Genomic DNA, 144,179 nt, shown 5'->3' with positions numbered 1-144,179 from the left:
TCCATATGCCTCAGGTGTGGCCTTAGAAAAGACAAAAAAAAAACCACCCAAAAACCTCTCCTCATGCCCCCTTGGTGAAATGTATGTTCATTTCAGGCACTGTTAACCTTGGGGGACGTCGCCATCGAGTTCTCCCAGGAGGAGGGGGCCTGCCTGGACCCTGCCCAGAGGGCCTTGTACAGGGACGTGATGCTGGAGACCTACCGGAACCTGCTCTCCGTGGGGGAGCATCACTTCCCTCAAGGGCTGGCATCTGCCCTTGGGTATTTTTCTCCTGTGCGCCTCTTGGGAGACCCTGTTTCTTTGACCTGAGAACCCTGTTGACTCAGCAGTGATGCAGTATCCCAAGTCTAAACCGAATCTTCTGATGATCTGCCCACTTTTTGTTCTATCAGGGGTTGTTTCAGAGCTTACTCTGTATAAAGCTCAATGGCAAATTTTTTTTGTTTGTTTATTGTCTTTTTTTTTTTGCTATTTCTTGGGCCGCTCCCGTGGCATATGGAGGTTCCCAGGCTAGGGGTCGAATCGGAGCTGTAGCCACAGGCCTACACCAGAGCCACAGCAACACAGGATCTGTCAATGGCAAATTTTTAAAAAATACCTAATTTTCCTGTTTTCTACCTTTTGGCTTTTGACTCAGTATTTCCAGGAAAAACACTAGATATCTGCAGATGACAGCGTTCCCTCTGCATCTGGAAGGAGGCAGGAGATGAAATTGTGACATGTTTTTCCAGACATACATGGAATGTCCTCGCTCCTTAGCTGAAAAAGACCCGTTTTTAGGAAAACCAGAGCTCTGTACATTTTTTTGTTTCGATAATCAGGAGTTTTTGCTTGTGATCTATTATTTCCATGTTGAAGCAAGAGAAAGAGCCCTAGCTAGTGGTAGTATATGTGAAAATAGCAAAACAAACAAACAAACAAAAAAACCCCAAAATATGTGGGAGTCAGTGAAAATGTGAACACAGCTGGGATCTCAGAAGGGTGGAGAGGAGACCTCAACACTAATGGTGTTTGGGAAACTTCTCACAGTGAGAGTTCTTTGGAAAACAGAAGTTTATTTTATTTATTTTTTATTTTATTTTATTTTAGGGCCACACTCATAGCATATGGAGGTTCCCAGGCTAGGGGTCTAACTGGTCAAACAGCTACCAGGCTACACCACAGCCATAGCAACATCAGATCCAAACTGTGTTTGCGACCTACATCACAGCTCACAGCAATGCCAGATCCTTAATCCACTGAGCGAGGCCAGGGATTGAACCTGCAACCTCATGGTTCCTAGTTGGATTCCTTTCCGCTGCGCCACGACAGGAACACCCAGCAGTTTATTTATTGGAAACTCTTCAAAGGAGAGGTTTCTTGTCCCCGACTTGGTGCTCTGTCCTTCCACGTGTAAAATGCATTCTCTGACCCTCCAGTGTGGCTGCAGCTCCCACAGAGACAAAGGCAAAGTCTCTCAGGATCCTCAACTCTGCCCTTTGGCTCCTGTGAACTCTTTGTCCCCAGATTTTGAGGAGGATGAGGTGGGCGGTATTATCAGGGTCTCTTGCCCCCTCGTCTCCCCCTCTGCCCTGGATCCCACTGGATGCTCAGTTGTCAGTCCCTGTAGATCAGATCTGAAGTCCAGCCCCTGAGCCTGTCCTGCTTTGATCCCAGTTGCTGTGCTTGGAAGGCGTCCTCAGAAGATGGGAGTACACTGGTTGTGCCCTCTTTCCCGTGGCACCACACCCCCTGCCTTCGCTGCCTCCGGGCCTCTGCTGGTTGAGGTCCCTCAGCTGTTCCTTCTGTTCAGGGGTGTGTGGGACGGGCAGGCGGACAGGCTCTTCTGTGATGGTTTCGTAGGAAAACTGTAGGGACAGTGGACAGTGAGACCTCTTTTTGAGCTGAAATCCTACAAGTGGAACATATGTGACTCTTGCAGGCTCAGCTTGGCATCTCTCTGGCCGTGAAGCACATGGTCCCATCTCAAGATGGTTTAATATCTGTTTCTCCTCTAAGTTGTACTGTTTGTGGCTCTGGAACTGCTCTCCCTACTCTGGGCATGATTCTCTTCCCAATTTGATGTTCTCCTTAGTTTGTCTGATTTTACCTCTTGCATTGCTTGGATGTGACGTCCTAGGTTCACAGGAAGTTTTACCCAGTTTCTGTGCTGTGAAAATGGACCTATGTTGAGTGGGTGACCTGTGACGGACTCCATGGAGTGGGCGTCCCGGGTAACAGAAAATGCTGGAGGGAGACCACGTTCCCTCATACGTCGTAGTATTGTCCTGCTTCTTAGAAAGTCACCGCTTGCAGCTGCTCAGTGGAGTGTTGAGCGTGTTCTGGGATGTGAGGTAGAAAGTGTCGTGAGAGCCCGGGAAGTCTTGGCAGGTTCGTTTCTGGCTTCGAGGACTGTCCTGTATCCTGTCTCCAGGGCACAGTGGCCGCGTGGTGTTCACATGCACCGAAGACTGTACAGTTTTGCCTCTCTAAGTGGTATCGGGGTTTATCCAGGGCAACTTTGTCCAGGTGGGCATCCTTAGATCTGCGAGGCTGTCGTCTAAACCATTGCTGATGCCACATTTTTCGTGGCCTGTTTGCCACTGTTCACTCTCCCTGAACACCTGATCTGAAGCACCTTGAGGAGAGAGCTTCTGCAGTCGAGTGATACATTCAGTGCGGAAGCATAATTTGTTTCAGAGAGTGTTACTTTCAGTATGTGCATCTCTTTTTTTTTTTTTTTTTAGGGCCACACCAAGGCTAGAGGTCTATTCAGAGCTACAGCTGGTGGCCCACACCATAGCCACAGCAACACAGGATCCGAGCCGCATCTGCCACCTACACCACAGCTCACGGCAATGATGGATCTTTAACCCACCGAGTGATGCTAGGAATCGAACCTGCAACCTCATGGTTCCTAGTCGGAGTCGTTTTCACTGTGACGCAATGGGAACTCCCTCATTAGGTAACATTTCTGTGCATTATTAATGACTTATTTTTATCATCAGGCTCACATTTCCATGTTATTCTTGGTTTTGTTTTATATTTGTGATTTTGGAGATGGTGTTTTTTGTTTGTCTTTTGTCTTTTTCCAGGGCTGCACTCACGGTACATGGAGGTTCCCAGGCTAGGGGTCTAACTGGAGCTGTAGCTGCCAGCCTACACCAGAGCCACAGCAACGCCAGATCTGAGCTGTGTCTGCGACCTACACCGCAGCTCACAGCAATGCTGGATCCTTAACCCCCTGAGCGAGGCCAGGTATTCAACTCACATCCTCATGGATACTAGTCAGGTCCATTACTGCTGAGCCATGAGGGGAACTCCTTTGACTTCTATATAGGTTCTTCATACTCACCTGTTATCAGATATGTGATTTGCAAAGATTTTCTGTTAATTGTCTTTTCACAGTAATTGTGTTTTCATGCAGAATCATTTATGATTTACATATAGTCCAATTCATGTTTTTAATCCATGGACTGCAATTTTGGTATTATTCCTGATAAGTCTTTGGTGAACCCAGGGTCAAGAAACTTTCCTTGAATGTTTAGTTCTAGGCGTTTTATACATTTGGGGCTTAGGTTTAGGTCTATGAGCCATTTTTAGTTAATTTTTTTCTGTAGTGTAAGATAATGGTCTGAGTAAATTATTTTGCTGGTGGATATCCAGTTTTCTTAACACATTTTGTACCACAGACACTTTGCCCTATTAAATGGTCTTTTTCCTCTTCGTTTTTTTCGTTTTATCGGAGTATAGTTGACTTACAATGTTGTGTTAGTTTCAGGGGTACAGCAAAGTGGATCAGTTATACATAACAGTGTGTGTATGTTAACTCAACATCCTAATTTATCCCTCCACCCAACCTTTCCCTTTTGGTACTCATAAGTTTGGTTTTTAAATCTTTGAGTCTTTTTCTGTTTTATGAATAATTCCTTTGTTTCATTTTTTTATTACATTCCACATATTAGTGATCTCATGTATTTGTCTTTCTCTGACTTACTTAGTATTGCAAATGGCATTATTTTGTTCTTTTTTATGGCTAATATTCCATTGTGTATATGTGCCTGTCTTTCTTATCCATTCCTCTGTGATTGGACATTTAGGTTGCTTCCATGTCTTGAAATCGTGCTGCAGTGAACATTGGGGTGCATGTATCTTTTCAAATAATGCTTTTTCTCTGTCTATCTGCTTATGACTGGGATGGCTGGAACATATGGTAATTTGTACATTTAGTTTTACTTTTTAAATTAAAGTTAATTTACAACTATCTTTAGTTTCTCTCTTACAGCAAAGTGGCCCAATCACACACAGTTTCCTGTGCCATACAGTAGGGCCCTGTTGTCCATCCATTCCAAATGTAACAGTTTGCACGCAAACACCCTTAGGCACCTGTCCATCTCCCCCGTGCCCCCCACCCCCCTGCCCCAAGAATCACAAGTCTACTCTCTTTGGCTGTGATCTGTTTCTGTTTTGTAGATAAAATCATCTGTGCCATAATTTAGATTCCACAAATAAATGATATCATGTGATATTTGTCTTTCTTTCTGGATTATTTCACTTAGTAGAAGAATCTTTAGTTCCATCCACGTTGCTGCAAATGACATTAATTTATCTTTTTTGAGTCTGAGGAGTATTTCATGGTGTATATGTACCACATCTTCTTATTTATTTATTTATTTTTTAATAATTTTTTTTCCCCACTGTACAGCAAGGGGATCAAGTTATCCTTACATGTATACATTTTTCCCCCCACCCTTTGTTCTGTTGCAATATGAGTATCTAGACAAAGTTCTCAATGCTACTCAGCAGGATCTCCTTGTAAATCTATTCTAAGTTGTGTCTGATAAGCTCAAGCTCCTGATCCCTCCCACTCCCTCCCTCTCCCATCAGGCAGCCACAAGTCTATTTTCCAAGTCCATGATTTTCTTTCCTGTGGAGATGTTCATTTGTGCTGGATATTAGATTCCAGTTATAAGTGATATCATATGGTATTTGTCTTTGTCTTTCTGGCTCATTTCACTCAGTATAAGATTCTCTAGTTCCATCCATGTTGCTGCAAATGGCATTGTGTCATTCTTTTTTATGGCTGAGTAGTATTCCATTGTGTATATATACCACATCTTCCGAATCCAATCCTCTGTTGGTGGACATTTGGGTTGTTTCCATGTCCTGGCTATTGTGAATAGTGCTGCAATGAACATGCGGGTGCATGTGTCTCTCTTAAGTAGAGTTTTGTCCGGATATATGCCCATGGGTGGGATTGCGGGGTCATATGGAAGTTCTATGTATAGATTTCTAAGGTATCTCCAAACTGTTCTCCATAGTGGCTGTACCAGTTTACATTCCCACCAACAGTGTAGGAGGGTTCCCTTTTCTCCACAGCCCCTCCAGCACTTGTTATTTGTGGATTTATTAATGATGGCCATTCTGACTGGTGTGAGGTGGTATCTCATGCGTACCACATCTTCTTAATCCATTCATCTGCCAGTGGACATTTAGGTTGTTTCCATGTCTTGGCTGTTGTGAATAGTGCTGTGATGAACAGAGGTGTGCATTTATCTTTTTCAGTGAAAGTTTTGTCTGGATATATGCCCAGGCGTGGGATTGCTGCATCGTATGGTTGTTCTGTGTTTAGTTTTCTGAGGGACCTCCATACTGTTTTCCACAGTGGTTGTAGCAATTTACATTCTCACCAGCAGCGAAGGGGGTGCCCTTTCTCCACACCCCCTCCAGCACTTGTTATTTGCTGGCTTGCTAACGATGGCCATTCTGACTGGTGTGAGGTGGGTGTACCTCACTGCAGTTTTGATTTGCATTTCTCCAGCAATCAGTGATGTTAAGCCTTTTGTTTGTGTGCCTGCTGGCCATCCACGTGTCTTCTTTGGAGAAATGTCTCTTTCGGTCTTCTGCCAATTTTTCAGTTGGGTTGTTTGGTTTTTTGTTGTTGAATTCTCTGAGTTTGAATATTTTGGACGTAAGGCCCTCATCTACTGCATCATTGGCAGATTTTCTCCCATTCTATGGGTTGTCTTTTCCCTTAACGGTTTCTTTTGCTGTGCAAAAGCTTTTGAGTTTACTTAGGTCCCGTTGGTTTATTTGTATCTTTATTGTCACTATTCTAGGAGGTGGGTCAAACAAGATGTTGCTGTGATTTATGTCTAAGAATGTTCTGCCTATGTTTTCCTCTAGGAGTTTTATAGTATCTACCCTTATATTTAAGTCTTTAAACTATTTCGAGTTCATTTTTGTGTATGGTATTCGTGTTTTCATTCTTTGAGATGTAGCTTTCCAGTTTTCCCAGCACCATTTATTGATGAGACTACTTTCTTCCAGTGTATATTTTTGCCTCCTTTGTCATAGATTAGTTGACCACAGGTACCTGGGTTTATTTCTGGGCTTTGTATCCTTTTCCATTGATAAGTGTTTCTGTTTTTGTGCTGGTGCCATATTCTTTTGATAATTGTAGCCTTTTAGTATTATCTGAAGTCAGGAAGCGTGATTCTTTCACTTTTGTTTTCTTTTTCAATATTTCCTTGACTATTCGGAGTCTTTTGTGTTTCTATAGAAATTTTATTTTTTATTTATTTATTTAGTCTTTTTCTCTTTTCAGGGCTGCATGTGACATATGGAGGTTCCCAGGCTAGGGGTCTAATCGGAGCTATAGCCTCCAGCCTATGCCAGAGCCACAGCAACGCGGGATCCGAGCTGTGTCTGTGACCTACACCACAGCTCACTGCAATGCCAGATCCTTGACCTGCTGAGTGAGGCCAGGGGTGGAACCCACACCTCATGGTTCCTAGTCGTTTTCATTTCCACTGCACCATGATGGGAACTCCCTATAGAAATCTTAAAATAGTCTGTTCTAGTTCTGTGAAGAATATCCTTGGTAATTTGATAGGGATTGCATTGAATCTGTAGATTGCCTTGGGTAGTATAGTTATTTTGACAATATTTATCTTCCAATCCAAGAGCATGGTATATCTTTCCATTTATTTGTGTCATCTTTGATTTCTTTCATCAGCATCTTAGAGTTTTCAGAGTATAGGTCGTTTGTCTCTAGGTATTTTATTGTTTTTGATGCGATAGTAAATGGGATGGTTTCTTTGATTTTTTTCCTTCTGATCTTTCATTGTCAGTATATAGAGATGCAGTTGATGTCTATGTATTAATTTTGTAGCCTGTGACTTTGCAAGTTTACTGATGAGTTCTAACAGTTTTCTGGTGCTGTCTTCACGATTTTCTAGGTATGGTGTCATGTCAGGTGCAGACAGTGATAGTTTTACTTCTTTTCTAGTTAGGCTTTCCTTTATTTCTTTTTCTTCTCTGACTGCCATGGGTAGGACTTCCGAAAGTTGGATAATAGCAGTGAAAGTGGACATCCTTGTCTTGTTGCTGATCTTTGTGAAAATGTTTTCTAGTTTTCCTCATTGAGAATGATGTTAGCTGTGGGTCTTTCATATATGGTTTTTATTATGTTGAGGAAGGTTCCCTCTATGCCCGCTCTCTGGAGAGTTTTTTATCAGAAAGGGTGGTGAATTTTGTCAAAAGCCTTTTCTGCATCTATTGAGATGATTCATATGTTTTTCATTTTTCAGTTTGTTGATGTGGTATATATCACTTTGATTTGCAGGAACTGAAGAATACTTGCATCCCTGGGATAAATCCCACTTGATCATATATTAAGTTTTTATGGAATCTCTGTATTTTTCCCCTATTGATTCCACCAGTTGACATTCCATTTTGCGGTGTAGGAGGGTTCCTTTCTCTCTATATCCTCTCCAGCACATACTGTATATACATCTTATGTGCAGAAATGTCTTTTCAGTTCTTCTGAACATTTTTTAATTGTTTTTTTATATAAATCTGTATGTGAATTTGTATATTTTGGAGATTAATCCCTTTTGGTTGCTTCATTGGCGAATATTCCTATTCCCTGGGTTGTCTTTGCATTCTGTTTATGGTTTCCTTTGCTGTGCAAAAGCGTTTTTTTTTTTTTGTTTGTTTGTTGTTGTTGTTTGGGTTTTTGTTTTTGGTGTCTCCCCCCCCCCCACTTTTTAGAGCTACACTCGTGGCATGTGGAAGTTCCCAGGCTAGGGGTCATTTCAGACCTGCAGCTGCTGGCCTACACCACAGCTCACAGCAATGCCAGATCCTTAACCCACTGAGTGAGGCCAGGGATCAAACCCACGACCTCATGGATTCTAGTTGTTACTAGAACAGTTACCAGTAACTGGTTTGTTACTGCTGAGTCATGACTGGAACTCCTGTGCTAATGCTTTTAAGTTAAATTAGGTCCCTTTTGTTTTTATTTTCATTACTCTGGGAGATGGATCCAAATAGATATTGCTGTAATTCATGTCAAAGAATGTTCTGCCTATGTTTTCCTCTAAGAATTTTAAAGTATCTGGTTTATATTAAGGTCTTGAATCAATTTTGAGTTAACTGTTATGTATGGTGTTAGAGAATGCTGTCATTTCATTCTTTTACATACAGTTGTTCAGTTTCCTAGCACCACTTTTTGAAGGGACTGTCTTTTTTCCATTGTATTTTTGCCTCCTTTGTTAAATTATTAAGTGATTTTAATACCCTTGTGAAAGAGCTTTTGAGCATCTACATAAAGAGGGTTTTTTCTTGAACCCATGTCCTCACAGATACTAGTTGGATTCGTTAACCACAGAGCCACGATGAGAACTCACCAGTTTGTTGTTGTTGTTTGTTTTTGCTTTTTAGGGCTGCATCTGCAGTATATGGAAGTTCCCAGGCTAGGGGTTGAGTTGGAGCTTCAGCTGCTGGCCTACACATAGGATCCGAGCAGTATCTGCAACCTACACAACAGCTCGTGGCAACACCAGATCCACTGAGCGAGGCCAGGGATTGAACCTGCATCCTCATGGATGCTAGTCAGGTTCATAACTTATTGATTGAGCCACAGTGGGAACTCCTCTGTTACAGTTTTTATGTTATCCTTCTGCATTGTATCTTTGCCAAAATTTTTCTGTTGCATTTTGTCAAAGGCATTTTCTGCTGCTATTTCTGCATCTATTGAGAGGATCCTATGGTTTTTATTCTTCAGTTTGTTAATGTGGTGTATCACACCAATTGATTTGCAGATATTTACAAATCCTTGCATCCCTGGGATAAATCCCATGTGATCATGATGTACAATCCTTTTAATGTATTGTTGGATTTGGTTTACTAGTTTTTTTTTTTTTTTTTTGTCTTTTTGCTGTTTCTTGGGCCACTCCCTTGGCATATGGAGGTTCCCATGCTAGGGGTCGAATCGGAGCTGTAGCCACCAGCCAGCCTATGCCAGAGCCACAGCAACGCGGGATCCGAGCTGCATCTGCAACCTACACCACAGCTCACGGCGACGCCGGATTGTTAACCCACTGCGCAAGGGCAGGGACCGAACCCGCAACCTCATGGTTCCTAGTCGGATTCGTTAACCACTGTGCCACGACGGGAACTCCCTGGTTTGCTAGTATTTTGTCGAGTACTTTTGCATCAATTTTCATCAGTGATGTTGGCCTGCAATTTTTTTTGTGGTATCTTTGTCTGGTTTTGGTATCATATCAGGGTGATGGTGGCCTCAGAGAATGAGTTTGGCAGTGTTCCTTCCTGTGAAACTTTTTGAAAGTTTCAGAAGGATAGGTGTTAGCTCTTCTCTAAATGTTTGATTGAATTCACTGGTGAAGCCATCTGGTCCTGGACTTTTGTTTGTTCAAAGTTTTTTAATAAGTTTCAGCTTCAGTACTTGTGATTGGTCCATTCATCTTTTTCTTTTCATCTCAGTGTAGTCTTAGAAGGTTGTACTTTTCTAAGAATTTGTCCATTTCTTCTAGGTTTTCCATTTTATTGGCGTATAGTTGCTTGTAGTGGTCTCTTATGATCCTTTGTATTTCTGTGATGTCTGTTGTTAACTTCTCTGTTTTCATTTTTAGTTTTATTGATTTGAGTCCTTTTTTTTTTGATGTGACTGGCTTTATCAATTTGGATTTATCAATTTTGTTGATCTTTTCAAAGAAGCAGCTTTTAGTTTCATTGATCTTTTCTGTGGTTTTCTTGGTTTCTATTTCATTGATTTCTGCTTTAATCTTTATGATTTCTTTCCTTCTGCTAACTTTAGGTCTTGTCTGTTCTCTCTCTAGTTGCTCTAGGTGTAAAGTTAGGTTGTTTATTTGAGCTTTTTCTTGTTTATTAGGTAGGCTTGTATTGCTATAAACTTACCTCTTAGAACTGCTTTTGCTGCATCCCATAGGTTTTGGATTTGGATTGTTGTGTCTTTGTTGTTTGCTTGTAGGCATTTTTTTACTTTCCTCTTTGATTTCTTCAGTGATCCATTGATTAGTTAGTAGCATGTTGTTTAGTCTCCACATGTTTGTGTTTTTTGCAGTTTTTTTTCTTTCTGTTGATTTCCAGTCGTACAGTGTCATGGTTGGAAAAGATGCTTGATATGATCTCCATTTTCTTAAATTTACCAAGGCTTGATTTGTGGCCCAGAGAGTGATCAGTCCTAAAGAATGTTCCATGTGCAATTGAGCGGAATGTGCATTCTGCTGTTTTGGATGGAATGTCCTATAAATATTAAGTCCATCTGGTCTAATTCGTCATTTAGGGCCTGTGTTTCCTTATTGATTTTCCATCTGGATGATCTGTCCATTGCTGTAAGTGGGGTGTTGAAGTCCCTGCTGTTATTGCATTATTGTCAGTTTCTCTTTTTAAGGTTGTTAGCGGTTGCCTTATATATTGAAGTGATCCTATATTGGGTACATATGTATTTATACCTGTTATATCTTCGTGGGTTGATCCATTGATCACTTGATCATTATGTAATGTCCTTGTCTGTCTCTTATTTTTTATTTTAAGGTCTCTTTTGTCTGAGTATTGTTACTCCAACTTTCTTTTGATTCCTTTTTGCATAGAATATTTTATTCCATCCTCTCACTTTCAATTTGTATGTGTTCCTAGGACAGAAGTGGGTTTCTTGAAGACAGCATATATATGGGTCTTGTTTTTGTATCCATTCAGCCAGTGTATGTCTTTCGGTTGGGGCGTTTAGTGCATTTACATTTAAGGTAATTATTGATATGGATGTTCATATTGCCATTTTAGTAAATGTTTTGGATTTGTTTTTGGTGGTCTTTTTTATTCCCTCCTTCTCTTGTGGTTTAATGACTATCTTTAGTGTTGTATTTGAGTTGCTTTTTCTTAGTTGTGTGTCTATCTATTGTAGACTTTTGGTTTGCAGTTACCCTGAGGTTTTGATATAGGAGTATATGTATACACACACACACACACACACACACACACAATTGTTTTAGGTCGTTGGTCCCTTAGCTGCAAGTGCACCTCCAGTGTCCTCCATTTGTACCCTCCTCTTCTCACAATTTCTGATTTTGGTAGCATATTTGTGCATGGATGATATCCTACCTTTACTGTATATATGCCCTTACTGGTGAGCCTTGTCATTTGTAGTATTTTTGTTTCTAGTTGTGGCCTTTTCTTTTCCGCCTAGAGAAGTTCCTTTGGTATTTGTTGTAAAGCTGATTTAGTGGTGCTGAATCCTCAGCTTTTGCCTGTCTTTAAAGCTTTTGATTTCTCCTTCACATCTGAATGAGAGCCTTGCTGGAAAAGTAGTCTTGGTTGGAGGCTTTTTTCCTTTTTGCGTCGCTTTAAGTATATCCTGCCACTCCCTTCTGATCTACAGAGTTTCTGCTAAAAAATCTGCTAATAGCGTTATCAGGGTTCCCTTGTATATTATTTGTTTCTTTTCCCTAGCTGCTTTCAGTATTTTCTCTTTGTCTTTAATTTTGGTCCGTTTGATTAATACGTGTCTTGGGGTGTTCCTCCTTGGGTTTATTTTATATGTTATTCATTGTGCTTCCTGGATTTGAGGGAGTGATTGCTTTCCACTAGTCGGTCCTCCACCTCGCTTCTTCATTCTTCTGCCTCCTGTATTCTGCTATTGGTTGATTCTAAAAATTTTTTTATTTCACTGATTGTATTTTGCATCTCTGCATGCTTAATCCTTAAATCTTATATTTCATTGCTCAGGGTTTCTTGTAATTTATCAATCTTTGCCTCCAGTTTATTTCCCATGTCCTTTTTGCTTTTTAAGGCCACACCTGTGGCAGATGGAGGTTCCCAGTCCTTTTGGAGCTACAGCTGCCGGCCTGCACCACAGCCACATCAGATCTGAGCCATGGCTATGACCTACACCACAGCTCACGGCAATGCCGGATCCTTAACCCACTGAGCGAGGCCAGGGATCGGACCTGCAACCTCTTGGTTCCTGGTCGGATTCGTTTCTGCTGCACCACGACGGGAACTCCCTCCAGCATCTTGAATCATCTTCACTCTGAACAGTCTAATGTCTTTTTCATGGAGGTTGATAATCTCCAGACCACTTAGTCGTTTTTCTGGGGTTTTTTTTTTCTTACTCCCTTATCTGAGTCATAAGTCTCTGACTTTTCATTTTGTATAGATTTTTGCTGTGGTCTTCTTTTTGCAGACAGCAGAGCTGTAGCCTCTCACTTCTGGTGTCTGCCCTCCTTGGGGCTGAAGTTGGTCTGGGGGCTTGCTGTAGGCTTCCTGATGGGAGGGACTGTGCTTGCACACTGGTAGGTAGAGCTGATTCTTATCCCTCTGGTTGTGGGGCTCTGTCTCTCCTGAGGTTAGAGGCTGCTATGTGCCTGGGGGATCTTGAGGCATCCTGTTTGCTGATGGGTAGGGCTGTGATCCCATCTGGATTGTTGTTTGGCCTGAGGCTTCTCAGCACTGATGGGTGGGGCCATATTTTTCCACAATGTCCACCTCTAGAGGAACACACACGAATGACTATTCCAGAGAACTTTGCCTCCAATATCCTTCCCCCACAGTGATCCACAGTCACTCCGCTTTCCCAGGAGATCCTCCAAGAACTGCAGTCAGGTCCAACCCAGATTCCCCTGGAGCCTCTGCTTGGCCCTGGGACCCAATGCACTTGAAAGCCTGTGTGCACCTTTCAAGAATGGAGTCTCCGGTGTTCTGTCATGGCTCAGCCATTAACAAACCCAACTAGTATCCATGAAGATGTGGGTTCGATCCCTGGCCTCACTCAGTGGGTTAAGGATCCCGGCATTGCCATGAGCTGTGGTGTAGGTCGCAGACATGGCTCAGACCTGGTTGTTGCTGTGGTTGTGGTGGAGGCCGGCAGCTACAGCTCTGATTTGACCCCTAGCCAGAGAGCTTCCATGTGCTGTGGGTGTAGCCCTAAAAAAAAACAAACAAGCAAAAAAAAAAAAAATGGGTTCTCTGTTTGCCCCAGTCCCATGGAGCAAGCCCCAGTGGCCCTCAGTGTCAGATGCTCCAGGGGCTCCTCCCAATGCCGGGTCCCCAGGACCTGACGCTGGGCTCAGAACGCTCACTCCTGTAGGTGATTCTCTTACACAGTTACTTTCCAGTCTGTGGGCTGCCCCCTACCCCAGCGAGGGTGGCGTTGCTTATATGGTGTAATCGCCCCTCCTGCCATCTTGATGTGCTCCTCTTTGTCTTCTGGAGTAGGTTGTCTTTTTTGATAGTTTGCAGTCTGTTTGGTTGAAGGTTGTTCAGCAGCTGGTTGTAATTTTGTTGCTTAAATGAGAGAAGGTGAGCGCCAGTCCTTCTACTCCATCATCATAATCCTGTCAACTTGTCTGGGGGTTGAACTGGAGTTGCAGCTACCAGCCTATGTCACAACAACACTGGATCCGAGCTGCATCTGCAACAATGCTGCAGCTGGTGGCAGCATCAGATCCTTAATCCATTTAGCAAGGCCAGGGATTGAACCCACATCCTCATGGATACTAGTTGGTTTCTTTTCTTTTTTTTTTTTTTTTTTGTCTTTTTGTCCTTTTAGGGCCACACCTGCGGCATATGGAGGTTCCCAGGCCAGGGGTCTAATCGGAGCTGTTGCTGCCAGCCTATGCCAGAGCCACAGTGACGCCGATTTGAGCCGCGTCTGTGACCTACATCACAGCTCACGGCAATGCCAGATCCTCAACCCACTGAGCAAGGCCAGGGATCAAGCCTGCAACCTCATGGTTCCTAGTTGGATTCGTTTCTGCTGTGCCACAATGGGAACTCCCTCCCAATATTATTTGGTTTCTTAACCTGCTGAGCCACAATAGGAACTCCTGTAATAATTTTTTTAAGAGTCAGAAGGGGAGTTCCTGTCGTGGCATAGGGGAAACAATCGAATAGGAACCATGGGGTTGCGGGTTCAAACCCTGGCCTCTCTCAGTGAGTTGAGTATCTGGCATTGCCACGAGCTGTGGTGTAGATCACAGATGCGTCTCGGAGCCATGTGTGTGTAGGCTGGCAGGTGTAGCTCCAATTAGACCCCTTGCCTGGGAACCTCCATGTGCTGTGGGTGCAGCGCTAAAAAAAAAAAAAAAAAAAAAAGGCATAAAATTGCACCATAAGTCTTTGAAAATATATACATACATACATATATATAATTGATATAGACCTATGGTAAGTCTAGCGTAACACTGAATTGAAATGAGGCTGCAGGTTCCATTGAATTTGGCTCAGTGGAACCAAATCTGACTAGTATCCATGAGGCTGCAGGTTCCATGCCTGGCCTCACTCAGTGGCTTGGGGATCGAGCATGACTGTGAGCTGTGGTGTAGGTCACAGATGCAGCTCAGATACCCATGGCTGTGGCTGTGGTGTGGGCCAATAGGCCAACAGCTGTAGCTTCGATTTGACCCCTTCCCTGGGAACTTCCATATGCTGTGGGTGCGGCCCTAAAAAGCAAATATATATACATATTCATTTATAAATATTTTTTGAGATATAATTTACATCCCTTTAAACTTTCCTTTTACCTACAGAATTAAATGATTTTTAGTAGATGGTATTATCATGTCATGAAATCACTCACACACTGTCCTATTTTAATGCTAATATTCTAATATTTTAGAATATTTCTATGAGCCTCCAACCCACATGGGAAAATCTCACATAACCTACTTGTTAGGGGGAAGCTGCTGAAGCACCTGCCCCCCTCCCCCCATTGTCAATCCCCACAGACAGACTTCGATGGCATTACCTTCTAAACAGCTCCTTGGGAGTTCCCTGGTAGCCTCGCGGTTAAAGGATCCAGCCGTTGTCACTGCTGTGGTGTGGAAAAATCGCCTTTAAATTCATGAGGAAGATTCCTCTTCCCATAGTTAACAGACCATCCCTGTTTTCTGACTGTATAGCAGTATTCCCTCCACTAAGTACCTCAGATATGCAGCATTTGAGAAAAGGGACATTGTCTTCCCATTTTCACGAAGAATTTTTGACTATTTCTGGATTAATTTTCGAGTACTGCTGTTTGTATCTACGAAGTCTGGGTTAGAAAGGCATCCACCCTGCATGTCAGTGTCGGGTGTTCCGACGTCATTTCTATGTTTTGTCTCCCAGTCACAGGGACCGTCGTATGTTCCTCTGAGGTGACCTAAATGAAAGGCCACCTTTGATTTCTTTTCCTTACCAGTCTGGAGTTTTCACAAAATCCATGTTCTGTTATATTTACACTGTTTTCTTTCTGCTTTTAATTTTTTGAGCCGTCCCACCCGGTATCACATTTTAAATTTCCATTTCCATTTGCACACCGTTGGTATATAACATTGCAATAGAAATGTGTGTCTTGTTCTGGTGTCCTGACACCAAATCCGTTTTACCAGAATTTCCTGTAGCTTCTTTTTGCCTTGGTGCATTTCATTCACGTTCCTATGGGTGTTGTGACACATGACCAGTAACTGAGTGGACCAGCCCACTGACTCTGTTCTCTTGGTGTTCCGGAGGCCAGATTTATAGACTGGATTCGAAGCCCTGTGCTCCTTCTGCATAGTCCAGGTCAGAATACCTGCCTTGCCTTGCCTTGCCCGGCTTCTCCAGGTTGTTTACATCCTTTGCCTCATTGTCGCCTTCCTCCACCTACAAAGGCGAAAGGGAGCATCTCAAAGTCGCTTCCCCTCTGGCCTTGCGCCTCCATCACATCCCCAGCTTCTACCCGACTAACTCCATCTGCGCCTGTTCTTATAAGGACCTTTGGGATTTTATCACACTGACCAGATCACCCAAGATAATCTCCCACGTCCTGATTTTAAGTGGATCCCATTTGCACACTCATACTCAACATGGTCCAGGTGTGAGGTCTTGGACGTTTTGGGGGGAGGGTGCCTTATTGAGCCTACCGCAACCGTACTCTCGTCCTTTCCTCTCTTTATGGCTTTTATATACTCTTTTCCCCTCATATTACTGGCTAGAACTTCTGAAGTCATGTCGAATGGCAGTGGTGAGAGTGGGCTTCTTGTCCTTGTTCCTAACCTCTGGGGAAAAGCATCTAGTTTCACCATTAAGTGTGACGTTTGCTGTAAGTTTTTGGCTGGTGCTCAATTTATTGAGCATGATTAGTTCAATGAGGTGAGGTTCCCTGACTTTCTAGTTTTCTGATATTTATGTTCTAAATGGTTGCTAAATTTTGTTAAATGCTGTTTCTCCCCCCCCCCTTTTTTTTTTGCTTTTTAGGGGCACAACCCCTGGCTTATGGAAGTTCCCAGGCTAGGGGTCGAATCGGAGCTACAGCTGCCAGCCTACACCACAGCCACTGCAACGCCAGATTCGAGCCATGTCTTCGACCTACAGCACAGCTCATGGCAACGCTGGATCCCTTAACCCACTCAGCGAGGCCAGGGATCAAACCTGCGTCCTCGGGGATACTAGTCAGGTTCGTTTCCACTGAACCACAACAGGAACTCCTCCATAATAGTTTCCACTTTGTTCTTTTTGTATAATGGAGATCCTTCCCATCTAATGACTTTTCTCTTAATTTACACCCTCTCATGCATAGTCATGTGTTCCCCTAATTTCTCTGCCTCCTGGCATCAAGGCAAAGCCATGCAACCGGCTGTGCCGAATAGGGCGGGTGTGCATGGAAGCAGTGCCTTACTCAGCTGAAGGACCAAATGCACACTTCTTATACATCACATTACACCCAGACTCCACTTTTACACATCCACCCAAGAGATCTGAAAACATCTGTCCGTGGAAACACCTTGCCAAACATTCTGGATAGAACTTTTTTTACAACAGTGAACATGTCTTTTCTTCAGACTCAATCAATGTCTGCTGTCCTTGAGGTGGCAACGCGTATGAATTCCTGTTTTGCTGCCTGTGCCCGGAGGTCCCTGTTCACTCATGCATGCAAGGAGAGGCTGACGAGTGAGGAAGGTGGACAGGAGCCTTGAGGGGCCTGCAGGAGGGAAACGGCAGCAGGCGTGGGCCTCAGGGTGAGCCCCGTGAGTGATGTGTGCACCTGGCCCAGGTGTAGGTGGGGGATCAAGGGCTGTGTGGAACTGTTGGTAAGTGATGTCTCAGTTCTGGCTGGAGCATCTGCAAGTGGGCTTTGGGGTGGTAGCATCTCAGCTCAGGTTCCCTGATTTGCACGCAAGTGTTTAATTAGTAGCTCATGATCTCGCCTTTGCAGGAATGAAGGCATCGGCGTCAGGCAGAGAGAAGTGTTTTTCCATGCTGTTGTTAGAACCACATCCTGCGCTGAGTCCACGGGGTGCTCTGGGTGCGGGAGGATGGGTGCCGTGGTCCAGGAGTTGGGGGTGGGTGGATCTAGAGGATGTTCCCCAGCATCCAACCCTCAGTGACTTCTTTTTTTTTTTTTTTTTTAAACCTTTTTGGCCACACTTGCAGCACGCGGAAGGTCCTAGGCCAGGGATCAAACCCTCAACACAGCAGTGTCACCAGATCCTTAACCCAGTGCACCACCTGGACAGTCCAACCTAGTGACTTTTTTTGCTTTTTAGGGCTGTACCCGCAGCATATGGAGGTTCCCAGGCTATGGTCTAATTGGAGCTACAGCTGCTGGCCTATGCTATAGCCACAGCAGTGCCAGATCCGGGCCACACCACAGCTCACGGCAATGCCAGATCCTTAACCCACTGAGTGAGGCCAGGGATCCAACCCACAGCCTCATGGTTCCCAGTCGGATTTGTTTCTGCTGTGCCATGATGGGAACTCCAACAACCTAGTGACTTATATTGGGTGGTTTCGTCATTTTTTTTTTTTTTTAGGGCCACACCCACAGCATATGGAAGTTCCCAGGTCAGGGGTTGAATCAGAGCTGCAGCTACTGGCCTATGCCAGAGCCACAGCAATGCAGGATCTGAGCTGCATCTGCAACCTACACCACAGCTCACGGCAACGCTGGATCCTTAACCCACTGAGCAAGTCCAGGTATTAAACCTACGTCCTCATGGATACTAGTCAGGTTCGTCACAGCTGAGCCATGATGGGAACTCCTGCTGGGTTGTTGGGGACAGCAAGAGTCCTGAGTATTGGGAAAATACCAGAGATCATTTTGTGGGTTTCCTTTGGCAGTTTAAGGCATTTTGCATTGCAGCACAGGAAGTTTCAGTACATTTTGGAAGATACAAGAGCGATGTTGGAGGGTTGGAAGTCGGAGCATCATGGGAAACCTGTTTCATGTAGTTACTGGAGGTGAGAGTGCTTTCACTGGCGTCGCTGAGTCAAAATACGGTATCTTTGGCCCAGTGGGTCCTTGGATGTCTTCATGTGTGTCCCTCACACATGTGTTATGAAGGCTGGAAGTATTTTGTGGGATTGCCTGGCAGGATGGTGGAATCATCACGGGGTGTCTCGGTTTGGGCCCCATGAGAGTTTGTAAGTTTGTCTGTGTCCACACGGGAAGTGGTTGGCCCTGGGTTTCAGAGAGAGGGATTTTACTGGGGAGGCCCTGCCTGGGATGGGTGTGTGGGTAGCTTAATAGGCCATACAAGTCTGTAGTGTGAATAAAGATTGTCCCAGGAGTTCCCGATATGGCTCAGTGGTAACGGAACCTGACTAGTATCCATGAGGACGCGGGTTTGATCCCTGGCCCCGCTCAGTGGGTGAAGGATCTGGCATTGCCGTGAGCTGGGTGTAGGTCGCAGACATGGCTCAGATGTGGCGTTGCTGTGGCTCTGGCATAGGCCCAAAGCTGCAGCTCCAATCTTACCCCTAAACTAGGAACTTCCATATGCTGCCCGTGTGGCCCTGAAAGGCTTATTTCAGGAAAATGTACCTAGTACTTCCTTTACTTTCTTTTTTTCCCTATTTCTTACTACTGTTGATTTACAGTGTTCTGTAAATTTCTGCTGTACAGCAGAGTGATGAAGTTAAATATATACATTCTTTCTCATAATATCTTCTGTCATGATCTGTCAGAAGTGATTGGATAGAGTTCCCTGTGCTGTACAGCAGGACCTGCCTGCTTATCCTTCTAAATGTAATAGTTTGCATCTTCTCACTACAAACTCCCCATCCATCCCACTCTCTCCTCCTCCCCCTTGGCAACCACAAGTCTGTTCTCCATGTTGGAGTCTGTTTCTGTTAGATACGTTCATTTGTGCCATATTTTAGAGTCCACATGTTAAGTAATATCATATGGTATTTGTCTTTCTCCTTTTGACTTGCCTCGCTTAGTGTGAGAATCTCTAGTTCCATCCATGTTGCTGCAAATGGCATTATCTTGTTCTTTTTTATGGCTGTGTGGTACTCCATTGTGTATACGAACCACATCCGTCTTCTTAATCCATTCATCCGTTGGTGGACATTTAGGTTGTGAATAGAGCTGCAATGAATATAGGGGTGCATGTATCTTTTTAATGAAAATTTTGTCCGGATATATGCCCAGGAGTGGGATAGGTGGATCAAATGGTAGTTCTATATTTAGTTTTCTGAGGAATCTCCATACTGTTGTCCATAGTGGTTGTACCAATTTATATTCCCACCAGCAGTGTAGGAGGGTTCCCTTTTCTCCAGCATTTGTTATTCATAGACTTATTAATGATGGCCATTCTGACTAGGGTGAGGTGGTACCTCATAGTAGTTTTGATTTGCATTTCTCTAATAATCAGTGATGTTGAGCATTTTTTCATGTGCCTATTGGCCATTTGTTATGTCCTCTTTGGAGAAATATCTATTTAGGTCTTTTGCTCATTTTTCAATTGGATTTTATTTTTGCTTTTGAGTTGTTTATTTTGGGGATTTAGCCCTTGTCGGTTGCATCACTTGCATCTATTTTCTCCTATTCCGTAGGTTGTCTTTTTTTTTTTTTATGGTTTCCCAAAGTTTGATTAGGTCCCATTGGGTTTGTTTGTTCGTTTGTTTTTTCAACCTGCTTCTTTCTTGTTGTCAATATCCACTATGGTTATTCTTTTTTTAAATTTTTTAATTTTTATTTTTTTGGATCTTTTTGTCTTTTTGCCTTTTCTGGGGCCGCTCCCGTGGCATATGGAGGTTCCCAGGCTAGGGGTCTAATCAGAGCTCTAGCCGCCAGCCTACGCCACAGCCACAGCAACATGGGATCCTTGACCCACTGAGTGAGGCAAGGGATTGAACCTGCAACCTCATGGTTCCTCGTCGGATTTGTTAACCACTGCGCCACAACGGGAACTCCCAGTGTGGTTATTCCACTGTGGTGTCCTAAGCATGCACACGTGCACAGAGACTTGAGGCACAATTTGAAAAAAGGATTCTCTTGTGCGGTGTTGGTTAGAATGTAAATCATACAGCTTTCTAGAAAACAGAATGGAGGTTCCTTAAAAATTAAAACAGGCATGGATGTAGCAGTTCCATTTCTGAATATATTAGCCACAGGAAACTAAATCAGTATCTTGAAGAAGACAGCCAAACTCTCACCTGAGACAAACAGAGTCAGTTCTCACTTTTTAGAACACATTTAAAGCTAAATGAGTGTGTCACTCACTCGAAATCATAATGACTGGGAATGGAATGAAAAGTTTAGAAACAGATGTCATTGATAGAAGGTATTTTATTTCATCATGGATTTAAACTATGAAATCAGCCTAAATCTGTGACACCTGGAGATTCTTTAAAACATTTTCATCACGTCTATTCCTCAGAGGTTGCCTTTGCACTTTGTGGATTATGTGTGTGTATAATTCTTTTTGTTTTTTGCTTTTTAGGGCTGCACCTGCAGCATCTGAAGTTCCCAGGCTAGGGGTCGAATCAGAGCTGCAGCTGCCAGCCTTTGTCACAGCCACAGCCCCAGCCACACCAGATCCAAGTCACATCTGCGACCTACACCACAGCTTGTAGCCATGCTGGATCCTTGACCCACTGAGTGAGGCCCGGGATCAGACTCGCATCCTCATGGATACTAGTTGGGCTCCTTACTGCTGAACCACAATGGGAACTCCATGGATTGTATCTTTTGACACAGAAGTTCTTACATTTCATGCAGGTAACATTCCAGCTTCATTCATTTCCATGTAGAGATCCAGTTTTCCAGCACCGTTTGTGGAAGAGACTGCCCATTTCCTGTTGTGTAGTCTTGGCACTCTTGTTGAAATTTATTTGGCATACATGTCAGGTTTTATTTTTGAGCATTCTGTTTTGTTCCATTGGTTTATTTATCTGTGCTCCACACCTACTTATTATTCTTGCTTTATGTTTCGATATCGAAAAAACCAAGGCCTCTCAAGTTTATTCTTTTTCAAGAGTGTTTTGGCTATTTGCAGTTTCTTGAGATTCCATATTATTTTGAGCATGTTTTTTCCCATTGGTGCAAAAATTGACACTGGGTATTTGATAGGGATCCCATTGAATCTATGGAGCACTGGGCAGCAGGACACATTAGGAACACAGTCTTCGAATCTAAGCACATCATGTCTACTTATTTGTATCTTTTATAAATATTTAGTAGTTTTCAGTATACAAGTCTTTCACCTTCATGGCTAGTGTATTCCTAAGTATTTCAACCTCTTTCATGACATAGTAAAAAGAATTACTGTCTTAATTTTCTTTCCAGAAACTGATTTTTGTGTCCTGATTTTATATTCCGTGCCTTTTCTAAAATTGTTTTTAGTCTTAGCCATTTTCTTTTGGAATCGTTATACTTCTGACTACTTCAGTTCCAATTTGCATAACTTCTCTTTCTTCTTTTGATAGACTTGTTCTGGCTGGGTCTTTCACTACTTTGTTTATGCTGCGGTGCAGGGAGTGTGCATCCTTGTCTCTTTCCTGACTGCAGAGAAAAACATTTTGGTCTTTCACCACTGAGCATGATGGTAGCTGTGTTCTTGATACGTGACCGTTACTTTGTTGAGATAGCTGACTGTCCCTCCTTTATTGAGTATTTTTGTCTTTTTTTTAAATGATTTTTATTTTTTCCATCATACCTGATTTACAGTATTCTGTCAATTTTCTCCTGTACAGCAAGGTGACCCAGTCACACACACACATACACACACATTCTTCTTCTCACATTATCAGGCTCCACCATAAGTGACTAGACATAGTCGCCAGTGCTACACAGCAGGATCTCACTGCTTATCTTTTCAAAAGGCAATAGTTTGCATCTATTAATCCCAAATTCCCAGTTCATCCCGCTCCCTCCCCCTTGGCAACCACAAGTCTGTTCTCCATGGCCATGATTTTCTTGTCTGTGGAAAGGTTCCTCTGTGCCGTGTATTAGATTCCAGATATAAGGGATGTCATATGGTATTTGTCTTTCTCTTTCTTACTTAGTATGAGAGTCTCTGGTTCCATCCATGTTGCTGCAAATGGCATTATTTTGTTATTTTTTATGGCTGAGTAGTATTCCATTGTGTATATATACCACATCTTTTTAATCTATTCATCTGTCAATGGACATTTGGGTTGTTTCCATGTCTTAGCTATTGTGAATAGTGCTGCAGTGAACATGTGGCTGCATATGTCTTTATCAAGGAAAGTTTTATCCGGATACATGCCCAAGAGCGGGATTGCTGGGTCATGTGGTAGTTCTATATTTAGTTTTCTAAGGTACCTCCACACTGTTTTCCATAGTGGTTGTACCAGCTTACATTCGCACCAAGAGTTGTAGAAGGGTTTGCTTTTCTCCACAGCCTCTCCAGCATTTGTTATTCGTGGACTTATAAATGATGGCCATTCTGACTAGTGGGAGGTGGTACCTCATAGTAGTTGTGATTTGCATTTCTCCAATAATCGATGATGTTGAGCATTTTTTCATGTGCTTGTTGGCCATCTGTATAGCTTCTTTGGATAACTGTCTATTCAGGTCTTTTGCCCATTCTTCCATTGGGTTGTTGGCTTTTTTGCTGGTGAGTTGTACAAGTTGTTTGCATATTTTAGAGATTAAGCCCTTGGCATTTGCATCATTTGGAACTAATTTCTCCTATTCTGTAAGTTGTCTTTTTTTTTTTTATGGTTAGTATTGTCACCTTGAAAGGTTCAATTTTGTCTAATGCTTTTTCTTGCCTCAATTGAGATAACCATGTATTATTTTTCTTTTATTCTGCTAGTGTAGCAAATTATATTCAATGAATTAAAATTTTTTTGGCTTACAAAGGAATTCCTTTTTTCTTTTGGCCACACCCAAAACATGCAGAAGTTTCCGGCCCAGGGATTGAACCAGCACTACAGCAGTGGCCCAAGCCACTGTAGTGACAATGCCAGTTTCTTAACCCACTGTGTCATGAGAGACCTCCCATTCACTGATTTTTTTTTAATGTTGAATCATTCCTGCCTTACAGGAACAAATTCCACTTGGCCATGATGTAAAATCGTTTTACTTTGCTCCTTAATTTGGTTTGGTGGTATTTTGTTAAGGATTTTTGCATCAGTATGCATCAGGGATACTGATATTTGGTGTTTCTTCTGTGACTCCTTCTGGGTTTGCTGTCAGAATCAGGCTGGTTTCATAACCTGAGTATGCACTTGTTCCTTCTTTGACTCTCTGGAAGAGTTTTAACAGGATTATTGTTAATTATTCTGTAAATGTTTAGAAGAATTCTGCAGTGACGCCTTCTTGGCCTGACTTTTTCTTTTATGGAATTTTTGGGTTACTGCTTGAATCTCTTTAGCTATGATTCTTTTCACATTTTGAAATTTCTTTATGGTTAGGTCTTTGTAGGTTGTATTTTCTAGGTTATGTAATTCGTTAGCATAAAATTATTCATAGTGCTCCCTTGTAATAGATACTGGCTGGGTTCATTTCCACTGAGCCACAATGGGTCCTCCATTTTTGCATTTTTAAAATCATCCTTGATTTACAATATTGTGCCAATTTCTGCTGTACAGAGTATGTTACTCTTTTCAAAAAACCACAGTTCTTTGTTGATATATTATTTTTCTCCTTTTATTTCATTGTCTTTGATTTCATCTACCTTATTTAACTTTTCTTCTGCAAAATCGGGGTTTCCATTTTTTTTCCATTATAGCTGGTTTACAGTGGCAAGATTAAGCCCTTGTCATCGTTTGAAACTAATTTCTCCTGTACTGTAAGTGGTTTGTTTTTTTTTTTAAATGGTTGGTATTTTTATCTTGAAAGGTTTAATTTTGTCTAATGCTTTTTCTTGCCTCAATTGAGATAAGGCACCTGTACAGCGAGGTGACCCAGTCACACATACATATGCACATTCTTTTTCTCACATTATCATGCTCCATCATAAGTGACGAGATAGATGTTCTTTTTCTACTTCCTTGAGGTGTGAAATTAGATTTCTGATGTGAAATTTTTTTTTTATTGTATGCACTTAGGAGGGAAGACTTTCCTCTTCGTGTTGCTCTTCCTATAAATTTTGGTATGTTCTATTTTCATCTGGATTTTTTTTTTTATGGTCATCCCTGTTGCATATGGAAGTGCTCCGGCCAGGGGTCGAATTGCAGATTTAGCTGTGGCCTGTGACACAGCCATGGCAGCACTGGATCCTTAGCCCGCTGCTCCAGGCCAGGGATCAAACCTGCACTGTTGGAGAGACAGAATCAGGTCCTTAAGCTGCTGAGCCGTGTCGTAAACTGTGATTTCTTCTTTATCCCCTTGATTGTCGAAGAATGAGTTAAATTCCATATTTAATGGATAATCATTTTCCCTTGTTTCAAGGTTCATTTTACTGTGGTTAGAGAAGATATTTTTCTTTCAGTCCTCTTAAATTTGTTACTGTTTGGCTTGTGGCCGAACATCTGGTCTGTGGTGGAAGATGCTTCGCATGGACTTGAGAAGGATGCTTTCTGCTCTTGTTGGGTGGAGTGTGCGGCACGTCTGGTAGGTTCGGTCGTGGTTTCCAGATCCTCGCTTTCCTTATTGCTGTTTTTGTCTCCATCCATAAGGACAGCCTGAGCGCTGACGTCTTGTGCTATTACGGTGCTGCTATTTCTCTCATTTCTGGCGATGTTCGATTCATGTATTTGGCAGCTCTAATGTTAGGGGTGTGTGTGTGTGTGTGTGTGCGTTTATAATTTTTACAGCTTCCTGGTAAATTGGCCCTTTTATCATTACATACTGCCCTCTGTCTCTTGGGCCAGTTTTCATCTGGCGCCTGTTTTGTCTAATGCTCTGTAGCCGTCCCTGCCCTTTAGCGTGCAGTATCTTTCCCTCTTCCTTCCTTCTAGCCTAGGAGACGTCCTTGGGTTAGTGATTTTAATCGTACCAGCTCCTTGACACACTCTGTCTCTCACTCTAATTTTTTCCTCCCTTCGACCTCTTGTCCTGGTCCCTGCGCAGACACGCTGTGTGGTGAAGGGTAAGAGCTCTGAACAGCGACCCCCCACCCCCTTCTCCACTGTCATTTCAGGGGAAATGCATCAGGTGTTTCCTGCTGATCATGGTGTTTACGGAAATAGTCTTGCTTAGGAACATTTTTTTCCCCCTGTTTCCTTTTTGTCCAGATTTTTAATTATCCAAGAATTTTTTGAAACATCTACTACTGTACTGCATTTTTAAATCTCAACTTGTTAAACGTATGTATAACACTAATAACTTTATTAACCCTGAGAGATTTATTAGTGGAGTAAACTAATGTATGTAAAACATTTAGACGAATGCTTATTAGCACATAGGAAGCGTTCAGACACTTTTGTTGCTATGATCATCACAGCCAGAGGTTCTGACGGCTCTGTAAAGGCATGTTGAGCTTTGTTGTCTCTGAAGACACCACTGATAGTGTAGCTCATCTAGATACTGAGTATCACTCACTTAGTCCCCAGAACATAATTTCTAACGCTTCTGTATAAATAACTTGATTTTCAGTTTTATGTTTGTCCAGAAACATGAAAATTACACCCCGATTTGGAGGATAACATGTTTTGTGAAAAGGCATAAGAAATTAAAACTAAAAGGGATCTATGTGGATGATTTTACATGGATCTGTCACAACACACACTTCAACTTACTCAGTCTTTACACCTCTCTCCTCATTTTGTGTGTGAGAAAGAACTCTCCTTTGCGAAATACACATTCACTTCAGGCAGTTGACCTTGGAGGATGTGACCTTGGGGGACGTGGCCATCGAGTTCTCTCCGGAGGAGTGGGCCTGCCTGGACCCTGCGCAGAGGGCCTTGTACAGGGACGTGATGCTGGAGACCTGCAGGAACCTGCTCTCCCTGGGGGAGCATCGCTTCCCTCCAGGAGTCGGGATCTGCCCTTGGGTATCTTTGCGTTTTCCCTCTTGGGCCTCTTGGGAGCCTCTCTGCCTTGCTTGACTGAGCTCAAAGCCCTGTGGACTCAGGAGCTTAAACTCTTGGGGTGATCCGCCCACTCACGATACACCAGTTGTTGTTCTAGAGCTCAAGCATCTATAAAGCCCAATGGCAATCCTTTAAAATGTCCAGCTTCCTGTTTTCCGACCTTGTGGTTTGGTGTAGTTCTGAGAGAGGGAGATAGCCACATCGTACCACTCCCTCGGCTTCCAGGAGACAGACAGCGGAAGCAGTTTGCAGGACCGACGTGATCCTCAGCTGAACAGAGCGCTGTGCCTCTGCAAAAGCCACAGCGCTTCATTTTCCTTTCTTCTAAGCAGGACTTTCTGTTTCTTTCTTTCTTTTTTTTTTTGTTCTTTTTTAGGGCCACACCTGTGGCATATGGAGGTTCCCAGGCTAGGGGTCCAATCAGATCTGCAGCTGCCGGCCTAGACCACAGCCACAGCCACACGGGATCTGAGCTGCATCTGCGACCTATACCACAGCTCACAGCAACGCCGGATCCTTAACCCACGGAGCGAGGCCAGGGATGGAACCCGCAACCTCATGGTTCCTGGTCGGATTCGTTTCCACTGCACCACAACGGGAACTCCAGGACTTTGTATTTCTGATTTGAATATAATCTTTTTTTTTTTGGCAAGAGGAGGCGACCTGGTTTGTTGCGAAGTGAAAACAGCAAAAAACCAAACAGGCAGGAATGTTATCAACAGTGTGAACGCAGATCTCAGCAGGGCAGAGCGGAGGCAGCCCTGTTAGGTGTCCGTTAATAGTGTCTGGGACGAGTGCAGTGTCTTTCTTCTGCCTGCGGCCGTCCCGCTGTGCCTGTCTCGTCCCTCGTGCTGAAAGGACTGTTCCTTCCTCATGGAATTGCCTTTGCCTCCTGGTCAAACCAATTGACTGCGCATGGTCGGGTGTTCCTTCTATTTTAAATGTTGGGTGGAATTCAGCCATCTACTCTTGGGTATTTTTCGGAAGTTTTATGTGATAACTAATTTCATCCTTTTACGTGTTACGGGTTTATTCAGACTTTCTGTTCCTTCTTGAGTTCACTCCCCCGCCGAGTGGGACGGTTCTGTGTGGAAACAAGTTTCTTTCTTGCGACGTCTCAGAGGAAGTCTGCCTTGTGCCTGGCGTGTCACTCTGCCCCTCAACACGTAAATGATTTTCTCGGACTCTCCAGCGATAGGGAAGCTCAGCAGAGACAAAGGTGAAGTCGTCCTCGTGACCTGCACTTGGTCGCCCGGCTCCCGGCAGCCTCGTTGCTCGACTACGAGGAAGGCGAGGTGGGCTCTTTCAGACGGCTCATCCCCCGCTGTCTCCTCGTCTGTGCCTGAGCCCACTGGGCGCTCAGTTCTCAGTCATACTGATCAAGGCGGACGCTGCCATTGTCCTGCCATCCCTGGACCCGTCCAAGTGCCAGCCCCGTTTGCTCTACGTAGAAGACCCAGTCCAAAGATGGAAAACCACTGCCTGCTCTTTCTTTCCATCTGGCTCCAGAACCTGTGTGGTGCTGCCTCAAGCCCTGGCTGCCTGCTCACCTCCCCTCGCTATTTCTTCAGTTCCTGCTTGGCCCCCCTTTTGAGGGGGTGGCGCGTGTAACAGGGAGCGGTGTGGAAATTCTGTACTTGCTACTTAGAAAACTGTAAAGGCAGGAGTTCCCGTTGTGGTGCAGTGGTTAACGAACCTGACTAACATCCATGAGGGCGTGGGTTTGATCCCTGGCCTCGCTCCGGGGGTTAAGGATCCGGCATTGCCGTGAGCTGTGGTGTAGGTTGCAGACGCGGCTCGGATCCAGTGTTGATGTGACTGTGGTGTCGGCCGGTGGCTACAGTTCTGATTCGACCCCTAGCCTGGGAACCTCCATGTGCCACAGGAGTGGCCCAAGAAATGGCAAAAAGACAAAAAAAAAAAAAGAAAAAGAAAAAGGAAAGAAAACTGCAAAGGCAGTGGATTGAGAGTCTGCTGTAGGACCCCCAGTGCTCCAGATGGAGAACATAGAATCGTTCAGCTCTGAGCTTGGCGGAGTGCCCGGTCCCACGTCGAGATCCCGGACTGTGACCATGAGGTTTACCTGTATAGATTGTGTGTGTGTGGGTGTGGGTGTGCGCTTTATACCATGGGGTTTGTATTTAACATGTTAGTACTTTCATGTTGTCCCAAACATCTCTTAATCTGCCCGATTTTTTTTTCTGTTCAGTGATTTCCACTGTGGTTTACAGACCATCTTCTTTACTCTTGATTCCTTCTAGTGTATTTTTAATTTGTTACTGTATCCTGTAGCTCTGGTTCTTCGTCTCCTTGCTCAGGCTTCTAGCCTCTACCTCTCTTTCTCTCCCGAGGTCTTTGAGCATTTTTCTGATCTGATCTTTAGCTCTTGGGTGCTTCTCTCCAGTTTACTTAGCTCTTTCAGGGGTTTCCTGACTCATTTGTTCTTTTTATTTCTGTGTATCGCTAGGTGACTACGTTTCTCATTCTGGGAGAAATGGCCTTTTTCAGGAGATGTCCTGTGCATCCCAGCAGCACGCTGCCTTCTGGTCACCGGAGCTGCGCGTTCCACGTGTGCCGCCTGCCTCCGTGGGCGGCCTGGGCCCTTCTGTTGTAGCAGGACGGCTACCGTGCAGTCCGGTGAGCATGGCTGGCTCCCTGGGCTGGTTGGCTTTTATCCCGGGGTGTCCCACAGGTGGAAGAGCCAGTTTCCAGGTGGCTGGTTGCAGGGCTGGGTTTCTGGGTCTAGTATTGGCTTGCTTTTTCTGACACAGCTGGCTGTGGAGTTTGGGGTGGACCCAAAACTGGGGTCAGCCCACTTGTGAGGGAGACCTGATCCCAGGGTGGCTGGCTCAGGGCCCAAAGTGTGTCAGAAGTGGTGTCAGCCTGCTGGTGGGTGGACTGGGTCTTGACACAGTCAAGCTAGGGCTGCTCTGGTCCCGGAGCTGGTGTCTGCATGTTGGTGGGTGAGGTCTGGTTCCAATCCATTGGTGGAGAGGGCTGGGTACTGGGGTCTTTTTCTGCAGAGCCCAGGGGTCTGGATCTCGTTCAGCCCACGGGTGGGCAGGGCTGTGGCCCAGGAGGTCCTGGGGTAGTGGGGGCTGCTGGTGTGTGAAGCTGGGTCGCCGTGTCTCTGGCGACGGTGCCCTGAACATTCCAGGGTTGGTAGAACCCTGTAGGTGGGCAGGGCCAGGACACCCGGGGTTCCCCAGCAAGTGCTGGCTCATAGATAGGCGGCGCCAGGTTCTGTGGGGCCCTGGGTGCCCTGAAGCAGGTGTTGTTGGCCCAGGGGTGGGAAGGGTTGGGGCCTAGGCCCCAGAGTTTGTGTCAGCTCATTGTTGGGCAGGGTCAGGTCCTGATCCCAGTGGGTGGCTGTGGGGCCCTGGAGTCCTGGGTCAGTGCTGGCACACTGGTGGGAGGGGCCAGGACCTGAGTCCTCAGGTGGTGAAGCTGGCTCCCGGGAGATATGGGGCCAGGGATTGAACCTGTGCCACAGCAGTGGGGGAAGCTTCTTACATGGTACTTACCAGCACCAGTGTCCTCGTGGCAGCATGCGCTCTCAAAACAGAGCCACCATCTGTGTCCCCAAAGCGAGCGCCAGTTGTCACCTGCTTCTCAAGAGGCTCTCCACGATCAGCAGATGGGTCTGACTCACGCGCCTTTCGAGGTCCTGCTTCCTCCCTCAGTCTGGGCGCCTGTGGGACCGTGTGCGCCCCTGACACTGGAGTCTGTTTGCTGGAGCTCTCGGGCTCTCCTCAGAGGAAGCCCTGCTGGCCTCCAAAGCCCGAGGCTTTGGATCTGGGTTCCCAGATCGGGACCCCTGGCTGGATAGTCCAGAGTGGAGGGGGGACCCTGGCTCCTTAGGGAGAACCTCCACAGCTGTAAGAATCTCCCGCCGTGGGTCCCCCACCCCGGGGGATGGCTCTTCATGACAGGCCTCTCCGCCCTTCCTGTCAGGTTGTCACTTCCTACTCGCACCTTTATTTGCAGAGCATTTTTCTACTCGTCTTCATGCTCTTCAGCAGCTGCTGTGTGAAAAGCTCTAAGGTTGGTGCACCCACGGGAGGGGTCTTCCTACAGAATGAGTACTTCCTTTTTTTTTTTTTTAATGTAATTTTATTGGCGTGTAGTTATTTACCATGTCGTGTTAATTTCAGGTATACAGCAAAGTGAATCAGCCGTACATATAAACATAGCCATTCTTTTTGCCCATGCAGGTGATTACAGGACATGGAGCAGATTTATTTCCTGTGCTAGGCAGCAGGTTCTTGTTATCTGTTTTATGCAGCAGTGTGTGTCTGTCATTCCCCCCCCCCCATCCTTCTTGCCCCCTCAGGAGTTACGTCACATGGAACTGGTTATTCCTGAGCAGGACCAGCTGAAAGCTCAGACAGGATGGGCGCGATGGGAAACCCTCCGTACCGCGCAGGGTGCAGGGTGGCTGGAGATGCCCTGTATGTGAGGAGAACCACAAACCCGTCCTGCAGCCAATAAAAGCAGATTCCCAAGAGAGGGAAACCGAAAGAGGAGGAGAGGCCTACTCCCAGGTGGCGGACAGACCCGTCCAGTCACACACAGTTCCTTCCTGGGACTTGACTCTCATGGCCTGGCTGGCGCAGCGCCTTGCTCACGGCGTCCCTCCGACCAAGGCAGGTTTGCGGTGGCACCGCTTCCTCGGCCCTTTCTCACGCAGGCTTGTTTGTGGGCACCCAGCCTGTGGGGGCGCCTCCCGGCACATCCCACTTGGCCTTGGCAGCTCCCGTGAGCCTGATGGCCCAGGCTTGATCCTAAGCACACGGGTGAGGACCCCTTTTCCTCTTCATGTGACTGAAACCATCACAAAGAAATACGCCTGGGGATCTGAGTGGCAAGATCACACAACCATGCCTTGCAGCACCTTTAACCTCGTTCATGTTGCACGTGAGGATTCATGATCCAGGGCTTCAGCATCTTTGTTGTTTTCAGCCTCTTTAGATGCACACAGTGGGTCCAGCGCATTCACAGACCAGCGCGTCCTCCAGAACGTCCCTGAGCCAGGGGGTACCTGAAGCAGCCTCCTCCTGGTAAGCACTTGGGTATCTGCACGCACCTTCTCTTCCTGACGATCCTGTGGGTCACCCTCTCCCCCAGTCCCTTCCTGTTTCCTAAGCAGTGACCCCGTCGTGTGCAGGGTCGTCTGACTCCCTAAAAACAGCAAGGTACGTCTTTTATGTGTCTTGGAACAGCGTGTGGTTATTTGTTCTTTCCCTACGGAATCTAAGCACTGGAAGGGACAGGCGTGTAACAGAGAGGGTGTGAAAACCAGCTGTGACCTAATAGAATTCACGACATGGGCAGAGCAGATGCTAAACTAAATGCTGTGTGCACTGCTTCTGTAACTTTCACTGCAGAAGAAAAGTCTGGAGTCTAAGAAGTCACTTAAAATTGGGGTCTCTAATACCTTGTAGCTAATGGAAACTTAGAAGTAACTTTAAATCTGAGAATTAACTGGGGAGAGAAGTGGGAGAGTAACTGAGTAACGAGGGAAGCCCGTGTGATGATGAAGGAACAGGAGGAGGAACCACCCTGGTTCCGGAGCAAGAGACCCTGGACGCAGCTGGAGATGAGACCCGTGTCACACTCCGAAGGACACTGGAGGCCAGGGTTTGTGGCCTCAACCCCCGAGAGGAAAGGTAGTGAGCCAAAGTACATGACTGTGTGGCGTAGAGGGGAGCTTATTTAAAATACTTACAGGTAAAAATGGGCAGATCTGGTTTGGGGGCAAACTCGCACTGGAAGCAAGACGTCAGAAGCTTTTCCTAATAATTCAAGTCAGAGCTGATGAATTTGAGTCTGGGGGGGAAAAAAAAGAATTTGGGGATTTCTAGAAGGTAGGATGTTCTCTGTCAAGTAATGGTCCCAATTAGCCTGTTGGGAAGAGAGAGGCTTCTGGATGGACTCCTGTGTCCCCAGCATGGGGCAGTGAGTTATGGGGTTGGGGGGGCTGCTGAGGAAGAGGCGGCTTCAAGGTCACAGAACAGCTGGATTGATGGAGGAGTGTCACCCCCACCCCCCGAATATCCAGTGGTATACAGTTCACAGAATCAAAAGTAAACCAGACACCCCCTCACCCGTAGTACAAAGCGATGTCAGGAATTTCACTTATTGATAATGCAGATGAAATTTATTCAGCGAGCCTCTTTTTTTCCAGTTGGCACCTGTGCTTTGCTGTCCTCAGGCCCGGCTTCTCCGCACGCGGGTTTCAGGGACCGCAGGATAAGTTAGAAGCCCTGAACCCGCTCGCCACTCCCGCTCTGAGTTCACCCCTTTCTTCTCTCGCCGTGGGTCCCAAGAGCCTGCATCCACGTCCCACTGAAATTGCTGGGGGGCAGGTTCCGCTCCCAAACTTCCCACTCTAGGTTCACAGACACCTCGCAGCCCCCACGGTTTTTTCTGAACCTCTCTCTGACTTCCGGCTCCCCTGCCTCAGGAGGTAAATCCCTTCCCTGTGACCCTTGGAAGGCAGGAAGGAAAAGGGACTTGCCTCAGCGCTTCACCCCAGATGCGGCAGCCTGGTGGTCTTGACTCGTTGAAATTCCGTGAGCTCCGTCACCGTTTCCCACAAGGAACCCCAGGCCCAAGTGCAGAGGGAGAGAAACGGGTCCAGTTTCTGACACTTGGGTTACTTGTTCCTACAGACAGCAGACATATCCGTCACAGCCGTGTTGGGGGCGTCCTCATCAACTTTCCGCAACCCCGCCAGGGTCGCAGGGCCAAAGCAGCGTCGCAGCACAGCTGCGTTGTCGTTCGTTAGACGACAGAGTTTAACATCTGTGTGACTTTCTCCACAGAAAAAAGCAACACTGCAGTACTTCCAGAACAGACCTGAGCCATCCAAGCGGCTGTTACAGATGGGACATAAGTCTCCCCCAGAAGAGCCTGAAGAAAATCTGCACCAGGCGAGTGGGGTTTGGGCCGATAGGCGGGGAGGAAGAAGTTTCAGGCCTTGGGGCTGCCTTTCTTCAGCGCGGGTTCGTCCAACCTCGTCAGTCCCCCTACCTCACTCCCATCCTGCTGGTGCAGATCCCAGCGCTGGGGACCAGCATCGGGGACGGGCTCTGAAAGCCAGGGCCAACCCAAAGAGGATGTACCTGCGGTGGTGCCACATCTTTATCTGGAGGCTTGTGCTGGGGTCCAGGGACACTGCTGGGTGGTATCTCCACAGGGGTTTAAAGATGCCCCCACTAACTCTGGGGGGTCTTAGCCAAGGACCTAAAAGACCCTCAGTTAAACAAAGGAGTCTTGTTCCAGCAGGTAGCTGATACTTTATCAGTAAAACTACGGAAGCTTCAGACCAAAATATAATCCTCATTTTAACTTTTCTGTAGACTGAGGATACATGTCTCCAAGAGAAAGGCACACGTTTCTCAACCAACTGTAACATATCTAGGACTTGAGTTACCAAAACGCCAAACTTAGGCAGGATCTAAAAGAAGCCGGGGTGGCGGGGCTGCATGTACCTCCAGAAGGCAGTGGAGGATGCTTAGGAAATGCTGGATGAAGCTCTTCAAGGCAATGACAGTGAGCCATTAAGCTGGACGCAGATGCCATGATGTGTTCCCTCCCACCAAGGAGAAACTCTGAACAGCCCCAGCACGCGGGCTCGCTGATGGGGCATGAAAGACAGGGCAGGAGTCTGGAAGTGCTCACTCAAGACCGAGGCACAGTAGGCCAGTCGATTACCTTTCCAAACAGCTGGACATTGTAACTCAGGGACAGATGGTAAGCCTCCAGGCTGTGGCCGCAACCTGTGACATTTCACCCTGGGCCATCCTTCCCAGGCCACTCTGTGCACATTCCACACTGTGGGCCCCCTTTACATGAATGAAAATACAGGGTAAATTTGGGAATGCGGGGTAAATACCTGGCCTCGCTGCTTGACAACACGAATGTAAAATGAAAGGCTGTATCCATCTAAACCCAGTCACTAGAACAGGAGAACCCGTCCACAACTGTGTACAAATTACTGACGAGGTCTATTCTAGCAGGTCCCACCTGAGAGACAGCCTTTGGAAAACAGTCCAGGTATGGAAATGCTCGTGGGTAAGAGCAGCTTCAAGGACCAAGGACTTCAAGGCTGGGTGTGTGATAGTCACTCATCAGGAAGTGCCAGAAGCAGAAGGCAGCCCTCACAAGAGCCCTGCACCTTGGAGCTAAGAAAAAGGTAACCGGAGTTCCTGTCGTGGCGCAGTGGTTGGTGAATCCGACTAGGAACCATGAGGTTGCGGGTTCAATCCCTGCCCTTGCTCAGTGGGTTAATGATCCGGCATTGCCGTGAGCTGTGGTGTAGGTCGCAGACGCGGCTCGGATCCCGCGTTGCTGTGGCTCTGGCATAGGCTGGCTGGTGGCTACAGCTCCGATTCGACCCCTAGCCTGGGAACCTCCATATGCCGCGGGAGCAGCCCAAGAAAATGGCAAAAAGACAAAAAAAAAAAAAAGAAAAAGAAAAAGGTAACCACTTACAGTCTAAATATGCCTTCTCTGTCCCACACGGCCCTGGGGTGTGGAAAGGGAAAGGCCCACTAACATCAGGAAGGAAAGAAATTCAACATGCACAGAAGATGCTAGAAGCAGCTATGGTATATTGCCTAAGCCATCAAAAGTCTGATGCTTACACAGCTAAAGGAAATAATTGAGCTGATCAGGCGGCAACATAGGTGGTCAGAAGAGAAAGCCAGATCCTGAGGCTCCAGCATCCATTCTGAGTGCGGACCTGTCCCGCTTTAAGCCTCAGGATTCGGAAATGGGTCTCGGGCGAGGAGACAGTGGGAACTCCTGAGATTTAGATGGTGACAAATACCAGCCAACCAAAGAAGGCTGGATTTCATGATGAACAGCAACCAAACATTTAAGGGAAAGAATTATCAAGGGGGCTATTACAGGAGCGGTGCAACCTCTCAATCACCTACGAATATTTATTGCTGGTCCACAAGGACATGGGTCCCTCCGAAAGGTAATACGAAAATTGCCCAATTTGTGTCACAAACAGTCCTAAACCGGGCCATCTCCAGTAAATAATAAAAGGATGCAAACCTGAGGGACAGAACCGGAGCTGACTGACCTGGAGACTTTACTCTTAATTCCAGGAGCCGTGGGAAACTGTGGACACCTTCACAGCATGAGTTGACGCTTTTTGATGCAGGACAGAGAAGGCTTCTGAGTAACAGGATAAATTCTTACTGAAATAATCAGCCAAAGCACCCCCGAGGAGGAAAAAGTGGAGCTGGAGGAATCAGGCTCTGTGAGTTCAGACTATACTACAAAGCTGTAGTTATCAACAGCGTTGTACTGGCCCCCAGACAAACACAGATCAATGACACGAGATAGAAGGCTCAGAAATAAACATAGCCATCGATGGTTAACTAATCTAAGGCAAAGGAGGCCAGAGTATACAATGGCGAAAAGGCAGTCTCTTTAAAAAATGGTGCTGGGCTAACTGGACAGCCACATGGAAAAGAGTGAAACTGGAACATACCTAACACTGTACACACACATAACACCTCAAAATGGTTTAAAGATCTAAACGCAATGCCAGATACCATAAATCTCTTAGAGGAAAACAGGCAGAACACTCTTTGACATAAATCACAGCAATATCTTTTTGGATCCACCTCCTAGAGTAATGAAAATGAAAATAATAATAATAATAAAAAACCCACACAAGGGACTGAGTTAAACTTAAAAGGTTTTGCCCAGCAAAGAAAACCACAAACAAAACAAAGACAACCCAAAGAATGAGAGAAAATATTTGCAAATGAAGCAACCGACAAGGGATTAATCTTGAAAATATATAAAATATATAACCATCTCATGCATCTCAACATCAAAATAGAAACAGAAAAAACATGGACAGATCTAAATAGACATTTCGCCAAAGACGACATACAGATGGCCAAAAAACACATGAAAAGATGCTCAACATCACTAATTATTAGAAGTGCTTATCAAAACTACAGTGAGGTAACATCTCACACCAATCAGAACAGCCACCACTAACAAGTTTACAAATAACAAATAGTTGAGAGGGTGGTGAAAAGGGAACCTTCTTACACTGTTGGTGGGAATGTAAATTGGTACAACCACTATAGAGAACAGTCTGGAGATTCCTCAGAAAACAACACATAGCATTAACATATAACTCAGCCACCCCACTCCTAGGCATATATATCTAGAGGAAAAAAAAAAACTGAAAAAGATAGGTGCACCCCAGTTGCTCATATGAGCATTATTTATAGTAGCCAAGACATGTAAACAACCCAAATGTCCATCAACAGGTGAACAGATTAAGAAGATGTGGTGTGCATTCCATATACACAATAGAATATTACTCAGACATAAAAGAGAACAAAATCATGCCATTCCCCAACAATGTGGATGCATATACTCAGTCAGAAAGAGGAATGCAAATACCATATGATATTATGCAATCTAAAGAACCTATCTGCAGGAGTTTTCATCGTGGCTCAGTGGTTAACGAATCCGACTAGGAACCATGAGGTTGTGGGTTTGATCCCTGGCCTCACTCAGTGGGTTGAGGATCCAGAGTTGCTGTGAGCTCTGGTGTAGGTCACAGACGTGGCTTAGGTCCTGCGTTGCTGTGGCTCTAGTGTAAGCTGGCGGCTACAGCTCTGATTAGATCTCTAGCCTGGGAACCTCCATATGCTGCAGGTGTGGCCCTAGAAAAGACAAAAAGACAAAAAAAAAAACCTGTCCACGAAACAGACATAGAGAACGGACTTGTGGTTGCTGGGGGTGGGGGGAATGGGACCACTGGGAGTTAGGGGTTAATAGACAGAAACTGTTACATTTGGAATGGAAAAACCACAAGGTCTTACTCTCTAGCACAGGGAACTATATCCAATCTCCTAAGAATACTAAAAAAATTGTGTGTGTGACACAGGCCCTTGCTGTACAGCACATTTGGCGCATTGTAAATCAACTATAATTAAAGAACAAAAAACCCCCCAAAGCGGCCTCACCAGTGCTTAGCATTCCAGCCTGTCCCTCGTAACTTGAGAGTCTGACAGAACACCACATCTGGAAGCGATCTGAGCCATGACTCTTGTCTCCTTGCCAGTCCACCTAGCAATAAAGCTCTTTTCTCAGAAGCCAGTGCAGGAGTACTTCCTTCTGTGTACACTGGGCAGTGAGCCCTTGCTCAGTAACAGAATTTCTGTCACCACATGGTGCTTCATCTATTATGCTGGCCTTAAACGACGTATCAGGCCAACAGACTAAATGCGTATACAGAATAGTCCATCCAAAAGCAGTAGAACACACACCTTATCAACTGCACCCGGAACGTCAGTCAGGATAGATCACATATGAGTCCACAGAACAATAAGTTTAAGACTGAAATCAAATCAAGAATCTTTTCTGAGCACAATACTATGAGACGAGAAATCAACTACAAGAAAAAAAGAAACTGCAAAAACACAAACACATGGAAGCCAAACAATACGATACTAATCAACCAATGGACTACTGAAGAAATCAAAAAATACCTACAGACAAATGAAAATACAATGAACCCAAATCCATGGGATGGAGCAAAAGCAAAATTTTTTTTTTTTTTTGGTCTTTTTGCCTTTTCTAGGGCTGCTCCTGTGGCATATGGAGGTTCCCAGGCTAGGGGTCGAATTGGAGCTGTAGCCACCAGCCTACACCAGAGCCACAGCAACGCAGGATCCGAGCCGCATCTGTGACCCACACCACAGATCATAGCAACGCCGGGTCCCCAAGGCCAGGGATGGAACCCGCAACCTCATAGTTCCTAGTCGGATTCGTTAGCCACTGAGCCACAATGGGAACTCCAGCAAAAGCAATTTTAAGTGAGACGTTCATAGCTATATAAGCTTACTTCAGTAAATAAGAAAAATCTCAAACCACCTAACTTTACACCTCAAGGAAATAGAAAAGAGCAAAAGCCTGGCAGAAGGAGAGGGACCATCAAGATCAGAGGAGAAATAAATGGAATAGAGACTAAATAAACAATAGAAAAGATTGATGAAGTTAGGAGTTGGTTCTTTGAAAAGATAAAAACTGGTAAACCTTTTGCCATACTCATCAAGAAAAACCCCTAAAGAGCCCAAATCAGTAAAATCAAAATTAAAAAGAAGTTAGAGTTCCCATTGTTTTTTTAGGGCCACACTTAGCGTGGGTTCCTCGCTCAGTGGGTTAAGGATCTGTCATTGCCTCGAGCTGTGGGGTAGGTCAGCAGCTATAGCTCCGATTTGACCCCTAGCCTGGAAACTTCCACATGGTGCTAAGTGTGGCCCTAAAAAGACCAAAAAAAAAAAAAGTTAAAACTGACACCAACAATACAAAGGATCATAATACTGTGAACAAGTATAGGCCAATGAAATGGACAAATTCCTAGAAACATCCAATCTCCTAAGACTGAATCAGGAATAGAAAATGGTTATGAAATAGACAAATTAATAGTAATGAATTTGAATCACTAATTTAACAGGACTAGCTGGTTCACAGGTAAATTCTAGCACATGTTCAGAGAAGGTTTAACATGAGTCCTTTTCAAACCAATCCAAAAACTGCCGAACACTTCCAGACTCATTTATGAGGCCATCATCTCCCTGACAAAGGCATCACATCAAAACTAGACACAGATCACAAAAAAGAAAATACGAGGCCAGCACCATTGATCAACATAGATGCAAAAATCATCCACAAAATATTAGCAAACTGAACCCAGCAATGCATTAAAGGGATCATACACCATGATTAAGTGGGATTTATACCTGGGATTCAAGGATGATTCATTTTCTGCAAGTCAATCATTGTGATATACCCCACATCAACACACTGGAGAACCAAAACCACATGGTCATCTCAGTAGATGCAGAAAAAGCTTTTGACAAAATTCAACATTCATTTATTTTTTCCTTGTGTTTTTGTTTTTTTTTCCATTTCTTGGGCCCCTCCTGCAGCATATGGAGGTTCCCAGGCTAGGGATCTAATCGGAGCTGTAGCCGCCGGCCTACACCACAGTCACAGCAACGCGGGATCCGAGCTGTACCTGCAACCTACACCACAGCTCACGAAAACGCCAGATCCTTAACCCACTGAGCAAGGCCAGGGATCGAACCTGCAACTTCATGGTTCCTAGTCAGATTCGTTGACCACTGCACCATGACGGGAACTCCTCAACATTCATGTATGATGAAAACTCCCCATAAAGTGGGAGAGTTTACAATCCCATTTACCATCACATCAAAAAGAATAAAATATCTCAGAACCAAAGTACTTATCCTCCTGCACCCAGAGCTCCCTGGACACTCAGCTCAGGCCTTGGTTTTACCAACGATTCGGGGTAACACCTGCTCTCTGCCCAAACCCACTTCCTTCATTTCTTTCTCATGTGTGATCATGAGTTACCCAACTAAACCCATGCACGCAAATCCGCTTCAGGAACTGTGTCTCAGAGAACCCAGACTGTGTCACCATGGCACACCACATCATTCTCTGCAGCCTCCAATTACACTTGAAGGCACTTCCCGTTTCTCCAGTCAGAACTTAGATCTCCCTTTCTGACAGCTGCACACACTCAATCCTGGAACAGGTGCCACACCATTCACTGGGTTCACTCCGAGGCCCACACGGGCCTTCACACCCCTCCGGACCCTTTGCCGCCCCCTACTCTCCCCGTTTTACCTCCTCTCCTCCGGGCATTCAAGGACAGACTGGGCTAAACGCCACGGGGCCTTCTGGGCACAGGCATCACAACAGGAAGCACAGAAGCTGCACATCAAAGGACACGGGGCATCCACTATGGAGATGAAGAAGTTGACCCTCCTTCAAAAACTTGCCGGCAAATGGGGCGTCAGGTAGTTGAGTTTTAAAGGCATTTGAAGGCTGGCTGGGTTGAGTTTGAAGACGTCACAAGGAGTCCCCGGCTCTCACTGTCTCCTCTTCTCCCCACTCACAGCTAATGGGAAGTGAAATGTCCCCAACTCCAAGCAGATGGACTGCTGGAAGGCAGAGCTCCTGTCAAGGGGGCAGCTGGTCCCCATTTGTGCAGGGCCTGGAAGAGCTGAGAGCTACAGCAGATCGGTGACACAGCGGAATAAACCTGAGGACACCAATCTATAGTGCTGTGTCTTCACAACGTCCTTTTGCTCTTCCAGTGGCCCCAGCAAGTAAACACAGGTTAGAGCTGAACTTTGCACAACAAAAATAGGAACCATCCTCGTCCCCTGCCCCACATCCCTTGGTCTGCCCTGAGGATCACTTGGCTCCTTCCACAGTCCCAGCATCTAAAGACGTCCCCAAAGGCGTTCTCCTGTGATGTAGAACAGAAATTGTGAGAACAGCCACTCCCAAGGGCGGGCCAGTGAGGCCCTCGGGAACTTAGGAAAGAAACAAAGACTGGCCCACAGCTGAGGCATCGGAGGAGTAATTCCGTGAGCCCAGACCCTTCCATCTCCCCAGAGAAACTGGTTTTCTGCAAATCCTGTTTTCTGTAAATATTTTGTTCCTACCTACCTTTACTTTGTTGCCAAAGTTCGTATATCCTAGCTTCCCCCCTCAGCTCCTTCGGAGCAGTTCCTCAGGGCTGAAATGCTGTCTCCCAGGCTTAAGTCTTAATTTCACCCCCAATAAAATTTAACTCTCAACTTTCAGGTTGTAGGAATTACCATCATGGCTCAGTGGAAATGAATCTGACCAGTATCCATGAGGACACAAGCTCGATCCCTGGCCTCGCTTAGTGGGTTAAAGATCCAGCATTGCCAGGAGCTGTGGCGTAGGTCACAGATGCGGCTCGGATCTGGCATTGCTGTGCCTGTGGCTGTGGCTGGCAGCTGCAGCTCTGATTCGACCCCTAGCCTGGGAATCTCCATATGCCTCGGGTGTGGCCCTAAAAAGCAAAAAATAAATAAATAAAATTCCAATTGTGTATTTTTTTAAGGCTACAGGACAAAGCTGATAAAAGGCTTGTTTTGTTTCTAAAAAGGTATGTGTCAAAGAGACTGAGAAACAGCTTACATTTGCAAGTTTTCTAAGGTAAAAGTTCTGACCAAAAAAAAGGGAGAGGGAAATTCTAGCTCTTATTTTCTTTCTTTTTTTTTTTTTTTTTTTGTCTTTTGCCATTTTCTTGGGCCACTCCTGCGGCATATGGAGGTTCCCAGGCTAGGGGTCTAATCGGAGCTGTAGCCACCGGCCTACGCCAGAGCCACAGCAATGTGGGATGCGAGCCGCATCTGCAACCTACACCACAGCTCACGGCAACGCTGGATCCTTAACCCACTGAGCAAGGCCAGGGATCGAACCCGCAACCTCATGGCTCCTTGTGGGATTCATTAACCACTGTGCCACGATGGGAACTCCTCCCAGACGGTTTTCGGTTGTTGTTCTGGATGGCCTTGATAGTTCTGAGGAGTACCGGGTCAGGTGCAACCTCGCTTTCAGTGCTGTTACTAGAGAGCTCCACTCTATGGGGATGTGACTAAGGTTTTTCTCATCATTCGCCTGGAGTTAGGTGTGTGGGGGAAGAACCCCTAGAGGGAATGTCTTGTTTCATCACTTCCCATCAACACTGCATCCTGTCAACATGACTGACCACTGCTGATTTTGACCCTGATCACCTGGCTAAGGTCGTATTTGTGAGGTTCCCCCACTATTCAGTTAATCTTTTCTCCCCCTTCCATACTTTACTCTTTTTTTTTTTTTTTTTTGGTGTTGGGGGGCCACCCTGGGGCATATGGAGTTCCCTGGTCAGGGATCAGATCTGAGCCGTAGTTGCAACCTAAGTCGCAGTTTCGGCAACACCGGATTCTCAACCCACTGTGCTGGGCCAGGGATCAAACCTGCATCCCAGTGCTCCCAAGACACCACGGAGCCTGTTGTGCCACTGCGGGAACTCCCACACTGTACTCTTTAAGAGGAAGTTAGGGAGTTCCCATCATAGCTCCGTGGAAACGAATCTGACTAGTATCCATGAGGACACGGGTCTGATCCCTGGTCTCGATCATTGGGTTAAGGATCCTGTGTTGCAGTGAGCTGTGGTGCAGGTTGCAGACTCGCCTCGGATCTGGCGTTGCTGTGGCATAGGTCAGGACAGCTCTGATTTGACCCCTAGCCTGGGAATCTCCATATGTCATGGATGTAGCCAAAAAAAAATTAATTAATTAAAGGAAATTGACTCATGGAAGCAACCTAAGTATCTGACGGCAGAAGAATGGACAAAGAAGATGTGGTACGGGAGTTCCCACTGTGGTGCAGAGGGCTAAAAATTCAACTACAGCAGCTCAGAGGCACCACTTTGATCCCCAGCCCAGCGCAGTGGGTTAAAGGATCTGGCACTGCTGTAGCTGTGGCTCAGATACAGCTCCTGGCTCAGGAACTTCCATGTGCTGCAGGTGCAGCCATAAGAGAAAAAAAAAATGTGGTACAGTGCATATACACAATGGAATAGTACTCAGCCATAAAAAAGAATGAACTAATGCCATTTGCAGCAACATGGATGGACCTAGAGATTATCACACTAAGTGAAGTACGTCAGAAAGAGAAAGACAAAGACTATATGATATCACATCTATGTGGAATCTTATTACCAAAGGGGAGAGTAGGGGGAGGGATAAATTAGGAGTTTGGGATTAACAGATACTACTGTATATAAAGTAAACAACACACAGAGAACTATACTCACTGTCTTGTAATAACCTATAATTGAAAAGAATCTAAAAAAGAAAAAATAGGACCATATGTATACTTGTGTGTGTGTATAACTGAATCACTTTGCTGTACGCCTGAAATGAATACAACATTGTAAACCAACTATATGTCAATAAAAATTTTTAAAATAACAAAAGGAAGTAACTAATGCAGCCAGCACCTAGGGAGTTGGGAATTGTAGTCTATTTCTTTGTGTGTACAGTACATAAATTATTAGGAATTTTGGTGTCTGGGATATTTGTCTCTTCTCCATTTACTTACTTACTTGAACATCTATTTTTTTAAAGATTTTAATTTTTTTCTATTATAGTTGGGTTACAATATTCTGTCAATTTCTGTTGTATAGCAAAGTGACCCAGGCATATATATATATATACACACACACACACAAATATACACATTCTTTTTCTCACATTCTCCTCCATCATGCTCCATCACAAGTGACTAGATATAGTTCCCTGTGCTGTACAGCAGGATCTCTTTGCTCATCCACTCCAAATGCAATCGTTTGCATCTACTAACCCCACACTCCCAGTCCGTCCCACTCCCTCCTCCTCCCCCTTGGCAACCACAAGTTTGTTCTCCAAGTCCATGAGTTTGTTTCCATTCTATAGATAGGTTCCTTTGTGCCATATATTAGATTCCAGATATGTGATATCATACGGTATTTGTCTTTCTCTTTTTTACTTAGTATGAGAGTCTCTGGTTCCATCCATATTGCTGCAAATGGCATTATTTTGTTCTTTTTGTTTGTTTGTTTTTTCTTTCAAGGGCCCCACCCGAGGCATATGGAGGTTCCCAGGTTAGGGGTCAAATCAGAGCTGTCGCTGCCAGCCTACACCACAGCTCACAGCAATGCTGGATGCTTACCCCATTGAACATGGCTGGAAATGAATCCACATCCTCATGGATACTAGTCGGGTTCATTAACCACTAAGCCATGATGAGAAATCCTATTTTGTTCTTTTTTATGGCTGAGTAGTATTCCATTGTGTATATGTACCACATCTTCTTAATCCATTCATCTGTTGATGGACATTTAGGTTGTTTCTATGACTTGGCTATGGAGAATAGTGCTGCAATGAACATATGGGTGCATGTACCTCTTTCAATGAAAGTTTTGTCTGGATATAGGCCCAGGAGTGGGACTGCTGGGTCATATGGTAGTTCTATATTTAGTTGTCTGAGGAACCTCTATACAATTTTCCATGGTGGTTAGAACCAATTTACATTCCCACCAACAGTGAAGGAGGGCACCCTTTTCTCCACACCCTCTCCAGCATTTGTTATTTGCTGACTTGATCATTTATTTTAAACACAATAGGCTATGTAATTTTTTTAGATTGAAGTACCATTGATCTACCATATTATACTAGTTACTGGTGTGCAATGGAAAGATGCAAAATTTTTAAAGGTTACACTCCAGTACAGTTATTATAAAATATTGACTGACTATATTCCCCATGTAGTAAAATATACCTTGTAGCTTATTTTATTTTTTGCTTTTCATGGCTGCCCCCACAGTATATGGAAGTTCCCAGGCTCGGGGTTGAATCAGAGATACAGCTGCTGGCCTACACCACAGCCACAGCAATGCGGGATTTGAGCCGTGTCTGTGACCTACACCACAGTTCACAGCAACGCTGGATCCTTAACCCACGGAGCGAGGCCAGGATCGAACCCACATCCTCATGGATCCTAGTTGGGTTCGTTAACTGCTGAGCCCACTCCTTCTTACAGCTTATTTCATACCTGAGAGTTTGTTCCTTCTCCTTCTATCTTGCCCCTCTGCCTCTCCTCTCCCCACTGACAGGCACTTAGTTAGTTCTCTGGATCTGTGAGTCCGCTTCTTTTATTTCACATTCCTGAGTGTGTTGTATTTCTGAGATTCCACATATAAGTGATTTTATCACACAGTGTTTGTCGTTCTCTGACTTATTTCACTTAGCATAATGCCCTCCAAGTCCATCCACGCTGCTGCAAGGGGCAGAATTTCATTCCTTTTTCTAGCTGAGTGTATTCCATGGTGTATGTGCGTGCGTGCGTGTGCGTGCACGTGCGTGCGTGTGTGTGTGTGTGTGTCTCACATCTACTTGTCCCCTCATCTGCTGAGGGTGGCCATCTGTCTAATGTTGTCACGTTTCCACTCTTGACATCATTGTCCCTTTTACTCTAACCCATGAATCAATCCTCCTCCGTCTCTTTGTGTCACCCCATTTCTCTCCTCTAGAAGGGGTCCAGAAGCTTGGGAGGGCTCTCAGAGGTAGGAAGGAATCAGAGTGTTTTGTACAACTTCTCAGGGAGGCAGAGGATGCATTGAGATGTGTGCTTTGCCTGGAGTCCCGCCTGGCTCAGCCCTCAGCGTTTCCTGCTTGCTCCTTGCAGGCTCCTGAAGGCCCCAGAGTGTGCAGAGGTGAAAAAGCCTCTCCCAAACACGGCCTTCTGGGAGATACTCACTGATAATAATTGTTTTTCATAGTTGAGAACTGGGATAAATTGCTTAAAAATATTCTCAGCTCCCCTGGTGTGCATGTACAGTTATTGCCACTACAGGGGATATGATAATTGTGGTTCTGTGGGGAGCTGAGGTCACAGACTCACAAGTTTTTATCTCCGGGCCCAGCTGTCTCCCTCTCACCTGTGCTGGCTGTGGGGACCCTGGCACTGAGCCCGCCATCCTGGCAGGAAAAGGAATCTGGTGAGTATTTTCTATTTTATTCAGAGAGACTATAAGTGCGGGAGACTATCAGGAATCTGGAGACGTGCTCGTTGCACAAAAAGGATTCTTTTTGCTGGAAACTGGTCCAGTGCTAAGTCTCCTTGGGATGCAGGAATAACTCTTGGGGTATATGCAGAACTTGTGCAGAGAGATGGGAAATTCTTGCTTCTACATATCCGTTCCTGATGCCTCCATACAATTCACTCAGATGACTGTTTGCTGTTTTGTCCCAGTACCAACACAATCTATTTTTTTTTTTTTTTTTTGGCTGCCCTGAGGCATATGGAGTTCCAGGGCCAGGGATCAGATCCGAGTTGGATCCTTAAGCCACTGTGGGGGCTGGGATCAGAAACCGGCATCCCAGTGCTCCGGGGACACGGCCGATTCGGTTGCACCATGGCAGGATCTCCAATAACCTGATGTTTCATTCGCTCTGTAATTGTAACTGTGACATTCACTCACCCTACAAGAATCTCAAACACAATTTTGGGGACAGTAGAGATGTTGATATAATACCTCGTTTCTTATGAAGATGACTTAATGTAACAAAGAGGGTGATGATTCTGTAGAGGAACCGTGTCTGAGAAGCAATGGCTACCGACAGAAGGAAAACTCCTACATTAGGTTAAGACAGGAAAAATTTAACATCAAATTTCCTCGGCCCTTTGGGCTCCTCCTTCCGTCCTGGTGTGTGCTGTGCATCCGTATCACGTGTTAACCAGACCTCCCTGTGAGCACAAACACCTGCCCTACTGTAAAGATCAAGTCTTCTCTTTGGGGGAGTTCCCGCTGCAGCTCAGGGGTAAGGAACCTGACTACTATTCACGAGGCTGCTGGTTCCATCCCTGGCCTCGCTCAGGATCCAGAGTTGCCGTGAGCTGTGGTGTAGGTCGCAGACAAGGCTTGGATCTGGTGTTGCTGGGGCTGTGATGTAGGCTGGCAGCTGCAGTTCTGATTTGACCCCTAGCCTGGGAACCTCCATATGTCAGAATGGCTATTAAAAAGAAAAAAAAAATTTTTTTTTTCTCCTTTTGATGCATGTAACTCCTTAGAAGACAATGTTCCCTTCCGCATCCTTTAAGGAGGGGTCAGGGTGACCCCCCCCCCCACGTCTACACACAGACTTTAGTGAAGTTTACCTACAGTAACAACACAGTTCCCTTAAAGGTAACTATGGGCGCAGGGCAGGCTGGGCTGGTCAGAGATGATGGGCCCCCCCTTAGCGTATGTTCTTAGCTTTAATACTTACTTATTAATGTTACTAGCTATACTACTCGTGTTCTGCCTCTTTTATATTATTATTAAAGAAATCTGTTACAAGGAGAACCATTTCCTGGATACAACAGACTTGCTGAGACAGGCTCTCCAGAGGTTTCTGGCTACACTAACAAGCCTAGTCCAGTAAGAGCGTACTGAGAAGCTTATCAGCAAACTACTCACTGGATCTAGGAATGAGCATTCCTAAGACTGTGGGAGACACTGGCCACAAAATGCCTCCCAAACCCTGGCTGAAATTAAGACAGAAAGGGAAGGGACTGTAAAAGAAAGCAGGTGCCCACCATCCAGTTCTGCAGGAATTGGGTCGTGAGCCACTGCAGCCACTGACCTGCAGCGCAGCCTGCAAGGACGTCAGGGCGAAGCTCAGGAGGAGGCCCTCTCTGTTCTGGGAAAACTGGCAGAACCGGCCCTCAGAGGCTCAGATGTTTTCAGGAGGAATTTTTATGGACCTGGATTCTTGCATCTTCCTATACTTAGAGAAGCACTAAAACCATTAACTAAGCTATCTGTTGCTTCTGACCAGCAGAAAACTTCTATCGAGGTATGTGCCTGACTGCAGGTAGGTACGTACCTCCTTTGCCAAAATCACATATGTACTGGCCTCCTCTCTTACTCTTCAGAGCAGTTCTCAGCGCTCCCTGAGGGACTGGCTCCTGGGCTATAATCCTCGGTGGATGGAATAAAATTTTCCATTTCTCTGTTAGATCAACTCTTGGTTAATTTTCCTCTCACACCACAATATAAATAGCTTCTTTCCCCCTCTTAAACTGGGCAGGCATATTACCTGTTTTTGTTTTGTTTTGTTTTTTGGCCAAGCCCTTGGCAGGCAGAGGCTCAGGGGCCAGGGATCACACCTGCACCACAGCAGTGACCCACAGGAGTGACAATACCAGGTCCTTCACCTGCTGAGCCACCAGGGAACTCCTATTGTACCTGTTTAAAAGGGATGCAGTAGTTTTCTCTCCACTAGCATTAATAAGCCGCGCCAGCCTGAGCTCTGATTGTGCGGATACTGTCATCCTTCCTGAAACGAGGTAAAGAGCAGGGTGGGAGCAGGCCTCGCTGGGCTGCTGAGGACTCGGGCTTGGTGGGCCTGCAGCTGGTAGGTTTGTCTGAAAGGGAGGGAGAGTGTGTAGAGTGTCCCCCGCCCGCTGTCTTCTGTCCCCGCCCCTCCAGGCGCTCTTCCCTCTCCTCCCCTTTCCCCGTGCCTTCCCTCCCCTCCGCTTCCTCCCCTTTCCCCTCCTATCACCCTCCACTGCCCCGACCACCCCTCCTCCTCTCCATTCAGTCCATTCAGGGTGGCTCTGCCTCCACCTCGAGGCTGCTGCCCTTCCCCGCCTCCCCACCCCCACCCCCGGCCCTGTCCTCTCCGCTCCGGGATCCTGCCGCCGCCGCCGCCGCCCTGTGCTTTCCCCAACCTGGACCAGCTCCTCCTGTGCTGACTCTTGTTTTCTCCTGAGCGACCCACCAGGGCGTTCAGAGCACCTCACCGGCACCACTGGGCGCAAATGCTCTTGGTTGTTCTGCCCGAACCCCCCACCCCCAACGTCCCCCTTGCTTTCCGGGAGCACTATGGGTCAGTGCCGTGTCCAGAGTGACATTTCGAGAGGAAGGGGGAGCCTCAGTTCAGCTCCTTGGTGTCCCTTCTTCAGTTTGATACTCATAGACCTGCGTGCCGTGCCTTCAGGCTCCTCGCCTGCTCTTGAGGGGAGGCCACAGAGCTTTGCTCTCTGGGTTTGCTCAGGACCCATCTAAGCACCTTCTCTGGGACAGAAAGATAAAGGCAGTCGCACGTGGGTTTTTCCCCCCTTTACCATGAGGGCACGTGGAAGACATCAGCAAGGATTCACCATGCATTTAGCCGTCTTCCTTGGGGATTTTTGTTCTGAAATTTGGAACAATGAAAGAAGAAATCACACTTACCTCCCTCCACACCTAATTCGAAAAGAATTAGGCCACGGCTGTTTGAGAAAAAGAATTACCACGATTGTGGGCTGTAGATGCAAATGATCTGGGACTTGACAGCTTGCAACTTCAGGCCCACGTGAGCGACGTTCCCAGGCCAGGGATGGAACCCACGCCACAGCAGTGACAATGCCAGATCCTTAACCTGCTGAGCCACCAGGGAACTCCAAGTGTATCTTGTGATATTTCTGTGTTAAAAAGAAATGTCCAAATATCAACCCTAAACTTGCATCGAATCTATTTAAACTTACTCAAGGCACTTGTTTCCATGCTTTCTGGATATTATTTTGAATATTTGTATTTAAGTCTATTTCAATAATTAGTACGTTATTCCTCATAGAGTTTCATTCAATCCTCCTTATTAACCAATTAATATCATAGGTAATCAATAATAATGTACTGTGTTTTTGTCTCATACATGTTTCAAAAACCCTAGATAAGCCCACCACATAGATTTCACGTACAAAGAGGTCAGGAGTGGCTCTGGGACAAGGACAAATGCATCTTCTGTCACCACCATCATATCGAGACATTCTTGCCCCTAAAACTCAATACTTCGTGTGGGACCATCTTTTTCCTTTGCACCACCACCCCCGCGGCAGAGGGAAATTCCCGGGCTAGGTGTCGAACCGGAGCTGCAGCTGCCGGCCTACACCAGACACAGCAACACCAGGTCTGAGCCCCATCCTCAACCATCGCCACGGCTTGTGGCAACACCAGATCCTTAACCCCCGGAGTGAGGCCAGAGATTGAACCCGAATCCTCACGGATACTAGCTGGGTTCTTAAGCCACTGAGCCACAATGGGAACTCCTGGGATAATCTTTCTTAGAGGATTTGATGGTAGTCAGTGCATTGTCATCTTCTTTGCATTTTAAGTATTTATTTGTAGGTAACATCGGCCAATAAAATGTAATCAGACATAATTATAAAATTGCCCTAACCACAATTATTCATGCAGATAAAAACTATTTAGGAGTGGTAAAGGATGGAGTTCCCTGGTGGCTCAGTGGGTTAAGGACCTGGTGTCACTACTGTGACTTAGGTCATTCGATCCCAGGATCGGAAACTTCCTCATGCCCTAGGCATGGCCAAAAAAAAAAAAAAAAAAGGAAGAATGACAAAGGACATCAGTTTAAAAAAAGAAGTGTAAATGTTGAGGACTTGAAGATCAAACCTGACTACCTTTCATCATGTAGCATCCACGCAGCATCGTGGTGGAGAGGCTGGTCTGCTGCTAGAAAGCACAGGTTCCGGATCTGATGCGGCCACCTATGAGGATGCAAGTTGGGATGGTCCCTACAGTCTGTATTTAGGGTCTTCTCACCTGTAAAATGACAACAACAGTACTTATCTCAGAGTTGAAGATTCAGTGTTGTCGCAGAGAAAAATCTTACTATTTATGGAAACACTGGCTAAGGAAAAATGTATCGAGGGGGTATTTCTGAACGAGGAGGGAATTTCAACTGTCATGTCACCAGTAACACAAATCTCTTTTCCTGCAGCACCATCTCAGCCAAACATGCCTCTCAGGATCTGCCTGGAATGGCCTCCAGGGATGTGGCAGTAGGGGTTATCGTCTTATCCCAAACCGTTCTTGGGATCCTAGGGAATTTCTCTTTGCTTTATCACGATGCCATCGTTCACTTCCGGGGATGCAGATTAAAGCCCCCAGATTTGATTCTCAGGCACCTGATTGTTGCCAACACCTTGACACTCCTTTCCAGAGGGATCCCCCACACCTCGGCAGTCTTTGGGAGGAAGCATCTCCCCAGTGACATCGGATGCAAAGTGGTTTTCTATGTCCACAGAGTGGCCAGGGGTATGTCCTTCGGTGCCATGTGTCTCTTAAGCATCTTACAGGCCATCACGATCAGCCCCAGAAGCTTCATATGGACAGATCTTAAAGCAAAAGCTCCCAGGTACACTGGCTTCTCCATCTACCTGTGCTGGACTTTGCACCTTCTTGTAAATACAGTTGTTCTCACATACGTGACGGGTAAATGGAACAGGGTGAATGTCACGAGGGAAAAAGATTTGGGCTACTGCTCTAGCACGCTTTTGGATAAAAGCACATCCACGCTCTTTGCGGTTTTCTTAAGCCCGCCGAGCACTTTGTCTTTCGGACTCATGGTCTTGGCTAGTGGATACATGGTTTTCATCCTGTACAGACACAACCAGCAAGTCCGCCACATGCACCGGACCAGCCATTCAACCAGATCCTCTCCTGAGTGCAGGGCGTCCCAAAAAATCCTTGCCCTGATGAGCACCTTTCTATCCTTCTACTGCCTCACCGCCGTTCTTGTAACTTACCAGGTGACTTGCAGGGACCCCAGCTGGTGGCTGATGAATGTCACAGGGCTTCTGCACTCCTGCTTCCCCGCTCTCAGCCCCTTTCTTCTCATGAGCCCAGACACCTCTGTAGCCAGGCTCTGCTTGGCCTGCTGCAGAAGGACCACCCAAGTCCCTCATCGGGTCAGAAGACCCTGAATGCTCCCTTCCCTCCCCGTTCCCGTCTTTCTCTTTCCTCCCTTCCTCGCCCCCTCTCCCCAGCTCACGGCAGATGGAAATGTCCAGGCCAGGGACTGAAGCCGGGACAGAGCAGTGACAATGCTGGGCCCTTAGCCTCCTGAACCACTGGGGAACTCCTAAATGTGCTATTTCTACCCACAGTATAACGTTATGCATTCGGTTTTTGCCCAATGTTCAGACTCCTAATGAGCAGCCACATCGGAGAGAGTGAGGAGCATGAGAGTCTCTGTCCTCAGAAGTTAAAATATATTGGAAGTTCCTGTTATGGCTCAGTGGAAACAAACCCGACTACTATACATGAGGACGCAGGTTCGCTCCCCAGCCTTGCTCAGTGGGTTAAGGGTCCGCCATTGCTGTGGCTGTGGTGTAGGCCAGCGGGTATAGCTCCAATTCAACCCCTAGCCTGGGAACTTCCATATGCCATGGGTGTTGCCCTAAAAAGACCAAAAAAAAAAAAGGTTAAAATATATTGGGGAAGGAGTTCCCGTTGTTGCTCAGTGGTTAACAAACCCAACTAGTAACCATGAGAATGCAGGTTCAATCCCTGGACTTGCTCAGTGGGTTAAGGATCCAGTATTGCCATGAGCTGTGGTATAGGTTGCAGATGTGGGTCAGATCCTGTGTTGCTGTGGCTATGGTGCAGGACAGCAGCTGCAACTCCGATTTGACCCCATATGCCGTGGGTGTGGCCCTAAAAAAAATATATATATATACACACACACACACACACACATATTTATTTTTGGGAAAGACACTGAGCCAGTTATTAATTAAGCAGGCTGTCCATGTAATTTCTTTTTCATGGGCTGTTTCAACGTAGTACTTCAGAATCTAGGAATTTGTAAAAAGTGTGCCCTGCAATTATTTGGAGATAATACCAAGCTTTCCTGAGTGTGTATATTTCAATCTAATAAATAAAAAAAAATTTTTTTTGTTGTTGTCTTTTTAGGGCCACACCTGGGGCACATGGAGGTTCCCAGGCTGGGGTCGAATCGGAGCTATAGCTGCCAGCCTACACCGCAGCCACAGCAACACCAGATCCGAGCCCCTGTAACCTACACCACAGCTCACGGCAACGCCGGATCCTTAACCCACTGAGCAAGGCCAGGGATCGAACCCGAAACCTCAGGGTTCCTAGGTGTGTTTGTTTCTGCTGTGCCATGATGGGAATTTTCCTAGAGTTCAGGATGCAGTGAAACAGGAGTTTATGGAAAGGAAAAGCCTTTGTCTTCTTGTTTTTCATGACCACACCCACAGCACATGGAAGTTCTCGGCCAGGGACTGAATCCGGGCTGCAGCTGTGGCAACGGTGGATCCTTTAACCCACTGTGCTGGGCTGGGGATTGAACCTGTGCCTCTGCAGTGATCTAAGCTGATGCAATCGGATTCTTAACCCACTGTGCCTCAGCGGGAACTCAAGAGCCTTTTATTTATTTATTTATTTGTTTATTTGCCTTATGAGGGCCATGCCTGCAGCATTTGGAAGTTCCCAGGCTAGGGGTCGAATCAGAGCTGCAGCTGCCAGCCTACGCCAGAGCCACAGCAACGCAGGATCCAAGCCGCGTCTGCGACCTACACCACAGCTCACGGCAACGCCAGATCTTCAACCCACTGACCAAGGCCAGGGATCGAACCCGAAACCTCACAGATACCAGTCAGGTTTGTTACCACTGAGCCCCGACGACAACTCCCAGAGTTTGATTATTCACATAATCTGTGCATCATCTGTGGATCTGGAGGAGGGAATAAGGTGTCAGGCATAGCACGACATTGCAGGTCCTGAGCTGCTGTTTCTTTACCTCAAAACCGAAGAGGAGACCTTGGTATGTGCGTTATTTTTGGTTGGGGAGAGATTGCTGTGTTTTGTTTTGCTTTGCTTTCTGTATTTTCTGACCAAAAAAAAAAAAAAAAAAAAATCAGCTGAATGATGAAGGCATGAAAATAAACAAAGAAGATGTCTTAGGTGGAATCCTCATTGTGGCTCAGAAGCAACGAACCCAACTGGTGTCCATGAAGATGTGGGTTCGATCCCTGGCCCCACTCAGTGGGTTAGGACCTGGCTTTGTGGTGGGTCTCAGATGCAGCTCCAATCCCGCAGTGCTGTGGCTGTGGTGTAGGGGGGCAGCTGCAGCTTGGATTTGACCTCTAGCCTGGGAACCACATATGCTGCAGGTGCGACCCTAAAAAGAAAAAAAGATATCTTGGGATTTAAAAAAAAACAGTATTTTTAAGCTGTGATGAAATACAGGTACGATCTAACATTTTCACTCTTTTTAGGTGTACAGTCAGTGGCGTTAATACACATATTATCATGCGACTAACACCACTGGCTCTAGGATGCTTTTTGAGGCTGTCTGCAATAGACAGTAACTCCCTATTTCTCTCTCCCTCAGCCCCTGGCAACCACCATTCTGCTTTCTGTCTCTATGGAGCTGACCGCTCCAGGTGCCTCACATAAGAGGAGTCGTAACAGTATCTGTCCTGTTGTGACTAGCTTAGTTCACCGAGCATAAAGTCCTCAAAGTCCCTCCATGCTGTAGCACGGGTCAGACTAGCCTTCCTTTTTAAGGCTAAAGAGTATTTTATTATTGACCACATTTTGTTCTCTGTTTGTTTTTTGGGTGTTTTATTTTAGGACCGTACACATCACTCAGGAGAAAACAAGAGTCAGCACAGGAGGAGCTGGTCCAGGTTGGGGAAAGCACAGGGCGGCGGCGGCGGCAGGATCCCGGAGCGGAGAGGACAGGGCCGGGGGTGGGGGTGGGGAGGCGGGGAAGGGCAGCAGCCTCGAGGTGGAGGCAGAGCCACCCTGAATGGACTGAATGGAGAGGAGGAGGGGTGGTCGGGGCAGTGGAGGGTGATAGGAGGGGAAAGGGGAGGAAGCGGAGGGGAGGGAAGGCACGGGGAAAGGGGAGGAGAGGGAAGAGCGCCTGGAGGGGCGGGGACAGAAGACAGCGGGCGGGGACACTCTACACACTCTCCCTCCCTTTCAGACAAACCTACCAGCTGCAGGCCCACCAAGCCCGAGTCCTCAGCAGCCCAGCGAGGCCTGCTCCCACCCTGCTCTTTACCTCGTTTCAGGAAGGATGACAGTATCCGCACAATCAGAGCTCAGGCTGGCGCGGCTTATTAATGCTAGTGGAGAGAAAACTACTGCATCCCTTTTAAACAGGTACAATAGGAGTTCCCTGGTGGCTCAGCAGGTGAAGGACCTGGTATTGTCACTCCTGTGGGTCACTGCTGTGGTGCAGGTGTGATCCCTGGCCCCTGAGCCTCTGCCTGCCAAGGGCTTGGCCAAAAAACAAAACAAAACAAAAACAGGTAATATGCCTGCCCAGTTTAAGAGGGGGAAAGAAGCTATTTATATTGTGGTGTGAGAGGAAAATTAACCAAGAGTTGATCTAACAGAGAAATGGAAAATTTTATTCCATCCACCGAGGATTATAGCCCAGGAGTCAGTCCCTCAGGGAGCACTGAAGAGTAAGGGGGGGAAGTTCCTGTCGTGGTTCAGCCAGTTAACGAACCCAACCAGGATCCATGAGGATGTGGGTTCGATCCCTGACCTCTCTCAGTGGGTTAAGGATCCAGCGTTGCTGGGAGCTGCAGTGCAGGTTGCAGACATGGCTCAGATCCCACATTGCTGTGGCTGTGGTGTAGGCCGCAAGCTGTAGCTCTAATTCGACCCTTAGCCTGGGAACCTCTATATGTCATGGGTGTGGCCCTAAAAAAAAAAAAAAAATTAGGGCTAGAGATCAACAATATATAGAAAGAATTGTACAGCATGACCAAATGGGGTTTATTGGAGGGATAGAAGGCTGTTCTAACGTTTTTAAAAAAACAAGTGTAAATCCCAATAGCAGTAAGTTGCAATAAAAAAAAAAATCACACGATCCTATCAACTGATGTAGAAAAAGCATTTGACAATATTCAACTCTCGATTATAATCTAAACTTTCAGACAACTAAGAATGGAGGGAAAACTTCTTTGATTCAATAAAGAACACTCATGAAACCTTACCTTACAACCAACATTCCTTTTTTTTTGTCTTTTTAGGGCCACACCCACAGCATGTGGAGGTTCCCAGGCTAGGGGTCCAATCGGAGCTGTAGCCGACAGCCTACACCAGAGCCACAACACAGGATCTAAGCCACGTCTACAACCTACACCACAGCTCACGGCAACGCCAGATCCTTAAGCCACTGAGCAAGGGCAGGGACCGAACCCGCAACCTCATGGTTCCTAGTTGGATTCGTTTCTGCTGCGCCAGGACAGGAACTACTAGTGAAGTAACTTATTTGTTTTTTTGTCTTTTGTCCTTTTAGGGCGGCACCCACAGCACATGGAGGTTCCCAGGCTAGGGGTCTAATTGGAGCTGTAGCTGCTGGCCTACGCCAGTGACACGGCAACACTGGATCCGAACCGCGTCTGCAACCTACACCACAGCTCACAGCAACGCCAGACCCTTAACCCGCTGAGCAAGGCCAGGGACCAAACCTGCAACCTCATGGTTCCCAGTCGGATTCGTTAACCACTGCGCCACGACGGGAACTCCAGCGAGGTAACTTCTTAAACAGCATTCTTTCAACAGCTCTGGAGAGGGGTGTGGTGATTTGCTGCTCACTTTGAACCTGCCTACCTGGGCTACACAGCCTTGGTGAACTTCACGTAAAAATGTGGTTTTGACGCACCAACCTTTGTCTTGAAAACGTACCTGACTGTGCCTCCACTTCCAACAGGTGGAACCCTTCTCGCGGCTTTCTGAGACGCTGCTTCCTGGGTTCTAATCTTCAGTTTGGCTTGAATAAAATTCCTTTTTCTTCTTAAGAGTCCACTGACTTTCCGTTGGCAAGCTGCATCAGGAAACTAATGAAGTGATGTATACTGACAAGCCCAAGGAACCTACAAAAATCTCTAGCGTCAGTGAGCTTAGTAAATTCTGAGGAGCTAAGATCAACATTCAAACATCTATTATATTTCTATACGGCAGCAGTTAGCACGTGGAAACTGAAATGAAAAATACAGTAACATCTGTGACTATTCAACAAAGCAGCAGAAATACGTTAAACAAAACACTGACACGGTTTTGAACTAAAAACCATAAAATGCTGGTCGAAGAAACCAAAGATCACACAACCAACCAGAGACCACAGCCGTTTATTGGAAAGCGTGACACAGAAATGACGAGCAATTGAGTCAGGCTTACTGCCCTTTTTACTGATATCTTGTAGACACAAGTGGGATTTTTCTAAAATTCATAAGGAAAGGCAAAGGAACTAGAAAAGCTGGGACACCTGAAGAAGAATAAACTGGTTGGGCTCATTCATTTCCAGACTTCTAATCGGGTAAAAAGTACCGAGACTGTGGTATTTGCGGAGTGAGACATATAGGCCAAGGGAACAGAGAACCTGGAAGGGGCCCTAGACAAGTGCTGCCCACTGAGTTTTGACAAAGGTACCAAGCAAAGTGAGGAAAGAACTTTTAAAATGACACTGGTTCAACTGGTTTTCCCAAAAAAGGGAAAAGAAAAAATGAAATGCCAACAAAACTTCACATCTGTACAAATATTAGCTCAAAATTGAGCACAGCTTTAAATATGAAATGCAAAACTATAGGACTTTAAAACTCTGAGAGATTTAGACAAGAAAAACCAAGGGATAATATCCTCAGGATCTACCTCTATATGTTTGTTCTATCTTTACCTAAGTTTTAACATATTTGGACTTATTTTTTGGCCATATCTGCGGCATGCAGAAGTTCCCAGGCCAGGGATCGAACCCACGCCACAGCAGAGACAACATCGAATCCCTAACCACTAGGACACCAGGGAGCGCCCTGGACTTTTAATTATTCTGCAGTTTCTCAGGTGAAAGGCGGAGACCTTGAGATCTATGACTGCTCTGATGTGGATTCTGGTGTGAAAAGTCACGAAGAAATTTAAAATATTCTTTCCATTTGTAAGCTTTCTATTATGAATTCTTTGGTGACTCCTGAGGGGACAACGTGGCTTGAAAGGCCTTTCCACATTCAGTAAACTTGTCTGGGCTTCTCTCTAGTATAAATACTCTGTCACTGAAGGCTTGAAGGTTTAATAAAAAGCCTTCCCACATTCATTACATTTGGAAGGCTGCTCTCCAGCGGGGACCTTGTGATGTTCTGTAGTTTCCTGGGGGGCTTTTTTGGCTTGTACTTCAGGGCCACACCCGCAGGCATATGGAGGTTCCCAGGCTAGGGGTTGACTTGGAGCTGCAGCCGCCGGCCGACACCACAGCCACAGCAACGTGGGATCCGAGCCACATCTGCGACCTGCACCACAGCTTCCGGCAATGCTGGATCCTTACCCCACGGAGCGAGGCCAAGGATCAAACCCGCATCCTCACGGAGACTAGTTGGATTCGTTTCCACTGCGCCGCGACAAGAACTCCCAATGTAGCTTTGATCTGCGGGTAAAAGCCTTTGTGCGCAGGTTACATTCTTGCGGTCTCACGAGAGAGGCACATCCTGACAGTGAAGACGGCAAGTCCGCAGCCCTCGGGTGTGCACACAACGGGGACCTGGTCTCTCTTCAGTGCGGACTCCGATGACAATTCACGCTGGAAGGCTCTGGCACACTCATTATGCTGGGGAGGTCACTGCCTGCTGTGAATCCTCTGATGACTTGCAAGGCTGGAGTTTTGCGTAAAGAGCTTGCCGCATTCATTGCATTTGTATGGTTTCTCGCCGGTGTGGATTTTCTTGTGTCGGTTGAAGTTGGAGCAGTGGATGAAGGCCTTGCCGCACTGATCGCATCTGTACGGCTTCTCGCCGGTGTGGATTCGGCGGTGACTGGGCAGGCTTGAGCTCTGGCTGAAGACCTTGCCGCATATGTTGCACTTGTAAGGCTTCTCTCGAGTGTGCACGACCTGATGATAAGTGAGACTGGAATACACGCTGAAGGCTTTGCCGCACTCGTGGCACCGGAAGGGCTTCTCCCCAGTGTGATTTCTCCGATGACTCACCAGGCTTGAGTTTTGGGTGAAGACCTTGCCGCACTCGTCGCATTTGTAGGGTTTCTCGCCCGTGTGCATCACCTGGTGGCGGGTGAGATGCGAGCTCTGATTGAAGGCTTTGCCGCATTTACTGCATTTGTACGGTTTCTCTCCAGTGTGGATCCTGCGGTGATTGGTAAGACTCGAGCTCTGACTGAAGACTTTGCCGCAGGCCTTGCATTTGTAAGGTTTCTCACGGGTGTGGACGACCTGATGGTAAATGAGGCTCGAGTACACGCTGAAGGCTTTGCCGCACTCGTGACACGGGTACGGCCTCTCCCCGGTGTGAATCCGCCGATGGCGGACAAGGTGCGAACTGTAACTGAAGGCCTTACCGCAAGCCTCGCACTCGTGCCGTTTCCCTCTTGAATGCGTCACCTGATGCTTCGTGAGGTGTGAGCGCTGGGCAAAGGCTCTGCCACACGCCTCGCACGTGTAAGGCTTCACACCCGCCAGGATCGCCTGGTGGCTGGTGGGCCGGGAGCCGTGGGTCAGGGCCTCGTCGTAGCCATCGCATGTGTAGGCTTTCTCCCCGTGTGCCTTCTGGTCGGCTGTGAGTGCCGGGGAAAGCCAGAAATCCCTGCCATACTCCGGAGGAAGGCTGGCGTGGACCCTAGGAAGCACGCTCTCCAGCACGGAAAACGAGGAGCCGTTGCTGTCTGTCGGCGCAACCTGACCACACTCATAAAACTGCCCCTCGGTCTGGAACACCTGCAGTCCAGCCACGTGCGACCGAAAGCTTAGGCCAAGGCTGCTCGCGACAGGCTTGTTTCCTGCGTGTCTTCTACCACGTGGATCTGTTCTGCCAGGTGGATTTTTCTTAGGGGTCACGGGTGCTCTTTGGTGATTCCTTTTGTCATTTTGCCACTGGCCCTCGGAGTCATGCCTGTCTTGCTGGATTGCCCGGCAGCCGGTGTCTTTGGGGTTGGGGTCCCTGTGCTCGGGTCTCTGCAGTGAGACGGTCGGCATGGTCTCCCCTGCGTGACTCTTCTCTTTCGGGGGTGGCGAGTCTTTGATCACGCATTTGGGAGCGGCATCTACGAGACATAGAGAACCACGCGCTTCCTGTTAATTACCCGCTGCTAAATAAACACTTCATAGCAAAGAACTTCAGATTACACGGAAAGGACGATGGATTGTGAAGAGTGAATAAACGCTGTGAGCGTGATCTTCAATTTGTGGACACGCAAAAAAGGACAGGATTCTCTTATAAAAAAGGGTGACTACATGCAGTTCAAATTAATTTAGGGAAGCCTACTTCACACAATCAACGGCTGAAAAATTTACAGGGTGCAAGTTTTTGTTTTTGTTTGTTTTTGGGGGGCTTTTTGGGGCTACACCCACGGCATATGTAAGTTACCAGGCTAGGGAGTCTAATCCGAGTTACAACTGCCAGCCTACACCACAGCCACAGCAAAGCCAGATCCGAGCCACATCTGCGACCTACACCAGAACGCATGGCAGGGCCAGATCCTTAACTCACTCAGCAAGGTCGGGGATCAAACCTGCATCCTCATGGATGCCAGGTGGATTCGTTAACCGCTGAGCCACGAAGGGAACTCGACAAGGTGCAAACTTAAGTTAGCCCTGAAAGGGGTATTTTTGCACCATGACCCCAAATCACATACCATTTCACAGAAAACATGGCTGTTTCATATTAGAAGGGATAAAAATACTATACCCATTAAGTGCATATTTAATGTGCACCGATAAATGGCTAAGGCACAGCATTCTGCTGGTAAATGAGCCACAACAAATTTAACTAATGAGTAACATAAACGCCCATGGAAAATTGGAAAACCATAACTGCACTGTGGAAATGAAGAAGGATTTAATAAAACAATGTTACAAAAGAGAATTCTCTGAATATCAGTCACGAATGGCCACTCAGAATGGCCAAGCTGCAACATGAGCACGTGGTGGGAGTTACAGTGCAGAACACACACTGAAAAGCTATCATTTAAGTCGTTATGAAAGTAAAGAGAGGAGTTCCCGTCGTGGTTCAGTGGTTAACGAATCCAACTAGGAACCATGAGGTTGTGGGTTCAATCCCTGCCCTTCTCAGTGGGTTAAGGATCCGGTGTTGCCGTGAGCTGTGGTGTAGGTCGCAGACGCAGCTCGGATCCTGCGTTGCTGTGGCTCTGGCGTAGGCCGGTGGCTACAGCTCCAATTAGACCCCTAGCCTGGGAACCTCCATATGCCACAGGAGCGGCCCAAGAAATAGCAAAAAAAAAAAAAGAAAGTAAAGAGAGAGTTCCCATCGTGGATCATTGGTGACAAACCCTACCAGTACCCATGAGGACGAGGGTTTGATCCCTGGCCTTGCTCCGTGGGTTAAGGATCCCGCGTTGCTGTGGCTGTGGTGGAGGCTGGTAGCAACAGCTCTGATTTGATCCCTAGACTGGGAACCTCCATACGCCGTGAGTGCGGCCCTAAAAAAAATACATAATAAAAATAAAAATAAATAAATAAATAAAAACTCGACAGAAGGTTGCCCTATCTTACTACACAGAGGAACTTCTGAGCCTTTACTATAAAACATGGAATATGCTAAGCCTTCCAACAGCACTAACTTGCCCATAGGTCGGACAATGTGTTCTTTTTTTTTTTGAAAATATTCTTTTCCATTATGGTTTATGACAGCATATTGAATATAATTCCTTGTGTTGTAAATAAATTATACTTTAATAAAAACTAAATTAAAAAAATAATGAATACAGTTCCCTGTGCTATACAGTAGGACTTATCTGTTTTATATATAGTAGTTCCTATCTGCCAATCCTAAATTCATTTATCCTTCCTACTGCCTTTTCCCTTTGGTAACCGAAAGTTTTCCTATGTCTATGAGTCTGTTTCTGTTTTGTAAATAAGTTTGTTATCATATTTCAGATTCCACATATAAGTGATATCATATGATATGTATCTTCCTCTTTCAGAGTTATTTCACTGAGTATGACAATCTCTAGAGCCATCTAGACAGCGTGTTTTTTTTTAATTTTTTTGTCTTTATAGGGCCGCACCCGTGGCATGTGGAGGTTCCCAGGCTAGGGGTCTAATCGGAGCTGTAGCCGCTAGCCTATCCCACAGCCACAGCAACACTGGATCCTTAACCCACTGAGAGAGGCCAGGTATCGAACCTGCATCCCCGTGGATACTAGTCAGGTTTGTTAATCACTGAGCCACGAGGGGAACTCCAGTACTGTCCCTTTCTTAATTCTAGGGCATGGGGCAAAAAGGAAGAGATTTAAAAGAGAGGGCATACAACGATGAGGTGAGAAACCAGGATTAGAAACACAGGGCAGAGGAATTCCCATCGTGGCTCAGCAGTAATGAATCCGACCAGTATTCATTAGGACATGGGTTCAATCCCTGGCCCAGCTCAGTGGGTTAAGGATTGGGCATTGCCATGAGCTGTGGTGCAGGTCACAGATGCGGCTCGGATCCCACGTGGCTGTGGCTCCGGCACAGGCCAGCGGCTACAGCTTCGATTCGATCCCTAGCCTGGGAACCTCCATATGCCGTGGGTGTGGCCCTAAAAAAAAGAGAAAAAAGAAAGAGAGAAAGAAACACAGAGTAGAATAATTGCTGCCAGGGGCTACAGGGTATAGAAATGGCGAGGCTGGTAAAAGCGTACAAAACCCCAGTCATAGGATGCATAAGGTCTGAAGAGCTAGTGCCTAACAGGACTGCAGAGGCAGTGCGGAGTAAGAGCTCTAAGGGCTCCTGTCAGTCAGTGAGTAAGTGAGGTCACGTACAGGGTACCTAACCTGCTGGGAACCCTTTCCCAACGCACACGCGCATCACACCATCAAGCTGCACATGGCCTACTTCTTTTTTTTTTCCTTGTCGTTTTAGGGCTGAGCCCACGGCACATGGAGGTTCCCAGGCTAGGGGTAGAATCAGAGCTACAGCTGCCGGCCTTCGCCACAGCCACAGCCACGTCCCATCCGAGCCGTATCTGTGACCTACAGCACAGCTCATGGCAACTCTGGATCCTTACCCCACTGAGCGAGGACGGGGATGGAACCCGCATCCCCACGGATCCTAGTCGGACCCGCTGAGCCATGAAGGGACCTCCTACACCGCCCGCGTCCAAACGCACAGCTCACAGGAGACATGCAGACATCAAGCTCTCTTCCAAGACTCAATCGAAAGCACAGCCATAGAAAAGAAGGAAGCGGCTATTTTAAGCTTTCCGTAAGGTTTTATGTATCCTTAAGCTCTGGCATCACCCGTGAGCATGAAATGGGAAGATTGTGTGAAGAAAGGACAAGTTTCACGTCCAGGAGCTTCATCATGAAGCTTTTCAGGTCTGAGTCCTCAGGGCCTTGAGCTCCGTCAGGCAAGGCAGGGGCTCCCAAGAGGCACACACGGGAAAATGCACAGACACCCAAGCGCAGATCCCAATTTCTAGAGGAAGCGATGCTCACCCACGGAGAGCAGGTTCCTGTAGGTCTCCAGCATCACGTCCCTGTACAAGGCCCTCTGGGCAGGGTCCAGGCAGGCCCACTCCTCCGGAGTAAACTCGATGGCCACGTCCTTGAAGGTCAACTGTGCCTGAAAGGAAAACACATTTAATCAAGGGACCCCGAGGTGAGTTCTTTCCTTCTTTTTGTTTTTGGTTCTTTTTAGGGCCACACCTGTGGCATATGGAAGTCCCTGGTCTAGGGGTTAAATGAGAGCTGCAGCTGCAAGGCCGACACCACAACCACGGCAACACCAGATCTGAGCCACTTCTGTGACCTAGGCCGCAGCTCACAGCAACACTGGATCCTTAACCCACTGAATGAGGCCAGGGATGGAACCTGCACCCTCATGGATACTATGTCAGGTTCTTAACCTGCTGAGCTGCAATGGGAACTCCAAGAGTTCTTATTTTTACACAAAATGAGAAGAGGCAAGAGGTGTAAGGATCGATTCAATTGAAGTGAGTGTTATTATAGATCCACTTAATGTATTTTTTTTCTCTCTTTTTTTTCTTTTTTTGCTGTTTAGGGCTGCACCCAAAGCATATGGAGGTGCCCAGGATAGGGGTCAAACTGGAGCTGCAGCTGTCAGCCTACACCACAGCCACAGCAACTCAGGATCCGAGCCACGTCTGCGACCTACACCACAGCTCATGGCAATGCCGGATCCCTGACCCACTGAGCGAGGCCAGGGATCAAACCCACAACACCTCATGGATACTAGTCAGATTCGTTTCCACTGAGCCACAATGGGAAACTCCTCTACTTAATGTATTTTTGAGCAGGTTATGTGCCCTGAATTTCGACTTATTATACTTCTCTGCACGAGGTTATGAGAGCCTCTGAGTCAGGGTGGAGTCCCCATTTTTGTGGACAATACAAGAAATCTACACACACACACACAAAACACTGACTAGGGATTACCTACATAGAAATGTGAGATATTAGGCTCCATACACCAAGTGACACTCAGTGTCTGGGGAGCTAAAGTGACATCTTTAGAGATGACAATGTCCACAGTGGCTTGAAAGAAACTTCAGAGTCTACAACTGTAACGGCGACAGTAATGTCAGCAAGAGTTTGAACACATCTCATGTGCTAAGCATTACTCAGATGCTCTACATGCATTAATATAAAAATACGATAGAAAATTTAAAAAGATACAGTCCCATCCATCTGACAGAAGAGACAACTGTATCACAGACCTAACTAACCTGCCTTAGGTCTAACTGCTCAATATAGGAGAACATGCATATAAAGCCAAGTGTTTAGGTTCTAGAATTAAACCTAAAGAATTTAAGTTATCTAAGAGCATCCAAAGTACACCGACGGAGGGGTCCCTAAGAAAAGTTAAAACAAGTTCAAGCTTAACCACTTGTAACTGGAGTTCCCGTCCTAGCTCAGTGGAAACGAATCTGACTAGCATCCACGAGGACACAAGTTCAATCCCCGGCCTTGCTCAGCAGGTTAAGGATCCAGCATTGCCATGAGCTGTGGTATACGTCGCAGACGTGGCTCAGATCTGGCGTTGCTGTGGCTGTGGTGTAGGCTGGTGGCTGCAGCTCCAATTCAACCCCAAGCCTGGGAACCTCCATACGCCACTCCACGGGTGCGGCCCTCAAAAAAGACACACAAAAAGTATAACTGCATAAAATGTCATGCACACATGCACACACATACATAAACGTTGCTCTCCCTATTACTCTTTTTATTTTTTTGTCTTTTTAGGGCCGCACCTGCAGCATATGGAAGCCCCCAGGCTAGGAGTCTAATCAGAGCTGCAGCTGCAGGCCTACACCACAGCCACACAGGGTCCAAACCACATGTGCCAACTACAGCGCAGCTCACAGCACTGCCGGATCCTTAACCCACTGAGCGAGGCCAGGGATCGAACACATGTCCTCATGGACACTAATCCAGTTCATTACTGCTGGGCCACAACGGGAACTCCCCATTACTCTTCAACTCATAAATGTGAGCGTAGAAAAAAAAAGTAAGGCAATGAAAACTATTTAAGATATAATTGCAACAACGAAATAACATATGCCATTTAGAAATAATATGTATTTTATAAAAACCATGGGCTGTGTATCCAGGCACTCATGCATACACTTCAATTTAATAGAACAAGAGTTGTCTCTCTCTGACCACCATAAAGTCTCTTCACAAGCTACCGGTCACTGGGTCATGGGGACTTGGAGTCTAAGTGGAGGGGACAGGCCCTGAGAGGAGGCCCTGGGTGACTGGGAATGGACAGTGTCAGGCAGGACACTTCAGACAAGATGAGTGAGTCCAAAGAAGGGCATCCCGGGAAGGACAGACTGAAAAAGCAAGACTGAGAATATGACTTTACCTGAGAGAGCGCCATCTGGGACGCCTTTTCTTTCCTCTTCCTCCTCTTCTGGACTTCTTCCTCAGGCAACATGAGTCTTTAGAGGTTGAGCTTGAAAGGTGCAAAGATGCTGGAGTTCCCTCTGCGGCTCAGCAGAAATGAATCCGACTAGTCTCCATGGGGACATGGGTTAGACCTCTGGCCTTGCTTCGTGGGTTAAGGAGCCAGTGTTGCCGTGAGCTGTGGTGTAGGTCGCAGACGCGGCTCAGATCCTGTGGTGCTGTGGCTGTGGGGTAGGCTGGCGGCTGCAGCTCTGATTCAGCTCTTAGCCTGGGAACCTCCATGTGCTGAGGGTGGGGCCCTAAAAAGACAAAAAAATTAATGAATTTTTTTAAAAAAGACAGTTGCAAAGATGCTGTTAAATGCTCAGGATCATCATGCCCCCTTCCTGTGCCACAACCACACACACAGGGGAGAGGTCACCATGTGGAAGACAGGCTTCTGCTGCCCACGGTCCCAGGAGGGACTCAGGATAGGAGACTCCCATGGAGACCAAGAGGGGAGGGTGCCCACACTCTCTTGAGATCATGCTCCCCTCCTGGTGAGGCCCTCACCCACACTGCAGCCGTGGGCACCTCAGCTGGACCCCACAACCCCCTGCAGGTCACAGACCAGCCCTGCTCCATCCCCCGTGCAGAGCAGAGCCCCCGCCCCCTCAGCCCAGATCCCAGCCCTCAGGATTGGGAGGACCCAGAGCCTTGCTGCTCAAGGATGGATACGGATTGGAATCCCCTGGGGCACTTTTAACATTACTGGGGCCTAGGCTCCACCCAATTATTTGAGGAAAATCTCTAATCAGGAAGCACAAAACATGTATATGCCTCATCCCTTTAATGTGAACCCTGGTTTGAGCCTCAAGGAAGCAAACCCAGGAGTTCCCTTGTGGTACAGCGGGTTAAGTATCTGGCACTGTCACGATAGCCGCCTCAGTCACTGCTATGGCACAGGTTCAGTCCCTGGCCTAGGCACTTCCTCATGCCGTGGGTGCAGCCAGAAAAAGGGGTAACTGATAAGGACCTACTTATAGCATAGGGAACTACAGTCGGTATTTTGTATAATCTACAAGGGAAAAGAATCTGAAAAAGGTTATGTGTATATATCTGTATAACTGAATGATTTTGCCGTACACATGAAACTAACACAACACTGTAAATCAACTATACATCAATTAAAAAAAAAAAAGCTGGGAGTTCCCTTTGTGGCTCAGCGGCTAACAAACCCAACTAGGATCCATGAGGATGCGGGTTCAATCCCTGGCCGCGCTCAGTGGGTTGGGGATTTGGTGTTGCTGTGAGCTGCGATGTACGTAGCAGACACGGCTCAGATCCTGCATTGCTGTGGCTGTGATGTAGGCCAGCAGCTGTAGCTCTGATTAGACCCCTAGCCTGGGAACCTCGATATGCCGCAGGTGCGGCCCTAAAAAGCAAAAAAAAAAAAAGAGAGACAGAAAAAGAATACATGATAACTGAGCCCCTTTGCTGTTCGGCAGAAAGGAACACTGTGTATCAACTACATTAAAAAACAAAAAACAAACAAACATATCCCCCCCCACAACAAATGACCAAAACAATTCCTGAGATGTACAAGTTGCAGATGCACTGGAGGAAGGATGCCCAACCGTCCTGAGATGGAGTGGGGCTGGCATCTTGGAGCCCAAGTGCAGAGTCAGCGACACACCAGGTCACACCTGCAGGCCCTCTGGCCTGGCCTGCATTTGGGAGACTGACGAGCTTCCAGCCCAAGAGAGGGATGAGCTGCCCAGGAGCAGAGGAGGCAGCTCAGGCCAGAAGTCTTCACTCAGAGCACTCTCCTCCCTCTCAAACAGTGGAAGGGGAGTTCTCGCTGCAGCTCAGCAGGTTCAGCACCCCATTAGTTTCCATGAGGATGCAGGTTTGATACCTGGACTTGCTCAGGGGGTTAAGGATCCGGTGTTGCTGTGGCTGTGGTGGAGGCCAGCAGCGGCAGCTCAAATTCGACCCCTAGCCTGGGAACGTCCATATGCCGCAGGTGTGGCCCTAAAAAGACGAAAAAGAGGGAGGGTGGGGGCAAGGGCAAGGTCAACCAGAATTGCAGTGAGCTTATCCATGGTCATGGCCACAGGATGAGAGGTGGGTCCCGTCAGCAATGCAAGAGACCATCCCCGGCAGAAAGAGAAGGGGCCTCTTGGCTGCCCAGACTCCTCAGTGGAGAAACATTGCCGGGGCATGAATTCTCACCTTACTATGATGGTGGCTTCAACAGCCCCCGATCGCGAGGTCTTGGGATTGCGCGAACTGATAGCTGAACAGCAGCAAGTACATGTGTCTGAACAGAACATTAGCAAGGAAGGCAGAAGACGTGAAGGGAGGGACACACAGGAGAGGCACAGACAAACCACTTTCATCCCTCAGGAGAAGCGCCTGCTGTTCTCAACATGATGGAGAAAAGGCAGAAGTATGTGCTGGGGGCCAGCGTGGGCTGGGCGGGAAAAAACTTCGCCTCTCTCTAAACACCACTCCAGGGGTTCCAGTCGTGGCTCAGCAGAAACGAATCTGACTAGCATCCGTGAGGACGTGGGCTCCATCTCTGGCCTCGCTCAGTGGGTTAAGGATCCAGTGTTGCCATGAGCTGTGGTGTAGGTTGCAGCCCCGGCTCAGATCTGGTGTGGCTGTGGCTGTGGCTGTTGGACCCCTAGCCTGAGAACTTCCATACGTCACAGGTACGGCCCTAAAAAGACAAAATATATAAATAAATAAGACTCCATCAAAAATTAAAAATAAACAGAGAGATAGATAAATTAGTAGCTATGACCCCGTGAGTTCACCCTGTTCTGGTCTAGTCACTGCTGAGCCCAGGGCCGCCTGGTGAGGATGCCTGCTCCAATCCCTGCGTCTTCCTGCCACTCCCGGGGCCGAAAGCCCTAAGAGAGGCACTCCCCTCCCTCTCCTCAGCAGTACCCAGGACCCTCTGCTGCTCCTCACTGAAGACGCAGCCTTGTTCCAAAGTGAGTTTGGACCACCTGGCCCTGCGGCTGCCCGGCTGCGCTGGGACGGTGTTTGTGAGGGTCTGTGTGACCAGGAGACAGAAAATCACCACTGGCCTGGACGCAGGGGAGGTGAGCTGCATCCTGTGAAGGTCAGTCCTGCCTAGAGATGTGCTCCCTCAGTCAAGTGAGCCAGACAGAGAGTCCGAGGAGGGGGAAAAAAGATATAAATGAACTTATTGACAAAACAGGAATAGACCCACAGACAGAGAAAATAAACTTATGGTTACCAAAGGGGAAGGAGGGGTGGAGAGGAATAAATTACAAGTTCGGGATGAACAGATACACACCACCATCAAACAGATAACCAACAAGGACTAGAGCACTGAGAACTGTACTCGATTTTTTTTTTTTTTTTTTAGGGCCACACCCACGGCATATGGAAGTTCCCAGACTAGGTGTCAAATTGGAGCTGCAGCCTACACCACAGCCACAGCTACCCCAGATCTAAGGTGCATTTGTGACCTACATTGCAGCTCATGGCAACACCAGATCCTTAACCCACTGAGCGGGGCCAGGGATTGAATACAAATCCTCATGGATAGTCATGTTCACCACCCCTGAGCCACAACAGAGACTCCCTCGATATTCTGTAATAACCTATGAGGAAACAGAATATGAAAAAGAGGGAGTTCCCTGGTGGTCTAGTGGATAGGATTCAGGTGCTTTCACTGCTGTGGCCTGGGTTCAATTCTTGATCTGGGAACTGAAATCCCACATCAAGCTGCTGCTTGCTGCAGCCAACAACAACAAAAGAATCTGAAAAAGAATATATAAAAGATACATGCATCCCTATGTTCATTGCAGCAGTATTCACAATAGCCAAGACATGGAAACAACCTAAATGCCCATCAACAGAATGGATTAAGAAGATTTGGTACATATACACAATGGAATACCACTCAGCCATAAAAAGGAGAATAATGCCATTTGCAGCTACACAGTTGTAACTAGAAATTCTCATAATATGTGAAGTCAGTCAGAAAAGGAAAGACAAATACCATATGATAACACTTATATGTGGCATCTAAACTATGGCACAAATGACATTATCTACAGCACAGAAACAGACTCATGGATATAGAGAACAGACTTGTGGTTGCCAAGGGGGAGAGGGAGGGAGGGAGTGGGATGGATGAGGAGTTTGGGGTTGGAAGATGCAAACTATTACATTTAGAATGGATAAGTAATGAGGTCCTACTGTACAGCACAGGGAACTATGGCCAATCTCTTGGGATAGAACATGATGGCAAAAAAAAACACAAACAAACAAACAAACAAAAAACCACTAACAGAGTTCCTGCCGTGGTGCAGTGGAAACCAATCCAACTAGGAACCATGAGGTTGCAGGTTTGATCCCTGGCCTCGCTCAGTGGGTTAAGGATCCGGCGTTGCCGTGAGCTGTGGCAAAGGTCGCAGAGGCGGCTTGGATCTGTCGTTGCTGTGGCAGTGGCGTAGGCTGACAGGTGAAGCTCTGATTAGACCCCTAGCCTGGGAACCTCCATATGCCACAGTGTGGCCCTAAAAAAAAGACAAAAATAAAAAAAACAACATGATGGAAGACAACTTGAGAGAAAAAGTATATCTATCTATCTATCTTATATGTATAACTGGGTCATTTTGCTGCAGAGCTGAAATTGATACAATACTGTAAATCAACTAAAACAAAATTTTAGGAGTTCCTTTCGTGGCTCAGTGGTTAACGAATCTGACTAGGAACCATGAGATTGCGGGTTCGATCCCTGGCCTTGCTCAGTGGGTGAAGGATCTGGCGTTGCCGTGAACTGTGGTGTAGGGATGTGGCCTGGATCCCTCGTTGCTGTGGCTTTGGTGTAGGCTGGCGGCCACAGCTCCAATTAGACCCCTAGCCTAGGAACCTCCATGTGCCGCAAAAAGACCTCCCCCCCCAAAAAAAAATTTTTAAAGAATATATATATATATATATATATATATATATATATATATACTGAATCACTTTGCTGTATACCTGAAAATAACACAACATTGCGAATGCTGTGTACTTCAATTAAAAAAAAAAAAAAAAAGGAGTTCCTGTTGTGGCACAGAGAAAACGACCAGTATCCATGAGGATGTGGGTTTGATCCCTGGCCTTGCTCAGTGGGTTGGCGATGTGGCATTGCTGTGAGCTGTGGGGCAGGTCACAGACTTGGTGTAGATCCCTCATTGCTGTGGCTGTGGTGTAGGCCAGCAGCTGCAGCTCCGATTTGACCCCCCGGGAACTTCCACACGCTGCAGGCTCGGCCCTAAAACACACACACAGACACCAAAAAAAAAAAAAAAGAAAAGAAAAGAAAAGAAAGACAATCCCAATGATAAGCCTTTTTACTGTAGGTGGGTCACTGTAATGTCACTGCCCTCTGATTTTTCAAAGATCTTTCCCTAAATCATGGCCCCCTTATAAACTCTCACTTGGTGTTTTGCCAATAGACCCAACAACCTCTCCCTAAGGAAAATCACCTTTCAGCTGAGCTTTCAAAGACCCCACTTCAGAGTTCCTGTTGTGGCTCAGTGGGTTAAGAACCCAAATAGTATCCATGAGTATGTGGGTTCAATCCCTGGCCTCACTCAGTGGGTTAAGGATCCAGCGTTGCTGTGAGCTGTGGTGTAGGTCACAGATGCGGCTCGGATCCTGAGGTGCTGCAGTTGTGGTGTAGGCCGGCAGCTATAGCTCTGATTTGACCCCTAGCCTGGGAACTCCCATATGCCACAGGTGAGGCCCTAAAAAGAAAAGAAAGAAAGAAATAAAAGGCCCCACTTTGGAGATCCTGCTGTGGCTCAGTGGAAACAAAATCTGATTAGAATCCACGAGGATGCAGATTCAATCCCTGGCCTCGCTCAGTGGATTAAGGATCCGGTGTTACCATGAGCTGGGGTGTAGGTCACAGATGCGGCTCCCATCTGGCATTGATTGCTGTGGCTGTGCTGTAACTCAGATTTGACCCCTAGCCTGGGAACTTCCATATGCTGAGGGTGGGACCCTAAAAACACAAAAACAAACAAACAAACAAAAATAGAAATAAGCTCTGAGCAAACTTCTTCATCATGACGTGCTGGGCTGTGTTGGGAGAAGGTTCCAAGTCACTGCAGCCCATCTTTCATCCCTTGCAGAGAACAATCGAGGGGGACCTGAGGCAAACAGCTTACTATCACTTCACAGCTTGCTATTTTAACAGATTAAAAAGAAAGAGGAGGAGAGAAAAAACATGCGACTAACCGGTTAAACTAGGTTTGACCGTTAAGATAAAAGATCACCAACATCCTTACCAAGTAGTACACAACGGAATAAGCTAAATTTATTTACTAGGTTCCAAAGAATGTTTCCAACAAAGAGGAGAGAGCCCACAGGCCCCATCTGAACTGGACACAATTTAAAAGAGAAATAGTTTGGAGTTCCCTGACGGCCTGGCAGGTAAGGGTGCAGGAACTCTGGCATGCTGCAGATTCAGACAAAACAACAAACAAACAAACAAAACGGAAAGTGAATTCTACCAAACATATAAGGAAGAACTTACACTGATCCTTCTCACACTCTTCCAAAAGAATGAAGGCAAAAGAACACGCCCCAAAACAAGGACACTATCACAAAAACAAACTGCAGGCCAAAATCTTTGGTGAATATAAATACAAAAATTCTTCATAAAATACTAGCAAACTGAATCCAGTACACTTAAAAGCCTGGAAGCCTTATAGTAAAGCCCTCAGGCACTAACACTAGAAGTCAGCATACAAACCCCAACGGGAAGACATCAATGACTGGCCTCAAAGGAATTATTCTCCTTGTCCAGCAACAAGCCCAGCCAATGAGAAACACCTTGCGCCTCCAACGCTCCACTTTCCTCCAATGGGCTTTTGTGCAGAACAGCTACTCCCACCTTCCCCCCTTTTCTCTAGAAAGCAATATTCCTCTCCTTTGCTTGCTGGGACTTCCCTGTGGTTTCTGCTACTTTTCCAGTCCTGTATTGTGATTCCTTAAGGAACCCGTGCTGCTGGTTTATTGTTTTATAATAACTCGTACTGTGTCTTTCCACGTTCCTCATCTATCCTTCACTGTGCCAGCTGTTTATGGTTCTCCTTCATTCTTTTCTCTTTTTCTACTTCTGAGTTCTCCTGACCAGGAAGGGGATATGTGGATGAAGCACGTCTCCTGCCACATCAGTAAACAAAGGATGCGGTGGCTCTCAGTGGATGCAGCCTCCCCACCCTGCCTCACTTGGGACTGTGCACTCTGAGGGGACTCAGGATGGAGAAAAGCAGAATGCTGGCCTTGGACAGTCAAGGTGCATATCCAAGGAAGGATTTCCAAGAGCCCAGACTTTACCACCTTCCCATACACTGAAAAGCATTAAATTCATTAACTTGACATTTCTGGTTTTCTTTAACACTCAACTTTTTTTTTTTCTAAGTGCCACACCCGCAGCATTCGGAGGTTCCCAGGCTAGGGGTTATAGCCGCTGGCCTACACCACAACCACAGCAATGACAGACTGAAGCCGTGTCTGCAAGACTACACCACCTCTCAGGGCAATGCAGGACCCTTCACCCACTGAGTGAGGTCAGGGATCAAACCTTTGTCCTCATGGTTCCTACTCAGATTCATTTCCGCTGAGCCACGATGGGAACTCCAACACGAATCTTTGGATGCGCCAACTACCTGGATTGTTGTTGTTGTGGCTTTTTTCGTTTTGTTTTTGCAAAACTCCTATACACCCTCGGCTCCTCCTTCACCTCTTGGGAGCAGTCCCTCAGAGAGGCTGTGGCTGGGCTTAAGTCCGCAGTTTTGGTTTTTTCATTGTAAGTTGATTTACAATGTTGTGCCAACTGCTGCTGTACAATAAAGTGAACCAGGCATACACACACGCTCTTTTTCTCATATTATCTTCTACCATGTTCTTATCCAAAAGCCTAGATATAGTTCCCTTGTGCTGTACAGTAGGACCTCACCGCTTATCCATTCTAAATGCAATAGTTTGCATCTACCAACCCCAAGTCCTCAGTTTTATCCGCCAAATAAAACATAATTCTCAACTTCTAGGTGATACCTGTTTAGTCAACAGATAGGATTAGATGCCCGTTTATTAATTCCACAGTAACAGAGCACGTTATCGAGTGGGGTAGAATTTGGGGCAGAAAAATTCTGAGTGTCTCAAGACAGGCCCGTTTTAGCTTCTTTCCCCAACTGCAAGGTGAGGAGAGACAGAGACTAAAAAGGAGGGGCCTGGGAACCAGAACATCCCGGCTGTGGAGTGTGCGAGGCGAAGGGAAGTGGGTGTGTTTCTGGAACGGAGCGGGCTCTCCAGAATCCCGGGGCCAGAAGCAGGACGGGGCCTCTCCTGCTGCGGGGCGGTGGGCTCGCGGCCCTCCAGGGGCGGAGACGCCGAGGCAAGGGGGCGCGAGGGACAGGGATCCGCTCGCGGATTTCCACAGGAAAGCGAAGCCGCAGCCCCTCCCCCTCCCGCCTCGCACGGCGACGCCTGCATTTACTTCGGCTGCTGGACGAAGGCCGGGATTTTAAGATCAGTAGGACCCTCGGACCCAGATACGGGGGACAGGGTACCGCAAACACCGGTTTAAACAAGAAAGATGAAACTCACGCTCTCGTAGGGTGACCCTCGCTCCGCGGGAACCGCTTCCGGGTCTGCAGGAAACTGCGCAGTGAGCGTGGAGGAGAGAGGCGGGGCAACGTGGAGGCGGGGCCTGGGCTGGGAGGGACGTAGAGGCGTAAAAGAGGGCGGGCCCGGGCGGGGCCAGAGCGGGGGGCGGGGCTAGGGCTGCGCTCTCCTGGTGCCTCTGGTTTTCAAGATTTGGAAGTGCTTGTCTGTTTCTTCTGTGCAACCCTGTTGCTTCCTGCTTATTTTAAGACACTGTTGAAACCACGCAGGATCCTGTCACTCTCCCCGGTACAAATCGTTTCTTATGTCCCTCTTCTTGTTTGTGGGAAATAGGCTTCAGCCTCCTAGACTCTCCTGGAGTATCAAAAGTCAGAGTCACATAGTTGCTAATCAGGAAGTAAGGGAATGCAGAAACGAAGGCGGAGCAATCAAGCAACAACGGTGCAGTGATTAAAGCAGGATCCTGGGTGCTCCTGAATTATCTCTGAGTTCTTCTACGGGAACTAAACCCACACCTAGGTGGAGGATGTTAATTTTAGGCTGAGCTCGATTCCTGGAGCGCCTCCCTATACCTCACTACCAACCAAGAAGAAAGTCATGCACCTCGCAGCCCTTGAAACCGAGCTGGGCTCTGCGGGGCTCCTGGGCACAAAAGGCTTTCTGTGTCCCCCATTTCTGGTCTATAGTTAATAGGCCTCATTCAACCTCCATGACCCTCTCTGAGTTCCAAAGGGCAGGTTCTAACAGTTGCCAATTCAGGGAAGGGAGGGGATGCAGAGACCAGGGAGGAGCAGTTAAGAGACAATCGAGCAGCCTTGGGGCAGGGTCCTGGTCCCGATCTTTGAGTTCTTTTGCAGGAACTAAGGCCCCCACCCAGGTGGAAAGTGGCAACCTCGGGCTGAGTGAAATACTACTGGAGCACTGCCCCGTTACCTCACCACAAACCAATAAAAAAAAAAGCCACATACCCTGCAGCCTGCACCCCAAATTCTGCCTCTAAAAACTCCCTTGAAGTTCCTGTTGAGGCTCAGCAGGTTAACTCGATTAGCATCCATGAGGACGTGGGTTCAATCCCTGGCCCCCCTCAGTGCATGAAGCATCTGGTGTTGCCTTGAGCTGTGGTCTAGGTCGCAGATCCGGCTCGGATGCCTCCCTGCTGTGGCTGTGGTGTAGGCTGTCAGCAGTAATTGATCAGGAACTGTTTTACCCTGAAGTTGCCTATTCTTGGGAGGGGCTGTTAAAAGGGCAGTGTTATTTTGGATTACAATGCTCAAGACTGGTCCAAAATTCTGGGCCCTTGGAAGAGGGAAGAAGCTTAAGTAAGTTTGACTTCACAAGCATCGTTCTGCAGAGAAGGAAAAATTCTACTTTACTGCCTTTGGGTCTTTGACGGGGCCTAAGAATCAAACAGACATAAGACAGGTAACAGGAAAAACATACAAAAATTTAATGAAATGGCACAGTGTGTTAGAGGATCTGGCATTGCCACAGCTGCAGCATAGGTCACAGCTGTGGCTTGGATTCAACCCCTGGCCTGGGAACTTCCAAATGTTGTGTGACCGTAAAATTAAAAAAAAAAAATCCAAATGCCAAAAATGGCATATTTTGGACTGATAACAGTCTGGTTTCCTTTCGTTCCCATCGATCAGTGGGGAGAAACAATTCAGTAATCATTGATGAGACCACGGATGGGGATTTGGAAGGTATCTGGATTTTTCCTAGGTGAACAAGGGGCCTCCAGTGAGTCTTATTGAAGGCAAATAGGGAAGGGTTGTTCTTTGCAGTGAACTGTTTCCTGCAATATGTGGGTGGGGAAAGTGTTCTTTAACCTTTGCCATTTATTTTTATTATTTATTTATTTGTCTTTTTAGGGTCTCGCCCACGGCAAATGGAGGTTCCCAGGCTAGGGGTCAAATCGGAGCTACCACTGCCGGCCTACATCACAGCCTCAGCCACACCAAATCCAAGGCACATCTGTGACCTACACCACGGCTCACGGCAACGCCAGATCCATAACCCACTGAGCGAGGCCAGGGATCGAACCTACATCCTCATGGTTACTAATCAGATTCATTTCTGCTGAGCCACGACAGGAACTCCACCCTTTGCCATATAATGTTCAACATCGTCACCGCATTTTAGTCCAACAAGTTCAACACTGACCCCAAGCAAAACTCAAAAGTAATAAATACATGGTCTATTTGAACAATGGAATATTAGAAACTTTTAAGCTAGTGATAATAATAACTATACCCTTTAAATAGCATTGGAGGACGCTGTGTCTTCACTGGATTCTGAGTATTGTGTCCCTGAGTGGAAAGACTCAGTGTTTCTCTTTTACACACACACACACACACACACACACACACACTACTTGTGACACTTTTCTTTCTTTCTTTTGAAAGTCAAGTTTTATTTGGGGTGAAATTAGGACCTAAGCCCAGGAGACAACATCTGAGGGTGGCCTGAGAAGCCGCTCCAAGGAGGTGAAGGGGGAAGTTAGGCTACATGAGATTTTGCAACAAAGGGAAGGTAATAGGAACAAAAGATTCACAGATAACCGGACTGACAGAAGGAGATTTATAGGAAACCCATTTCTATGGGAAGTCATAAAGGCCTGGGCTTACTGGAATCACTCCTTTGATATCCTAATACTTTTCACACAGCGTTTCCCCCATCAAGCTGTCCTCTGTGACACCAGCTGAGTGTCTACAATTCTTTTCTTTTTCTTTTTTTTTTTTAGGGCTGCACCTGTGGCATATGGAGGTTCCCAGGCTAGGGGTCCAGTCGGAGCTGTAGCCGCTGGCCTACACCACAGCCACAGCCACACAGGATCCAAGCCATGTTGCGACCTATACCACAGCTCACATCAACACCAGATCCTTAACCCACTGAGCAAGGCCAGGGAACCAACCTGCATCCTCACCAATGCTAGTCAGATTTGTTTCCTCTGAGCTATGATGGGAACTCCTCAACTCAATGTTGATGCTAAAGACCTGGAGGGAGAGAGTCAGATCCCATACATTAAGGGTTCTGTCCTATAGGACTGCCCTTCCCCCACGCCAGAGGCCAATCACAAGTCCAGGCTGTCACCTGGGCTTCCGGCTCATCAGGTGGAAACTGAAGACAGTTCCTATGACGCCCTCCTCTGGTTCAATTTGTTAGAGTGGTTCACAGCGCTCAGGAGAACAGTTTACTTGCTAGATTACAGGCTTAGATGAAAGGCTCTGTAACTCAGGTGCATGGGGTAAGGGTTGTGGAAAGGGGCTCAGCGCTTCCAGACCCTCTCTGGGTGGGCCACTCTCCCAGCACCTCCACGTGTTCACTCTTAGGTGGGAAAGGAAACGAGGCCTAAGAGGACAAAAAAGCAGCATACCCCAGCCGAATCCAGACGTGCAGACGCCTCGTTGAACAGGCCCGTGCAATGGATTGAGGGCCCTAGAACAAAGCCCCAAGGAAACGTTAAAGATTACAGAATATCCCAAATACCAACCACGGATTACGTGACTCAGCCAAAATGACCCGGCTCTAAAAAACCAAGCACTCCCTTGTGGGAGTGATAGCGATGGCGTTGGCACAGGGAGTTGTAGAAGTCCCAGTAAAGGATCACAGATAGAGAGAGAAACCTAGGGGACTTTGGGAGATCACTGTAAGTTAATAAGGTGTTCAAAAAAGCCGTCAGAACAAGGCAGGCTTGCTTGATTACCGGAGGTGCGAGAATCGCCTCTGGTCTTTGGGCAGGGGATGGGATGAAGCCTGCATTCAGATTCACACCAAGAGTAGGAGTCTGAGGACCGCCCTTCTTCTGATTTGAATACACACCTTACCGATACAAGGGGGAGCTACGACTCCCAGAAAGGAAGAGGCGGTCTTTTCCAACCCCCATTCCCCTTGGATAATAACACTGTGGCCCACCAGGTCCTTGGGTCAGAGCTTCCTTGCCTGCATGCTTGCATCTCTCACAGAGTCCTATCCTAATAAATCTATTTTCTTGCCTATCACTTTGTCTGTCACTGAATTCCTTCTGCGCAGAGGCATAAAGACCCTGAAACTCCATGAGTCCAGACATCGGGTGCGTGCTCATTTAAAACGTGGGTTCAAGTCCCAGTCTGGGTTTTGGCTAGGTACAGGTTATTAATGCTGTCAGTTTCAGGAGGGGGCCTGAGTCTTGCTTGCTCAGAGCTCCCGACCACTCTGTTTGTGGGTCAATAAACCCTGCTGCAATCTCATTGTTCCAGCCTCTGCCTCCTTCTTCCCTGCCCTTCAAACATTCACCAGCCCCCAAACTCTCAGAACCCCATGCTTTGGGGATTTTTATGGAGTTCCATCACATAGGCATGATTGATCATTAAATCCATTTCCACGCCTCCTTTCTTTGGAGAGTAGGGGCAGGAGGTAGGGAGTGGCATGGAAAGTTCCAAGCTTCTAATGATAGATTGGTCTTTTTTTCTCTCTCTCTCTCTCTTTCAGCCACACCCACAGCATATGTAAGTTCCTGGGCCAGGAATAAAAAACCCAGCCAAGCTGCGACCTATGCCGCAGGGGCAGCAATGCTGGATCCCTAACCCACTGTGCCAGGCTTGGGATGGAACCAGTGCCTCCACAGAGACAAGCTAGATCCTTAACTCACTGTGCCACAAATGGGAACTCCTATTGCTTGGTCTTTCTGGGGACCAGCTCCCATCCAGGAGTCAACCAAGACTTGCCTCATTAGAATAAAAGACACTCCTATCACCCAGGAAATTCTAAGGGATTTCAGAGCTCTATGTCAGGAATCAGGTCAAAGACCAAATGTTGGAATAAAAAGATGCTCCTAAGGCTCTTATCATTTAAGAAATTACAAGGGTGTTAGGGTCTCTGTGCTAGGAACTAGGGGCAGAGACTAATAAATATATTTCCTATTATGTCACGTTATCATACGTGAGACATCAATAACTTTTTTAAAAAATTTTTCTTTGCCTTTTCTAGGGCTGCACTTGCGGCACATGGAGATTCCCAGGCTAGGGGGTCTAATCAGAGCTGTAGCTGCCAGCCTGCGCCACAGCCACAGCAACATGGGATCTGAGCCGCCATTGCAACCTACACCACAGCTCACAGCAACACTGGATCCTTAACCCAATGAGAGAGGCCAGGGATGGAACCTACAACCTCATGGTTCCTAGTCAGATTAATTAACCACTCTGCCACGACAGGAACACTGAGACGTCCTTAACTGTTGAAAGACATTGCTCTACATCAGCAAAGACAGGTCTCTGTGACTGGTAAGTTGAAACAGAACCTACAGGCCATATTAAGGAACATTTTTTCCCCCTTGTCACTTTTCTGCTGATCATGGACAAAAACCATCTGAAGACAGCATCATAAATTTTATGGTCACAATTAGATAATACAAAAAACAGGGTCACTGGGTTCTTACCTGGGCCCAGGTTTGGGGGCTTTAACTTGTCTTAGGAATTCAGGAAGAGACATCCTTGAGCCACCTCGCCTCGCCAAGCCCCACCTCGCCCCACCTCACCTCGCCCCGCCCCGCCCCACCTCACCTCGCCCCGCCCCGCCCCACCTCACCTCGCCCCGCCCCACCTCACCTCGCTCCGCCCCGCAAGAGGCAGCGTCCTCCTATATCTGCGCACGCGCACAGGAACTTGATGTAGCCCTGCCCGGTGTGGCCCAGACTATGGGCTCTGACGTCGTTCTCCAATGCATATGTGCTGCTGTAGGTTCCTGCCTAAGTTGCTCACCTCTGCTCAGAAGTCTTTTGTCTTCGTGCCCCTTACCCAGGATTCAAACTTGCCCCCCAAACTTGGTCCCTTTATCTATTCTGGGCTCTGATCACCCAACTAGAATCCAATCTGACGCAGGCCCACGGGAAGAAAGGGCAGCGCTCAGCTCTGCAAGAACATAAATCTGTAGCACGAAAGAGCATCCCATCCTGTGCTCTAGCCCAGCGTCCTTGATCATCTCCCTCCCCCTTTCTGCCTCTTCTTTCTGGCCCAACCCCTCTGGCATGGACACACAAGACAGCAGGCAGCCCCTCAGTCCCAGACCCAGTGCGTCCTGCAATCCACATGTCCCCGGGTCAGCAGCCGGGCTCGGACTGACCACACAGAATTACCTGGCCACACCAGGAGCGTATGGAAGTTCCATGGTCCAGGGATTGAGTCTGAGCCACGATGAGACCTATCCCACATCTGTGGCAACGCCGGATCCTTTAACCCACTGAGCCAGCTGGGGGATGGAATCCGTGCTTGCACAGGGACCTGAGCCACTGCCATCAGATTCTTAACTCACTGTGCCACAGTGGGAACTCCCTTTGTCAGCATTCTTCATTCCAGAAAGAAGGAAATGGTGCAATAACTTTAAGGACCACCAGGCCTGGTCCTGGGACCATCTGACTTCAACTTTGATGATTTTGAAGTTTTCCTGAAGCAAAGAAGAATGAAGACTTACATCCTTATCTTCGGCCCCATTTTCCACTCTAGACTCTAAGCCCCCTTTCTTCTTTCTGTGAAGGGAGGACATAGTCTTGAGGACACTAGCCTGGTATGGCCTCCTTTCCTGGCAAAGCAATAAAGAGACTTTTCCCTACTTCACCCAAAACTCTGTCTTTGTGTTTTCATTCAGCACCTCTGAATAGAGGCCAAGTTTTGGCAACACTCCTGCCGCCTGTTTAGGGCCGGCGCACAGAAGTTGGAACCCTAGATACGCATTTAAGGGAGCAGAGGACTTAGAGTTTGGTAAGTGAATTTGCTTTTTTGGTTATGACTTGTGCTTAGAGAATTCCTCAAGAGCCTTGTCTCCAAATCCTAGGGGCCAATGGTTACTCCACGTGTTAAAAACAAACCAAGTACATGAACAGAAAGGGACAAAGCATCGGATGATCCTCCAGAACCACTAAACCCACCTTTTTTTTTTTTCTGCTTTCCTCTCCTCCATGTACAATGAGTGAGCCACCACCACAAGTAAGATCACTTTCATGATCAGTGACAGGGAAACAGAGGAGACATACAGAATCTCCCCCTGCCACAGAAAGGCAAAGCTCAGCACTTAAATCCTCCTGGGGAAGAAAGACATATAATACCCAACTCCAAGGGTATTGTAATGATTTACCTACACAACTTATGTGAGGCTACCAGCACAGTTCCTGAGACAGAGTGCATGCTACGATCCTTTTTTTTTTTTTTTGTCTTTTTGCCATTTCTTGGGCTGCTCCCGCAGCATATGGAGGTTCCCAGGCCAGGGTTGAATTGGAGCCATAGCCACCAGCCTACGCCAGAGCCACAGCAACGCGGGATCCGAGCCGAGTCTGCAACCTACACCACAGCTCACAGCAACACCAGATCCTTAACCCACTGAGCAAGGCCAGGGATCGAACCCGCAACCTCATGGTTCCTAGTCAGATTCGTTAACCACTGAGCCATGACGGGAACTCCAAGGCTACGATTCTTGGGAACACAAAGATGTTCAAAAAATATTGCTATAATGAATAAATGCATGTTGTTTCTATAAGGACAAATACAAACTAACAATCTAAATGTCCATCCACAGATGAATAGCTAAAGAAGATGTGGTGCTTATACACCGTGGAATACTACTCAGCCACAAAAAGGACAATAATGCCATTTGCAGCAACATGGATGCAACTAGGGATTCTCCTACTAAGTGAAGTAAGTCAGAAAGAGAAAGACAAATACCATAGGATATCCCTATGGAATGTAAAATATGGCACAAATGAACTTATTTACAGTCTAGAAACAGACCCACAAACATACAACAGAGAGTTTGGTTGCCAAGGGGAGGGAGGAGGGAGGAGGTTGGACAGAGAATTTGGGGATAGTAGATGGAAACTATTACATCTAGAAGAGATAAACGAGGTCCTACTGTGTAGCACAGAGAACTGTATTCAGTCTCCTGGGATAAACCATGATGGAAAATAAAATAAAAAGGAATGTACACAGAGGTATAACAGAGTCACTATGCTGTACAGCAGGAATTGGCACATTGTAAATCAACTATTCTTAATTTTAAAATAAAAAAAACTAAAAATAAGAGGGAAACATGGCTTCTCTATTGAAAAAAAAGGGAAGAGACTTCTCTCCCTCTTTTTTCTTAGAGCATTTCCTTGAAACACTTGTAAGTTTTTTCTCTGCCTCCTTGGAATGTATGCACAGCTTTTTAAAAAAAAGTTGGATAAGGAAATTCCCATTGTGGTTCAGTGGTAATGAGCCCGACTAGTATCCATGAGGATGTAGGTTTGATCCCTGGCCTCGCTCACTGGGTTAAGGATCTGGCATTGCTGTGAGCTGTGGCGTAGGTTGTAGACGTGGCTTGGATCTGGTGTTGCTGTGGCTCTGGTGTAGGCTGGCAGCTGTGGCTCCTATTTAACCCCTAACCAGGGAACTTCCATATGCCACAGGTGCAGCCCTAAAAAGCAAAAACAAATTTAAAAAAACCCCAAACCCCAGGAAAGTTTCTTCAAGGACCTAGACTAGAAGCCATCTCTTTGAAATGTAAACTTTGAGGGAGACAGCATACTTAGCTCCTAGTTTCTGTGGAAGGATAAGAGCCCAACTTCGCGCAGGTGCCTTGCTCCAAGTTGCAGAACTCCTTCCTGTCATTAAGATATAAGAAATTTGTTTTGCCTCTGGATAAAACCAATTAGCTAACACAATTAATCACTCCAATTACCTGATGATGTTAGGATTAACAGTGTATGATATGATGCTATCACATCTTCTTACCTGAGAACTAGTTATTGTTTATCTTGAGAACAAGTATGTAATCACTTGTATCTGCTTATCTCACATTAGAGGGTGAGACTTTCTTTCAGTCTTTGCAGTCTCTTAGCAGACTGCCTGTTACACATCACTTTCTGATTTAATACATGTTTAATGAAAATTTTCAGAGCTCCTGCTATGGAGCAGTGGGTTAAGAATCCGACTATAGTGGTTCAGGTCGTCTGGGAAGGTGTGGGTTTGATCCCCCATCTGACACAGGATATTAAAGGCCTTGCAGCAGCTGCAGCTCAGATTCAATTCCTGGCCTGGGAACTTCCATATATCGTGGATACAGCAACAAAAAACCCCTCCAAACTCAGCAATCCCACCCCTGGGCATTTGTTCAGAGAAAACCATGACTTGAAAAGATAGTTGTACTCCAATGTTCATTGCAGAACAATATACAGTAGCCAAAACATGGAGGCAACAAAAATGTCCATCAACAGAGGAGTGGAAAAGGAAGAAGTGGTACATATACACAATGGAATATTACTCAGCCATCATAAGGAAAGATATGATGGAATTTGCAGCAACATGGATGGACCTAGACATGTCATGCTAAGTGAAGTCAGCCAGACAGTGAGATACTGACATCAAATGCTTTCACTAATATGTGGAATCTAAAAGAAGGACACAATGAACTTCTTTGAAGAACAGATACTGACTCATGGACTTTGAAAAACTTATGGATTCCAAAGGAGACAGGTTGGGGGGCGGGGAGGATGGGCTGGGGGTTTGAGATGAAATGCTGTAAAACTGGGTTGTGATGATCACTGCACAACTATAAATGAAATAATTCACTGAGTTAAAAACCACAGAAATGGATAAAGACGTGGAACATATATCGCTCAGCCGTAAAAAGAATGAAATTCTGCAATTTGCAGCAACACAGATGGACCTAGAAAATATTATTCTTTATGTATTGTATATGTTATTCTTGTTCTTAGTGAAATAACCAGAGAAAAATCTTATATAATATCACTTCCATGTGGCATCTAAAAAATAACATAAATGAACATATAGCAAAACAGACTCACAGATACGGAAAACAGAGGGGAGAGGGAAACAGAGAGGAGCAAGTAAGGGGTATAGGATTGCGAGATATATAAATTACTATGTATAAAACAGACAGGCAATGGCAGTTATTCTATAGTACAGAAATTACAGTCATTATCTCATAATAATTTTTAGCAGAGTATAACCATAAATATTTCCATCACTATGGTGTATACCTGAAACTAATATAATATTGTAAATAAGCTATACTTAAATTTAAAAAAATACATTCTTCCATGCAATTAGGCCGATGACTGCCTTACTCTACTGATTTTAAGTGTCTACTGTTCAGCAAGAAAGCTCTGGTCTTAAGTGGATTTGGACTTTGTTCCAGGTTGACTTTGACTTGGCTATTTGCAAAGGCATTTTGAGTTGTCTTTTACTGGGATGAAGTCACTGAAACATATGCCTGACTCTCCTGGAGTTTCCCTTTTGGAGGAGCTGGCCATGTCAGTGGCAGAAACGGATTATCCTGCTCACAGAGGGCATGGGGCAGGAAGACTCTTCCTTCTGGAATGGTGTGCTGTCTAGACCCCTTAGTTGACTCTGATCCTCATTTAACTTTTGAAGGTTTTCCACTATGTCTGAGGTCTTCCCTTAATACAGGCCGAGGACCAGAGGACCTCACTTTCTTCCTGAATCATCATAATTGTTGCCTACATCTGTCCCCTATCTGGAGTCTCTTATTTTTTTAAAGAGCTGCACCCACATCATATGGAAGTTCCCAGGCGAGGGGTTGAAGTGGAGCTACAGCTGCCAGCCTACACCAGCCACTGCAACCTGGGATCTGAGCCACATCTGTGAACTACTCCACAGCTCATGGCAACGCTGGATCCTCTATGCACTGAACGAGGCCAGGGATCAATCCTGTGTCCTCATGGACACCAGCTAGATTCATTTCTCCTGTACCACAATGGGAACTCTGCAAGTGGTGTTAGCAAAGCTGGACATCTACATGCACATCAGTGAAATTAGAACACCCCCTCACATCACATATGGAAATAAACTCAAAATGGTTTAAAAACCTAAACATAGTTTTGTGAACTACAGTCACCATGGTTCGTATTAGATCTGGGAAATTATTCGTCTTATCACTGAAAGTCTGTCCTCTTTGAATAACATCTCCCACTTCCCTCATCCTGAAACACCCGCCATTCTGCTCTCTGTTTCCATGATGGTAATGTTTCTATGTTCCACTTACAACTAATCATACAATATGTCTCTTTCTCTGTTCTATACTTTTTTTTTTGTCTTTTGTCTTTTTAGGGCTGCACCAGCCACATATGGAGGTTCCAAGGCTGGAGGTCTAATTAGAGCTACAGCTGCTGACCTACACCCCAGCCACACCAGATCCAGGCCAAGTCTGAGACCTACAGCACAGCTCACTGCAATGCCAGATCCTTAACCCACTGAGTGAGGCCAGGGATTGAACCCACAACCTCATGGTTCCTAGTCAGATAAGTTTCTGCTGTGCCACAACAGGAATTCCTCTGTTGTATACTTGAGAGCTGCTATGAGAGTACAGCTTTAATATTCTCACCATAACAACAGCAACAGAATTATAATTATCTGAGGTAAAAGATGCTTTAAGCTTGTTGTGGTAAACATTTCAAAATATATATGTATGTATCAAATCATCACACTGTATTGCTCAAACTTACACAATGTTATATGTCAATTTTATCTCAATAAATCTGAAAAATACAATAACAACTTAAATATAAGACATGACACCAAAACCCACAGCAAATATAATACTCAATGGGGAAAAACTGAAAGCCTTCTCACTCAAATCTGGAACAAGACAGGGATGCCCACTCTCACCACTGCTCTTCAACATAGTTTTGGAAGTCCTAGCCACAGCAATTAGACAAACAAAAGAAATAAAAGGCATCCAAATAGGAAGAGAAGAGATAAAACTGTCACTATATGCAGATGACATGATACTATACATAGAAAACCCTAAGGACTCAACCCCAAAACTACTTGAACTGATTAATAAATTCAGCAAAGTAGCAGGATATAAGATCAACATTCAGAAGTCAGTTGCATTTCTGTATACCAGCAATGAAATATTAGAAAAGGAGGAGTTCCCGTCGTGGCGCAGTGGTTAACGAATACGACTAGGAACCATGAGGTTGCGGGTTCGGTCCCTGCCCTTGCTCAGTGGGTTAACGATCCGGCGTTGCCGTGAGCTGTGGTGTAGGTTGCAGACGCGGCTCAGATCCCGTGTTGCTGTGGCTCTGGCGTAGGCCGGTGGCTACAGCTCCGATTCAACCCCTAGCCTGGGAACCTCCATATGCCGCGGGAGCGGCCCAAGAAATAGCAACAACAACAACAACAACAATAACAACAACAAAAGACCAAAAAAAAAAAGAAATATTAGAAAAGGAATACAAAAATATAATACCTTTTAAAATTGCACCTCACAAAATCAAATACCTCGGAATACACCTGACCAAGGAGGTAAAGGACCTATATGCCGAGAACTATAAAACTTTAATCAAAGAAATCAAAGAAGATGTAAAGAAATGGAAAGATAGTCCATGTTCCTGGATTGGGAAAATCAATATTGTAAAAATGGCCATACTACCCAAAGCAATCTACAGATTCAATGCAATCCCTATCAAATTACCCATGACATTTTTCACAGAACTAGAACAAACAATCAAAACATTTATATGGAACCACAAAAGACCCAGAATTGCCAAAGCAATCCTGAGAAACAAAAACCAAGCAGGGGGCATAACTCTCCCAGACTTCAAGAAATACTACAAAGCCACAGTCATCAAAACAGTGTGGTACTGGTATCAAAACAGACAGACAGACCAATGGAACAGAATAGAGGATCCGGAAATAAACCCTGACACCTATGGTCAATTAATCTTTGACCCGGGAGGCAAGAACATCAAATGGGAAAAAGAAAGTCTATTCAGCAAGCATCGCTGGGAAACCTGGACGGCTGCATGCAAAGCAATGAAACTAGACCACCCCCTCATACCATGCACAAAAATACACTCCAAATGGCTGAAAGACTTAAATATACGACAGGACACCATCAAACTCCTAGAAGAAAACATAGGCAAAACACTCTCTGACATCAACATCATGAATATTTTCTCAGGTCAGTCTCCCAAAGCAATAGAAATTAGAGCAAAAATAAACCCATGGGACCTCATCAAACTGAAAAGCTTTTGCACAGCAAAGGACACCAAAAAGAAAACAAAAAGACAACTTACAGAATGGGAGAAAATAGTTTCAAATGATGCAACCGACAAGGGCTTAATCTCTAGAATATATAAACAACTTAGACAACCCAACAGCAAAAAAGCCAATCAATCAATGGAAAAATGGGCAAAAGACCTGAATAGACATTTCTCCAAAGAAGATATACAGATGGCCAACAAACACATGAAAAAATGCTCAACATCGCTGGTTATAAGAGAAATGCAAATCAAAACTACTATGAGATATCACCTCACACCAGTCAGAATGGCCATCATTAATAAATCCACAAATAACAAGTGCTGGAGGGGCTGTGGAGAAAAGGGAACCCTCCTGCACTGTTGGTGGGAATGTAAACTGGTACAGCCACTATGGAGAACAGTTCGGAGATACCTTAGAAATCTATCCATAGAACTTCCATATGACCCCTCAATCCCACTCTTGGGCATCTATCCAGACAAAACTCTACTTAAAAGAGACACATGCACCCGCATGTTCATTGCAGCACTATTCACAATAGCCAAGACATGGAAACAACCCAAATGTCCATCGACAGATGATTGGATTCGGAAGAGGTGGTATATATACACAATGGAATACTGCTCAGCCATAAAAGAGTGACATAATGCCATTTGCAGCAACATGGATGGAACTAGAGACTTTCCTACTGAGTGAAATGAGCCAGAAAGACAAAGGCAAATACCATATGATATCACTTATAACTGGAATCTAATATCCAGCACAAATGAACATCTCCTCAGAAAAGAAAATCATGGACTTGGAGAAGAGACTTGTGGCTGCCTGATGGGAGGGGGAGGGAGTGGGAGGGATCGGGAGCTTGGGCTTATCAGACACAACTTAGAATAGATTTACAAGGAGATCCTGCTGAATAGCATTGAGAATTTTGTCTAGATACTCATGTTGCAACAGAACAAAGGGTGGGGGAAAAAATGTAATTGTAATGTATACATGTAAGGATAACCTGACCCCCTTGCTGTACAGTGGGGGAAAAAAAAAAAAGATCACATGGGCCTGTAAATCAACTATAATAAAATTAAAAAAAAAAAAGACATGACACCATAAAACTCCTAGAAGACAACATAGGCAAGACATTCTCTGACACAAATTACAGCAGTATTTTCTTAGACTGATTTCCCAACCAAAAGAAATAAAAGAAAAAAATAAACATGGGGACCTAATCACACTTCAAAGCTTTTGCACAGCAACGGAAATCGTCAGCATATGAAGCAGACTTAGGAGAAAATGGTTGCAAAAGATGTGACCAACAGGGGGTTAATAGCCACACCACACAAACAGCTCATACAAATCCATATCAACAAAACAAACACCCAATAAAAATATAGCTGACAACCTAAAGAGACACTTCTCCAAAGACATACAGGTGGCCAACAGACACATGAAATGATGTCAATATTGCTAATTATTAGAGAAATACAAATTAAAACCACAATGAGCTATCACCTCAAACTGATTAGAGTGTTTTTAAAAAGCTATTTCAATGGTTACTTCATTCAAATTTATTTTAAGTAGCTGCACGTGTATATGCACGTTTATATCCACAAATAATAAGGGCTGAGAAATAAGAGCATGGAGAAAAGGGAACACATATACTCTTGGTGGTAATGTAAATAGGTGCAGCAACTATCTACCAAATCTTTAAAGAATTCATGTCAGTAATTCTCAAACTCTTCCAAATAATATAAGAGGAAGAAACACTTCTAAACACATTTTCTGAGGTCAGAATTACCCTACTAAAAGCCAGACAAAAGCACTAAAAGAAAATCAAGATTACAGCCCAATATCCCTTATGATCATAGATGAAAAAAAACCTCAAGAGAATATTAGCACATCAAATTCAGCAATACATTAAAAGGAACACACATCCTAATCAACATCTAAAAATCAATCAGTGTGATATATCACATTAAAAATGAAGGATAAAGGAGTTCCTGTCGTGGCTCAGTGGTTAACAAACCCGACTAGCGTCCATGAGGATGCGGGTTCGATCCCTGGCCTCGCTCAGTGGGTTAAAGATCTGGCATTGCCGTGAGCTGTGGTATAGCTCCCAGACGTGACTAGGATCCTGCATTGCTGTGGCTCTGGCACAGGATAGCGGCTACAGCTCCAATTTGACCCCTAGCCTGGGAACCTCCCAATACCACTGGTGTGGCCCTAAAAGACTAAAAGAAAAAAAAAAGGATAAAAATTATATGATCATCTCAAAAGATTCAGAAGAAATATTTGACAAAATTCGACAACCAAACATGATAAAAACTCTCAACAAATCGGGTATAGAGGCAAAGCAACTCAACACAATAAAGGCTATGTAAGTGATGGACACAGTAAATTATGCTGAATGGTGAAAAGCTGAAGGTGTTTTTTTTTCTAAAGTCAGGAAATGACAAGGATGCACACTCTTGCCACTTTTATTCTGCATAGTACTGGATGTTCTACCAAGAGCAATTCATCAAGAAGTGGGGAAAGATGATGTAAAATATCCTCTCTGAACAAATGACATAATATTATATGTAGAAAACCCTAAAGACACAGCCAAAACCTATGAGAACTAATAAACAGAGTAAAATTTCAGGATAAAAACCGATTTACAGAAGTCAGTTGTATTTGTATATACTAATAACAAAGTATCAGAAAGAGAAATTAAGAAAATCTCATTTACAACTGCTTCGAAAGAATAAAATACATAGGAATAAATTCAACTGAGTGGATCAAAGATCTGCACACAGAACATGTTAAGACAATTGAAGAACACACAAATAAATGGCACTATACTTCATGGATATAGATTGGAAAAATTAGTTTGTTAAAATGTCAATACTCAAAAAAAAAAAAAAAAAAAGCCTACAGGCTCAATGAACCCTTACCATAATTTTCATGGCATTTGTCAGAGAAATAGAAAAAATAATCCTAAAATTTGTGTGGAACCACAAATGACACCAAATAGACAAAACGATCATAAGAAAGAAATCAAAGAAGGGGGCATCATACTTTTCATACTTTTTGATTTCAAATTCTTTTTCTTTTTAGGGCCACACCCACAGCAAATGAAAGTTCCCAGGCAAGGGGTCAAATCGGAGCTGCAGTTGCCAGCCTATACCAGAGCCACAGAAATGCAGGATCTGCACGGTGTCTGTGATCTACACCACAGCTCACAGCAGCGCTGGATCCTTAACCCACTGAGTGAGGCCAGGGATCGAACCTGCACCCTCATGGATCCTAGTCAGGTTCATTAACCACTGAGCCATGAAGGGAACCCCCTGATTTCAAATTCTTTTGCATAGCTATAATCATCAGAACAGTATGGTATTGGCATAAAAATAGACAACTCAGTGAAACAGAATAGAGAGCCCAGAAATAAACCTGGTCCCTCAAGATGAATTAATTTATGACAAAGGGCCCAAGAATAAACATAGGGGATGGATAGGCTTTTCATTAATTGCCACTGGGAAAACTAGATAGCCACATGAAAAGTTGGTTCTTTGAGAAGATCAACAAAATTGATAAATCTTTAGCCAGACTCATGAAGAAAAAAAAAAGAGAGAGTGCTCAAATCAATAAAATCAGACATGAAAAAGGGGAAATGACAACTCACACCACAGAAATACAAAGGACAACAGGAGACTACTATAAGCAGCTATATGCCAATAAAATGGACAACCTAGAAGGAAGGGACAGATTGTTACAAAGGTACAACCTAACAAGACCGAACTGCAAGAAATTGAAAACTTGAACAGGCCAATCACAAGTACTGAAATTGAAAATGGGATTTAGGAGCTCCTGTCTTGTCTCAGTGGAAACAAATTTGACTAGTATCCATGAGGATGCAGGTTTGATTCCTGGCCTCTCTCAGTGGGCTAAGGATCTGGCATTGCTGTGAGCTGTGATGTAGGTTGCACATGTGGCTCAGATCTGGCTCAAATGTGGCTGTGGTGTAGGATGGCAGCTGTAGCTATGATACAACCCCCCCTGCCACCTGGGAAGCTCCATATGCCACAACTGGCCCTAAAAAGACAAAACAAAACAGTAAATGGGATTTTAAACTTCCAAAAAAAAAAAAAACAGTCTGGGACCTGACGATTACAAAGGCAAATTCCATCAAACATTCAGAGGAGAGTTAAAACGTATTCTCCTGACACTCTTTCAAAATCAGCATCGGAAGGAACACTCCCAAACTCATTCTAGGTCACCATCACCCTGATACCAAAACCAGACAAGTATACCACAAAAAGGGAAAATTATAGACCAATATCACTGATGAACATATATGCAAAAATCCTTAACAAAATACTAGGAAACCAAAGCCAGCAATACATTAAAAAGATCATACATCATTATCATGTGGGATTATCTCAAGGATGCAAGGATTCTTCAATATCTACAAATCAATCAATGTGATGCACCATATCAACAAACTGAAAAATAAAAGCCATATGATCATTTCAGTAGATTGAGAAAAAGCTTTTGATAAAATTCAACACCCATTTCTGATAAAAACTCTCCAGAAAGTAGGCACAGAGGCAGCCTACCTCACCATAATAAAAGCCACATATGACAAATGCGCAGCTAACATCATTCTCAATGGTGAAAAACTGAAAGACTTTTGGCTAAGTTCAGGAAGAGGACAAGGATGTCCACTTACACCACTGCTATTGAACATAGTTTTGGAAGTCTTCGCCATGCAATCAGGGAAGAAAAAGAAATAAAAGGAATCCAAATTGGAAAAGAAGAAGTAAAACTATCACTGTGTGCAGATGACATTATACTATACATAGAAAATCCTCAGAACACTACTAGAAAACTGTTAGAGCTCATCAATGAATTTGGTAAAGTTGGAGGATACAAAATTAATACATAGAAATCGACTGCATTTCTGTATATTAATGATGAAAAATAAGAAAGAAATTAGGAAAACTGTCTCATTTACCATCCCATCAAAAAGAATAAAATACCTAGGAATTAGCCTGCCTGAAGAAACAAAATACCTATACTCTGAAAACTGTAATACACTGATGAAAGAAATCAAAGATGACACAAATAGATGGAAAGATACACCATGCTCTTGGATTGAAAGACTCAATATTGTCAAAGTGACTATACTACCCAAGGCAATCTATAGGTTCAATGCAATCCCTATCAAATTACTGAGGACTTTCTTCACAGAACTAGAAAAAGTATTTTAAAATTTATCCAGAAAGACAAAATACCACAAATAACCAAAGCAATCTTGAAAAAGAAAAACCAAAAGGGAGGAATCAAGCTCCCTGTCTTCAGACTGTACTACAAAGCTACAGTTATTAAAACAATACTGTAATGGCACAAAAACAGAAATAGAGATCAATAGAACAGGATACAAAGCCCCAAGATAAACCCCAAGACCTATGGTCAACTAATCTATGACAAATGAGTCAAGAACATACAGTAGAAGAAAGATAGTCCCTTCAATAAGTGGTCCTGGAAAAACTGGGCGGCCACATGTAAAAGAATGAAATTAGAAGACTCTCTAACACCCTATACAGAAATAAACACAAAATGGATTAAAAACCTAAATGTAAGACCAGATACCATAAAACTGGAGGAAAACATATGCAGAACACTCTGACATAAATCACAGCATCTTGTTGGATCCACCTCCCAGAATAAACCAATGGGACCTAATTAAACTCAGAAGATTTTGCACAACAAAGGAAACCATGAAAGAAAATGAAAGACAGAATGGGAGAAAATCTTTGCAAACAATGCAACCAAGAAGGGCCTAATTCCAAAATATACAAACAGCTCATACAACTCAACAACACATAGGCAAACAACTTAATTGAAAAATGGGCAGAAGACTTATATAAACTTTTTTCCAAGGAGTTAGCCAGTAGGCACTGGTTAGCCAGTTGAGCATTAAAAATGTCAACATCACTAATTCTCTGAGAAATGCAAATCAAAACTACAATTAGGTACTACCTCACACTGATCAGAATTGACATTATTAACCAGTCAACAAATAACAAACCCTGGAGACAGTGTGGAGAAAAGGGAACCCTCCTTCACTGTTGGTGGGAATGGAAATTGGTACAACCACTATGGAAAACAGTATGGAGATTCCTCAGAAAACTAAATTTAGAACTGTCATATGATCCAGCAAACCTGCTCCTGGGCATATATCTGGATAAACTTTCATTCGAAAAGATACATGCACCCCTATGTTCATCACAGCACTATTCACAATAGCCAAGACATGGAAACAACCTAAATGTCCATCAACGAATGGATTAAGAAGATGTGGTACATATATACAACTGAATACTACTCAGTCATGACAAAAGACAAAATAATGCCATTTTCAGCAACATGGATGCAAATAGAGATTCTCATACTAGGTGAACCAAGTCAGAAAGAGAAAGACAAATACCCTATGATATCACCTATATGTGGAATCTAAAATATGGCACAAATGAATCCATCTACAAAACTGAAACAGACACAGACTCACTAACATAGAGAATAGACTTGTGAGTGCCAGAGGGGAGAGAGGAGGGAGTAGGAGGGACTGGAGCTTGGGGTTGGTAGGTACAGACTACTACATTTGGAATGAATAAGCAGTGGGGTCCTACTGCACAGCACAGGGAACTATGCCCAAATCTTGGGGTAGAACATGATGGAAAACAGTATGAAAAAAAGAGAATGTATATACATATGTACATGTGTGTATACTGGGTCACTTTGCTGTTCAGCAGAAATTGAAGAAACATTGTAAATCAACTATTCTTTAACAAAAAATCCAAAAATGGAATGAAACTGGACTGCTATGTTACACCATATACAGGAATCAATTCAAAATAGATGAATAGATTAAAAACTTGAAAGTAATGTCTGAGACCTTAGAACTCCTATAAAAACCCATAAGGGGCAAGGTCCTTGACATATATTCGGTAATGGCTTCTGAACGTTAACACCAAAGCAAAGGAAACAAAAACAAAAAAACAAAAAAACAAACAAGTGGGACTATGCCCTACCAAAAGCTTCTCTACACAAAGGAAACTATCAACATATAAAAACACAAACTTTGAATGAGAGAAAATATTTCCAAATTGTATATCTGATAATGGACCAATATTCACAATACATAAAGATATACTCTATCCAAGATCTATCTACCTTAAAAGTCCATTTAACTGGCAGTACAATTGGCCACATATGCCCTAATGGACCATAAAATAAGAAAGATGGTTACTATTACTACTGAAGTGTCACATCAAAGAATATTCTTTAAAAGTGAATCATTATATCTAAGTCAATTACTTCTACTTGCAAAGACAGAACTTCTCCCTCAAGATGACTTTCCTAAGTAAAGAAAGTCTTTGATTTGAAAATATATTTAAGTCTGAAGATGCTACTCACTGAAATTTCAAGAGTGGGGAAGAAGATTAAATTTAAATAGCAGTCAAACAGAATTGTATTGTGATAAATGTATTTGCACCCAATTAAAAAAATATGAATGTACCTTTAAAAACTAAAAATAGAGCTACTGTATGATCCAGAAATCCCACTCCTGGGAATATATACAGAAAATTTAAAAAACCTCTAATTAAAAAAATACATGCACATTGATGTTCATAGTAGCCGTATGTACAACAATCAAGACACAGAAACCACCCAAGTGCCCACACCTATGTGTGTGTATATATATATACATACACACAATAGAATATTAGCCATTAAAAGAAATGAAATATTGGAGTTCCTACTGTGGCTCAGTGGAAATGAACCCAACCAGTATCCATGAGGATGTGGGGTCCATCCCTGGTCTCACTCAGTGGGTTAAGGATCCAGTGTTGCCATCAGCTGCAGCATAGCTCACAGATATGTCTTAGATCTGGCGTTGCTGAGGCTGTGGCATAGGCCAGCACCTCTAGTTCCCATTTGACCTCTTGCCTGGGAAATTTCATATGCTGTAGGTGCAGTCCAACACACACAAACACACACACAAAAAAATGGGTAAGCAATGACGACCTATTGTATAGTACAGGGAACTAAATCCAATCACTTGTGATAGAACATGATGGAAGATAACAAGAGAAAAAAAGTATATATATGTATGACTGGGTTACTTTGCTGCACAGCAGAAATTGACGGAACACTGTAAATCAACTATAATTTTAAAAAAGAATGAACTATTGCAATTTGCAGCTACATGGATTGACCTAGAAAACACTATATACTTAGCGAAGTTAGACAGAAAAATACTGTGACATCACACGTGGAATCCAGAAGTAATAAATATGAATCTACATGCAAAGCAGAAACAGACTCACAGAGAAAACAAACTTATGGTTACCAATGGGGAGAGAGAGGACACACTAGAAGTCTGGGATTAACAGACATGAACTACTATACTTAAACTAGATAAGCAACAAGGATTTACTGTCTAGCACAAGGAATTATATTCAATAGCATGCAATAACCTATAATGAAATATAATCTGAAAAAATAATTGAACCAATTTGCTGTGTAATTCCAACAGAATATTTTTTAACCCCAAATTTTAAAAGAGTGGCATCTCTATTTCGGACAGCCCTCTGGCTCTCCTTAAAGAAAGACCTGTTGGATTTCAAAGCTCAACTTTCTGGGCTCATCTCCCAGGTGTGAGAGCTGAATGCAGGGCTGAGACCCCTCACTTGTTGGAGAGAACCCTGGTCCTTTATTCTTCGGCGTGTGGGTCACTCACCAGGGAGATGGTTCCTGTCTAAACCACAACTCTACTCCTCTTACCTGTCTCGCTGTGGATCCTTCTGCATTTCTTCATTTGTCTTTTCTGGCAGCTCCCAGTCTTCCTCATCAGTATTTGCTCACCATATAGCTGTAATTTTGGTGTTTTCACATGGAAAGGGGGGCTCAGCGTCTTCCTACTCCCCCATCTCAGAGCAGAGCCCCGTGTTACAGAAGCTCCAGCTGACTGCAATAGATGTTCCTGCCCAGTGAAGGGGGTGGAAGATAAACACCTGAGCTTTCAAGTACAGGAGTCAAATAGATACCATGGAGATTGTGTCCAGGAGGGGATTCGACTTGCTAAGCCGGCTTTGTGGATGGAGTGAGCCACATGGGAGTCATTAAGGGAAATAAGATTTGCCAACAACATGAACCAGCCTGGAAGCAATGCTTCCTCAGGTTCCAGTTCAAACATTTACTTAGGGCTCTGAGGGCGAAGGAATGAATGAACCGGCAACTGTACACTGTGGAAAGACATCCAATTTACAGATTTCTCATAACAGTAGGAGATTGTGCATTCCTTATCCAGACAAAATAGAGCCTGTGTACAGTGGAGTCATGGATCTTGAGCAGAGAGGGGCTGGCAGTTGGAAACCTACACCACAGCTAACGGGTACATTGGATCTTTAACCCACCAAGCAAGGCCAGGGATCAATCATTACAGCCATGATTGTGATGATTTTCACAAGGAACCAGCTGGGATTACCAAAACGAGCCAAAACAAGTTGAAAGATTGAGGAAAGAGTACAAAAGTAGACAAAAGTGCTCACCAGTAGAAGGATGGGTTTGGTAGCTCTGGACTCAGGGGAGAATCTGGGGGAGGCACTGGTCCTACAAATATGTTGGACCCATAATTTATGTCTGTACAGGAGGAGAACCATGGAGCCATTGGCCCAGAGCATGAGCCCCAGACATGAAACATCAGGGACTGGCAGTAACACTGTGTTTGATTCCTCTCTGCTTTTGTCATGATGAATGGCAGAACAGTGTGCAAAATCCCTTTTGTTGTGATGTTTTCATCATTCCATTTGCCCGTCACATCCATAGGGAAACTTCATTTACCACCAGGTGCAGCATTCAACACAGGAAAAGAGAGAAAACAATGGGAGTTTTAAGTTCTGCCCACCGGAAAGGAAATGTACAGATTCAATGCAATCCCTATCAAATTACCAATGACATTTTTCAGAACTAAATGACAGAACTAAAAAAAATTTTTTTTTAATTCGTATGGAAACATAAAAGATCCTGACAGCCAAAGCAATGCTGAATAAGAAAAACAGAACTGAAGGAATCAGGCTCCCTGACTTCATACAATACTACAAAGCTATAGTCATCAAAAGATTATGGTACTGGCATAAAGTTTAATTTCAGAAACTACTCACAGAGTCATTCTATTTAATACCTTTCCTTTTGTGACAACATAAGGACATTATCCAAAATCTACTCTCAAATGCCATATTATTGGTGACATGTATTTTATTGACTGATTGATTGATTGATTTTTGTCTTTTTGTCTTTTCTAGGGCCGCTCCCACGGCATATGGAGGTTCACAGGCTAGGGGTCTAATGGGAGCTGAAGCCCTCGGCCTACGCCACAGCCACAGCAATGTGGGATGCGAGCCACGTCTATGACCTACACCACAGCTCACGGCAACGCCTGATCCTTAACCCACTGAGCAAGGCCAGGGATTGAACCCTCAACCTCATGGTTCCTAGTCGGATTCATTACCCACTGAGCCACGATGGGAACTCTGTATTTTATTTTTTTTACATACATGCACAGGTCCTAAATGTATAGGTCAATGAAACTGCTCCAACGGGACACATTTCTTTATGCACCACTGGTGTCAGTAAACAGACTATTGTCAGAATGCGCAGACACAGGCACTGGTACCTTCCACGTCACTGCACCAAGGATAACAACTGCTGTGACTTCGAACAGCATAGATTACTTTCACCACTTTTGTAATTTATATGAAGAAAATAATGCATTTACTTTTTTGTAGGAGACTTGTGAATTTTTATGTTGCTTGTGAATTTGAGATTGCATAAGATTATATACATATATAATATATATAATATATATAATTCCTTGGCATTTCCATATAGGACTTCATTTTAGGAATATCAAACAATTAATTTAATTAGTCCACTGTTAAAGAGTGATTCTAGAGAAAACGGAATTTAAGGAAGAGTTTGGTTTTTATTTATTTTTGTCTTTAGAACTGCACCCATGACATATGGAGGTTCCCAGGCTAGGGGTCAAATTGGAGCTGTAGCTGCTGGCCTACACCACAGCCACAGCAATGCCAGATCCAAGCCATTTTTATGACCTACACCACAGCTAAAGGGTACATTGGATCTTTAATCCACTGAGCAAGGCCAGAGATCAAACCTACATCCTCATGGATGCTAGTCAGATTCATTTCTGCTGAGCCATGATGGGAACTCCAAGAGTTTATAATTGGTTCCTGGGTTTCTGGAAATGGCTTTTTTTTCCTTTTTTTGTGTGTGTGTCTTTTTGCCTTTTCTAGGGCTTCTCCCGAGGCATATGGAGATTCCCAGGCTAGGGGTCTAATTGGAGTTGTAGCCGCCAGCCTACGCCAGAGCCACAGCAACACAGGATCCGAGCCAGAGCCACAGCAACACAGGATCCGAGCCGCGTCTGCGACCTATACCACAGCTCACAGAAACGCCAGATCCTTGACCCACTGAGCAAGGCCAGGGATAAAACCTGCTACCTCATGGTTCCCAGTCGGATTCGTTAACCACTGAGCCACAATGGGAACTCCTGGAAATGGCTTTCTAATATAATTAACTTCAAAGGCACTAAAGAGCTTATTTCCAGTGCTTGGAAAGCAATGAAGGTCCATGTCCTGATCCAGCAGTGTAGATGTGCAACATGGTTGAATTTGATAATCTTCATCTACCCTTTATCAGCAGTATGTATCTAGGAACCATTGTGAACATTCAGGGGAAACTAAAGAATATAATAACATGGACTGTTTTCTTGTCATGTTATTGGACAAAGGGATGAATGAAAAGTTGAGTCAGAAGGGGGAGGGGGAGAGAGTTGGGTGGTTGGGGAGCTTGGGTTAATAGATACACACTATTGCCTTTGGAATGGATTAGCAATGAGATCCTGCTGTGTAGCACTGGGAACTATGTCTAGTCATTTATGATGGAGCATGATAATGTATGAAAATAGAATGTGTACATGTATGTATAACTGGGTCACCATGTTGTACAGTAGAAAAAAAAACAAGCAAAAAAAAGTTAAAAAAAAAAAAGGAGTTCCTGTCGTAGCTCAGTGGTTAACGAATCCGACTAGGAACCATGAGGTTGCAGGTTTGATCCCCGGCCTCACTCAGTGGGTTAAGGATCCAGTGTTGCTGTGAGCTGTGGTGTAGGTTGCAGACGCGGCTGGGATCCCCCATTGCTGTGCCTCTGGTGTAGGCCAGTGGCTACAGCTTCAATTAGACCCCTAGCCTGTGAACCTCCATATGCTGCAGGAAGCAGCTCTAGAAATGGCAAAAAGACAAAAAAAAAGAAAGAAAGAAAGAAAGAAAAGCTGAGCTCAGGAATTCAAATTCCCAGTTCAAACACCATATAAACAACCTAAGTTGCCCTGAAGGAGACTGTTATATCCTATGGCCACTTGACTGAGATTACTTGTATTTTTTTTAATGGCAGCACCCATGACATATGGAAGTTTACAGGCCAGGAATTGAATGCAGATTGCAGCTGCAACCTACACTGCACCTGTGGCAATGCCAGATCCCTTAACCCACTGTGCCAGGCTGGTGATTGAACCAGTGCCTCTGTGGTGACCAGAGCCAATGCACAGACAATGCCAGATCTTTAATCTCCTGTGCCACAGTAGGAACTCAGAGACTGCTTTAAATCAAGCACAGACTCTCACCTTGGTGATATGTACTATGAGAGACATCCCAGAACAGAGTGTAAAATTCACTCAAGGATGTATTGGGAATTATAAACCTGTTCATGTTGTTTGAAGGAACTTTATTGTAGAACAGTCTTACATTTACAGAAATGGCAAAGTTGGGACACAGTTTCCATAAAGACCACACTCGATTTCACTGAATCTTAACATCTTAAATTAGGGTGTAGAGTGGTTATAATCAATGGTCAAATACTGATCAATTCCTATTCAGTACTCTCAATACTTTATTCAGCTTTTCTTAGTTTTTCCTTCAGATACTTTTTCCTTTCCAAGGACCCATCCAGATAACAAATCACTTGTTGCAGCCAGTTCTCCTGAGGCTCCTCTTTGCTGTGACAACATGTCAACTATTCCTCATTTTTTTTTCTTTTTCAGCTGTACCCGAAGCATATGGAAGTTCTTGGGCCAGGGACTGAATCAGAGCTGCATCTCTGACCCACACCACAGCTCTGGCCATGCTGGATCCTTAACCTGCTGTTCTTGGCTGGGGATTGAACCTGGAATGCCACAGAGACAAGCTAGATCCTTAAACCACTGCACCACAGTGGAAACTCTGATATGTTCCTTGTTTTTAATGATCATGACAGACTTGAAGGGAACTCGTCTGGTATTTTGTAGAATGACCCTTAATTGAGACTAAGGTGATAACCTTCTCATGATTGTACTGGGATTCTGTACTGGGGGAGGAAGGCTGCAGAGGTGTACTTGTCATTGTCATTTCATCTTACCAAGGGTACGTACAAGCAACATGGCTCCTCACTGGTGATAGTAACCTTTATCTCCTGGATGAGGCAGTGTGCCTCGGGTTTGTTCATAGAAAATTAATTTGTCCCTTTTCATGGTGTATTCTTTAGAAGGAAGTCACTATGAGCAGTTTATATTTAAGAATAGGATGTTCCAACATTTTCAGGATAAAGTTTCAACGTAATTATGTGAAATCCTTCTGAAAAGGAGCTCTGAGTTTTCTAAAATAAATTATTTATTAACTCATATTTCATATCAATTTAGACTTGCGCATTTATTTTATACTTTGAGATACAATCCAGTGTGTGTGTGTGTGTGTGTGTGTATGAATGGAATATTTCTTAGCCATGAAATATTAAATTTTGCCATTTGCAACAACATGGATAGATCTGCAAAGTATCATGCTGAGTGAAAAAAATCAGAGAAAGATGATTACTATATGTTATCAATTATCTGTGGAACCTAAAAACAAAAAACCAAAAAACAGATGAATATAGCTAAACACAGGCTCACAGATATAGAGTAGAAGCCAGTGGTTACCACTGCAGAGAGACAAGGAGAAGAGTGGGAGATAGTGTAAGGATTAAGAAGTGCAAACTACTGTGTATGAAACAAATCAGCTACAAAGACATACTTTTCAGAACAGGAATATAGCCAATATCTTATCATAACTTGAGCACACTATAATCTATAAACACTGAATCATGATGTTGCATTCCCCAAACAAATATTGTAAGTCAACTATAACTCAATATAAAAAAAGTTAAATAGAAAAGGATACTTATATAATAGAAGGGCTAATTGTAACTATAATGAAAATCATATTACAGTGGATAAATACGACAAATAGTTTAAAATGTAAAAAAATTACTAGTTTGTACACTTAAAATTTACACAATGTTGTATGTTTACTATATTTTAAAGTGAGCTGAAACACACTTTTGGTTTTTTTTTTTTTTGCTCCTTTTGCTGAAATTAAATCTGCTCATTTCTACATGAAAACATTTACATGTGCTGACCTATACCAAACAATATATATTTCCAACAAATACTGCCAACTCTCTCTGTTATTTATAAAACTCATAACTAGTTCCAAAGACTCTACTGGCTGAAACTGATTTTATTCTTTTTTCTTTTCTTTTTTTTTTGGCTGCACCCACAACATATGGACGTTCCAGGCTAGGGATAAAATCAGAGCTGCAGCTACTGGCCTATGCCACAGCTGCAACAACACTAAGTCTGAGCTTCATCTGTAACCTACACCACAGTTCATGGTAACACCAGATCCTTAACCCACTGAGGAAGGGCAGGGATTGAACCCACATCCTCATGGGTACGAGTCAGGTTTGTAACACCTGAGCCACCACAGGAACTACCTGAAACTGATTTTAAATCCCAACTCCACACCAGGCTCTTCTTTATTCTGTGAGGTTGTTAATTTGTTCATCTTATTAATGATCACTGCACACACTAATCCATGTTCATGCATAAGATCATGCCTATGTAATTTCTGGGAAACAGATTTAATGCTACACAGTTGAAGAGTTCATAATATGCAGATTCCTTTAAGACCTGGTGTTTATTATTGCATAAATTCTGAACTTCTTTTCTGAACATCTCAGAGTAACTTCAATCATATAATTATTTACATAGTAACTATATGTCATGGAAATACTCCTACAATTACTTATTTTGAAGAAGTTTCTCAACATGCCCTGTTTACTATAGTCTTGAGATTCAAAATTTTAGCTGGGACTCTGAGGTGAATGAATGAATAAACTGACAATTATACACTGTGGAAAGATGTACAATTTATAGGTTTCTCCTAACAGTGGGGGACTGTGCATTCCTTATCCAGGCAACGTAGATCCTGTGCACAGTCAAGTCACGGCTCATGAGAAGAAAGGGGCTGACAGTTGGGAACCACGCAGCCATGACTATAGTGATTTTCACAAGGAACCAGCTGGGATTACCAAAAAGAGCCAAAACAAGTTGAAAGGTGCAGGCAAGGGTATAAAAGGAGACAAAGCTGCTCACCAGGAGAAGGATGGTTCGGGTAGCTCTGGACTCAGGCGAGGACCTGGGGGAGATGATGTTTCTGCGAATGTGCTGGACCTGCTGCTTGTGTCTGTACAGGAGGAAAACCATGGAGCCGCTGGCCCAGAGCATGAGCCCCAAGCATGAAACATCAGGGAGTAACAGCAGCAATGCAAGTAATATGCTTCTGGTTTCGTCATAACGAAGAGCAGAACAGTATCCAAAATCTCTTCTGTTTGTGATATTTTTGTCACTGTATTTGCCAGTTATATTCACAGGGAAAACGACATTGACCAGCATTTGGAGCATCCAGCACAGGCACATCGAGGGAACAATGTGCTGGGGAGCTTTTGCTTTAAGCTCTGCCCACCTGGAGTTCTGGGGGCTGATCGTGATCACCTGAAAGACACTCAAGAGGCAGATGCTCCCCATGGACACTCCCCTCCCCATTCGGTGAAGAAAGAAAATCATTTTGCATCCAAAATCACTGGGGGAATATTCCCACCCAAAGGCTGCCATGGTCTGGGGGACTCCTTTAGAGAGAAGGGTCAAGAAGTTGGCCACAATCAGGTGCTGAAGAATCACATCTGTGGACCGTGACCTGCACCCAGTGAAGTAAAGGATGATATAATGGCAAAAAAGGGAGAAATTCCCCAGGAGTCCAACCACGGTCTGTGTCAGGATGATCACATCTGTGGTCACATCCACGCTGGCCATCCTCCCAGCTCACAGCCACTAATATTTGTCTTGTGACTTAGAAGCTCCTGCAAGGGAATGTGAGGTGGGGGCTACATGTACTGAGTGGATCCCAACATGCTCGCCTAAGCACCAGTTTCCACTTAGAAAAATTTACCTCATGGTTTTCTGGTACGAGCAGCCTTGAATGGGTTGAATATGTTGCACGTAAAGAGCACATGCAGTGTAACATTTATCACCGAAGACCCTACACGTGATCATTTCATTCTTCACACATCTATGAGGCAAGCGCCTGAGACGTTACACAGAGGAGAGTGACATACACACAGAGACATTAAGCAGTTACCAAACCCAATCTTTAGGGCAAAATAGAGACTTGACACCCACGGAGATCTTAAAAACAGTGCATTGAACTACAATGCTCTGCCCAACAGGTAGTTAGTTGTGTTCATATATAATAATCCAGATCCATCTTTAGTATTTTGTGCACCCTGACATTTGACTGTAGACTGGTCGCATTTTATCGTTTTCACCATAAAAAGAATCCATTTATTTGTACAGTTTTAGTCCATAGGTCAATATCAATTATGAATAAAGCTTTAAGGATCTTAATACATGTACCTGTGTTGCTGGCAGTGAAATACTGCAAGAACCTGCCCCATGACAAGTGAGTGGAATGGACAGGAAAAAGGCTCGATATTAGGATGGAAACAGGAAGATTCCTTTTTCATTTTAATGTTGGAGAAGCAGGGATAATTGTACCTGTCCCATGGAATGAGTGCATGTCATGTTGTAAACCTTGGAAGATAAAATAGGAACACATGATAAAAAGGCAGAAGGCAAAACCAAGTTATTGTTACTGTCATACAATGGAATTATATCATTGCTATGCCAGAGTTAAGGGGGAAATACTAGCAAATAATTACGTTTATGAATTACATTACCACAAAAGACATATACACAAAACAGCCTCTGCAAGGAAGGCATGTATTTTTTTGCACTATATAAACTTAAGTACTAGATTTTTTGATTGCTAGTAGAATGATTTAAATGGGTAAAAACAATGCGAGAACTACTGCTGATAACTCATAGGTACCATGTCAACTGCTCCTTAAATTTAAGCGTGGCAATAACCTCACCATAACCAGCACATTACAAAGGTTTTTTTTTTTCCTTTCTATTCTTTTTAGGGCCATAACTGCAGCATATGGAAGTTCCCAGGCTAGGGGTCAAATGAGAGCCGCTCTTGCCACCCTATGTTGCAGCCACAGCCACTTGGGCTCTGAGCCTTGTCTGCAACCTACACCATGGCTCACGGCAGTGTAGGATCCCTAACCCACTGAGTGAGGCCAGGGATTGAACCCCTCTCCTCATGGATACCAGTGGGGTTTGTAAACCACTGAGTCACAAGGGAACTACAAATGAAGGTTTTATTGGAGACACAGCTCCTGCCTGCATTAATTGCATCAGACATTCAGAGTTAAGAGAAAACTTTTCAATTTGTGTGCGCCTTGTGCCCAGGATTAGATAAAATTTCTGCAGATTCAACACACCTTATTGCAAACCTGTTAGTATTACTGGTGCACCTTTGGTCATCTTGAACGTTGAGTCTACAATTCCTATAAGGTAAACTCAACAGTAGATTGACTTTACAACCACATTTTAAAGCACCTTGGAAATCATGTTTTGTTATTCTTTGGATTCAGCACAACAATCATAGTCAGCGTGGAGTACATTCAGCTGCATGAGGAGCCTTCAGGGATGGGTGCAGGGTTTAGGACCCCATCTCTATTTATCTGCTCGGTTGTACCTCAGAATTATTCCACCTTCCTGCTTGGCATTAGAATCAGAAAATTTTACCTCCTATTTTTCTGGTACTAGAAGCATTCAAAGGGCAATTCTCAGAAGACTGCATTTTTCTGATATGATCACTTTCCCAAAATCACGATCTGTCTTTTCCTTACAGACTCTGCCTCTCAAAAAGTAATGGAAAATTCTTACCTGACTCCTTTCTGCTGCCAGAACCCTGGGCGCAGCGTGATGGTCTTTAGAGCCAGTACCTGCGTGGGAGGGAGGCAGCAGGCGCCTGATATATGGGTTGGTGACTCTGCCCTCCTCTCCCCTCAGAACTGCAATTATCATTTCATCTGTAGCAGCAATGAGAGTATAGTCTTGGGATCTGAGAATATTTCTGAAAACTCTTCTCTCAACTATTAATTGGCAAAACCAATTACAAGTTACTAGTTAGCCCCACTAAGAGATGACAGCAGTGCTTTCCAGAGGCATTTTCTTTCCTGTGATCCCTGAAGGCAGACAGGGGCTCACACGGAGGATGGCAGGAAATGCTGACATTACTCACAGGAAGACGGGCACCGAGTCTGTGTGTCCCTCTGGACGCATCTCTTGCCTCAGTGTTTCTCTACCCTCTTCCTAGCACCTTCCTAACCTTCAGACACCTGAACTGAACGGTCAGCTGAAGTGCTGGTAGAGAAATGGAGGAAGACACAATACCCCCAAGTATCTTCAAGGAGATACAAGGAAGAGCAAGAACAGGAAGCATAACTTATAGAGGTTGTTTGCACACATCAAAGCCAAGTAAGTTGCCATCATCTGCATTCTTTAATGCAAATCTATATGGATATCTTGAGGAAAATATAGTTTACCATTATTGGCCACCATTATTGGTGATGTATTAGATACAGAACAAACACAGAGAAAAAAAGAAGATTGAAAAAGAGTGTCTCACAAATAATCACCTAGTTCTGATGGCTCAGCACATAGATTCTACCATTTTTCCAAAAATCAGGTGGGCCATTGCCCAATACTTATTTATTTAGATCAAATAGTTACCACAGTGGTCTTATTAATTAATTAATTAACTGTGCTCCTTTTCAGTATGAGAACTTGGGTGGATAATTAAGAAACATAAATTAGGCACTCAAAGGAATCTTGCTTTTCCCTACAAACAACTCCACATTTGATACAGGGTCATGATGCAATCACTGCCAACTTTCAAGTCAGGGGTTGGAGCCATAGCAGTGGGTAAGGATGTCAGCACACAGCAGGGAACTCACTCACAGGCAGAAGCAAATGTACATGTGTGTCATACTCACATACACACATGCCTGTACTTAATTACATACATAACTCATGTACTTACACAGGGTGGCAAACTCACAGACACTTCTTTTTTTTTTTTGTCTTTTTGCCTTTTCTAGGGCCACTTCCTGTGGCATATGGAGGTTCCCAGGCTAGGGGTCTAATGGGAGCTGTAGCCACCAGCCTACACCAGAGCCACAGCAATGGGGGATCCGAACTGCATCTGCAACCTACACCACAGCTCACAGCAATGCCGGATCCTTAACCCACTGAGCAAGGCCAGGGATTGAACCCGCAACCGCATGGTTCCTAGTCAGATTTGTCAACCACTGCGTTGCGACATAAACTCCCTCACAGGCACTTCTAATAATAGTTTTCTATATATGGTAATACTGAAAAATATTTCTCACTGCAAAAAATGGTCTCTTTGTGAAGCTGGCAGATCCCCACTCCCTGGTGTTACTGTCCTGGCTATGTCACATGACAGGACAAAACAGACTGTGAAGTTGAATGCAGGTTACTGACCATAGCTGACTACGTTGTGGACTGAAAGCCAGCTTCCCTCCAAATTCATACCTTGAATTCCTAAGCCCTAAGGTGAGGGTGTTAGGAGGTGGGACTTGGGAGGGGATCACGTCACGGTGATTAGGTCCGACCATCCCTCAGGATGGGATCACTGCTCTGATGCCAAGTCCCTTGCTTCCTCTCTCTCACCACCAGGTGAGGACACAGTGAATAGAGGAACATCAGGGAACCACTGAACAGGACAAGGTGTCTCAGCAGACACGGACTCTCCCAGCACCTCATCTTGGACCTCCATCCTCTAGGACAGTGAGTAAGAAATGCCTTTGTTTAAGCCACTCCAGTCAGGGGTGTCCTTGTTGTAGAGCAGCCCCCACTGACGAAGACAGGAGACTGTCCTGGAATATCCAGGTGGGTCCAGTGTAATCACAGGAGCCTTAAAGAACTGAAGTCATACACAAGAGGAAGAAACAAGACCTTCAAGACAGCAAGGGATTCAGCGTGTGATGCTGGCTTTTAAGAGGGAAGGGGACACATGGGCATGATGAAAGGAAATGAATCCTTCAAACATGTATAAGTTCAGAGACCAGGACGTCTGACCACTCAATTGTGCCTTTCGGAACCAGTAAGCTGTGAAGAAACCAATGGGTGTTGTTTTCAGCTGCTAAATTTCTAGAAATCTATTACAGCAATAATAGAAATTGAATGCATATTAAGATTAAGTAGAAACACATTTAGTGAAGAACATTAAATCCATTACTACAAAACTGGTATCACGTAACCCAGCTGAAACCTTTTCTTAAATTTTAGGTTATCCTCCTTTTAATGCAGTTTCAGAGTATCTCCGATACTATATCTATAATTGTACAAAATGAAATAGTTCACAATCTCTTAAAATATTCTGTCCCTCCTTCAACATGTTTGCACAAATGTTGTCACACTGCTCTTACACACCAATCAAATTTCTTTCCTCAATGAGCACCTTTGAAGGAGATATTTTCCCTTTCAAAGAAATAGATCTTTCCCATGCACTAAAATATCATATATCATTCCATGGAGATCATTTAAAACATGTTTATTGATCACTCACAATGTATACTTATAAAGTATTGAATGCCTTCTCCTACAGACAACATGGAATATGGATCTGTGATCATGCTGCTTCCTGCACACATAGCTCACAGAGACAGCTCTGAGATGGGGGTGGCTGCACCACCATGACTGCACTCTTACTGTTAGTGCATAATTATTACTTTGGACTGAATAGTAGTGTCCCTCCCCCAAGGAGATAGGTTGAAGCTCTAACCCCAATATGAAGGTATTTGGAGATGGGTGTTGGGGACATGATTAGGTTTAGATGAGTCATGAAGGGGGAGCCACCATGCTGGGTGTGTGTCCTTGTCAGAAGACACTAGAGCTCACTCTGCCGGCCCTGTGGATCCAGCAGGAAGGGTCCTCCTCCTGGTTCGCACACTGTCTCCTTCCTACACATTGAATCTACCCACAATTAGATATTCAGTCGCCTATAGCTAGATTGTTCTCCTAGTTAACTCAACAAAACCATCACACTTAACAAAAGTATACTAGACCATCTATAATAGCCCATGTAGAGAATCCTCAACTGGTACAAGCAGTCTTCGTAAATCTAGGATCCAGTCACTGTATAAGGATTACATATTGTTGCCTGGAGTCTAGTATTTTGTTGTTTTTTTTTTCTTTTTTTTTTGTCTTTTTGCCATTTCTTGGGCTGCTCCCACGGCATATGGAGATTCCCAGGCTAGGGGTCTAATCAGAGCTGTAGCCACCGGCCCATGCCAGAGCCACAGCAATGCAGGATCCAAGCCGCGTCTGCAACCTACACCACAGCTCACGGCAACGCCGGATCGTCAACCCACTGAGCAAGGCCAGGGATTGAACCCGCAACCTCATGGTTCCTAGTCGGATTCATCAACCACTGCGCCACGACGGGAACTCCTAGTGTTTTTAATCTTGCCCACTTACTATTTTTTGTCTGAGGAAATTGACCTTTTTTTTTTTTTTTTTGCTTTTTAGGGCCACACCCATGGCATATAGACGTTACCAGGCTGGGGGCTGAATCAGAGCTGCAGCTGCCTGTCTACACCACAGCAACAACAATGCCAGATCCAAGCCACATTTGCAAACTACACCACAGCTCATGGTAATGCTAGATCCTGAACCCACTGAGAGAGGCCAGGGATCAAATTCACATCCTCAGGGATCCTAGTCAGGTTCATCACTGCTGAGCCAGGATGGGAACTCCCTGATACTGACCATTTTGATCAGGGCATGCCACCATTTGCAGAATGTCCTTGAGTGTGGATTTCTCTGATTTGAGTGCCTCTTTGTGAGACTCAGCAGAATCTTTGAGACGAAATTCTACACATGGATGATGGTGAAACCTTCTTCGAGTATGGCCTCAGAGGGAAAGATGAGCGTTTTCTATTTCTGGTGGAGGCTGAGACAAGCACCAGGCCCTATGGGCTGTGATGCAGGAACAGCAGGTTCTAGTATTTTTGCATGGCCTCCAGCTAATATCCTCTGTTACTGACTGAACCTGAGTTCTTGTGGTTGCTACAAAGAAGTGGAGTCCTGGAAGCAGTGGGCTTTGCTCCTGGACACATGCCCCTCTCAGACCATACTGGGGCCTGTGCTAAGCCCCTACTGGTTCTGCTGCTGGATCACCAACCTATAACAATAAATTCCTCCCACTAAAATCTGTCCTATTTCAGTCTACCTCCCCAAACTGCACCAATGCCCAATGTTCTCCTGCAAAATCCTCACTCCTCCCAGCCCAGAATTGGCAGCTACAACATGGTTCCTCCACCCACATGGGCCCCTGAACTGCCCACCCAGAAACCTGTTGCTCCCCAAGGGCAGTTTCAGGTCCACTTGGAACCAGAAACCATAGCAAAAAACCTGACCTTCTGCAAACACGACTAAGAGCCATGGATGGAGATAATGTTTTGTTTTCCTCTCCCGTCCAGCCAGGCTCTCCTGGATGGGTACATGCCCAACTCCCATGGCATCTCCCAGTGGACCCAATCTTAGCACATCCTTCAACCTAGATGTCCTATGGCTGTGCCAGGGTCCTGGGATTGAACTGGGGATGCAAAGTATTAAGAGAATATCCTCAGCAGAGCTGACTCCAACACAGTCTCCAGCAGCCTCTTCAGACATTGGCTCTATGTTATCCACAGGCAAGTTAAATAGTATCACAGATTTCATCTGCACCCAGAATCTGTACCTGGTACAGCATACGCTAACTCTTTGGGGTCTGGAGGTCTTTGCAGAGCATACTCTTCCCAGAATCCCTCAGAACTATGTGCTCAGATGGAGAATCCATAGATCTAACCCTGTTTCACAACCAAGACCAGAATCGCTGTAGAAGGAACAAGGGACCCCCCCTATCACACACAGACATGAACGCATGCCCAAGGAGGTGGCCACATCCCACAGAACTGCCCACACTCATCCTTCCCACTTCCCACTCACCATCACCTAATGCTCCAATTGCTCAGAAAACCCCCAGGTTGATCCCACACCTGGGAGGATCTGCACTGCACTTCAGAATAAAAGCTTCCCTTGCTACTGGCACTCAGACATGCACATCCAAGGAAACCCATGGGAAACTGTCTTCCATTGTTATCTATTACTCACTGCTGGACTGTATTCACTTCTGCTTAATATTCCCATGACTACACCACTGGGTCAGCCACTTTGATTCTTGTGACACAGGAGGTAGGACCAAAGGCATTCAATGTGCTTCAAGCCCCATTTGATTCAGACCACGGTCATCAGGTGCATGAGAATGAGGCCAAGCGGCTGTCATCACCTCCCCCGTGAGTGTGTTCCAAATTCAAGGAGCTGAGGACATCAGTACCCACTACCATTTACCTTAGAGACATGTGGGTTCCACTGACAAAGTTGTACTGATTTTTTAATCTAATGAGAGAATAAACAAATCAACATTCAGCAAAAACATACACTAGACAAATGTCAGATCAGTTTAAAGGATTTTCAATTTCTTATCCATGGAAAAGAGAGCCTGGGTACCATGTTCCTGTGACTCATGAAGAGATAGGGGCTGATGGTTGGAAAGCACAGAGAAATTAGGGCAGAAATGTTCATTACCCACCAATCAAGACGGAGAAAAAGAGCAATACAAACGTGAGAGATGGAGGAAAGGGCATAGGAAGAGAGAAACGTGCTCATCAGGACCAGGATTCTCTGGGTGGCTGTGGATTCAGCAGAGGACCTGGGGGAAACCTGATTCCCATGGATGTGTTGGACCCGTTCGCTGTGTCTGTACAGGATGAAAACCATGGAGCCACTGGCCCAGGTAATAATCACAGAAAATGAAACCTCAGGGACAACTATCAATACTGTATGTATCAGGCCTGTGATTTGTTCACGATCTGTAGTAAAACAGAACCCCCAATCTCTAAACTTTGTGATATTTTTCTTGCTCCATGTGCTAGACACATGCAACACATAGATAGGATTAATTGAATTTAAAAACATATTTTGGATCCAGAAGAGGACAATGCAGAAGTGAACGATTTTGGGGGCTTTAAGACCCTTCCAGCAGGAGTGCGTGGGGCTGATCATGATGGTCTGGAACACACTCAACAGGCACGTGGAGCCAATGGACACACCCCTGCCCACTCTGTGGACACAGAAAAGAAGTTCACATGCAAAACCCCTGAGAAAATACTTCAGCCCCAAAGCAGCCACTGTGTGAGGGACTCCTTTAGAGAGAATAACCAAGGAGTTGGCGAGAGTCAGGTGCTGGAGAATCAAGTCTGTGGTCCTCGACCTGCTCTGAGTGTGGCAGAGAAAGAGGTAACGGTAAAGGAGGGAGACATTGCCCAGAATTCCAGCTGTCGTCTGGGATAAAGAGAGAAGTGCTATTGTCACATCTAGGGAGAATAGTCTGTCATTCACCGTGCTTTCCTTTAAATTATGTCAACAGTCATTCCTCTGTGCAAAAAGGTGCATTGAAGATTTCTGACCCCAAGGGAAAGTGACTTGTGTGCTCCTGTCTGACTGCCAAGTCTTCACGAGACAGGAAGAGACGGAGAGATTAGTGTATACAGCATGCAAGTCAGCAGGAAAGATGACGTGGAGTTAACCTGGTGGAAAACAACGACGACAGTGAATAGATTGAAAGCATAATACAGCCTCTTCATAAAAAGCTGAAAAATTCCACCCACATTCAGAAAAGAAAAAGTCCATCATTACCCACATCATAAAATGTTTAAACTCTGAATAGTTGATAAATTCTCATGAAAATTAATATATATTTTGAAAAAAAGAATATTTCTATAGTCTCAGAATAAAAAGACATTCTAAACAGAACAAAACCTATTAATGTATAGGTGAAGTGATTTCAGTATATATTAAAATAAAATAAAAATAAGAGCCAGTTTCAGAAAACTGCATACACACACAGAAAAAGAGAGAGAGAGAGAGAGAGAGATAAAACTGGCAACAAAGCAAGGTACTACTATAACCACACAACTGAATAAACAATGGACCAACCATTCCAACAGAGACCTCAAAGCAGGTTATTAAGTGCAAAATAATGCAGAAAAATATTGAAGGCTGAGATGGTCTCTCTAAATTCACATGCAGATTAGAGGCTGACTGGTGATTTGCACCTGGTAGGTTGATTGCCAAGCCAGTGCCCTAACCCCTGTGTTATACTAACCAACCTTGTCAGCAAGGTTTTTCAAACAATCCAGACCTATGTTAAGTTTTTAAAATATGTTTTCCGTTTTATTTCATATCATTTTTTATCATATTTTTATTTTTGTTATAGTAATTTTTATTTTTGTTTAAAGATTTTTCTGTAGGTTAATATCAAATCAACCTGAAGGGTATAGGAGGGGATCCTTTTAACATGCTTTTAAGACCTGCTTAAAACACAGAGGTTCTCCAAATAGGGGCAGCTATTTCTAGAGATAATGCAGATAGGAAAATGGAGGTGTTTATTGAATGAATTCATATATATGGAAAGGATTAAGATGCTATGGGGTACATATAATTTCTGTACAATATCAAGAGTTCATTCAGAGGCAGACTGTATTTCCATCTGCAGTCCAAACATCCCTGCTTTTTCTACTACCAAACATGAGACAAGTTTTGGAAAACATAATAAAATTCAGTAATTCCAGGCTAATTCTTGCGACACCTCCCTTGGCAAGATGGATTTGATGAATGCATGATTGGCTCAGTATTAGTTTGACAGCAGAAAGAACCATTTGCTCTCATACTTGGAAGAAAATATGCAATGGCATCTGTCAGATATATAATTGGGCATTATCATCTTGTTTCCTAAGCAGTAATATGTGACAAATACTATATAATAAAACAAAGGAAGAGAGAAACAAAGCTATTAAAATTTGTGTTTCAAAAGCTTAGGTATACATTAATACCCATGTAAGGGAAACTATTAATAATAAAGGAATACTTGTGAAACATATTAAAATACATGAGACCTGTAAATTAGAAGCAGGAGAATAAGTACATTTTTAAAGCTTTCATTGAAATAACAAGGCAATGAATTTGGTGATTAGAATTGATCTTGGATATATTTCAACCAGAGATAATGAAACATGATACCTTTGATCTTGACAACTAACAAATGTTTCAGAAATTCATGATGAAAAACTAACCTTGAGTGCTGCTTCTCTAGCTTCAAGAGAGAATTAAATTCATGAGACCTCAGCTGCTTTCAGGAGATGCACAGTTAATGTTGCCAGCACGTCAGATAAGGAGAGTTAGATAATAAAGAAATGTTTTACATTCCAGAAACAAATTCACATTCATGGTTGTGGAAAGGATTAGAAAATTGTTACAGTTCTATCCTACTCTATGTTATAAGCATGACCACATTATAAGCACATATCTAATAATATCCAAAATTTAAATGATTTCTGTCACAGGATAGCAAACTGATTTCAAAACTATAATGGTTAATCACCTAAAAATGATTCCTCAATATCACTGAAATGACTCATCATGAACCCTTCACAGTGAGGTGTTCAATAAACTACACTGGAAGGCATCAGGTATTGGCATTGGGTTTCAGAACCTCATTTGGGTTTTGCAGCTTGGCTCACCAATAAGGAATTATTGTGTCTTTTTTTCTGGCTTGGCCCCTGGATCTCTTCTGACTCCCAGAGTCCCTTTTCCAGGCATGAGCACTCACTTAGACTTCCTTCCTTCCAGACTCTGCTTCTAAGACTGAAATAGAAAATACTCACCAGAAGCTTTCCTGGTGCTAGGATGGTGGCCGGGGTGTGAAGGTCATGACAACCACCATGTGTGTGGGAGGGAGACAGTCAGACCTTGATATATGGGTTTGTATCTGGGAACTCACCTTCCCTTAGAACTGCAATCATCATTTCATTTGTAACAGCAGTGACAGTGCAGAATACTTCTGCCAGAACATTTTCCTGGAGTTAATTACAAAAACTAATTAAAAGTTTCCTTTGAGTATCTCCCAATGGATACAGACATGTTTAAAGAGTCTCTTGCATATAGTGCTTAGTGCCGACAGACAGGGTGTCATATGGAAGGAGCAGTAAATATCGATGTTGGACACAGGAGGGACTGGCATGGAGGTGTGTGTGTCCCATGGGTTTCCCTGATGCACTGAGTTCTTCCACTAAGTCAAGTTCATTATTCATCTTGAGACTTCTAAGCTGCATCACTTTAACTACTGAGCAGATCAATTGAATCAGGCAGTCTAAGAGGAATTTCTAATCATAAAAGGATGAACATGGTAATATTTTATACTGGAAATTATTGGCTTCATTTGCGTAACAAAACAAATTAATTTGGAAGTGTTAGAGAAAATTTCTTGGATTTTGTACTTGACTAATATTCCCCCAAGGGGAGAGGAAATCCAGAGAAATAGCCACACAAAAATAGTGATGATAATACTGTCCCTCACAAGGATATTGTGACTGAACACCACATGTTGCTCTCACTCCCTTGGGAACTCACACACTGTGCCGCTGCCACTCCCAAATATTCTGGGCACCTCCTAAATCTGCCTAAGGCTCATTAGCAGTTTCCAGGGCCTTGCAACTATGAGTAGCCTGTGCTACCTTCCAGCAGGTCCTTGCTACTGTCAAGAGCAGAGCAACAAAGTGCTGACTACTATCCCTACCCATTGCCTCTTTCTCTCTGGAAGCACACTCAGCACCCTGGGGATAACAGCCTGCTCACACCAAAGAGACAGCAAATATACGAACTCCCATGCCCAAAATAAATAGTAACCCACCACAAAAGACAAAGGGATCTTCCTGCATAGAAGTAGCCCTCCAAGACTACAGTTTGGTTTCCATAAACTCATAGAAAAAGAAAAATATAAGCAAGATGAAGAAGCTCAGGAAATACTCCCAGTCAAAAGAACAGGAGAATTCACCTGAAGCAGCAAACAATGGTACAGACATCCACAGTCTGATAGACACTGAGTTCAAAAAGGAGATAATAAAAATACTGAAGGAATTAAGAGTTAATATGAAAACAAGACTGTATGTGAACAGTAATGCAAATTACAGTATAAAGGAGCTGGAAAACATATGAAGGATGCAAGAAAAATTAGAAAATTCATTTGCAGAGATGCAAGCTGAGTTAAAGGCACTGAAGAGCAGAATGAATGAGGCAGAGGAACAAATAAGTGACTTGGATGATAGAATAAGGGAAATCACCCAATCAGGACAGCAGATAGAAAAGCAAATGCAAAAACACGAAAGCAATAGAAGAGATCTATGGGATAATATAAAGCAGGGCAATCTGTGCATAACAGGGATTACAGAAGATAAGAAAAAGAAGAGGGGATTGAAAACATATTTGAAGAAATTATGGCTGAAAAATGTCCAACTCTAAAGGAAACAGACAGCAAGATTCAGGAAGCAGAGGGGGCCTAAACAAGTTGACTCCAAACATACCCACACGGAGACATAATAAAAATGGCAAAAGTTAAAGATAAGGAGAGGATACGAAAGGCAGCAAGAAAAAAAACAAAGAGTTAATTATAAGGGAACCCCCATAAAGCTATCAGCTAATTACAGAAACACTACAGGCCAGAAGAGAGTGGCAAGATTTATTCAAATTTCTAAAAGGGAACAATTCACAGCCTAGAATGAGCTACCCAGCAAGAATATCATTTAAAATAGAAGGAAAAATAAAGAATTTCTCCAAAGAACAAACACTAAAAGAATACAGGAATACTAAATCCATTCTAAAAGAAATACTGAAAGGTCTCCTCTAAATAGCAAAGAAGTAAGACGAACTAGGATGGATGAAATCACAATTGGAAAGTAATCACTAAAGTAAACCAGTATACATATCTAAAAGGGGAAAAAACTTAGTGTAAAAGCAACAATAAACACAGGAAGCAGCAAAGGATAAACATGAAGATGTTTAAAAAGGACATCAAAATCATAAAATGTGGGCAAGTAAGAAAATCCAGACTCTTTTTTTTTTTTTAAGAATGTGTTTGAGGAAGTTCCCATTGTGGCTCAGCAGTAACAAGCCTGATGAATATCCATGATGATGGAGGTTCAATTCCTGACTTTGCTCAGTGGGTTAAGGATCTGGCATTGTCATGAGCTGTGATGTAGGTCACAGATGTGGCTCAGATCCAGAGGTGCTGTGGATGTGGTATATGTAGGCAGCTGTAGCTCTGATTCAACTCCTATCCAAGGAACTTCTATATGCCACAAGTGTGGCACTAGAAAAAAGAAGCAAAAAAAAAAAAAAAAGAATATGTTTGACTGTCAGGCTAAAGAAAGCAGATATATAGAGAAAGGGGTTATCCTATTTGAAAAAATGGCAACCACAAATCAAAACCAAACACTGCATTCATAAAAACTAAAGAGAAAATGATCCCTCACTCCCTGGGGAGAAAGAACCTTGGTCATTTATTCTTCTGTGTGGTGGTCATTCACCAGGGTGATGCTTCCTGTCTACATTGCAGCTCCACTCCTCCCACCTGTCTCATTGTGGATCCTTCTGCATTTCTTCAGTTGTAGAAAGTCTTTTCTGGCAGATCCCAGTCTTCCTCATCAGGATTTGCTCTCCATACAGCTGTAATTTTGATGTGCCCATGTGAGGAGTGGAGCTAAGGGTCATCTCGGAGCAGAGCCCCTTGGTCTTCTTGTTACTGCAGACCCAGCTGACCTCAATAGATGCTCCTACTTAGTGAAGTTGGGGGGGGGTGTGGAACATAACCACCTGAGGTTTAAAGTGCAGGGGTCAAAGAGATACCACAGAGACATGAGAGACAGAACACCGGAGGAGGATTCTGACTTTCTGGATGGAGTGAGCCACAGAGGAGTCATTAAGGGAAATGAGATCTGCCAGCAACATGAACAAGCCTAGAAGCCATTTTTCCTTGGGTCCTAGGTTCAACATTTAATTAAATGAGGGTGAAGTAATGAATGAATTGGTAACTGTGCACTGTGGGAAAAACATCCAATTTACAGATTTCTCATCACAGAAGGAAATGGTGCATCTCTTATCCAGGCAAAGTAGATCCTGAGTACAGCTGAGTCATGGCTCATGAGCAGAAAGGGGCTGACAGTCGGGAACCACGCAGCCGTAATTTGTAGTGATGTTCACAGCTGGGATTACCAAAAAGAGCCCAAACAATTTGAAAGATGGAGGGGACAAATAGAAAAGCAGACAAAGTTCTCACCAGGAGAAGGAGGGTTTTGGTAGCGCTGTACTTGGGGGAGAATCTGGAGGAGGCATTGGTCCTACACATGTGCTGGACCTGCTGCTTGTGTCCATACAGAAAGAAAACCATGGAGATGCTGGCCTAGAGCCTGAGCCCCACACCTGAAAAATCAGAGGTTGAGAGTAATACTGCATCTAATTCCTCTCTGGTTTTGTCACGATGAGCAGCAGAACAGTATCCAAAATCCCTTTTGCTTGTGGTGTTTTCTTCATTCCATTTGCCCATAATATCCATAGGAAAAATGACATTTACCACTATGTACAGCATCCAACACAGGGAAATAGAGCAAACAATGTTCTTGGGGGCTTTTCCTTTAAGTTCTACCCACCTGGAAGATCACCTATGGATCCAACACAACCCCATCTACAGATCCAACACAGCCCCATCTACAGATCCAACACAGCCCCCATCTACAGATCCAACACAACCCCATCTACAGATCCAACACAGCCCCCATCTACAGATCCAACACAGCCCCCATCTACATATCCAACACAACCCCATCTACAGATCCAACACAACCCCATCTACAGATCCAACACAGCCCCCATCTACAGATCCAACACAGCCCCCATCTACATATCCAACACAACCCCATCTACAGATCCAACACAGCCCCATCTACAGATCCAACACAGCCCCATCTACAGATCCAACACAGCCCCTATCCAATTACCAATGGTATTTTTCACAGAATGAAAGCACAAAAATTTGGACTACCCATCATGCCTCAGCAGAAACGAATCTATCTAGAAACCATGAGGATGCAGGTTTGATCCCTGGCCTCACTCAGTGGGTTAAGGATCCAGCATTGCAGTGAGCTGTGGTGTAGGTTGCAGACACAGCTTGGATCCCACGCTGCTGTGGCTGTGGTATGGGCTGGGAGCTACAGTTCTGACTAGACCCCTAGCCTGGGAACCTCCATATGCTGTGAGTTTAGCCCTAGAAAGACAAAAAAAAAATTTAAAAAAGGAAAACAAAACTTTTTAAAAAATTGTATGGAAATGTAAAAGACCCTGTATACAGGAGCAAGAGGGTGGAGGAGTAAGAGGTCACGCTCACCTTCTCCCACAAACACATCAAAAAAACACATCTACATGTAAAGTGACTCACACAGAACATCAACTGAATGCTGGTAACTTAAACCTCCAAAAAGGCAAGAATTTTCTTTGGTCTTTTTGTCTTTTCTAGGGCCGCTCCCACGGCATATGGAGGGTCCCAGGCTAGGGGTCTAATTGGAGCTATAACCGCTGGCCTACACCACAGCCACAGCAACGCCAGATCCAAGCCACATCTGCAACCTACACCACAGCTCACGGCAATGCCAGATCCTTAACCCACTGAGCAAGGCCGGGGATCGAACCCGCAACCTCACAGTTCCTAATCGGATTCATTAACCACTGAGCCATGATGGGAACTCCCAAGAAACTCTTGACATAAGAGGTAGAACAAAAGAAAAGAGAGAGAGAGAGGAAAAAAAAGGAATCAGGACAGGACTAGCATTCCTGAGAGGGAGCTGTGAAGAAGAAAAGGAACCCACATCCTGGGAAGCCACCTAAATGACGGAAAGATCAGCCGAGTCGGAGGGACCCCAAAGTTACAGAGAAAAGCACAGCAGCTTAACTGAGAACAGCAAAGCAGAGTGAGAACCACCACACAGATCATCTGAAACACTGGCCCCAGACACCACCGCCTGAGATGCACAGGCGGGGCCTGGGTGCTGAGACTCATGCTCGGGAATCAGTCCTGGGGAGAGGACTTGGGCTGGTGGTGTGGGGCAGCCTGAGGGGCTAAGGAGCAGTGCACCATGTGTGGGGGAGCAGTACACCATGGGCTGAGAGGGGAATGCCATGGCAGAGGGAACCCGGGTGAAGGTCCAGCCCACAGGAGAAGCAAGGTGCCATTGTGGGGGTGGGTGAGAGGAGGAAGGGTGGACTACCATAGGAAACTCCCCGTGCCAGAGTGCGCATATGCCAGAGAGCTCTCGGGGTTGGGGGAGGCTCTGGTGTAGGCTAAGGGCAGTGAGAAGCCTCTTGCTCATTTAGGGGAGACTGCGTGCTTCTTAAGCAGGCTACCGGTGGCCAGGCACCTCTTGTGTGGGCTAAGGGCTTCAGGGGGCTAAGGGCAATGTGTTGCCTTTACACAATCTACAGGTGGCAAGGGCAGACAACAGCAGTCATCTCAGAGGCCAGAGGGAGGCGTGGCTTGCCACCAGTGGGGGCCTGTGAGTGGGCTCCACCTGCAACCCCAGTCACTTCAGGGATTGGCAAAAAAGAAAAAAAAAGAGAGCACTGAAACCCAAGCACCAATGCTGTTGCTCTCACTCCCCTGGGAACACACCCGCCCTGCAGCTGCCAGTGCCAAACGCTCTGGGTGGTACCCAGACACTTGGTCACTGTATTTTCCCAAGACCCTACAACTAGGAACAGCTGGTGCAGCACCTCCTGTGTGGGCTAAGTGGGACAGAGTGCTTCTTGAGTGGTCTGCATGCGGTGGGGGCAAACCACTGCAGTTATCCCTGATTCCAGAGGTGAGTGTGGCCCACTGGGGATACCTGAACAAAAATCACTTGCAGCCCCAGCCACCTCAGAGGGCACCACAGAGAAGGACATTACAATGGAACACCACCTACTGTTGCTCTTGCTCCCCTGGGAGCACACCTGCCCTTCTGCTGCCACTGCCAAACACTCTGGGCAGTGCCCAGATGCTAGATCACTGTCCCTTCCCAGGAACCTGAAACTAAGAGCAGCCAGTGCAGCACCTCCTATGGGGGCTAAGCAGGACAAGGTGCTTCTGGCGTGGTCTACAGGAGGCGCAGGCAAACCACCGCAGTTATCTCTGGCTCCAGAGGTGGGAGTGACTCACTACTACTAGGGGTCTCTGAACAGACACCACTTGCAGCTCAGTCACTTCAAAGGCATCACGGAGGAGGGCACTGTGACCGAACACCACCTGTTGGTGCTCTTGCACCCCTGGGAACACACCCACCCTGCTGCTGCCACTGCTGAATGCTCTGAGCAGTATCCACACGCCTGATCTCTGTCACTTCCCAGGATCCTGCAACTAGGAGCTGCCTGTACAGCATCTCCTTTGTGGGCTAAGTGAGATGGGTTGCTTCATGCATGGTCTGCAGGTGGCGGGGGTCAGTGATCACTGACTCCAGAGGCAGTCATGACCTGCTCCCACTAGGGGTCCCTGAACAGGCACCACATGCAGTTCCAATCACCTCAGAGGAGGGCACTGCAATCAAACACAAGTTGTTGCTCTCACTTCCCCGGGAACTCACACACCCTGCTGCTACTGCCAAATGCTCTGGTCACCCTGAAGATCTGCCTAGAGCTCACTACCACTTCCCAGGGCCCTGCAACTAGGAGTAGTCTGTGCCACCTTCCTGCAGGTTCTTGCTGCTATTGAGAGCCCAACAACCAGGCACTGACTGCTGGCCCCACCCACTGCCTCCTTCTCCCTGAAAACATACTGAGCATCCTGGGGATAACCGTCTGCTCACACCGAAGAAAGAGACGCAAATATTCAAACTCCCATGTCAATAATAAATAATAACCCCCCCAAAAAATACAAAGGGGTATTCTTTCATAGAAGTAGCCTTACAAGACTACAGTTTGGTTTCCATAAACTCATAGAAAAAGAAAAACATAAAGAAGATGAAGAAGCTCAGAAAATATTCCCAGTTAAAGCAACAGAATTCGCCTAAAGCAGTCAATGACGAAACAGACTTCTGCAGTCTGACAGACCTGGAGTTCAAAAGGGAGATAGTGCAAGTATGGAAGGAATTAAGAGAGGATATGAACAGTGAAGCAGATTCCCTCAGAAAAGAACTAGAAAATATAAGCATGAGCCAAGAAAAACTAGAAAATTCAATTGCAGAGATACAAACTGAGCTAAAGGCAATAAAGACCAGAATGAATAATGCACAGGAACAAACTAGTGATGTGGAAGATAGAATAATGAAAATCACCCAATCAGGACAGCAGACAGAAAACCAAATGAAAAAACATGAAAGCAATGTAAGAGACCTATGGGATAATATAATGCGGGCCAATCTACGTGTAATAGGAATTCCAGAAGGAAAAGAAAAAGAAAAGGGGATTGAAAATATATTTGAAGAAATTATAGCTGAAAACTTTCCAAATCTAAAGGATACTGATATAAAAACACAGGAAGCACAGAGGGTCCCAAACAAGTTGAACCCAAACAGGCCCACACCAAGACCTAGTACAATAAAAATGGCAAAAGGTAAAGATAAAGAGAGGATTCTAAAGGCAGTGAGAGAAAAGCAAAGTGTTAATTATAAGGGAACGCCCGTAAGGCTATCAGCTGATTTCTCTACAGAAATACTACAGGCCAGGAGGGAATAGCAAGATATATTTAAAGTGCTGAGAGGAAAAAATCTGCAACCTAGAGTACTCTATCCAGCAAGAATATCATTTAAAATAAAAGGGGAAATAAAGAACCTCCCCAACAAACAAAAGCTAAATGTGTACAGCAATACTAAACCCATTCTAAAAGAAATACTGAAAGGGCTTCTCTAAATTAAAAAAAAAGTCAGAAGAAATAGAATGGAGGAAAACACAATTGGAAAGCAGTCACTTAAATAAGCCAGCATACAGATCTAAACATGAAGATTTAAAAAAGAAAAAAAGACATCAAAATCATACAATATGGGGAAAGAAAGTAAGAAAATATGGATTCTTTTTTTAATTTTAATGATGTGTTTGAGCCTATATGACTATCAGGCTAAAGCAAACAGATATAGGAAGGGGTTAACATACTTTAAAAACAGGGCAACCACAAATCAAAACCTAGCATTACATTCACAAAAATTAAAAAGTACTCAAGCATAAAGTAAATGGAAACCATCCAACCAAAAAAAGAAGAGAAACATAAAATCAACTGGGAAACAAGGTTTACAATGGCAATAAATACATACCTATCAATAATTACCTTAAATGTCAATGGACTGAATGCTCCAATCAAAGGACACAGAGTGGCAGATTGGATAAAAGAGCAAAAACCTTCAATCTGCTGCCTACAAGAGACTCACCTTAGGGCAAAGGACACTTACAGATTGAAACTGAGGGGATGGGTAAAGATATTTCATGTCCATGGACCAGATAGGAAAGCAGGAGTGGCAATACTCATATCAGACAAAATAGACTTTAAAACGAAGGCCATCAAGAAAGACAAAGAAGGACACTATTTAATGGTTAAAGGATTCATTCAAGAAGAGGATATTACAATCGTCAATATATATGCCCCTGATATAGGAGAACCTAGATTCCTACAACAAATGCTAACAGACACTAAGGGAAAAATTGATGAGAATACAATCATAGCAGGAGACTTTTACACCCCACTCACATCAATGGACATATCCTCTACACAGAAAATCAACAAGGCAATGGAAATTCTAAAGGAAACAATACAAAAGTTAGACTTAACATTTTCAGGACATTGCATCCAAAAAAAATCAGAATATACATTCTTCTCAAGGACACATGGAATATTTTCAAGGTTTGATCACATACTGGAGCACGAAGCTATCCTCAACAAATTTAAGAATATAGAAATTATTTCACGTATCTTCTCTGACCACAATGGCATGAAACTAAAAATCAACCACAGGAAAAGAAGTGACAAAAAACCTACTACATGGAGACTAAACAACATGCTACTAAAAAACCAATGATTCAATGAGGAAATCAAGAAGGAAATAAAAAAAGAAACCTCGAGATGAATGATAACGAAGACAAAACCACTCAAAATCTATGGGATGCTGCAAAAGCAGTGCTCAGAGGGAAGTTCATAGCAATACAAGCCTTCCTCAAAAAAGAAGAAAAACCTCAAATTGACAACTTAACCCACCACCTAAATGAATTAGAAAAGAAGAACAAGCAAAACCTAAAGTAAGCAGAAGGAAGGAAATCATAAAGGTCAGAGAGGAAATCAGTAAAATAGAGATTCAAAAACAATAGAAAAAAAGTCAATCAAACCAAGAGCTGGTTCTTTGAAAAGGGAAACAAAATGGACAAACCTCTGGCAGACTCACCAAGAAGAGGAGAGAAAAAACCCAAATAAACAAAATAAGAAATGAAATGGAGAAGTCACAACAGATACTACAGAATTACAAAAAACCATAACAGAATACTATCAACAGTAATATGCCAACAAATTCCACAAACTAGAAGAAATGGACATTTTTCTAGAGACTTCATCCTGCCAAAACTGAATCAAGAAGAAATACATCAACTGAACAGACAGATCACTAGAAATGAAATTGAATATGTGATAAAAACACTCCCTACAAACAAAAGTCCAGGACCAGATGGCTTCACAGGTGAATTCTACCAAACATACAAAGAGGAAGTGGTTCCCATCCTCCTTAAACTTTTCCAACATGTTGAAGAAGAAGGAATACTCCCAAAGACATTCTATGATGCTACCATCACCCTAATTCCAAAACCAGATGAAGAAAACACCAAAAAAGAAAACTATCAGCCAATATCTTTGATGAATATAGAAGCAAAAATTCTCAACAAAATTTTAGCCATTCGAATCCAACAGCATATCAAAAAGATCATACACCATGACCAAGTGGGATTCATCCCAGGTCCACAAGGTTGGTTCAAAGTATGCAAATCAATCAACGTCATACACCACATTAACAAAAGAAAGTCAAAAACCACATGATCATCTCGATAGAGGCAGAAAAAGCATTTGACAATGTCCAACATCTCTTCATGATCAAAACTCTTACCAAAATGGGTATAGAGGGAACACACCTTAACATAATCAAAGCCATTTATGACAAACCCACAGCAAATATAATACTCAATGGAGAATAGCTGAAAGCCTTCCCACTAAAACCTGGAACAAGACAAGGATGCCCACTCTCACCACTGTTATTCAACATAGTATTGGAAGTCCTAGCCACAGCAATCAGACAAAGAAAAGATATAAAATGCATCCAAATAGGAAAAGAGGTAAAACTGTCACTGTATGCAGATGACATGATACTATATATAGAGAACCCTAAGGACTCAACCCCAAAACTACTTAAGCTGATTAACAAATTCAGCAAAGTAGCAGGATATAAGATTAACATTCAGAAATCAGGGAGTTCCTGTTGTGGCGCAGTGGTTAACGAATCCGACTAGGAACCATGACGTTGTGGGTTCCGTCCCTGCCCTTGCTCAGTGGGTTAACGATCCGGCGTTGCCGTGAGCTGTGGTGTAGGTTGCAGACGCGGCTCGGATCCCGCGTTGCTGTGGCTCTGGCGTAGGCTGGTGGCTACAGCTCCGATTGGACCCCTAGCCTGGGAACCTCCATATGCCGTGGGCGCGGCCCAAGAAAGAGTAAAAAAAAAGACAAAAAAGAGAAAGAAATCAGTCACATTTCTGTATACTAACAATGAAATATTAGAAAAGGAATACAGAAATACAACACCATTTAAAATTGCACCTCAAAAAATCAAATACCTGGGAATACACCTAACCAAGGAGGTAAAAACCTATATGGTGAAAACTATAAAACATTAGTTGAGGAAATTAAAGAAAATGTCAAGAAATGGAAAGATAATTCCATGCTCCTTGGTTGGAAAAATTAATATTGTAAAAATGGCCATACTACCCAAGGCAATCTACAGATTCAATGCAATCCCTATCAAATTACCCATGACATTTTTCACAGAACTACAACAAACAATCCAAAAATTTATATGGAACCACAGAAGACCCAGAATTGCCAAAGCAATCCTGAGGAACAAAAACCAAGCAGGAAGCAAAACTCTCCCAGACTTCAGGCAATATTACAGAGCCACAGTCATCAAGACAGGGTGGTACTGGTTCCAAAACAGACATATAGACCAATGGAACAGAATAGAGAACCCAGAAAGAAACCCAGACACCTATGGTCAATTCATCTTTGACAAGGGAGGCAAGAACATAAAATGGGAAAAAGACAGTCATTTCAGTAATATTGCTGGGAAACCTGGACGGCTGCATGCAAATCAATGTAACTAGAACACACCATCACACCATGCATGAAAATAAACTCAAAATGGCTGAAAGACTTTATATATAAGACAAGACACCATCAAACTCCCAGAAGAGAACACAGGCAAAACATTCTCTGACATCAACCTTACGAATGTTTTCTCAGGTCCGTCTCCCAAAGCGACAGACATAAAAGCAGAAATAAACCAATGGGACCTAATCAAACGGACATGCTTTTGCACAGCAAAGGAAACCAAAAAGAAAACAAAAAGACAACTTACAGAATGGGAGAAACTAGTTTCAAACGATGCAACTGACAAGGGCTTAATCTCTAAAATATACAAGCAACTTATACAACTCAACAGCAAAAAAAGCCAACAACCCAATGGAAAAATTGGTAAAAGACCTGAATAGACATTTCTCCAAGAAAGATATACAGATGGCCAACAAGCACATGAAACAAGGCTCAACATCCCTGATTATTAGAGAACTGTAAATCAAAACTACCATGAGACACCACCTCACACCTGTCAGAATGGCCATCATGAATAAGTCCACAAATAACAAATGCTGGAGGGTGTGTGGAGAAAAGGGAACCCTCCTGCACTGTTGGTGGGAATGTAATCTGGTACAACCATTATAGAAAATAGCATGGAGGTACCTTAGAAAACTATACATAGAACTACCATATGACCCAGCAATTCCACTCCTGGGCATATATCTGGACAAAACTTTCCTTGAAAAATGTAAGACCACACACTCTAAAACTCCTAGAGGAAAACAGGCAGAACGCCGTTTGACATAAATCACAGCAACATCTTATTTGATCCACCTCCTGGAATAAAGACAGTAAAGATAGAAATAAACCAATGGGACCTAATTAATCTCAGGCTTCCTGCACAGCAAGGAAACCATTAAAAAATGAAAGGGCAGCATACAGAATGGGAGGAAATTTCTGTAAATGACTCAACCAAACAAGGTTTAATCTCCAAAATATACAAACAACTCACACAACTCAACCTCAACAACAACAAAACAAACAACCCAATTGAAAAATGAGCAGAACACCTAAATAGACACTTCTCCAAAGATGAAAGGATATCCAGAAGGCACTTGAAAAAATGCTCAACCTCACTAATTATTAGAGAAATGCAAACAAAACAACAATGAGGTCCCACCTCACACCAGTTAGACTGGCCATCATTAACAAGTCAACAAACAACAAATACTGGAGAGGATGTAGAGAAAAGGGAACCCTCCTACATTGTTGGTGGGAATGTAAATTGGTACAAACACTATGGAAATACTTCAGAAAACTAAATATAGAACTAACATATGACAAGGCAATCCCACTCCTGGGCATATATATGGACAAAATTTCCATTGAAAAAGATACATGCACCATGCTATACAGTAGAAATATATATATATAATATATATATATATAAATGATAAATAAAATAAAATATAAAAAAGAAAAAAGAAAAAGATACATGCACCCAAATATTCATTGCAGCACTATTCATAACAGCCAAGACGTGGAAACAACCTAAATGTCCATCAACAGATTAATGGATTACGAGTGTGTGTTACATGTATACAGTGTACTATCAGCCATAAAAAAGACAAAAGATTTGTAGCAATATGGATAAAACTAGAGGCTCTCATACTGAGTGAATGAAGTAAGTCAGAAAGAGAAAGACAGATACCGTATGTTATCACTTGTAGGTGGAGTCTAAAATATGGCACAAATGATGTATGTACAAGACAGAAAAGATCACAGACATGTGGGATAGACTCATGTTTTCTGGGGAGGAGGGAGCGGGATGGACTGGGAGTCTGGGGTTGGTAAATGCAAACTGTTGAATTTGGAGTGGATGGGCAATGGGATCCTGCTGCATAGCACAGGAAACTATGTATCTAATCACTTGTGATGGAACATGATGGAGGATAATGTGAGAAATAGAATGTATATATATATATATATATATATATATATATATATATATATATGCACAACTGGGTCACTTTGATGTACAGTAGAAATTAGTAGAACATTGTAAATAAACCATAATAAAAATTTTTAAATTAAAAAGTTAAAAAACTACTCAGATTCATTCTATTTAATACCTTTCATTCTGTCCGAAAATGTAAGAACAATATATATAAATCTCTCAAATGCCATATTTTTGGTGACATGTATTTTAATTTTTTAAAAATACATGCACAAGTCCTAAGTGCACAGCTCAATGAAACTGCTCCAACTGAAGACATTTCTTTCTTTTTTTTCTTTTTAGGGCTGTACCTGTGGCATATGGAAGTTTCTGGTCCAGGGGCTGAATTGGTGCTACACCTGCCAGCCTATGCCACAGCCACCAGATCCAAACTGTGACCTACGCCACAGCTCACAGCAATGCCAGATCCTTATCCCACTGAGTGAGGCCAGGGATCAAACCCATATCCTTATGGATATTAGTTGGGTTCTTAAGCCACTGAGCCATGATGGGAATGCCCAGCTGAACACATTTCTGTATGCACCACCTGCATCAATAAACAGATCTTGTCGGAATGCACAGACATATGAACTGGTTCCTTCTACATCACTACAGCAAATGTAACAACTGCTGTGACATCTAGCAGCATAGATCGCTTTCACCACTTTTGTAATATATACAAAGAGAATAATATTACTTTTACTTTTTTTTAAGTTTTTTTTTTAGGATATAGTTGATTTATAGTGCTGATCACGGTAAGGCATAGAGACCCAGTCATACATATATAAACATCCTTTTTTCTCGTATTATCTTTTCATTTCTTAGGTTGCTTGAATTTAAGGTGGCATAAAGGTGCCTGTGATTCCTGGCATTGCTGTATACGACTTCATTTTTGGAATGTCAAACAATTAATTTTGTTAGTCCACTGTTTCGAGGAGTAATTCTAGAGAAATGGACTGTAAGGAAGAGTTTATAATGATTCTTGGGTTTCTGGAAATGACTTTCTCATCTGATTTTTGGTAAAGATGCTTATGCATTATTTCTATCATTGAAAAGTCCATGTCCTGATCCAGCAGTACAGATATGCAACATAGTTAAATGGATAATCCTCATCTACCTTCAATCAGCACGAAGTATCTGGGGACCATTTCAATCATTCAGGGCAAACTAATAAATATAATAACATGGGTTGCTTGCGTCTTATGTTACTGGACAAATAGGTCAATGAAAAGCTGAGTCCAGGGTTTCAAATTCCTAAGTCAAACACCGTGTAAACAACCTGAAGCCTTCCACGTTGCTCAGGAGACCTTTTTCCCCTATGGCCACTCGACTGAGATGGCTTTAAATCAAGCACAGGAATTCTGACTCTGGCTGAATGGTAACAAATCCAAATAGTATCCATGAGGATGCAGGTTCGATCCCTGGCCTTGTTCAGTGTGTTAAGGATCCAGCATTGCCAGGAGATGTAGTTTAATTTGCAGATGTCACTCAGATCTGGTGTTGCTGTGGGTGTGGTGTAGGCTGGCAACTGTAGCTCTGGTTGGAACCCTAGCCTGGGAACCTCCTATGCTTCAGATGTAGCAATAAAAAATAGAAATAAAAAAATCAAGCACAGAATCCTACCCTGGATATAGGCACTGTGAGGAACATCTTAGAACAAACAGCGTACAATTCACTCAAGTGTGCCCGGAGAAATGCAATTATGGTTGTGTTGTTTAAAAGAACTTTATTTTAGAACAGTCTTAGATTTACAAAAATGGCAACGTTTCTACATGGTTCCTATGGACACCACTGTTAATATCTTATGTTAGTGTGTAGAGTTGTTATAGTTAAGGAAATAATATTGAGCAATTCATATTCACTAAAGTTAATACTTTATTCATATTTTTCTTAGTTTTTCCTGCATATTATTTTTCCTTTCAAGGACCCATCCAGATAACAAAATACATGGTATAGCCAATTCTCCTGAGTCTCCTCTTTGCTATAACAATATGTAAGATATTCCTCATTTTTACTGATCATGACAGATTGGAGGAGCACTAGTCTGGTATTTTGTAGAAGCCAATTAACTGAAATGACAGTGAGAATTTTCTCCTGATTATACTGGACTTCTGTGTTTTGGGAGGAGAACTGCAGAAATGTGCATTCCATTTTCATTTCATCATATCAAGGATACATACGATGAAGATAATTCATCACTGTTGATGGTAACTTGTGTTTCCTGGATGAGGTAGTGTGCCTCTGGTTCACTCATAAAAAATTAATTTTGTCCCTTTTCACGGTGTATTCTGCAGAAGGAAGTCACTATGAGCAGCCCACATTTAAGAAGAGGATATTATGTTCCACCTTTTTGAGGATAAAGTTTCAACATAATTATGTGGACTCTTCTTGAAAGAATATTACACTTGTTAACATATATGCACCAACTATGGGAACACCTAAATAAATAAAGCAAATACAAACAGGTATAAAGGGAGAAACTGACCATAGTACAATAACAATAGTACTGAGTACAATACCTCAGTTATATCAACAGACAAATTATCCAAATAGAAAATCAATAAGGCAACAGTGCTCTTAAGTGACACAGGAGACCAGTCAGACTTAGCTTCAAGATGTTTCAGCCCCAAATATTAGAATGCACACTCTTCAAATGCATGTGGAATATTTTCCAGGATAGATTACATGCTAGGCCACAAAAGAAGTTACAGCAAAATTAAGATGATAGAAATTATAGAAAGCACTTTTCCAACTATAATGGTATGGAACTACAAATTAATTACAGAAAGAATAATGGGAAAAGGGAAATCACGTGGAGAATAATAACATAATACTAAAATACCCTAGGATCAATAAAGTAATCCAAGAATAAATCAGAACATACCTTGCTTCAAATGAAAATAAAAACAGGGGAGTTCCCATTGTGGCGCAGTGGTTAACGAATCCGACTAGGAACCATGAGGTTGCGGGTTTGGTCCCTGCCCTTGCTCAGTGGGTTAACGATCCGGCATTGCCATGAGCTGTGGTGTAGGTTGCAGATGCGGCTCGGATCCCGCATTGCTGTGGCTCTGGCGTAGGCCGGTGGCTACAGCTCCGATTCAACCCCTAGCCTGGGAACCTCCATATGCCGCGGGAGCGGCCCAAGAAATAGCAACAACAACAACAACAACAACAAAAAGACAAAAGACAAAAAAAAAAGAAAATAAAAACAGCTTTCCAAATCAGCAAGACACAGCAAAAGAAGTTCTAAGAGGGAAGTTTATAACAATACATGCCTGTATCAAAATATAAGAAAAATATCACAGAGAACACTTACATTACCATCTAAAGGAATTAGAAAAAGAAGAACAAAGCCCCAAAACAGCAGATGGAATAAAATGTAAAAGGTCAGAAGGGAAATAAATAAGATAGAGACCAAAAAAATAACAGAAAAGATCTATGAAACCAAGAGCTGTTTCTGTATTTTTTAAAGATGGACAAACTTGCTAAGCCTTTAGCCAGGCTCATTAAGACAAAGAAGCTACAAATAAACAATAAGAGACATGAAAGAGGAGAAATTATAAGTGATATTATGGGGATACATAATATAATAATACTATGAACACATATGCCAAGAATTTGGAGAACTTAGAGCAAATGGATAAATTTCTAAAACATGGAATCTTCAAAGACTGTCTTAGGAAGAAAAATAGACAATCTGAACAGACTCATCACTAGAGGTGAAATTAAATTAGTAACCCCAAAATACCCAGCCAGGAGAGAATAGTGTCACAAGGTAGTCTACAAAACATATAAAGAAGAGGTAATGCCTATACTTCTGAAAGTATTTCAAAAAATTGAAGAGAAGGGAACACTCCCATACGCATGTGCGAAGGCTACTATTACACTGACACTACAGGAAAAGTCACTACAAAAAAGAAAACTATAGATAAATATCTTAATTATAGACGAAAAATCCTCAAGAAAATATTAGCAAAGGGAACTCAACAATCTATAAGAACAATCATACTTGACATAATTATCAAGTGGAATTTTTCCAGGGGTGCAAGAATTGTTTAAAATCCACCAATTGATCATTATGACAACCACATTAAAACAAAGGAAAGATAAAAATCACATAATCATCTCAATAGATGTAGAAAAAGCATTTGACAAAATTCAACCTCCCATTCATGACGTTCAAACTTTCATCAAAGTTGGAATAGAGGGAATGTATCTCAACATAATAAAGGCCATTTATGACAAACCAAAAACTACTATTGTACTCGATGGTCAACATTAGAGAAAGCCTTTTCTCTAAAACCAGGATCAAGTCGCTTACACGTGGAATCTGAAAAAAGGACGCAGTGGACTTCTTTGCAGAACAGATACTGACTCACAGACTTTGAAAAACATGGTTTCCAGATGAGACAAGTTGGGGGGTGGGGGGGATACACTGAGGGTTTTGGATGGAAATACTGTAAAATTTGGTTGTGATGATTGTTGTACACCTATAAATGTAATAAAATTCATGAAGTAATAAAAAAGAAAAAAAAACACCCAAATGATAAAAATAAATAAAACAAAATCAGGATCAAGGATCCCACTCCCGCTACTTCTGTTTTACGTAGTGTTGGAAGTCCTAGCAAAAGCAATCTGATAAGAAAGATAAATAAGTCAGTCCCATTAAAGTGAACAAGTGAAATTATCACTGTTTGACTATGACACGATATTATATACAGAAAATACTGAAGTCTCCAACAAAAATATTAGAAGAAATGAATCCAGTAAAATTGGAGGATCCAAGATTAACAAACAGGAACATTTTGCTTTTCTATACACTTACAATGACTAACAGAAAGACAAAGCAAGAAAACAAACCTGTTTAAAATTGCAGTAAAAGCAATAAAGTACCTGAAAATAAACTTAAGGAAGAAGGTGAAAAACGTGTACCATGAAAACTCTCAAATATTGATGAAGGAGGAGTTCCCGTCGTGGCGCAGTGGTTAACGAATCCGACTAGGAACCATGAGGTTGCGGGTTCTGTCCCTGCCCTTGCTCAGTGGGTTAAAGATCCGGCGTTGCCATGAGCTGTGGTGTAGGTCACAGATGCGGCTCGGATCCCGCGTTGCTGTGGCTCTAGCGTAGGCCAGTGGCTACAGCTCCGATTCAACCCCTGGCCTGGGTACCTCCATATGCCGCGGGATCGGCCCAAGAAATAGCAACAACAACAACAACAAAAAAGACAAAAGACAAAAGACAAAAAAAAATATATTGATGAAGGAAATTGATGATGATGCAAAAACACAGAAATATATCTTGTGTCCTCTATTAGAAGAAATTACATTGTTAAAATGGAGTTCCCATTGTGGTGCAGCAGAAAGGACTCCAACTAGTATCCATGAGGATTTGAGTTTGATCCCTGGCCTCACACAGTTGGGTTAAGGATCCAGTATTTGCTATGAGCTGTGGTGTAGGTTGCAGATGAGGCTGGGATCCCCCGTTGCTATGGCTGTGGCATAGGCCAGCAGCTGCAGCTCTGATCTGACTCCTAGCCTAGGAATTTCCATATGCCATAGGTACAGCCCTAAGAAAAAAGAAAAAAAAAGTCCATACTATCCAAAACAATACACAGACTTAATGCCACCCCTATATAAATACCCATGACATTTCTCATAGAACCAGAACAAAAATCCTGGTATTCATGGGGACCCACAGGAGACCCCAAAAAGCCAGGTATCTTGAGCAAAAAGAAGAAAGGTGGAGGTATCAATTCCTTGTCTTCAAACCATACTACAAAGCTACACACATCAGAATAGTAAAATAGTGACACAAAAATAGACACATACATCAGAGGAATAGAATAACCAAGATACAGACTCATGCATTTTTGGTCAATTAATCTATGACAAAGGAGTCAGGATATACAGTGAAGAAAGAAACTCTCTTTTAGAGAGGGCTGAAATTAAGCAGTGCTGAAATTGTTTGAGCAATTTCCCAATCTATGTATAAAAAGCTGGAGACTGGAGTTCCCATTATGGCTCAGTGGTTAACAAATCCAACTAGGAACCATGAGGTTGCGGGTTCGATCTCTGGCCTTGCTCAGTGGGTTAAGGATCTGGTGTTGCCCTGAGCTGTGGTGTAGGTTGCAGACGTGGCTTGGATCCCACGTTGCTATGGCTCTGGTGTAGGCCGGTGGCTACAGCTCCGATTGGAGCCCCAGCCTGGGCACCTCCACATGCTGCAAGTGTGGCCCTAGAAAAGACAGAAAGACAAAAAATTAAATAAAATAAAATAAAATAAAATAAAATAAAATAAAATAAAATAAAATGTTGGAGACAACTGAACAGCTGAACTCTGCAGAAGGCAAATATCTGCTCATGCAGAGTTCTAAAGTACAGGGTCTCCTTCAAAGATAAGACAAGCGAGTTATGCATTAACCATGCTATTCTATAAGCAGCAGCACTATGCCCTAGAGGGATGCACTAGTGCTAATAGTTTCCTTTGTTATTCACTAAGAGGTAGCTTTGTCATTGCCTATGCCTGTTCTTGCTCCCTCACCTACAAAGGGCACCTTCCTTAATAAAAGGCACATGGGCTAAAGCCTAGGTGCCTTTGTTCTGCAGAACAGAATGGCTCCTGGTCTCCCACTTTCTAACTGTAAAAGTGTCTTGTGTGTTTTGTTATACCGCGCCACCCCTTTCAGGATTCGCCCTTGCTCTGCAGTGCTGGAAGCGGCAATAAAAAATAAACACAAAATTGATTTAAAACCCAAGTATAGTCCAGAAACCATAAAACATCTAGAAGGAAACATAGGCAGAATACTCTCTAACATAAATTATAGCAATAGTTTTTTGGGTCTCTCTTCTAAAATGAAGGAAATAAAAGCAAAAAATAAGCAAAGGAGACCTAATTAAAACTGGAAAGCTTTTACACAGTGAAGAAAAATATGGACAAAAGGAAAAGATAAATTATAAAATAAAAAAATTTTAAAAGCATATGACTGATAAAAAATTAATATTAGATACCTTAGAAAACTCTACATAGAACTACCATATGACCCAGCAACCCCACTCTTGGGCATATATCCGGACAAAACTTTCCTTGAAAAATACACATGTACCCACATGTTCATTGCAGCACTATGCACAATAGCCAAGACATGGAAACAACCCAAATGTCCATTGACAGATGATTAGATTAGGATGATGTGGTATATATACACAATGGAATACTACTCAGCCATAAAAAAGAACAAAATAATGCCATTTGCAGCAACATGGATGGAACTAGAGAATCTCATACTGAGTGAAATAAGTCAGAAAGAGAAAGACAAATACCATATGACATCACTTATATCTGGAATTTAATATATGGCACAAATGAACCTTTCCACAGAAAAGAAAATCATGGACTTGGAGAACAGACTTGTTAGTTGCCAAGGGGGAGGGGGAGGGAGTGGAACGGACAGGGAGCCTGGGGTTAATATATGCAGACTATTGCCTTTGGAATGGATTAGCAATGAGATTCTCCCATGTAGCATTGGGAACTATGTCTGGTCACTTATGATGGAGCATGATAATGTGAGAAAAGAGAATGTATACATGTATACATAACTGGGTCACCACGCTACACAGTAGAAAGTTGACAGAACACTGTAAACCAGCTATAATGGAAAAAAATCATTATATATAAAAAAGATATTTGCAACCCAATGTGCCTATGAGCATTACTTAAAATAGCCAAGACATGGAAGCCACCTACGTGACCATCAACAGATCTATCAATAAAGATGTGCTGAACACACATGCATACACACACACACACACACACACACGTATGTAAAAGGCTGTACTTATCACCAAAAAAAGAATGAAAAATTGCCATGCGCAACAACCTGGATAGATTCTGAGGATATCATGCTTACTGAAACAAGCCAGAAAGAGAAAGACAAATTTGGTTGTTATCACATATATTCAATCTATAGAATGAAACCAGTGGATCAATAAAACTAAGAGAAACAGACTCACAGATATAGACGAGAAACCAGTGGTTACGGCTGGAGAGAGAAAAGGGAGTAGGTGTTAGATAGGGTAAAGGAGGGAGATCTTGAAACTACTAAACATAAAATAAACAAGCTACTGGGACAGATTTTACGGTACATGGAACAGAGCCAGTAGTTTATAGTAACTTTAAATGGAGTACAATCTTATAAATATTGAATTACTATGTCTTACAACCAAAATTAATATTATACTGTAAATCAACAAACTGCAAGAGAAAAAAATTTAAATTTAAAAAGAATGATATAATGAGATAGAGGTGCTTATTATGGAACCATAGCAATACATTACAATATGTGAATGGAACAGTAACTGGCACACACTCGATTTACAAATATTTTATGTCAAATATATTTCTATTTATAAAATCAGATGTAACTTAATTTTGTTTTTTTTTCTTCTGCAGCACTTCCCTTCAACCTTGTTGTCTCTACATGAAAATATTTAAACATACTAATCTCCCTTCAAAACCTCCTGTTTCCAATAGATCCTTGCCATCTATTGAGGATGTTATCTTTAAAATTCATAGCAGCTTCCCAAAGGCTCTACTGGCTTAGGGTGATTGGACCTCTGGCTCCACACCAGGCTATTGTCTACACTGAGAGGACATTGATTTCTTCACCTTCATCAATGACCCCTGCACACACGGATCCATGTTCATGTATACCTTTGTGTACAAGCCCACAACTTATTTCATTCCTGGGAAAAGATGTTTTAGATCAAAGACTACACAACTGCGCAGTTCACAATACACAGATCCTTTTGAATTATTATTCTGTAAATTCTGAATGCCTTTTCTGAAAGTATTAGAAACTCGTCAATCCGAGAATTCTTTACAAGATACGTGTATTTCATGACAATACGGTTACAAGTTTTTATTTTGAAAAAGATGTTCATTATGACCTATTCTCTCTTTTGAAATTCAAAATTTTTTAGGACTTAGAGATGAATGAGCAAGTGAATGAACAATTGGAAACTGTGCATTGTAGAAAGATATACAATTTGCATACTTCTTATAATAGCTGGTGATTTTGCATTCCTTATCCAGGCAAAGTAGAGACTGTGTACAGTGGAGTCACGGCTCATGAGCAGAAAGGGGCTCACTGTTGGGAACCACGCAGCCATGATTGCAGAAATTTTTACAAGGAACCAGCTGGGATTATCAAAAAAAGTCAAAATAACTTGAAAGATGGAGGAAAGAGTGTAAAAATAGACAAAGCTGCTCACCAGGAGAAGGATGGTTCGGGTAGCTCTGGACTCAGGCGAGGACCTGGGGGAGATGATGTTCCTGCGAATGTGCTGGACCTGCTGCTTATGTCTGTACAGGAGGAAAACCATGGAGGCGCTGGCCCAGAGCATGAGACCCAAACATGAAACATCAGGGAGTAACAGCAGTAATGCATACAATGTATCATTAGTTCTGTTATGACAAACAGCAGAACAGTATCCCAAATCTCTAGTCTTCGTTAGGTTTTTGTCACTCAATTTGCCATTTACATAGAGAGGAAAAATGACATTGACCAGCATTTGGAGCATCCAGCACAGGCACATCGAGGGAACAATGTGCTGGGGAGCTTTTGCTTTAAGCTCTGCCCACCTGGAGTTCTGGGGGCTGATCGTGATCACCTGAAAGACACTCAAGAGGCAGATGCTCCCCATGGACACTCCCCTCCCCACTCGGTGAAGAAAGAAAATAAGTTTGCATCCAAAATCACTGGGGGAAAATTTGCACCCAAATGCTGCCATGGTCTGGGGGACTCCTTTAGAGAGAAGGGCCAAGAAGTTGGCCACAATCAGGTGCTGAAGAATCACGTCTGTGGACCGTGACCTGCACCCAGTGAAGTAAAGGTTGATATAATGGCAAAGAAGGGAGAAATTCCCCAGGAGTCCAACCACAGTCTGTGTTAAGAAGATCACATCTATGGTCACATTCCTGCTGGCCATCCTCCCAGCTCACAGCCACTAATGTTTGTCTTGTGACTTAGAAGGTCCTGGGTGGGGATATGAAGCAGGTGCTGCATGTGTCCTGCCAGCTGAATCCAACAGTCTCCCCTGACCATTAATTCCCATTTAGAAAAGTTTACTTCATGTTTTTCCTGGTACTGGCAGCCTTGAAATTTTGAATGTGTGATGTTTAAGGGCGCTTACATATAAAGTTACTCACTGAAGAATCTCCACATGATTTTCACTTCATTCTTTACAAATCCATGAGCCTGGGACACCTGTAACTTTAATTCTAGAGGGAATGGTAACACAGAGAGGTTAGGTATCTGTTGACATGTGCTGTGTAGGGCAGAGTAAGGACTTCAAACTCTGTGCAAGAGTGTGGTCTATTAAACACAGGGCACTGACCCACCAGGCTCTGCCCCAAAGCTAGTTAGCTGTGCTCAAATTATGATCCAGATCTATAGCTAGTTTTGATTTCATAACTTGACATATGGTTTTAGACTGGTGGTATTTTATACTGTCATTTTAACAAGATTCCATTTATTTGAAAAGCTTTATTCTACAGAGCACGATCAACTAGGAATTAAGTTTAGATGTCTTAACGCATGTACATGCTCTGCTGACAGTCAAATACTTCAGGAACCTGCACCATGACAAGTTCAGGTAATGAAAAGGAGAATGGCTCCATCTCTGGATGGAAACAGAAGACTCATTTGTTTTTATGTCAGAAAAGTAGATATAAAGGCACCTGTCACTTTAATATAGAGTGAGCGTGTTGTGCCATAAACTTGGGGACATAAAACATTATCCATGGGAAAACTGTGTGTAAGCAAAAATGAAATCATTTATTTTCAGATAATATACTTATCTGTGAAAACAGACAAGTGAATGTGCTTGCAAGAAATAAGATTTGTGGATTTTGTGAATGCTATGGACATATAACACATATCAGCAAAAGGGCATCTGCATGGCATGTTTTGTGTGTGTGTGTGTGTGTGTGTGTGTGTGTGCGCGCGCGCGTGTGCACTGTATATGTTGAAAGACTAGATTTGGGGACTGATAGCAACATATTTTTTAAAAGGTTAAAAATTCTCATCCTAAGTGAAATAAGTCAGAAAGAGAAAGACAAATAGCATATGATATCACTTATACCTGGAATCTAATATATGGCACAAAGGAACCTTTCCATAGAAAAGTAATTCATGCACTTAGAGAGCAGGCTTGTGGTTGCCGAGGGGGAGGGGGAGGGAGTGGGACGGACTGGGAATTTGGGTAATAGATGCACACTATTGCCTTTGGAATGGATTAGCAATGAGACCCTGCTGTATAGCACTGGAAACTATATCTAGTCACTTATAATGAAGCATGATAATGTGAGAAAAAAGAATGTATACATGCATATGCGACTGGGTCAATTTGCTGTACAGTTGAAAATTGACAAAATACTATCAACCAGCTATAATGGAAAAAATAAATGGAAATCATTTTTTAAAAAAAGGGTAAAAATATGTTATGATACTGCCATCTGCTGCCCGTAACTTATGATTATCATGTCAACTGGTCCCTAAATTTAAGAGTGACAATAATGTTACCATAAGCAACACATTAGAGAGATTTTCAGTGGAGACAAAATTAGTGTCTCCATCAGTTGCATCAGGCATCCAGAGTTTGAGAACACCCCGCTCATCAAGCTCTTTTCATTTAGATACATTTTGTGCACAGGATTAGATCATTTCTGCAGATTCATCACACTCTATGACAAAGCTGGATGTGTTACGGGTATACCTCTTGCTATCCTGAACACCGAGTCTGTGATTCCTATAAGGCATACTCAACAATAGATTTGTTTTACCACTGTATTTTAAAGCACCAAAAAAATCAAGTTTTCTAATTACTTGGATTCATCTATAATAATCATTTTCAGTAAATGCTACATAAAATTGCACGAGGAGCCTTCATGAACTGCTATAGGGTTTAAGACTCTGTGTCTCTTTACTAACTCAGCTCCTGTCTCAGAACAATGCTACCTTCCTGCATGGCATTGGCACTGAATCAGGTTACCACACAGAAGACTGCCTTTTTCTGATACAATCACTTTCCCAGAATCATGATCTGCCTTCCTCTTACAGACTCTGCCACTCAGAATTAAGTGGGATATTCTTACCTGACTCCTTTCTGCTGCCACAACCATCAGCTCAGTGTGATGATCTTTAGAGCCAGTATCTGCGAGGCAGGGGGGAGGCAGCAGGAGCCTGATATATGGGATTCTGTGTCCTGACCTTCCTCCCCTCAGAACTGCAATTATCATTTCATCTGTAGCAGCAATGGGAGTGTAGTCTTGGGACCTGAGAAGAACATTTCTGAAAACTTTTCTCTCAATTATTAATTGCCCCAAACAATGACAAGTTTCTAGTTAGCACCTATAAGAGACAATTGCTGTGTTATCAAGAGGCATTTTCTTACTCCTGATCCCTGAAGGCAGATATGGGCTCATGTGGGCAAAAGCAGGAATTGCGGACGTCACTCACATGAAGACTGGCAGCAAGTCTGTGTGTCCCTCTGGACGCTTTGTTTGCCTCAGGTGTTTCTCTCTCCTCATCCTGGTACCTTCCTAATCATAAGACACCTGAACTGAACCATCAATTAAAGTATTGTTTGAGAAATGGAGTAAGACAAAATACCAAGGGAGTATATGTAAAGAGATACAAGGAAAAGGAAGAACAGGATAAAGAACTCATTATAGGAGTTCCCGTCATGGCGCAGTGGTTAACGAATCCGACTAGGAACCATGAGGTTGCGGGTTCGATCCCTCGCCTTGCTCAATGGGTTAAGGATCTGGCATTGCTGTGAGCTGTGGTGTAGGTTGCAGACGTGGCTCGGATCCCACATTGCTGTGGCTCTGGCTTAGGCCGGCAGCAACAGCTCCGATTAGACCCCTAGCCTGGGAACCTCCATATGCCACAGGAGCAGCCCCAGAAAAGGCAAAAAGACAAAAAAAAAAAAAACAAAAACTCATTATAGACATTGTTTGCATACATCCAAGCCAATAAGGTTGCAATAATCTGCATTCTTCAATGTCAGTTACTATGGGTATCGTGAGGAAAATATAGTTTGCCATTAATGACTTCTGTAAGTGATTAAGTATTAGATGCAGAAGAGATATATGGAACAAAGAGAGAAGATTCAAAAGAAGTGTCTCACAAGCAATCACCTAGTTCTGATGGCTCACCAAACAGATTCTACCATTCTTCTAATAGCAGCTGGCACAATGCTCCATTACTTATTCATTTGGATCAAATTTTTACCACAGTGCTTGTTATCATTAATTAATTAATCAACCATGCTCTTTTCCATTATGAGTACTTGATGCAAACACAAATTAGGAGTTAAAAGTAACCTTTTGGTTTTCCCTACAAACAAATCCACCTTTGATGCAGGGTCAAGACGCAATCACTGGCAAATTTCAAGTCAGGGGTTGCAGCCATGCTTGTGGGTAACAGTGTCTTCGCACAAAAGGGAACTCATTAAACACCTACAGGCAGAAGAAAACACACATGTGCATCATATTCCCAAACCCACACACAGGCACATACCTATGTACATAATCACGTTCTCACAAAATTACAGTGGGAAATGCATAAAAACTTCCGATAACATTTTTGTCAATAGGATAACGAATATCAAATATTTTCATTGCAAAAAATGACTTGCTATGAAGTAGGAAGATCGTCACTCCCTGGTGTTACTGTCCTGGTTATGTCACATGACAGGACAAAAGGGACTGTGAAGTTGAATGCAGGTTACTGACCATAGCACTATGTTGTGGACTGAAAGTCAGCTTCCCTCCAAATTCACACCTCAAAACCCTAACCCTAAGGGGATGGTGTTAGGAGGTGGGACTTGGGAGGGGATCACGTCGTGGTGATTAGGTCCGACCATCCCTCAGGATGGGATCACTGCTCTGATGCCAAGTCCCTTGCTTCCTCTCTCTCACCACCAGGTGAGGACACAGTGAATAGAGGGACATCAGGGAACCACTGAACAGGACAAAGTGTCTCACTAGACACAGACTCTCCCAGCACCTGATCGTGGATTTCCATTTTCCATTTTCTAGTGAGGAAGAAATGTCTACTGTTTGAGCCACCCAAGCCACTCAGGATTTTTGTTATAGAGCAGCCCCCACTAAGACAGGAGACTGCCCTGGAATACCAGGGTAGGTCTGATGTAATCTCAGGACCCTTAAAGAAGTGAAGGCAGATACAAGAGGAAGAAAGAACCTTCATATAGCAAGGGATTCAGTTTGTGATTCTGGCTTTCAGGATGGGAGAAGACATGGAAATCATAAAAGAAATGAATCCTTCCAACAACATGAATTAGGCTAGTGGACACTTCAGTTGTGGATTTCTGACCCACTAAGCTATGAAGAGAACAATGGGTGTTGATTTCTGCCACTAAATCCTGGAAATCTATTACAGCAATAATAGAAATCTAATGCACATTAAGATTTAGTAGAAACACATTTTGTGAAGAACACTAAATCAATCAATTGCTCTGCAACTGGTATCATGTAATCCAGATAAAACATTTTCTTAAGTTTTAGGTTTATCTTCATTTTAACATAGTTTCAGAGTATCCCTGATACTGTATATATAATGGTACAAAATGAAATAAATGACCCACAATCTACTAAAATACTCTGTCCTTCCTTCAATGTGTTTGCATAAATGTTGTTACACTGGTCTTACACACCAATCAAATTTCTGTCTTTGGAGTGGATCAAGGTGGCAGAGGGGTAAGATGTGGCCCTCATATTCTCCCACAAACACGTAAAAAAAACCCATCTACTTGTAGAACAATTCACAGAGAACACCTACTGAATGCTGGCAGAATAGCCTACACCTCCAAAAAGGGCAAGATACCCTCTAGACAACCAGGTAGAACAAAAGGAAAAAGAGAGGGAGAAAGGAGAGAAAAGTAACGAATCAGGAAGAGACCAGCACTCCTGAGAGGGGGCTGTGAAAGAGGAAAGGAATCTGCTCCCTCGGAGGCCACACAACTGAAGGAAAGCTCAACTGAGATGGAAAGGGAACCCCAAAGCGCCAGAGCAAACACAGCAGTTGGACTGAGGAAGGCAAAGCAGAGAGAGAAAGATGCAAAAATCATTGATACTACCACCCCTGGACACCACAGCCTGAGATGCTAGGGTCAGGGCTGGATGCTGAAACTCAGGCTCAGAGGTCAGTTCCAGGGAGGAAAGGAGGGTTGGTTGCATGGGACAGCCTGAGGGACTAGGGAACAGTGTGCTGGTGGCTGGGTAGCAGAGCGCCACAGCCCAGGCAGCAAGTGTGAGAGGAGGCCTGGGAAGCAAGGAGAAGCAAGGAACAGCAAGGAGCCATGGTTGGGGAGGCAGGTGGGACTGTCATAGGAATATCTTTCTTTGCACACATGCAGGTTCTCAAGCAGTGGTGCACTTCTTGCTCAGGCCAAGGGCAGTGAGGACAAGCTGCCCCAGCGATTTCAGACGTGGGTGTGGGTGTGGCCCACCACCACGATGGGTCTGTGAACAGGTACCACCAATAGTCCCAGTCACCGCAGGATATGCCTAGAAGGGCAGTGCAAATGAGTGCTGCCCCTTGCTACTCTCACTCCCCTTAAACACACACACTCTGCTGTTGCCACTGCCAAAGGTTCTGGGCACTGCGTACACCTGCTTAAAGGTCAATATTACTTCCCAGGGCCTGGTAACCAGGAGCAGCCTGCACCACCTCCCCATGGGTCCTCGTCACTGACAGGTGCCCAGCAGCCAGGCACTGATGACAGGCTCTGCCCACTGCCTCCATCTCCCTGGAAGAGTGCACAGGTCTTACCCCAGCACACCCCCAATCAAGGGGATAACAGCCCGCACACAATAAGGAAAGAGGTAGCAAGCATCCTAACCAAAAGCAGCCCTTATGCCAAAGGGGAAAAAAAAGGAAGCACTCACAAATTACCAAGGGATGCTCTCTCATATAAAGAGCCCTCCAAGACCATAGTAGTTGTTTTCCCTAAACTCACAGAGTAAGAAAAATATACGCAAAATGAAGACACTCAGGAAAAATTGCAAGTTATAGAACAGAATTCTTCCAAAGGAGCAAACGATGAAACAGACCTCTGCAGTCTAACAGACATCGAGATAAAAAAAGAGGTAGTGAAAAACCTGAAGGAATTAAGATGGGATATGACCAGTAATGCAGATTACATTAA

At 44.2% G+C, this 144,179-nt stretch overlaps 5 protein-coding genes across 5 annotated transcripts; 1 reads left to right on the top strand and 4 right to left on the bottom strand.

Moving 5' to 3' along the window:
- Positions 1-48,729: 48,729 nt before the first annotated feature.
- On the top strand, positions 48,730-51,675 carry LOC125133247 (vomeronasal type-1 receptor 4-like). Its single transcript, XM_047791365.1, has 2 exons — positions 48,730-48,797; positions 50,691-51,675. The coding sequence occupies exons 1-2, from the start codon at positions 48,730-48,732 to the stop codon at positions 51,673-51,675; spliced, it is 1,053 nt and encodes a 350-aa protein (XP_047647321.1).
- A 6,404-nt stretch (positions 51,676-58,079) lies between these two features.
- LOC125132695 (zinc finger protein 665-like) lies at positions 58,080-65,759 on the bottom strand. Its single transcript, XM_047790330.1, has 3 exons — positions 65,562-65,759; positions 63,173-63,299; positions 58,080-59,779 (listed from the first exon to the last, which is right to left on the bottom strand). Exons 1-3 carry the CDS (start codon positions 65,631-65,633, stop codon positions 58,344-58,346), a joined length of 1,635 nt encoding a protein of 544 aa, XP_047646286.1. The 5' UTR covers positions 65,634-65,759; the 3' UTR covers positions 58,080-58,343.
- Positions 65,760-102,622: 36,863 nt separating this feature from the next.
- Positions 102,623-103,564, bottom strand: LOC125132708 (vomeronasal type-1 receptor 4-like). The gene has a single exon (XM_047790351.1). It carries the CDS (start codon positions 103,562-103,564, stop codon positions 102,623-102,625), a length of 942 nt encoding a protein of 313 aa, XP_047646307.1.
- A 132-nt stretch (positions 103,565-103,696) lies between these two features.
- On the bottom strand, positions 103,697-118,010 carry LOC125133246 (vomeronasal type-1 receptor 4-like). The gene is made up of 7 exons (XM_047791364.1): positions 117,900-118,010; positions 114,570-114,645; positions 113,863-113,882; positions 111,239-112,138; positions 105,990-106,064; positions 105,545-105,603; positions 103,697-103,820 (listed from the first exon to the last, which is right to left on the bottom strand). Exons 1-7 carry the CDS (start codon positions 118,008-118,010, stop codon positions 103,697-103,699), a joined length of 1,365 nt encoding a protein of 454 aa, XP_047647320.1.
- An 18,918-nt stretch (positions 118,011-136,928) lies between these two features.
- On the bottom strand, positions 136,929-137,933 carry LOC125133245 (vomeronasal type-1 receptor 4-like). Its single transcript, XM_047791363.1, has one exon. The coding sequence runs from the start codon at positions 137,931-137,933 to the stop codon at positions 136,929-136,931; it is 1,005 nt and encodes a 334-aa protein (XP_047647319.1).
- Positions 137,934-144,179: the final 6,246 nt, after the last annotated feature.

The sequence above is a fragment of the Phacochoerus africanus genome, chromosome 8 (assembly GCF_016906955.1).
Source record: "Phacochoerus africanus isolate WHEZ1 chromosome 8, ROS_Pafr_v1, whole genome shotgun sequence".
Taxonomy (NCBI): Eukaryota; Metazoa; Chordata; class Mammalia; order Artiodactyla; family Suidae; genus Phacochoerus; species Phacochoerus africanus.
This window is presented reverse-complemented; position numbering and strand designations above follow the sequence as displayed.

Coding starts and splice junctions, on each gene's coding strand:
- LOC125133247 (XM_047791365.1), top strand. CDS start 48,730: ATGCTCTTGGTTGTTCTGCCCGAACCCCCCACCCCCAACGTCCCCCTT. Junction 48,798..50,690: donor GCTTTCCGGGAGCACTATGG/GTCAGTGCCGTG, acceptor CTTTTCCTGCAG/CACCATCTCAGCCAAACATG.
- LOC125132695 (XM_047790330.1), bottom strand. CDS start 65,633: ATGTTGCCTGAGGAAGAAGTCCAGAAGAGGAGGAAGAGGAAAGAAAAG. Junction 63,300..65,561: donor CCCAGATGGCGCTCTCTCAG/GTAAAGTCATAT, acceptor TTTTCCTTTCAG/GCACAGTTGACCTTCAAGGA. Junction 59,780..63,172: donor CAGGAACCTGCTCTCCGTGG/GTGAGCATCGCT, acceptor TATGTCTCGTAG/ATGCCGCTCCCAAATGCGTG.
- LOC125132708 (XM_047790351.1), bottom strand. CDS start 103,564: ATGGCCAGCGTGGATGTGACCACAGATGTGATCATCCTGACACAGACC.
- LOC125133246 (XM_047791364.1), bottom strand. CDS start 118,010: ATGGTTTTCTTTCTGTATGGACACAAGCAGCAGGTCCAGCACATGTGT. Junction 113,883..114,569: donor GATTGCAGTTCTAAGGGAAG/GTGAGTTCCCAG, acceptor TCTCTCTTGAAG/CTAGAGAAGCAGCACTCAAG. Junction 103,821..105,544: donor TGGCAGCAGAAAGGAGTCAG/GTAAGAATTTTC, acceptor CTTGCCTCATAG/ATGTGTGAAGAATGAAATGA.
- LOC125133245 (XM_047791363.1), bottom strand. CDS start 137,933: ATGGCCAGCAGGAATGTGACCATAGATGTGATCTTCTTAACACAGACT.